This window comes from Coregonus clupeaformis, unplaced genomic scaffold (genome assembly GCF_020615455.1).
Source record: "Coregonus clupeaformis isolate EN_2021a unplaced genomic scaffold, ASM2061545v1 scaf0342, whole genome shotgun sequence".
In the NCBI taxonomy this organism is placed as follows: domain Eukaryota; kingdom Metazoa; phylum Chordata; class Actinopteri; order Salmoniformes; family Salmonidae; genus Coregonus; species Coregonus clupeaformis.
In genome coordinates this window covers 228,310-349,521 of record NW_025533797.1, presented here as the reverse complement: position 1 = coordinate 349,521, position 121,212 = coordinate 228,310, and the positions used below count along the sequence as shown (strand labels likewise).

Here is a 121,212-nt window from a genome sequence, read left to right as displayed (position 1 = left end):
CCTGTCCAACATCAATAACCATACACATAAATGTTTCCCTCTCTTCAACATACTTACAACAATACCACAACACATGCTCCACCGTTTCACCGAATATACAATCTGGTCACAAAACATTCACATACTTGCCAACCAGATGTAATGATGAGTTCAATAAACAATGTCCTAGTCACAATTTAGCAAACATCACCTTCCTAGTCTGGCCTTTGACCTTTCTTTGGAGGGCATAAAAATGCTGGCCCTTGGTCTCGGAGTAGATACAATTGCGTAGTATGATATTCACAGGGGATAAAAAACGAAGGTTATCAGAACATACACTACATGACCAAAATGTACAGTTGAAGTCGGAAGTTTACAAACACTTAGGTTGGAGTCATTGAAACTCGTTTTTCACCACTCCACACATTTCTTGTTAACAAACTATAGTTTTGGCAAGTCGGTTAGGACATCTACTTTGTGCATGACACAAGTAATTTTTCCAACAATTGTTTACAGACAGATTATTTCACTTATAATTCACTGTATCACAATTCCAGTGGGTCAGAAATGTACATACACTAAGTTGACTGTGCCTTTAAACAGCTTGTAAAATTCCACAAAGTGATGTCATGGCTTTAGAAACTTCTGATAGGCTAATTGACATCATTTGAGTCAATTGGAGGTGTACCTGTGGATGTATTTCAAGGCCTACCTTCAAACTCAGTGCCTCTTTGCTTGACATCATGGGAAAATCAAAAGAAATCAGCCAAGACCTCAGAAAAACAAATGTAGACCTCCACATGTCTCGTTCATCCTTGGGAGCAATTTCCAAACGCCTGAAGGTACCACGTTCATCTGTACAAACAATAGTACGCAAGTATAAACACCATGGGACCACGCAGCCGTCATACCGCTCAGGAAGGAGACACGTTCTGTCTCCTAGAGATGAATGTACTTTGGTGCGAAAAGTGCAAATAAATCCCAGAACAGCAGCAAAGGACCTTGTGAAGATGCTGGAGGAAACAGGTACAAAAGTATCTATATCCACAGTAAAACGAGTCCTATATCGACATAACCTGAAAGGCCGCTCAGCAAGGAAGAAGCCACTGCTAAAAAAAGCCAGACTACGGTTTGCAACTGCACATGGGGACAAAGATCATACTTTTTGGAGAAATGTCCTCTGGTCTGATGAAACAAAAATAGAACTGTTTGGCCATAATGACCATCGTTATGTTTGGAGGAAAAAGGGGGCCCTTGCAAGCTGAAGAACTCATGAGTGGCGCAGTGGTCTAAGGCACTGCATCGCAGTGCTAACTGTGCCACTAGAGATCCTGGTTCGAATCCAGGCTCTGTCGCAGCCGGCCGCGACCGGGAGACTCATGGGCGGCGCACAATTGGCCCAGCGTCGTCCAGGGTAGGGGAGGGAATGGCCGGCAGGGATGTAGCCCAGTTGATAGAGCATGGCGTTTGCAACGCCAGGGTTGTGGGTTCGGTTCCCACGGGGGGCCAGTATAAAAAAAAATGTATATATATATATGTGTTCACTAACTGTAAGTCGCTCTGGATAAGAGCGTCTGCTAAATGACTAAAAATGTAAAAAATGAAGAACACCATCCCAAGCAGCACAGGGGTGGCAGCATCATGCTGTGGGGGTGCTTTGCTGCAGGAGGGACTGGTGCACTTCACAAAATAGATGGCATCATGAGGAAGGAAAATTATGTGGATAAATTGAAGTAACATCTCAAGACATCAGTCAGGAAGTTAAAGCTTGGTCGCAAATGGGTCTTCCAAATGGACAATGACTCCAAGCATACTTCCAAAGTTGTGGCAAAATGGCTTAAGGACAACAAAGTCAAGGTATAGGAGTGGCCATCACAAAGCCCTGACCTCAAACCTATAGAAAAGTTGTGGGCAGAACTGAAAAAGCGTTTGCGAGCAAGGAGGCCTACAAACCTGACTCAGTTACACCAGCTCTGTCAGGAGGAATGGGCCAAAATTCACCCAACTTATTGTGGGAAGCTTGTGGAAGACTACCCGAAACGTTTGACCGAAGTTAAACACTTTAAAGGCAATGCTACCAAATACTAATTGAGTGTATGTAAACTTCTGACCCACTGGGAATGGGATGAAATAAATAAAAGCTGAAATAAATCATTCTCTCTACTATTATTCTGACATTTCACATTCTTAAAATAAAGTGTGATCCTAACTGACCTAAGACAGGGAATTTTTACTAGGATTAAATGTCAGGAATTGTGAAAAAACTGAGTTTAAATGTATTTGGCTAATGTGTATGTAAACTTCCGACTTCAACTGTACATACATTGCCTTGCAAAATTATTCATCCCCCTTGGCGTTTTTCCTATTTTGTTGCATTACAACCTGTAATTTAAATGGATTTTTATTTGGATTTCATGTAATGGACATACACAAAATAGTCAAAATTGGTGAAGTGAAATTTAAAAAATAACTTATTTCAAAAAAATATAGAAAATGAATAATGGAAAAGTGGTGCGGGCATATGTATTCACCCCCTTAACTTTGAAGCCCCTAAATAAGATCTGGTGCAACCAATTACCTTCAGAAGTCACATAAGTAGTTAAATAAAGTCCACCTGTGTGCAATCTAAGTGTCACATGATCTGTCACATGATCTCAGTATATATACACACCTGTTCTGAAAGGCCGAATAGTCTGCAACACCACTAAGCAAGGGGCACCACCAAGCAAGCGGCACCATGAAGACCAAGGAGCTCTCCAAACAGGTCAGTGACAAAGTTGTGGAGAAGGACAGATCAGGGTTGGGTTATAAAAAAATATAAGAAACTTTGAACATCCCACGGAGCACCATTAAATCCATTATTAGAAAAATTGAAAGAATATGGCACCACAACAAACCTGCCAAGAGAGGGCCGCCCATCAAAACTCATGGACCAGGCAAGGAGGGCATTAATCAGAGAGGCAACAAAGAGCCCAAAGATAACACTGAAGGAGCTGCAAAGCTCCACAGCAGAGATTGGAGTATCTGTCCTAGGACCACTTTAAGCCGTACACTCCACAAAGCTGGGCTTTACGGAAGAGTGGCCAGAAAAAAGCCATTGCTTAAAGAAAATAATAAGCAAACACATTTGGCCTCCTGTAGCTTAGTTGGTAGAGCATGGCACTTGCAACGCCAGGGTTGTGGGTCGATTCCCACAGGGGGCCAGTATGGAAATGTGGCACTCACTAACTGTAAGTCGTTCTGGATAAGAGCATCTGATAAATTACTAAAATGTCAATGTAAATGTGTTCACCAAAAGGCATGTGTGAGACTCCCCAAACATATGGAAGAAGGTACTCTGGTCAGATGAGACTAAAATTTAGTTTTTTGGCCTTCAAGGAAAACGTTATGTCTGGCACAAACCCAAACCTCTCATCACCCCCGAGAACACCATCCCCACAGTGAAGCATGGTGGTGGCAGCATCATGCTGTGGGGATGTTTTTCATCAGCAGGGACTGGGAAACTGGTCAGAATTGAAGGAATGATGGATGGTGCTAAATACAGGGAAATTCTTGAGGGAAACTTTTTTCAGTATTCCAGAGATTTGAGACTGGGACGGGGACGGAGGTTTACCTTCCAGCAGGACAATGACCCTAAGCATACTGCTAAAGCAACACTCAAGTGGTTTAAGGGGAAACATTTAAATGTCTTGGAATGGCCTAGTCAAAGCCCAGACCTCAGTCCAATTGAGAATCTGTGGTATGACTTAAAGATTGCTGTACACCAGCAGAACCCAAGATTATAGAGACATACCCCAAGAGACTTGCAGCTGTAATTGCTGCAAAAGGTGGCTCTACAAATTATTGCCTTTGGGGGGGGCTTATTTGTCTTATTTCTTCTTTGTTTCACAATAAAAAATATATTGTATCTTCAAAGTGGTAGGTATGTTGGGTAAATCAAATTATACAAACCTCCAAAAAAATCAATTTTTATTCCAGGTTGTAAGGCAACAAAATAGGAAAAATGCCAAGGGGGGTGAATACTTTCGCAAGTCACTGTACATACACATATATATATATATATATATACATACATACATATATATATACATACTTGGTCTTTTACCAAATAGGGCTATCTTCTGTAAACCCCCCCCACAACTGGCGACAGTGCCACTCTGGTGGCACGAAGGGACAGTACACCACATGTCGTAGTGAACGTTCTTTTGGGCCTGGAGGCGGCAGGCAGGGCACTCACGCATCACCCCAGGTATCGAACACCCACACTTGTTCAGAGCCCTCTGCTGCGCACTGTACCCTACCTATCCACTTTCCCGATCACATTGTAGTTCCCCAGTATAAGGCGCTAGTCGATTCAGGCGTAGCTAGGAACTTTATGGACAGGGCATTCGCACGCCGTCATGGCATTTCATTGGTTCCCCTATCCATTCCACTCCCCATCAGAGCACTCGTTAATCGACCATTAGGGTCTGGGTTTGTTACGGAAGTCACTATACCAGTCACCATGATCACCCAGGAGACACATTATGAGCAGGTTATTTTTTCGATTATTGAGTCTCCTGCTTTCCCTGTGGTATTAGGTATCCCTTGGCTAGCACTCCACAACCCCACCTTCTTATGGCCGCAGAGGGCTCTCACGGGGTGGTCGCAAGAGTGTCAGGGTAGGTGTCTAGATGTTTCCGTTGGTGCAACCACGGTGGAAAGTCCAGACGGTACCTCCAACGTGCGCATTCCCCCCGAATACCTAGATTTGGCGCACGCATTTTCAAAGACGCGTGCTACTAAATTACCACCTCATCTGGCGGGGGGTTGCGCGATAAACCTTCGGGTAGACGCTGTACCTCCCAGGAGTCATGTGTACCCCCTGTCGCAGGCTGAAACGGAGGCTATGGAAACATACGTCTCCGAGTCCCTGGGCCAGGGGTATATACGTCCCTCCACTTCAACCGCCTCCTCGAGTTTCTTCTTTGTGAAGAAGAAAGACAGCTGTCTGCGCCCGTGCATTGATTATCGATCACTGAACAAGGAGACGATTAGATTTAGTTATCCTCTCCCCCTCATTCCTTCAGTGATTGAGTCAATGCATGGGGCGCGCTTCTTCACTAAGATAGATCTCAGGAGTGCATACAACCTGGTGCGTGTTCGGGAGGGGGATTAATGGAAGACAGCATTCAGCACAACCACGGGGCATTATGAATACCTGGTGATGCCCTACGGTTTGATGAATGCTCCATCCGTCTTCCAGTCCTTTGTGAACGAGGTGTTTCGGGACATGCTTGGTCGCGGTGTGGTGGTCTACATCGATGACATCCTGGTGTATTCCGCTACTCGCGCCGAGCATGTGTCCCTGGTTCGCAAAGTGCTGGCCCGACTGTTGGAAAATGACCTTTATGCCAAGGCAGAGAAGTGTATGTTTTTCCAGCAGTCAGTCTCCTTCTTCGGATACCGCATTACATCCTCAGGTGTGGAGATGGAGGGAGATCGCATTTCAGCCGTGAGTAATTGGCCGACTCCAACCACGGTTAAGGAGGTGCAGCGCTTCCTTGGCTTTGCCAACTACTCTCTGAGGTTTATCCGGGGCTTTGGCAAGGTTGCAGCTCCCATTACATCCCTGTTGAAGGGTGGGCCGTCCCGGCTCCGCTGGTCTGCTGAAGCTGACCTGGCCTTCAGGAGAATGCGGGGTCTGTTTACCTCAGCTCCGGTACTGGCCCACCCCGATTCATCACTACCGTTCGTAGTGGAGGTGGATGCATCCGAGGTAGGGATAGGCGCTGTCCTGTCCCAACGCTCGGGCACGCCAACCAAGCTCCGCCCCTGTGCCTTCTTCTCTAAGAAGCTCAGCTCAGCGGAGCAGAACTACGACATTGGTGATCGGGAGCTGTTGGCTGTTGTCCGAGCTTTGACCGTGTGGAGGCATTGGCTCGAAGGGGCGAAACACCCTTTCCTCGTCTGGACGGATCACCGTAACCTGGAGTACATTCGGGCAGCAAGGAGGCTGAATCCTCGCCAGGCCAGGTGGGCCCTATTCTTCACCCGGTTTGATTTTACACTGTCATACATTCCGGGTACGAAGAACGTGAAGGCAGACACACTGTCCCGGCTGTATGACACAGAGGAGAGGCCCAGAGACAACACCCCCATACTCCCGGCCTCCTGCATTGTGGCGCCGGTAGTATGGGCGATGGACGCGGATATAGAGCAGGCATTACGCACAGATACATCTCCACCGTAGTGTCCAGCTGGGCTGCTGTACGTGCCTGCTCTTATCCGTGATCATCTGATTTCTGTGCACACACGTCACCCTCCTCTGGTCACCCAGGTATCGGTTGTACAGTGCGCTGCTTGATCGGAAAGTACTGGTGGCCTACCTTGGCTAAGGACGTGAGGGTGTACGTCTCCTCCTGCTCGGTGTGCACCCAGAGTAAGGCACCTAGGCACCTCCCAGAGGGTAAGCTACAACCTTTACCAGTTCCACAACGACCATGTTCTCACCTTAGTATTGATTTTTTGACTGATCTTTCCCTCTTCCAAGTTAACATCACCATCCTGGTCGTTGTGGACCGCTTCTCCAAGTCCTGCCTCCTCCTTCCTCTGCCCGGTCTCCCCACGGCCCTGCAGACTGCGGAGGCCCTGTTTACTCACGTCTTCCGGCACTACGGGGTGCCAGAGGATATAGTGTCCGACCAAGGTCCCCAGTTCACGTCCAAGGTTTGGAAGGCGTTCATGGAACATCTGGGGGTCTCGGTCAGCCTGACCTCTGGGTTCCACCCCGAGTTAAATTGGAAGGTGGAACGGTTAAATCAGGATGTGTGTAGGTTCCTGCGGTCCTACTGCCAGGACCGGCCGGGGGAGTGGTCGGTGTTCTTGCCATGGGCAGAATATGCCCAGAACTCTCTCTGCCACTCCTCTACTAACCTAACACCATTTCAATGTGTTTTAGGTTACCAACCGGTTCTGGCACCGTGGCGCCAGACCGAGGCTCCTGTGGTGGATGACTGGTTTCGGCGCGCGGAGGAGATGTGGGACACTGCCCACGTTCACCTCCAGCGCGCTGTGCATCATCAGAAGGCCAATGCTGACCATCACCGCAGTGAGGCCCCTTTCTTCGTACCGTGGGATCGGGTCTGGCTCTCGACCCGGAATCTGCCCCTCCGCCTGCCCTGCCGGAAGCTGAGCCCGCGGTTTGTGGGGCCGTTCAAAGTCCTGAAGAGAATCAACGAGGTCACGTATAGGTTATTACTTCCCCCTGATTACCGTATTAACCCCTCGTTTCATGTGTCTCTCCTCAGGCCAGTGGTGGTTGGTCCGCTCCAGGAGTCTGAGGTGCGCGAGGTTCCTCCACCTCCTCTTGACATCGAGGGGGCCCCGGCGTACTCTGCACGTTCCATCCTGGATTCGAGGCGTCGGGTGGGGGGCCTTCAGTACCTCGTGGAGTGGGAAGGGTACGGTCCGGAGGAACGGTGCTGGGTCCCGGTGAGGGATATCCTCGATCCCTCCCTGTTGCGGGATTTCCACCGTCGCCATCTGGCTCGCCCTGCTCCGCGTCCTCCTGGCCGTCCCCGAGGCCGGGTTCGGCGCGCTGCTGGAGCTGCGCGTCAAGGTGGGCGTACTGTCACAACTTTGGCCGAGGCTGCCTCCACTCCTTGTTCGGGCAGGCTTCGGCGTTTGTCGTCACCCGTTTACTAACCACTGCTGCCCCAATCATCATCACAATTCTCTTGTCTTGTCAATCACACACAACTGGTTCCTATCCTCTAATTAGTCTGTATATACAGTGGGGAAAAAAACGTATTTAGTCAGCCACCAATTATGCAAGTTCTCCCACTTAAAAAGATGAGAGAGGCCTGTAATTTTCATCATAGGTACACGTCAACTATGACAGACAAATTGAGAATTTTTTTCTCCAGAAAATCACATTGTAGGATTTTTTATGAATTGCTTTGCAAATTATGGTGGAAAATAAGTATTTGGTCACCTACAAACAAGCAAGATTTCTGGCTCTCACAGACCTGTAACTTCTTCTTTAAGAGGCTCCTCTGTCCTCCACTCGTTACCTGTATCAATAGCACCTGTTTGAACTTGTTATCAGTATAAAAGACACCTGTCCACAACCTCAAACAGTCACACTCCAAACTCCACTATGGCCAAGACCAAAGAGCTGTCAAAGGAAACAGAAACAAAATTGTAGACCTGCACCAGGCTGGGAAGACTAAATCTGCAATAGGTAAGCAGCTTGGTTTGAAGAAAACAACTGTGGGAGCAATTATTAGGAAATGGAAGACATACAAGACCACTGATAATCTCCCTCGATCTGGGACTCCACGCAAGATCTCACCCCGTGGGGTCAAAATGATCACAAGAACGGTGAGCAAAAATCCCAGAACCCCACGGGGGACCCTAGTGAATGACCTGCAGAGAGCTGGGACCAAAGTAACAAAGCCTACCATCAGTAACACACTACGCCGCCAGGGACTCAAATCCTGCAGTGACAGACATGTCCCCCTGCTTAAGCCAGTACATGTCCAGGTCCGTCTGAAGTTTACTAGAGTGCATTTGGATGATCCAGAAGAGGATTGGGAGAATGTCATATGGTCAGATGAAACCAAAATAGAACTTTTTGGTAAAAACTCAACTCGTCGTGTTTGGAGGACAAAGAATGCTGAGTTGCATCCAAAGAACACCATACCTACTGTGAAGCATGGGGTGGAAACATCATGCTTTGGGGCTGTTTTTCTGCAAAGGGACCAGGACGACTGATCCGTGTAAAGGCAAGAATGAATGGGGCCATGTATCGTGAGATTTTGAGTGAAAACCTCCTTCCATCAGCAAGGGCATTGAAGATGAAACGTGGCTGGGTCTTTCAGCATGACAATGATCCCAAACACACCGCCCGGGCAACGAAGGAGTGGCTTCGTAAGAAGCATTTCAAGGTCCTGGAGTGGCCTAGCCAGTCTCCAGATCTCAACCCCATAGAAAATCTTTGGAGGGAGTTGAAAGTCTGTGTTGCCCAGCAACAGCCCCAAAACATCACTGCTCTAGAGGAGATCTGCATGGACGAATGGGCCAAAATACCAGCAACAGTGTGTGAAAACCTTGTGAAGACTTACAGTTTGACCTGTGTCATTGGCAACAAAGGGTATATAACAAAGTATTGAGAAACTTTTGTTATTGACCAAATACTTATTTTCCACCATAATTTGCAAATAAATTCATAAAAAATCCTACAATGTGATTTTCTGGAATTTTTTTCTCATTTTGTCTGTCATAGTTGACGTGTACCTATGATGAAAATTACAGGCCTCTCTCATCTTTTTAAGTGGGAGAACTTGCACAATTGGTGGCTGACTAAATACTTTTTTCCCCCACTGTAAGTGTTCCCTCTGCCCCCTTGTCCTTGTGGGTGATTGTTATTTGTGAGAGTAGTGTAACTCGGTGGAGCTACTCGTACATATTGTTGCCAGGGTAGATTTTCCCCTGTGCATATGTATTATTGGATATCCGTTACAGGGTATTTGGCAGGGATGATAGTTTCCCCTGTGCCTGTTTCGTTGATCGCTACTTGAGCGCATTTGTGTGTCTACGAAGGAATAAACTCTGTAGTTGGTGATTACCCTCCTGTGCCTGACTCCTTTCCATCACACTCATCACACTTTTGACTGGTACTATATATATATATATATATATATATATATATATATATATATATATATATCACTTTTTTTTTTCACTATTTATTTATTTTGTCTTTTGCTGCCTCTTTGGACCCCCTCGTGCCTGAGCCCAGGGACTTCAACTCCGGTAAATCCCTGCATTAATCCAGCCCTGGTGTTATCAGTTAATCAGATTATTCTCCCACCATTGATTTGATTTACATTTGGGTTCTGTGTAGTTGTCAAATATTGGTGGGGAAATTACTTATTCATCAGTCTACACTTACAACGTGAAAAATACATTCTATACTTTTTTTTAATAATGGAAAAATATATGTAACGTAAATGTAAACGTTTCTATTAACAGTCTAAGGAAGGGTAATTTAATGTCGCAAATACTGGATTTATTGCAATCATCAGTTTCATACACAAGTGTGATCAAAAGCATTATCTTATGATAATGTTATTCCTTATCAATCCTAGGGTATAGGATAAATTATGCTACGCAATCTGTGTTTCTCTAGACCTACTTCATTAGAACAAGAGGTCAGGAATGGGATTTAAATAGCCTACAGCTGATGTTATATTGTCCACAAGTAGGCTTACATGGAAAACAATTTCCCAGGATAATTGCCAACATGTTTTATTGCATCCATAGAACTGATCTTTTCCGGGAGAATGAATTTACAGGCATAGCCTTTGTATCCTGATTGATTGAGAGCCGATCCTAGTTGAAATGTTATTTTTAACCACTAGACCAAGAGTCTTTTCATGGATTGATATCTTTTAGTTAATCATCATTAGGAGTGGATAGATGACAACCACTTCCTTCCTTTTTAGGTAACAAGTTATTGTTTTGTTACAAAGTGGGATTCAAATGGTTGCCATATTTTGTCAACGATCTACACAAAATATTATGTAATGTCAAAGTGGAAGAAAAGTCCAAGAAAAAAACACCTTTGGCAGCGATGACAGCTGTGAATCTTTTTTGAAAAAGTCTCTAAGAGCTTTGCACACCTGAATTGTGCAATATTTGCCCATTATTCTTAGAAAACATTATTCAAGCTCTGTCAAGTTGGTTGTTGATCATTTGTAGACAGACATTTTCAAGTCTTGCCATATATCTTCAAGCAGATTTAAATCCAAACTGTAACTAGGCCTCTCAGGAACATTCAATGTCGTCTTGGTGAGTACCTCCAGTGTCTATTTGGCTTTGTGTTTTAGGTTATTGTCCTGATGAAAGGTGAATTTGTCACCCAGTGTCTGTTGGAAAGCAGACTGAACCAGGCTTTCCTCTAGGATTTTGCCTGTGCTTAGCTCCATTCCGTTAATTTTTATCCTGAAAAACTCCCCAGTCCTTGACGATGACAAGCATACCCATAACATGATGCAGCCACCACAATGCTTGAAAATATAAAGAGTGGTACTCAGTGATGTGTTGTGTTGGATTTGCCCCAATCATAACACTTTGTATAATAGGACAAAAAGTTCATTTCTTTGCCACATTACTTTAGTGCCTGATTGCAAACAGGATGCATGTTTTGTAATATTTTTATTCTGTACAGGCTTCCTTCTTTTCACTCTGTCATTTAGGTTAGTATGGAGTAACTACAATGTTGTTGACAGAGCAATTTTCTCCTATCACAGCCATTCAACTCTAACTGTTTTAAAATCACTAATGGCCTCATGATGAAATCCTTGAACAGTTTCCTTCCTCTCCTGCAACTGAGTTAGGAAGGACACCTGTATTATTTATACAATACTTTCTGAAGGCGCTGTAGGCCTAGCTTGTATAATTTGTTTTAATTTCTTAATTTGGCAATTATAAAATGGGAGATCACGTTTTTGTACCATGAAGAGATTATATTTTGGTTGTGTTAAATGTTCAATAAGTCACTGACTGTCATTTCTAAACTTACTCCAGCCATTGTTTTAATATTTGTAATTGGAACTTAAATCGTGTAATTGTTTAGCAAATAAATTGGGCACCACCTAGCCTATCTGTTGGAAGGAAAATCGATTATTTAAATATAACATTTTGGAGCACTCTAGAAATACAGTACAATTTGAGCATACCATAACCTTGATATTAGACTGTCATAAAATCAAAATCTGAATTACTTTGTTTTCTCTCTCTCATGCATACACAAAACGTAATTCAGCTGAGATTGTTTTGTTTTTAATCTTCAAAGTTACCTTGTTTGGTCCCTCTTCACTGTTAATTAGGATTTGTCCTTTCCTAAGTCAAACATTATTCCAAACATACATCGTAATCAGATCGGTCATACTTACAGAAGCACAGGTTAATAAAGTAGTCAATAAAAATGGAATGAGTGTTCTGGCCTAGCAGCTTGTGAACAGTAGGGCTACATAATGAAGAACAAGACCATAGATGGGTGACAGTCGCTGATCAAAATGTCAAAGATGCGATATGCCTATATTATATAGTGTTGTCTAACCCAATCATTTTCAAACCTATTTTCTTCTGTAATTCTGTATTCGATTGAGAAAATGAATCCATTAGCCTGATACGATAGCCAATTAAATCCGATTTCTAGCTAGGCTACTGTGGATGCATTGAATTCCTTCTTTTTTATTTCTGAAATGACCAGTAAACTTTATCCCACAATTAATTAAAGCATGCAAAAATGTATTTTACAGTCAAAAGCAATCTTTGACCAGACAGCTTCTATCCATCTTGGTCCAGCCAATATATGTATTGCAATCTGCGGGAAAGCAGAAAAAAAGTACACTTCCAGCGGCTACTTTCAATTTGAGTTTAGCAATCCCCATGGATTGCATCCGGCTAACAGTAGTAAAGAAGTGAAATTAATCAAATCATTAATTTATTAAACATGAACAAGGAACAAACTTAAATGTAATATTGGCCTACATTGATATTGCACATAATACACATAAAATATTGCACATACATATTTTGTAATAAATAAATGTCAAACTAAATGTAAATATAAATTAAGCTGAGACAGAAATGTTTCCAATGCAGAACGGTTCAATTGATTTGTTTATTTTATTTTGTTTTTAGAAGTTTGTGGTTCCTTTGGCATGTGTTCCTTGCTTGCCAGTGTGTTTGGAATCTTAATTATACTATTGTACAACATTTATGATAATAACATATCAGCCTTTTTTCTCCACTTGGTTGAATAAGAGTGGGATCGGGGTCGAATGGAATATAAAATATTACAGGGGTTGAATTTGTGGATTCAAATCAAGATACCAGGCTATAAAGTGAATTATCATGGGGGCTATGACCTATTATCATATATATGCTATCGCAACAGAATAGTCTGCTAAACATTAATGTAGGTACTATCATCATACATGTATAGGCCTACTTGCTTAGTCTAACGGATTTACAAATGCATGAGGTTGGCTTGATCCCATGCTTCATATTATATTTTTAATCAGTATATTTTTTTGTTTTTTTTGTTAGGGCCCTTTATTGTTTTAATGTCGGAAAGGATGACATATTTGGTGGTTACGTTTTTTAAATACTTAAATTAGGCCGAATCATAACTTCTTAGGGCATGCATAACTCCAAGCTGAGCATAAATCATGTAGGCTAGTTGGTTTGCGCAAAAATTTGAATTAGGCTAAGCATGTAGACCTAGTTTGAACTAAGTGGGCCTACAGGCAATATTGTTTTTGTGGCTCAGTTGTCTGAGCTCAGACCATCAGATGTCTGCTCCAAATTTCACTCCTAATCTCAGCTCATTACCTGTATAAAAGACACCTGGGAGCCAGAAATCTTTCTGATTGAGAGGGGGTCAAATACTTATTTCCCTCATTAAAATCCAAATCAATTTATACAATTTTTGACATGCGTTTTTCTGGATTTTTTTGTTGTTATTCTGTCTCTCACTGTTCAAATAAACCTACCGTTAAAATTATAGACTGATAATTTCTTTGTCAGTGGGCAAATGTACAAAATCAGCAGGGGATCAAATAGTTTTTTCCCCTCACTCTACATACCCATGATAAGACACACACTCTACACATACGTACACATGGATTTTCTATTGTAGATAGAGTATGTGGTGTCTGTTTTAACTACTAGCACACAGCTTGGACCCCCATGCATAGCCCTAGACTTTCTCCCGGAGCCTTTCTTAGATATAGCACTTATAACGAATGGCACCCGCTGGGAACAATCTACGATACTTTTCTGATAACCCATCAGGTTCCTCTACTCTGGGTTCCTTACAAACGACAGGGTTTGGCATAACCTTCCCTCCAGACAAATCGTTTCCCAAAATGAATGAGGCCCTCTTCACCGGTAGGCTAGGCATCACTCCAACGACAACTTCTATGCAACCCATCTCCACGCCTTGTACTAACACACTGTAACCAGTTGTTGTGTCAGTGGGTGCTGTAGGTGGGTGTGGTGCAGGAATCAGATGCAGGACGCAGAAAGATAAGTCCAATAGAATTTAGTGAACAGCACACTCAAATTCACGAGTCAAACGCCCGGAGGCGAGAAAGTCCGCACACAGGTGAAAACCAAAAGGCGCACAAAACAGTGCGTAAATAACCTCCTAAACACAGAGGAGGAAAATCCGAAATGCACAAGGCAAACAGTAGCGCACAAAACACGACAGTGAAACAATAACACACAAACACAGACACACACAACGAGAACTAAATAGAACACTAACGAGGACTAACTAGACACAGGTGTACAACATCAAGACCAAACCAAACGAACATGAAACATAGATCGGTGGCAGCTAGTACTCCGGAGACGACGACCGCCGAAGCCTGCCCGAACCAGGAGGAGGAGCAGCCTCGGCCGAAACCGTGACAGTACCCCCCCCTTGATGCGCGGCCCCAGCCGTGCGCCGACCCCGGCCTCGGGGACGACCAGGAGGACGCGGAGCAGGGCGCGCGGGATGGTCCTGGTGGAACTCCGACAGGAGAGATGGGTCTAGGATGTCCCTCCGCGGCACCCAGCACCGCTCCTCCGGGCCGTACCCCTCCCACTCCACGAGATACTGGAGACCCCCCATCCGGCGTCTGGAGTCCAAGATGGACCGAACGGTGTACGCCGGAGCTCCCTCGATGTCCAATGGGGGCGGAGGAGCCTCTCCTATCTCATTGTCCTGGAGTGGACCAGCTACCACCGGCCTGAGAAGAGACACATGGAACGAGGGGTTAATATTCTTATATTCAACAGGTAGATGTAACCTATAACACACCTCGTTCAATCTTCTCAGGACTTTAAAGGGCCCCACAAACCGCCGACCCAGCTTCCGGCAGGGCAGGCGGAGGCGTAGGTTTCTGGTAGAGAGCCAGACTCGATCTCCGGGTGCGTACACCGGCCCCTCACTGCGGTGGAGATCGGCGCCGCCTTGTGACGAGGACGGCCCGCTGCAGGTGGACGTGGGCAGCGTTCCACGTCTCTTCCGAGCGCCTCATCCAATCATCCACCGCAGGGGCCTCGATCTGGCTCTGCTGCCACGGTGCCAGAACCGGCTGGTAACCTAATACACATTGAAAAGGGGTTAGGTTAGTAGAGGAGTGGCGGAGAGAGTTCTGGGCCATCTCGGCCCAGGGAATGTAACGCGCCCACTCCTCAGGCCGGTCCTGGCAATACGACCTCAGAAACCTACCTACCCACATCCTGGTTGACACGTTCCACCTGCCCGTTACTCTCCGGGTGGTACCCCGAGGTAAGGCTAACCGAGACCCCCAAACGCTCCATAAACGCTCTCCACACACGGGAGGTAAACTGGGGGCCTCGATCAGACACTATATCCTCGGGGACCCCGTAATGCCGGAAGACGTGGGTAAATAGGGCCTCAGCGGTCTGTAGGGCAGTAGGAAGACCCGACATAGGGAGAAGACGACAGGCCTTAGAGAACCGGTCCACAACGACCAGGATGGTGGTATTCCCCTGAGAGAGGGGAAGGTCTGTTACAAAATCCACCGAGAGGTGGGATCATGGTCGTTGTGGAACGGGTAGGGGCTGTAACTTACCCCTGGGCAGATGTCGGGGCGCCTTACACTGGGCGCACACCGAGCAGGAGGAGACATAAACCCTCACATCCCTAGCCAAAGTAGGCCACCAGTATTTAGTGCTAAGGCAATACACTGTCCGGCCAATACCCGGATGTCCTGAGGAGGGTGACGTGTGAGCCCAGTAGATGAGTCGATCCCGAATCTCGAGCGGAACGTACCTCCGACCCTCAGGACATTGTGGAGGGCTGGGGTCGGTACGCAACGCTCGCTCGATCTCGGCATCGACCTCCCACACCACCGGTGCCACAAGGCAAGACTCCGGTAGGATGGGAGTAGGCTCAACGGACCTCTCCTCCGTGTCATACCGCCGGGACAGTGCATCTGCCTTGCCATTCTGGGACCCAGGGATGTACGTGATTTTAAATACGAACCTGGTGAGAAACATACTCCATCGAGCCTGGCGAGGGTTCAGTCTCCTCGCTGCCCGGATGTACTCCAGGTTCCGATGGTCAGTCAAAATGAGGAAAGGGTGTTGAGCCCCCTCAAGCCAATGCCTCCACACCTTAAGGGCCTGAACTACAGCTAACAGCTCCCTGTCCCCAACGTCATAGTTTCGCTCCGCCGGGCTGAGCTTTTTGGAGTAAAAAGCACAGGGGCGGAGTTTAGGTGGCGAGCCGGACCGTTGAGAGAGCACGGCCCCTATACCAGCCTCAGACGCGTCCACCTCAACCTGAAAGGGAATTGTGGGATCCGGATGCGCCAGCACCGGAGCCGACGTAAACAGGTCCTTCAGTCTCCCAAAGGCCCAGTCCGCATCAGCTGACCACTGCAGGCGCACCGGACCTCCTTTCAGAAGGGACATGATGGGAGCTGCCACCTGTCCAAAACCCCGGATAAACCTCCGGTAGTAATTCGCAAAGCCCAAGAACTGCTGCACCTCTTTTACAGTGGTTGGAGTTTGCCAATTACGCACAGCGGACACACGATCCACCTCCATACTCACCCCTGACGCGGACAACCGATAACCCAAAAAGGAGACCGATTCCTGGAAAAACAGACATTTCTCTGCCTTGACATATAGGTCGTGCTCCAACAGCCTCCTCAATACACGTCGCACCAGGGTTACATGCTCGGCTCGGGTAGACGAGTACACCAGAATATCATCAATGTACACGACCACCCCTTGTCCCTGCATATCCCGGAAAATGTCATCTACAAAGGATTGAAAGACCGATGGAGCATTCATCAACCCATATGGCATGACAAGATATTCGAAATGACCTGACGTGGTACTAAACGCTGTTTTCCATTCATCGCCCCCCCTAATGCGCACCAAGTTATACGCGCTCCTGAGATCCAATTTTGTGAAAAACCGCGCCCCATGCAATGACTCCGTCATGGTCGCAATCAGAGGGAGTGGATAACTGTATTTCACAGTAATCTGATTGAGACCACGGTAATCAATGCACGGGCGCAACCCTCCATCTTTCTTTTTCACAAAAAAGAAACTCGAAGAGGCGGGGGAAGTGGAAGGCCGAATGTATCCCTGTCTCAAAGATTCGGCTATGTAGGTCTCCATAGCTTTTCTCTCCTCTTGAGACAAAGGATACACATGGCTCCGTGGGAGCGCTGCTCCTGCCTGGAGATCAATCGCACAATCCCCCTGTCTATGGGGAGGCAACTGCGTCGCCCTAGTTTTGCTAAACACAAGAGCTAAATCCCCATATTCAGGCGGAATGTGCAATGCGGGCACTTGGTTTGGACTTTCCACTGAAGTCGCCCCCACGGAAACACCCAGACATCGCCCCTCACACTGAGCAGACCACCCATCGAGAGCCCTCTGTTGCCACGAAATAGCAGGGTTATGGGTGCTTAACCAGGGAATCCCCAGCACCACTGGGTACGCAGGAGAGTCAATCAGATACAGCTGTATAGTCTCTTCATGACCCCCCTGCGCACACATCCTAAGTGGCGCTGTGACTTCCCTGATCAACCCCGACCCCAACGGGCGGCTATCTAAGGCATGAACGGGAAAAGGTTTGTCAACAGGTAGGAGAGGGATCCTAAATCTAAACAAAACTTCCGATCAACAAAATTCCCAGCTGCGCCTGAATCTACTAGCGCCTTATGCTGGGAATGAGGTGCAACCTGTGGAAAACACACAGGTATACAAAAGTGCGCAACAGAAAGCTCTGGGTAGGTGGGGCGTCTACTCACCTGGGAGGCCCCTCCAGTGCGTGGCCTGTTGTCTTCTCCCCCGGAGAACCCTCCCCAGCACCTGGCCGCAGTGTGCCCTCCACGACCGCACTTGGTGCAGGAGACAGGCCCCCTCGGGCTCCTCCTACTCCGTTCTCTAGCGCCGGCACCCCCGAGCTCCATAGGGCTCGGCTCGGAGGGAGGAATGGACGGACCCCCCTCGGGACGTCCACGGGTGGCCAGCAGGGTGTCTAAATGGATGGACATATCAACCAACTGGTCGAAAGTCAGATGGGTATCCCTGCAGGCCAACTCTCGTTGAACGTCCTCCCGGAGGCTACACCGAAAATGGTCAATGAGAGCCCGTTCATTCCACCCTGCATCCGCCGCTAGAGTCCGGTACTCCAAAGCAAACGCCTGTGCGCTCCTCCTCCCCTGTCTCAAGTGGACTAGCCGCTCCCCCGCCGCTTTGCCCTCAGGTGGATGGTCAAACACGGCCTTGAAGCGGCGGGAGAACTCGGCGTAGGAGATGGTGTTGGTGTCCATCTTCCTCCACTCAGCGTTAGCCCACTCCAACGCCTTTCCCGAGTGACAGGAGATGAGGGCGGAAACGCTCTCGTGTCCCGAGGGCACCGGGTGTACAGTGGCCAGGTAGAGCTCCACCTGCAGGAGAAACCCCTGACACCCGGCAGCTGTTCCGTCATACGCCCTCGGGAGCGAGAGCCGAATCCTCCTGGGTTCCGGACCTGGGGCTGGTGGACCGGCCGATGGGGTGGACAGGGTAGGTGGAGGTGTGGGTACCCTGCTGGCTTCCCATCGGTGCAGGGTGTTGATCACGTCCTGTAGAGCGGTCTCCAGTTGTCTTATCTGGCCCTCCTGCCAATGGATATGCTCCTCGAGCGACACCGGTGTCACAGCCGATCCTGCTGATTCCATAATGGTGTGTTATTCTGTCAGTGGGTGCTGTAGGTGGGTGTGGTGCAGGAATCAGATGCAGGACGCAGAAAGATAAGTCCAATAGACTTTAGTGAACAGCACACTCAAATTCACGAGTCAAACGCCCGGAGGCGAGAAAGTCCGCACACAGGCGAAAACCAAAAGGCGCACAAAACAGTGCGTAAATAACCTCCTAAACACAGAGGAGGAAAATCCGAAATGCACAAGGCAAACAGTAGCGCACAAAACACGACAACGAAACAATAACACACAAACACAGACACACACAACGAGAACTAAATAGAACACTAACGAGGACTAACTAGACACAGGTGTACAACATCAAGACCAAACCAAACGAACATGAAACATAGATCGGTGGCAGCTAGTACTCCGGAGACGACGACCGCCGAAGCCTGCCCGAACCAGGAGGAGGAGCAGCCTCGGCCGAAACCGTGACATGTTGAAGTGTCAGACAAAGGCAAAACACCCTCCAAAATGAAGGATTGGGCTGCCACAGTGTCTCGCAGTATCTTCACCGGCTGCTTAACAGCATCGCCACTCTGCAGAGACACGAACCCGTCTGAAACAAAGGGTTCATACACATCTGATCCAAAATCTTGTTTAGGAGATATACCAGTCCCAATCAGAGACTTAATAGGCTGGAGTGCTCCCACAAGAAGAAACAACTTTTTCTCACTATAATTTTTCTGTTTCAACTTAGGACACATAGACAATGTGTCCTTTCTCACAGCAGTAATGACAAACTGGCAGATACGAAAAAACAATTTTCTGCCAATCTTTATTTTTGGGCACTGTAGAAATGGACTGAGACCTCACAGTAGGTGGTGACTTCTCTGGATTGCTTTTTGCATAGGGATAACTTCTGGGTGCTTTGTTTGTTTAGGTAGTTTTATGTGTCAACACAAACTCATCTGCAAGAACTGCAGCTTTCTCAAGAGTGAGATCTTTGTGCTGATAAATGTAGGTAGCAACCTTTTTGTGAAGGCAATTATGGAACTGCTCGAGAAGTATGAGTGTCTTTTATCCTCAGGGTTGTTGACCTCTTGAGAACCGATCAAAAAGACACGCTTGTTCCCTTTGTGATTCTGTCTTTTGTAATTTACAGAACTGTTGTCTGTATCCCTCTGGGACCAACTCGTAAACCCAAAGGATAGCAGCTTTATCAGTGTCATAATCTGAACTCTGGTCAAGAGATAAAGCAGCGTACACTTTCTGAGCTTTTCCCACAAAAACTCTTTGGAGGAGCAATGACCAAATATCTCGCAGCCATTTTAGGGATGTGGCAATCCGCTCAAACAGAGTAAAATATACAGTGGGGAAAAAAAGTATTTAGTCAGCCACCAATTGTGCAAGTTCTCCCACTTAAATTAATTAATATTCATCATATGTACACGTCAACTATGACAGACAAATTGAGGGAAAAAAATCCAGAAAATCACATTGTAGGATTTTTTATGAATTTATTTGCAAATTATGGTGGAAAATAAGTATTTGGTCACCTACAAACAAGCAAGATTTCTGGCTCTCACAGACCTGTAACTTCTTCTTTAAGAGGCTCCTCTGTCCTCCGCTCGTTACCTGTATCAATGGCACCTGTTTGAACTCGTTATCAGTATAAAAGACACCTGTCCACAACCTCAAACAGTCACACTCCAAACTCCACTATGGCCAAGACCAAAGAGCTGTCAAAGGACACCAGAAACAAAATTGTAGACCTGCACCAGGCTGGGAAGACTGAATCTGCAATAGGTAAGCAGCTTGGTTTGAAGAAATCAACTGTGGGAGCAATTATTAGGAAATGGAAGACATACAAGACCACTGATAATCTCCCTCGATCTGGGGCTCCACGCAAGATCTCACCCCGTGGGGTCAAAATGATCACAAGAATGGTGAGCAAAAATCCCAGAACCACACGGGGGGACCTAGTGAATGACCTGCAGAGAGCTGGGACCAAATTAACAAATCCTACCATCAGTAACACACTACGCCGCCAGGGACTCAAATCCTGCAGTGCCAGACTTGTCCCCCTGCTTAAGCCAGTACATGTCCAGGCCCGTCTGAAGTTTGCTAGAGTGCATTTGGATGATCCAGAAGAGGATTGGGAGAATGTCATATGGTCAGATGAAACCAAAATATAACTTTTTGGTAAAAACTCAACTCGTCGTGTTTGGAGGACAAAGAATGCTGAGTTGCATCCAAAGAACACCATACCTACTGTGAAGCATGGGGGTGGAAACATCATGCTTTGGGGCTGTTTTTCTGCAAAGGGACCAGGACGACTGATCCGTGTAAAGGAAAGAATGAATGGGGCCATGTATCGTGAGATTTTGAGTGAAAACCTCCTTCCATCAGCAAGGGCATTGAAGATGAAACGTGGCTGGGTCTTTCAGCATGACAATGATCCCAAACACACCCCCGGGCAACGAAGGAGTGGCTTCGTAAGAAGCATTTCAAGGTCCTGGAGTGGCCTAGCCAGTCTCCAGATCTCAACCCCATAGAAAATCTTTGGAGGGAGTTGAAAGTCCGTGTTGCCCAGCGACAGCCCCAAAACATCACTGCTCTAGAGGAGATCTGCATGGAGGAAGGGGCCAAAATACCAGCAACAGTGTGTGAAAACCTTGTGAAGACTTACAGAAAACGTTTGACCTGTGTCATTGCCAACAAAGGGTATATAACAAAGTATTGAGAAACTTTTGTTATTGACCAAATACTTATTTTCCACCATAATTTGCAAATAAATTCATTAAAAATCCTACAATGTGATTTTCTGGAATTTCTTTCCTCATTTTGTCTGTCATAGTTGACGTGTACCTATGATGAAAATTACAGGCCTCTCTCATCTTTTTAAGTGGGAGAACTTGCACAATTGGTGGCTGACTAAATACTTTTTTTCCCCACTGTACGTCCACCTCCTTTTCATTGAAAGGCGGTACAAGCCGGCTGTTCTGACCAAGATGAAACGCTGTTGAGGGTGCAGGATGGCCTTACTTGATTCTGAGTATTTCCAGATCTATCTCCCTTTGTCATGCTTTCAGCTCCATCTCTTTCAATCGAATGGCATGCGCACGTTCTTCTCGTTCTAGTCTGGCTGCACATTCCCGTTCTTGTTGTTTGGCTGCAGGCTCATCTTGTCTTTCTCTGTGCTCGAGTTCTAATTTAGTTGCTCCAATTCCTCCTCACGTTCGCTTTCCTTTTCCTTGTGTTTGAGCTCTAATTTCTGTTGTTCCCATTTTGCCTTTAGTTCTACCTCTCACAGTTGCACATCTATGGGGTGTACCCGTAGTATCCTTTTCATCATCCTCATTCTCCGGAAGGATTTCCTCCTCTACCAAAGCAGTATAGACTAACTCTTTGACTACCGCTTTCGAATCGGCATGTGCAACTTTGATGTCATAATGCTTTGCAATGACGAGCAGATTTGACTTCGTACATTTATCTAGCATCTCTGTTAGATTCATTTGGATTTTAAGAATAATGACTAAAGGATTTCACCCCAAATACAGTATAAATGTTAGAATTATCATGTAGTGTCAACCCACTAACAGAGGGAGCGGTACTAAACATTCAAGGGTGAAGTGGAAGGCGGAAACTGTTTAGAAAAGTCACCTAAAGGTGGGAGGAGTCAAGTTTAGGAGGTATAAAATCGTATGTTTGTGTCTTTGGTGCCAGAGCTCTCCATGAATAAATATACAGATAAATACTTGTGGGTTGTGGACCTCGAATCATTGATGATTAAAACCAGAGCCTTACAACCTCTGGTAATGATTCAAGCTTAGGTTGAATTAGAGATAGAAATTCACATGACAGATTGGTCCTTCGAGCCGGATCTTAATACATCTTTATCATTCTAAGGACACCGAAACCCGTGCACGGGCGGGTGATAGCATCCGTGAAAGAGTCCTGGCCTTCAACGTTAAGGTTATAAACAGGCCGGTGATTACTCTTTATGAACGATAAAGACGTTAACGAGTTTGAAAAAGCATTTCAATCCAAACTGCAAGGAAAAGGTCAGTAATTTTTATTCATGGATTTTGGTGAAATGATTTGATCTTGTAAAGGGCAGACAGGTTACCAAAATCTCAAAGGAGGTAATAATTATTACGACTGGGGAGGGTCCGAAAATGACCCTAAGTAAATAGCTATTACAAAAATAAACTAGTCCGAAATTACATGGAGTGAATGGCCATCACAAATGTAAACTAGTTAATATTGTCATTGTACGAGATGCAGTGTAACAGTATAAACAGGGAGATAATTATCATCGTGTGAGATGGATGAGTCGGGAGTAGCGTATACGACTGGGGATTTGCTAGAACTTTGCAAATAAGTTTAGCAAATGATTGTATAAGGTCGTATATGTGTGAGACTTAATCCATCGGGAGACGTGATAATTGTTTCAAGGAAGGAGCTAAAAATAAGTCGCGTGAGAAAAAATGGTTAACTTACTCTTTTCATGAAACCAGAGTTTTAAATAAAAACTCTGGGTTAGGGGTTAAATAATTTTAAATGGTTCATTACAAAAGCAGATCATACATTGGCTCAAGAGGCGCACTAAGATATTAGCTCCTACGAAAATAATTTGGGATTGAATTGTTTTAAAAAAAGGGGGGATTTCTTATTTTTTCCACCATGGGAAATAAATCTTCTAAAGAGGTCCGAGAATTAACGGGGGATGAAAGATATATGTTAGGAAGAGATCGAAGAAATATGTTTTATGGATCCATTTGGGAGAAGAGGTATGAATTTATTGGGCATCTCGAAGTAAAAAAGTTAGTAGGCAGATGCATATAAAATGAATTTGAAAAAACAGCGAAAGGAGGGGCTAGAGACAGCGAGTGGTTTTTTTTAAGCGCGAAAGTGCTTTAACGGTAACAAAGGAATATTTAACCATCGTGACTGCATGGGTAAAGAAAAGGAGGAGGACAGTCAATTTTTTGGTTCAACGGGTAAAATGTTTGAAAAAATGATTCGTGTCAATTAAGAATTGGCTAAAAACACCACAAAGCGATTATTTGAGAGGTACCTATAAATTCCAACGATGCATATGTATGAACTTTTGCACTCAAACGTAGGCGTATGTCATGAGTGAGAAAGTAGAGAATATTTACATTTGCATTTTTGGTCATTTGGCAGACGCTCTGGTCCGGAGCGACTTGCAGAACCAATAGAGGGTTGCATTGAACTATTATGTTGTGTTGGGCATTTGAATGGCATAAGGTGAAATATGTGTGTATGAGGGAATTCAACGGCGGGTATGAATGATAACCGGATACTACTTAGTATTTGGTTGGTTAAATGCTGAATAAGAGATTTGAGGCGTGGTTATGGGGTAACTAGGAAGACACACTTATTAAATGTGGAATGGGTGTAGGGAGAGAGAGTTTTTACGTGTATTAAAAGTTGCATTAGATAGCTTTAGTAATATTCTAGATAGGTCTATGAAAATATGTTACAAGTACGAATGACATTATTTCCTAAGAAGGAAGATTGTAGGGAAGTTTCCCGCGCCTCCCCTATAATGTAGGAAGGAGCAGGAGGGGGGGGGGGGGGGGGGGGGGGGTGAGAGACAGTACATAAGTTCAGATGGTAGGAATATCATTAAGTGTATGCTGATCAACAATATCAAGCATTTGTTTTATTGATTGGGGCCGAATCAGAGAGAACTGTTAAAGATATTGAATAGCGAACTGAAATTGGTTAGCGGGAAAATACAAATAGTTGGAAAATTTTAAAACGATAATTTATTTTCGTTACAGGGAAGTGTCACGATCGTCAGGGAGAGACCAAGGCGCAGCGCTGGATGCGAACATTATATATTTATTCAGAATGATCACACGATCAAAACAACAACGATAACGTGACGTCTACAGTATAACACAAATCAGAACATAAACAAATGAAAACTCACACCCTGGCTCAACATACTAGAGTCCCCAGAGCCAGGGCGTGACAGTACCCCCCCCTAAAGGCGCGGACTCCGACCGCGCCAACCAAATCCAACAGGGGAGGGACCGGGTGGGCACTCCGCCTCGGCGGCGGATCCGGCTCCGGACATGACCCAGGCACGGGTTGTGCTGGACTGACGACACGCACCCCTGGCTTGGTGCGTGGAGGAGGAACGGGCCTTACCAGGCTGACGACGCACACCGTAGGCTTGGTGCGTGGAGCAGGGACAGGCCGGACTGGGCTGACGAAGCACACCACTGACTTGGTGCGGGGAGCAGGAATGGGCCGGACCGGGCTGACGACGCGCACCACTGACTTGGTGCGGGGAGCAGGAATGGGCCGGACCGGGCTGACGACGCGCACCACTGACTTGGTGCGGGGAGCAGGAATGGGCCGGACCGGGCTGACGACGCCGCACCACTGACTTGGTGCGGGAGCAGGAATGGGCCGGACCGGGCTGACGACGCGCACCACTGACTTGGTGCGGGGAGCAGGAATGGGCCGGACCGGGCTGACGACGCGCACCACTGACTTGGTGCGGGGAGCAGGAACGGGCCGCGCCGGGCTGACGAAACGCACCACTGACTTGGTGGGAGTAGCAGGAACAGGCCGGACCGTACTGGGAACACACACCACTGGCCCTACGTGGGGATCAGGAACAGGCCGGACCGGACTGGCAACACACGCCAGTACCTCTCGCCGTGCCTCTACATCCTCCTTCCCCCTGGTGACCAGTGACTCCCGTAACCTGGCAGCCTCCAGCTGCCCCGTCGTCCACGGCGTTAGCCCCCCCCCCTAAAAAATGTATGGGCTTCACGCCTACCCGTGGCCAAGGCCTCCATCCCTCTCGCCAGACTCTCACCCCACTGCTCCAAAGTCCAACCTCTCTCCTCTTCGCTTGGCTTGGCCCAGTCGAGACTCCTACTCCACTGCTCCCAAGTCCATCCTCTCTCTTCTTCACGCTGCTTGGTCCTGTTCTTCTGTCACGCTCGTCTAAGGAGGGAGAGGACCAAGGCGCAGCGCTGAATGCGAACATTATATATTTATTCAGAATGATCACACGATCAAAACAACAACGATAACATGACGTCTACAGTATAACACAAATCAGAACATAAACAAATGAAAACTCACACCCTGGCTCAACATACTAGAGTCCCCAGAGCCAGGGCGTGACAGGAAGCAAGTGGCATTGGCTGTTGTGCTGGGGGAATAGCGCCAGCCTGTGGTGGGTTCTGGATTTGTTATAAATAAATTTATATTTTAAACTAAAGTGATGGAATAGACTACAATTATAACATCAGAAAAAGGACAATATAATTCGTAATAGTTATTATAATTATTATTGATAGTTATTGCAGTTATTAGCTCCTGAGTGGCGCAGTGGTCTAAGGCACTGCATCGCAGTGCTAATTGTGCCACTAGAGATCCTGATTCGAATCAGTTGATAGAGCATGGTGTTTGCAACGCCAGGGTTGTGGGTTCGATTCCCACGGGGGGGGCCAGTAAAATTTAAAAAAAAAAAATAATATATATATATATATATATATATGTATTCACTAACTGTAGGTCGCTCTGGATAGGAGCGTCTGCTGGGTGACTAGAATGTAAATGTATTATCATTGATTCAGTAATGATAGAAGGATAGAGAGGAAATAGGCAGGTTAAGGGTAGAGTTAGATAGAGAGAAAGAGGTAGTAAGAGCTATAGAGGGTGTAGTGCACCCTAAGACAGGAACAGAGGGGTTCAGGAGGGATTTGGAGAGTCTAGCAGCAAGCTTTAAGCTAAACACAGGGGAAATTGAGAGGGCAGTCAGAACCCTAGTTGGGAAAGATTGGGCAGCTGTTCGGGGGCAGTGGGTTTCAGGGGATGCCAATGGAGCAGTCCTACCATGGGCAAATGATGGGCAATATGTTGGGAAAATAACTGAGTTGTGTAATAATTTAAGGGAACCTTACCATCGACATGCTGACTTCTCCAAAGTACATGAATGTAAACAGGAAGACAGTGAGACCATCAGCCAAGTGGCATACCTGAGCCTCCCCAGGGACAGGAAAATGATACTCCGTACCATCAGCAGCTAAAAAATAGCATTCCTTAGTGGAATGAGACCAGAAATAAGCTGGAATATTAAGAGGAATTTAGTGGGATGGGGAATTACTTCGTTAGCCGAGGTCAAGAGATATGCAATCCATCATGAGCGGAATAGTAGACAGGATAGAGTAAGAAAAATAACATACGGGAGCTGAGTATTTAATGGCCACTAGGGGAAATAGCTGGTAGAGGTAGAACTCCAGAATAGAAGGGGAGAGAGATTTTCTTAGGGGGTGGATCAAATAATTGATAATGGATCATTTGAAATGAGATCACATGTAGCAGATTTAGAGTAATCAATTAAATAATCATTGTATACTTGAGGAATTTTGAGGGATTTTATGGATTAGTTATAAGGAATTAGATTGATACAAACATTATTCATGGGTTAGGACTGGGGATATCTGTATCATGTTTTGTGTGTACTACCATCTTTAAATTACGGATGGTAATTGAAGGTTAACTAAATGTATAACCAGGAGAAAGAGATTAGCTTATCTCATTGTAATATTGCTCAGGGCAAGGGGGAGCAGTAGTGAAGTTAGGCAGTATTTAGGTCATAAGAGGAAGCTACCAAATCAAGTTGACCCTAACTATCTTTGATTGTTATTTTTCAATTGGGTTTTTCAAATAAAAAAAACACACCCAGCATGATGTTTATAAAGGGTTGTTATGTTGAATTTAGGGGATTTTCAACAGTTCATAGGTGGTGTTTACTATGCTGTAGGATGGAACGGATATTTGAACCTAAATTAATGGAATAAGCTGCAGTAATCAGAGGAATGTACAATCTAAGGCGAGACAACTATTGCCTAGATCATTGATTTAGCAATAGGAGCAGGTAGATAAGGACTAGAGAAAAAAAAAATTAGATGAAGAATTATGAGCTTTTTGGTAAGGATAGACTGCTGTAAAGCTTGGGTACTCCATTATGTACTGCATACGGGTAAATTAAGTGATCTTATCTATGGGAAGGCAATGGCAGCCCATGGTAAAATCATTTGGAACTCTGAGGAGGAAGAACAGTTTATGTTGTTGCTCTCTTCCCAAACAGTCTTAGCTTTTCATACATATATCAGGGATGTTAACCAAATGGTAGAGAGTAAAGAGGGATATGACATTGGTCGTGATTTAAAGATGATGTTTTTTTTTTGGTGGGCTATTAGAGATAACTGGGTTAATCACGAACATAGAGGTTTTTATTCTTTGTTGCTAGGCAGAACACTTAGGTGACCTAAATATGGACTTGTCATGTCCAACAATCAGTCTTCAGGTCAAGCCCGGGAGAGCCGGGGTAGAACAGAGGTTGAACTAAACATAAGTGTTTTTACAAGATAAGAGATTGTTTGATTGGATTACTAATTGATTCTGAACTGAATGAAAGTCGAATTTAGCCGCCATAAAGACAAAGGAAGTGGGAGGAGCAATAAAGAAGCAAAAGACAATCTCAAAAATGAAAGGCATGGCAATTGGTTGATAAATTACCTAAGGGAATGTTAGGTAGGTGATAAATATTGACACATGAGCAGAACTATGTGTCAAGAGGGGGGAAGAGGCTAATTGTAGGATTAAATAATATACGAAGGAGAGGACAAAATACTTTTAAAAAAAAATTTTTTTTTAGATACAGTCTAAAAAGAGAATGCAGTCAGAAATTGTTAGATTAATCTGAACATGTGTGAAGATAGTTTATTAACCACACCCGTATGTCAGAGGTTTTGTGCCCCACAGGTGAACTAAAGGAGAAGGTGACCCACTATCTAACCAGGTGACTGGTGAGCATCCAGTCACTAGAAGGAAAACTGGAAGCAGGCCTGTTGGGAAGGGCCCTATCAGGTTATGTTGGTCACCACCTTGGCCATTAGAATAGCAGAGAGAGGAACCTGGGTCCATGTTACCCACTGCAAGAAGGTAAGACCACATACAAGCACGCAGAGTTGGCGAGCAGAACTGGGCCACAGGGTCCGGGGGTCACCTCTGTCAACGAAGATCTCCTACCCAGACCTATCATCACTGTAGCGTGTTCCTAGGGTGTGAGTATGGGGTGGTACCGAGCAGAAGGACTCAAGACAGGAGAGGGTTGGCGGTTTTTGGGAATATGGGTGACCCTGAGCTGCATCATAGTCTCGACAATAGTCGTGGTATGTCAAGATCCACCACCACCTCGCACCAATTACGCTATGGCCTTACCATTATTAAGAAATAAAAGGGAAGCGACCCGACATACTGACCGTCAAGGGCGAGTGATCTACAAAATAGGAGTCAAAGAAGGGTGGGGAGTAAGATTTAACTTACTGGGCTTGCGCGGACAAATACGGATGGGATACTTGTCTAAGATTACATTTGATGGAGTCAAAAGATATGGAAAGCACAGGTACTGTCATTAATCCACTAACAGCAATAGACCGAGTAAATCAGTCAAGGGATGACGGAGTCAATTCGACTAACCCGTCCACTATGAAAGATTTTCTCCTCCAAGAATGGAACCAAGGGGAAGTGGAGGGGGTCCCTGATGAGAATCTGGTTAAAGTGGATGAAGTACACCGCTAGGGCCTTGGGAGAGACCAATTATTATGCATGCTCCATTGGGCGACCGACAATGTTGACCGCCCCAATGCCAAAGGCAATGTTTCCCTGTGTATTAGACCTGGGGTCCAATCAAAAAGAGCCAAATTGCACAGGGATTGGGCTGGTAAAATTGACATACTGGGCCAGCCCACCTAGATTCACTTCAACTCCTGGCGAATACCAGTGTTACAGACATAGAAATGGCACCCGTAACTTGGGTGATTTTGATGGCTGTAAGGAGATAATTAATGTGACTGATTTAGATAAGGAGCCTAACCATCCCTCTGACTGATGTGTGGCGGGCATGCACTAACAAAGGGAGCATTCGACAGACATTACCAGAGGGATGGGTGGGTACTTGTGCACCAGTATTGTTGGTCCAACATGTAAGAATTGGTCATCAAAGACCAGTGACAGGAAGAATAATTAGGAGAAAAAGAAATATAAGTCAGGAAGGAAATAGCCCAATTTGGATAGATGGTATAGGCATCCCCAGGGGTGTTCCAGAAGAATACAAAGCTATGAATCAAATATGGGAGAGTTTTACTACAACATTTTTCTGGTGGGTGACAATAAACAAAAATATGGATTGGATAAATTATATCTATTACAACCAACAAAGATTTATTGACCAGACTAGAGATGCAGTAAAGGGGATCTCTGAGCGATTATCCGCCATCCCGCTCATAACTTAGTAGAGGTTGGTTCTAGATCAGGCAGAAAGGGCCGGTGTCTATAGAAAGATAAGCCATTGTTGCACATTTATCCCTAACAACACCACACTGGATGGGACAGTCACCAGAGCTCTTACAGAATTAACTGCACTAAGTGAAGGATGAACTGAACTCAGAAGTTAGTACATTGTGGATAGGGTGGTTTGATGAAATATTTGGTAAATGGAAAACCCTAGCAGCCACCATCTTAGGAGCGATCAGTGTTTGTATGGGTATTCTTGTATTATGTGGTTGTTGTCTTGTTCCCTGTGTCCGAGGATTGGTGAGTCAGGCGTTGGTGAAATGCAGTATCTAAACAATGATGAGAGATGGACTGACTCCGGACTCTGACCAGGGGAATGTGAAAAACGATCCTCCAGGCTTGGTGGATGACGAGGATTTCGACCCTGAAAGACCGCAATTGGATGAAATGTTTATTAGTTCTGATGTGATCTCTGAGATGAATCATGCTTGTAAAATACATTTATCCTGAATGTGGGAATATTTAGTCAAAGGGGTGGATTGTTAGATTAATTTGGATTTTAAGAATAATGACTAAAGGATTTCACCCCAAATACAGTATAAATGTTAGAATTATCATGTAGTGTCAACCCACTAACAGAGGGGGCGGTAATAAACATTCAAGGGTGAAGGGGAAGGCGGAAACTGTTTAGAAAAGTCACCTAAAGGTGGGAGGAGTCAAGTTCAGGAGGTATAAAATCGTATGTTTGTGTCTTTGGTGCCAGAGCTCTCCATGAATAAATATACAGATAAATACTTGTGGGTTGTGGACCTCGAATCATTGATGATTAAAACCAGAGCCTTACAACCTCTGGTAATGATTCAAGCTTAGGTTGAATTAGAGATAGAAATTCACATGACAATCTCCCATGTAGGGTTTTCCACAAACGGCAACTTAAAGTCCATGTTTTTTTAACTATTAGCCTGTGTGTTTATGCAACTTTCAAAATGTTTCCACCAATCTTATAACCCCTCAGGGTGGATGTCAGTGACAGAATCGCCTCCACAAAAGTATATTTTGAACATTCAGAGCTTCAGAGTAGGTGATTAGAGCAACTACCATACTTATGGGAAACAAGATCCTGGACAAGCCCCCATTTTGTTACGCTCCCCAGCAAGGAAACCAAAAATGACGCTCAAACAGAAGGGGGAACTAACAAAGAGTCACTGACAACAACCAAAACGAAACAGGTGGGGTTAAGGTGAGGTTCTGAAAAACACTCACAAGGGGTGTCCACTGAAGGTTCACTAGCAACAACAACTGGGACCTAAAAGACACACACCATGAGCGCCCACTAAATTTGCCCACTAAGTGTCACGCCCTGACTCAGGGGACTCGTATATGTTGAGTCAGGGTGTGTATATTCTTTGTTATGTTGTATTCTAGTATGTATAGATCTATGTTGGCCGGTGTGGTTCCCAATCAGAGGCAGCTGTCGCTCGTTGTCTCTGATTGGGGATCATACTTAGGCAGCCCATTGGCACTGTCTAGTTGTGGGATCTTGTTCCGTGTAAGGTATGTTGTGTGGTCTACCTTGGACTTCACGTTTTGTTTGTTGTTTTGTCGTGGTGTTTATAAGTTAATAAACATGTACATATATCACGCTGTGCCTTGGTCTGACCCGTCATTGAACGAACGAGACAGAAGATCCCACCAAACGAGGACCAAGCAGCGTGCCCAGGCGGAGCGAATAGCCATGTCACAGGTGGGCAATTTGTGGTCATGGGAAGAGATATTTGCGGGGAGAGGACCATGGGCTAAGGTAGATGCCCAGGCAGGAGAGGTGCAACGGCAACACGGAGGAGGCCGGTTGAGGAGGAAGCCCGAGAAGCAGCCCCAATATTTTTTTTGGGGGTGGGGGGGCACACAGGGTGGTTGGCGGAGCCTAGTGTCAGAGCAGAGCCAACTCCCCGTACTCACGCGAGGAAGCGTATGACTGGGCAGGCTCCGTGTTATGCGGAGCTACGTACTGTGTCGCCAGTGCGCCGGCACAGTCCTGTACGTCCTGTGCTTGCACCACGCACGTGCCGTGCGAAGATGGGCATCCAACCAGGACGGGGTGTGCCAGCTCAACGCTCCTGGTCTCCAGTACGCCTCCTCGGTCCCGCATATCCTGCGCCAGTTCTACGAACTGTATCGCCAGTGCACGTGCACAGCCCAGTGCGTCCTGTGCTGATGCCTCACACATACTGTGCGGATGTAGGCATTCAGCCAGGACGGGTTGTGCCAGCTCTCCACTCCAGACCTCCAGTCCGCCTTCACAGTCCAGCCCTGTTCCTGCTCCTCGCACCAAGCCAGTGCGCCTAGTCCGGCACCGGTCAGTGGCTCCACTCCGGAGCCAGAGCAGTCCGCTCCACCGGGGTCCAGTCCAGCTCCGATCAGCGGCTCCATTCCGGAGCCAGAGCAGTCCGCTCCAGCGTGGTCCAGTCCAGCTCCGGTCAGCGGCTCCACTCCGGAGCCAGAGCAGTACGCTCCACCAGTGCCTAGTCCAGCTCCGGTCAGCGGCTCCACTCCGGAGCCTGAGCAGTCCGCTCCACCGGTGCCCGATCCAGCTCCGGTCAGCAGCTCCAGTCCAGACCATGAAGTCAGCCCCTCTCCAGGTTCGGGGTCTCCCACACCAGGTTCCAGACAGGGCCTAGAGTATCATGGGAGGAAGGAGAGAGGAAGCAGCGCGCCGAGGTCCAGACCAGGGATGGTTCTGTGCTATGTATCAGATTGTAACCACTACTCCGATAAGCACACGTGCATTTTATAATTTTCTGCCCTCTGGAATCGAGAGGCATCGCTCGAGCAGTGTGATAAGGTAAGCCCTGTTTGCTAGCTGCGAACAAGCGGTTATGGTTAGGTCAAAGATCTGTGGTGATCACGAAAATTGTCTAGATAACCACCGACTGTAGTTACGCACGTTACCATCCTTACAAGTAAAAAAAAAAACAGCATGGGCTAGCATAATGACTGTTGTGACCTTTTTATTGACAAGTATTTAATGAGCTAGCCAGCAAGTTAACGTTAGCTTACGGTTTGGTAGTCATACTTTTTCACGTGGTGAAATGCTAGCTAGAGTTAGCCCACCAGTGAAGGAATATAGCAAGCTAACGTTAACTCACCGTTCTTGTAGTCAGACTTGTTAGCTAACGTTAGGCCGGCGCCATGTCAATGATAGTCAGACAATTAAAAAAGTCTTACTACATTAACGGTGAACTAATGTTAACTAGCTAGCTAAATATCGCCTGGTGGTCCAGCTAGTTAGGCACCTTGGCTGGCTGTCATTGATTTTTTTTTGGTTTGGGGGTCAGGTTTAATATTGCAAATTGTAGCTTCCATCAATGTAATTGTATGCATAATTAACAATCCCCCATATATTTTTTGGTAAATAAACACTATCAGTCAAGCAACACTTTTTCTGGTTACTACATGATTCCATCTGTGTTATTTCATAGTTTTGATGTCTTCACTATTTTTTTTATTTTTATTTTAGTCATTTTAGCAGACGCTCTTATCCAGAGCGACTTCATGAGCAATTAGGGTTAAGTGCCTTGCTCAAGGGCACATCGACAGATTTTTCACCTAGTCGGCTCAGGGATTGGAACCAGCGACCTTTCGGTTACTGGCACGATGCTCTTAACCACTAAGCTACCTGCCGCCCACTATTATTCTACAATGTAGAAAATTGTAAAAATAAAGAAAAATCCTTGAATGAGTAGGTGGGTCCAAACTTTTGACTGATACTGTATGTATGTATGTATGTATGTATGTATGTATGTATGTATGTATGTATGTATGTATGTATGTATGTATGTATGTATATATTACACAGTGTATTCAGACCCCTTGACTTTTTCCACATTTTGTTAAAGCCTTATTCTAAAATCTATTTTTTTTTTATGTGTCCCTCATCAGTCTACACACAACACCCCATAATGACGAAGTGAAAACAGGTTATTAGAAATGTTTGCAAATGTATTACAAATAAAAACAGAAATACCTTATTTACATAAGTATTCAGACCCTTTGCTATGATACTCGAAATTGAGCTCAGGTGCATCCTGTTTCCATCGATCATCCTTGAGATGACCTGTGGTAAATTTACCTGTGGTAAATTGAATTGATTGAACATGATTTGGAAAGGCACACACCGGTCTATATAAGGTCCCACAGTTGACAGTGCATGTCAGAGCAAAAACCAAGCCATGAGGTCGAAGGAATTGTCCGTAGAGCTCCGAGACAGGATTGTGTCGAGGCACAGATCTGAGCAAGGGTACCAAAAAAATTCTGCAGTATTGAAGGTCCCCAAGAACACGGTGGCGTCCATCATTCATAAATGGAAGAAGTTTGAAACCACAAAGACTCTTCCTAGAGCTGGCCGCCCAGACAAACTGAGCAATCGGGGGATAAGGGCCTTGGTCAGAGAGGTGACCAAGAACCTGATGGTCACTCTGACAGAGCTCAAGATTTCCTCTGTGGAGATGGGAGAATCTTCCAGAAGGACAACCGTCTCTGCAGCACTCCACTAATCAGGCCTTTATGGTAGAGTGGCCTGACCGAAGCCACTCCTCAGGAAAAGGCACGACAGCCCGCTTGGAGTTAGCCAAAAGGCCCCTAAAGGATTCTCAGACCATGAGAAACAAGATTCTCTGGTCTGATGAAACCAATATTGAACTCTTTGGCCTGAATGCCAAGCGTCACGTCTGGAGGAAACTTGGCACCATCCCTACGCTGAAGAATGGTGGTGGCAGCATCATGCTGTTGGGATGTTTTTCAGTAGCAGGGACTGGGAGACTAGTCAGGATCTAAGGAAAGATGAACTGAGCAAAGTACAGAGAGATCCTTGATGAAAACCTGCTCCAGAGCGCTCATGACCTCAGACTGGTGCGACGGTTCACCTTCCAACAGGACAACGACTTTAAGCACACAGCCAAGACAACTCAGGAGTGGCTTCGGGAAAAGACTCTGAATGTCCTTGAGTGCCCCAGCCAGAGCCCGGACTTGAACCCGATCGATCATCTCTGGAGAAACCTGAAAATAGCTGTGCAGCGACGCTCCCCATTCAACCTGACAGAGCTTGAGAGGATCTGCAGAGAAGAATGGGAGAAACTCCCCAAATACAGGTATGCCAAGCTTGTAGCGTCATAACCAAGAAGACTCGAGGCTCTAATCGCTACCAAAGGTGCTTCAATAAAGTACTGAGTAAAGGGTCTGAATAATTATGTAAATGTCATATTTCCGTTTTCTTATTTTTATAAATTAGCTACAATTTCTAAAAACCTGTTTTCTCTTTGTCATTATGGGGTATTGTTTGTGTGTGTGTATATTGATGAGGATTATTTACAGTGGGGAAAAAAAGTATTTAGTCAGCCACCAATTGTGCAAGTTCTCCCACTTAAAAAGATGAGTGAGGCCTGTAATTTTCATCATAGGTACACGTCAACTATGAGAGATAAAATGAGATTTTTTTCTCTCCAGAAAATCACATTGTAGGATTTTTTATGAATTTATTTGCAAATTATGGTGGAAAATAAGTATTTGGTCAATAACAAAAGTTTCTCAATACTTTGTTATATACCCTTTGTTGGCAATGACACAGGTCAAACGTTTTCTGTAAGTCTTCACAAGGTTTTCACACACTGTTGCTGGTATTTTGGCCCATTCCTCCATGCAGATCTCCTCTAGAGCAGTGATGTTTTGGGGCTGTCGCTGGGCAACACGGACTTTCAACTCCCTACAAAGATTTTCTATGGGGTTGAGATTTGGAGACTGGCTAGGCCACTCCAGGACCTTGAAATGCTTCTTACGAAGCCACTCCTTCATTGCCCGGGCGGTGTGTTTGGGATCATTGTCATGCTGAAAGACCCAGCCACGTTTCATCTTCAATGCCCTTGCTGATGGAAGGAGGTTTTCACTCAAAATCTCACGATACATGGCCCCATTCATTCTTTCCTTTACACGGATCAGTCGTCCTGGTCCCTTTGCAGAAAAACAGCCCCAAAGCATGATGTTTCCACCCCCATGCTTCACAGTAGGTATGGTGTTCTTTGGATGCAACTCAGCATTCTTTGTCCTCCAAACACGACGAGTTGAGTTTTTACCAAAAAGTTCTATTTTGGTTTCATCTGACCATATGACATTCTCCCAATCCTCTTCTGGATCATCCAAATGCACTCTAGCAAACTTCAGATGGGCCTGGACATGTACTGGCTTAAGCAGGGGGACACGTCTGGCACTGCAGGATTTGAGTCCCTGGCGGCGTAGTGGGTTACTGATGGTAGGCTTTGTTACTTTGGTCCCAGCTCTCTGCAGGTCATTCACTAGGTCCCCCGTGTGGTTCTGGGATTTTTGCTCACCGTTCTTGTGATCATTTTGACCCCACGGGGTGAGATCTTGCGTGGAGCCCCAGATCGAGGGGAGATTATCAGTGGTCTTGTATGTCTTCCATTTCCTAATAATTGCTCCCACAGTTGATTTCTTCAAACCAAGCTGCTTACCTATTGCAGATTCAGTCTTCCCAGCCTGGTGCAGGTCTACAATTTTGTTTCTGGTGTCCTTTGACAGCTCTTTGGTTTTGGCCATAGTGGAGTTTGGAGTGTGACTGTTTGAGGTTGTGGACAGGTGTCTTTTATACTGATAACAAGTTCAAACAGGTGCCATTAATACAGGTAACGAGTGGAGGACAGAGGAGCCTCTTAAAGAAGAAGTTACAGGTCTGTGAGAGCCAGAAATCTTGCTTGTTTGTAGGTGACCAAATACTTATTTTCCACCATAATTTGCAAATAATGTCACGATCGTCGTAAAGGAGAGTAGACCAAGGCGCAGCGTGTGAAATGAACATGACTTTATTATATTAAAGTATCTAAATAACAAACAAAACACGACTCGTGAAGTCCACGGTTACACTGACCGCATAAGGAACAAAAACCCACAAACACAAGGTGAACACAGACAGTTTAAATATGGCTCCCAATCAGAGACAACGAGCCAACAGCTGACACTCGTTACCTCTGATTGGGAGTCACTCAAACAAAGAAATACAACAACCTAGAAATAGACACAACAGAACTACCAACATAGAAATAAACACATAGAATGAACACACCCTGGCTCAACATAATGAGTCCCAGAGCCAGGGTGTGACAGTACCCCCCCCTAAAGGCGCGGACTGCGACCGCGCCTCAACTAAACAAAACAGGGGAGGGCTGGGCGGGCATACCTCCTCGGCGGCGGTTCTGGCTCTGGCCTTGACCACCACCCTCCGATACACCCCCCAAAGTACCCCTGGTCCTGTCTAGCCCCGCTGGCCGGAGCCGGACTGACGACACGCGCCCCTGGCTTGGTGCGTGGAACAGGAATGGACCGGAATGGGCTGGCGACGCGCACCACAGACTTGGTGCGGAGAGCAGGAACGAGCCGGACAGGGCTGACGACGCACCCCGTAGGCTTGGTGCGTGGAGGAGGAACGGGCCTTACCAGGCTGACGACTCGCACCCCTGGCTTTGTGTGTGGAGGAGGAACGGGCCTTACCAGGCTGACTTCTCGCACCCCTGGCTTAGTGCGAGTGGCAGGAACAGGCCGGACCGGGCTGGCGACGCGCACCGTAGGTTTGGTGCGAGTGGCAGGAACAGGCCGGGTCGGGCTGGCGACGCGCACCGTAGGTTTGGTGCGAGTGGCAGGAACAGGCCGGGTCGGGCTGGCGACGCGCACCGTAGACTTGGTGCGGGTGGCAGGAACAGGCCGGACCGGGCTGGCGACGCGCACCGTAGGTTTGGTGCAGTGGCAGGAACAGGCCGGGTCGGGCTGGCGACGCGCACCGTAGACTTGGTGCGGGTGGCAGGAACAGGCCGGACCGGGCTGGCGACGCGCACCGTAGGTTTGGTGCGAGTGGCAGGAACAGGCCGGGTCGGGCTGGCGACGCGCACCGTAGACTTGGTGCGGGTGGCAGGAACAGGCCGGACCGGGCTGGCGACGCGCACCGTAGACTTGGTGCGGGTGGCAGGAACAGGCCGGGTCGGGCTGGCGACGCGCACCGTAGACTTGGTGCGGGTGGCAGGAACTGGCCGGACCGGGCTGGCGACGCGCACCGTAGACTTGGTGCGGGTGGCAGGAACAGGCCGGGTCGGGCTGGCGACGCGCACCGTAGACTTGGTGCGGGTGGCAGGAACAGGCCGGACCGGGCTGTGGAGACGGATAGGAGGCCTGGAGTGAACAGCGGCCACCACCCGTCCTGGCTGAATGCCTACCCTCACACACTCTGTGTGAGGCATCCGCACAGGACGTACAGGGCGGTGTACCCCTGGCCTGGTGGCCTCCTGGATTCGCCCCATCTTTGCCTCCGTCGTCCATGCCGTGTGCCCCCCCCTAAAAATGTCTTGGGGTTGCCTCTCGACCCTCCGACGCTGCTCCCACGTCCAGGTTGCCTGTTCCTGGACACGCTGCTTGGTCCTGGTATGGTGGGTTTTTCTGTCACGATCGTCGTAAAGGAGAGTAGACCAAGGCGCAGCGTGTGAAATGAACATGACTTTATTATATTAAAGTATCTAAATAACAAACAAAACACGACTCGTGAAGTCCACGGTTACACTGACCGCATAAGGAACAAAAACCCACAAACACAAGGTGAACACAGACAGTTTAAATATGGCTCCCAATCAGAGACAACGAGCCAACAGCTGACACTCGTTACCTCTGATTGGGAGTCACTCAAACAAAGAAATACAACAACCTAGAAATAGACACAACAGAACTACCAACATAGAAATAAACACATAGAATGAACACACCCTGGCTCAACATAATGAGTCCCAGAGCCAGGGTGTGACAAATAAATTCATAAAAAATCCTACAATGTGATTTTCTGGAATTTTCTCTCTCAATTTGTCTGTCATAGTTGACGTGTACCTATGATGAAAATTACAGGCCTCTCTCATCTTTTTAAGTGGGAGAACTTGCACAATTGGTGGCTGACTAAATACTTTTTTCCCCCACTGTATTTTTTAAATCAATTTTAGAATAAGGCTGTAACGTAACAAAACATGGAAAAAGTCAAGCTGTCTGAATACTATTGCACATTTTACGGACACAGTTTATTTTACATTAGTTATATTGTTTCTATTAGTCCCACCCTTCAGCTCCACTCAACCTCTCCCATCTATCGCTTAACACCATCCATATTGGATTTCTATTTGCCATATATTTTTCAACTGTGCTGTGATATTTCACAATATTTCTGAACCTTTCTATTATCATAGTTTCTACAGATTGTAAATTAAAGAAACATTATTGCTACGGGTATTATATTATTGGTTGGTTGACTATTACTTTTCAAATCACCCAGTAGTGCAATCTGCAGAGTTAGCTCCAGGTAAATGTTGCAATTCTTCAGTCATTCCTGGACCTGCGATGAAAAACAAGCTACATATGGACAGTACCAAAACAAATGATCTAATGATTCTGTCTCTTTGCAGCAAAATCTGCAGAGCTGGGATGGCTGTATCCCCCATATAGAAAACATTTTATTGGTTTCAAGAATTTTCTATAATCATTTAAATTGAACAATTCTAAGTTTTGAATCCGGCGTCGTTTGGCGTATCAGTCAATAAACCATGTGCCATGGAATCGGTACATAGCAAATCTCTTCCCAACTATTTTGCAATCTACAGTGAGGGAAAAAAGTATTTGATCCCCTGCTGATTTTGTACGTTTGCCCACTGACAAACTCTCCACCATGGCCAAGACCAAAGAGCTCTCCAAGGATGTCAGGGACAAGATTGTAGACCTACACAAGGCTGGAATGGTCTACAAGACCATCGCCAAGCAGCTTGGTGAGAAGGTGACAACAGTTGGTACGATTATTCGCAAATGGAAGAAACACAAAAGAACTGTCAATCTCCCTTGGCCTGGGGCTTCATGCAAGATCTCACCTCGTGGAGTTGCAATGATCATGAGAACGGTGAGGAATCAGCCCAGAACTACACGGGAGGATCTTGTCAATGATCTCAAGGCAGCTGGGACCATAGTCACCAAGAAAACAATTGGTAACACACTACGTCGTGAAGGACTGAAATCCTGCAGCGCCCGCAAGGTCCCCCAGCTCAAGAAAGCACATATACAGGCCCGTCTGAAGTTTGCCAATTAACATCTGAATGATTCAGAGGAGAATTGGGTGAAAGTGTTGTGGTCAGATGAGACCAAAATCGAGCTCTTTGGCATCAACTCAACTTGCCGTGTTTGGAGGAGGAGGAATGCTGCCTATGACCCTAAGAACACCATCCCCACCGTCAAACATGGAGGTGGAAACATTATGCTTTGGGGGTGTTTTTCTGCTAAGGGGACAGGACAACTTCACCGCATCAAAGGGATGATGGACGGGGCCATGTACTGTCAAATATTGGGTGAGAACCTCCTTCCCTCAGCCAGGGCATTGCAAATGGGTTGTGGATGGGTATTCCAGCATGACAATGACCCAAAACACACGGCCAAGGCAACAAAGGAGTGGCTCAAGAAGAGGCACATTAAGGTCCTGGAGTGGCCTAGCCAGTCTCCAGACCTTAATCCCATAGAAAATCTGTGGAGGGAGCTGAAGGTTCGAGTTGCCAAACGTCAGGCTCAAAACCTTAATGACTTGGAGAAGATCTGCAAAGGGGAGTGGGACAAAATCCCTCCTGAGATGTGTGCAAACCTGGTGGCCAACTACAAGAAACGTCTGACCTCTGTGATTGCCAACAAGGGTTTTGCCACCAAGTACTAAGTCATGTTTTGCAGAGGGGTCAAATACTTATTTCCCTCATTAAAATGCAAATAAATGTATAACATTTTTGACATGCGTTTTTCTGGATTTTGTTGTTGTTATTCTGTCTCTCACTGTTCAAATAAACCTACCATTAAAATTATAGACTGATCATGTCTTTGTCAGTGGGCAAACGTACAAAATCAGCAGGGGATCAAATACTTTTTTCCCTCACTGTAAGGTGTATTTTTATCTGTTTTTTAAATATAATTTTACTGCTGAGTTACTTGATGTGGAATAGAGTTCCATGTAGTCATGGCTCTATGTAGAACTGTGCGCCTCCCATAGTCTGTTCTTGACTTGGGGACTGTGAAGAGACCTCTGGTGGCATGTCTTGTGGGGTATGCATAGGTGTCCGAGCTGTGTGCCAGTAGTTCAAACAGACAGCTCGGTTCATTCAACATGTCAATACCTCTCACAAATACAAGTAGTGATGAAGTCCATCTCTCCTCCACTTTGAGGTTGACATGCATATTATTAATGTTAGCTCTCTGTGTACATCTAAGGGCCAGCCGTGCTCTTTGTGGCACCTGACCACACGACTGAACAGTAGTCCTGGTGTCCGACAAAACTAGGGCCTGTAGGACCTGCCTTGTTGATAGTGCTGTTAAGAATGCAGAGCAGCACTTTATTATAGACAGACGTCTCCCCATCCTAGCTACTGTTGTATCAATATGTTTTGACCATGACAATTTACAATCCAGGGTTACTCCAAGCAATTTAGTCTCCTCAACTTGCTCAATTTCCACATTAGTCATTAAAAGACTTAATTGAGGTTTAGGGTTTAGTAAATAATTTGTCCCAAATACAATGCTTTTAGTTTTTGAAATATTTAGGACTAACTTATTCCTTGCCACCCATTCTGAAACTAACTGCCGCTCTTTGTTAAGTGTTGCTGTGATTTCAGTCGCAGTGGTAGCTGACATGTATAGTGTTGAGTCATCTGCATTCATAGACACACTGGCTTCCATTAAATAATACCCTCTGTGTTCTGTTAGACAGGTACCTCTTTATCCACAATATAGCGGGGGGTGTAAAGCCATAACACAAGTTTTTCCAGCAAAAAACTGTGATCGATAACGTCAAAAGCCACACTGAAGTCTAATAAAACAGCCCCCACAATTTTTTATCATCAATTTCTCTCAGCCAATCATCAGCCATTTGTGTAAGTGCTGTGCTTGTTGAATGTCCTTCCCTATAAGCATGCTGAAAGTCTGTTGTCAATTTGTTTACTGTGAAATAGCATTTTATCTGGTCAAACACAACTCTTTCCAAAAGTTTACTACGGGTTGGTAACAGGCTGATTGGTCGGCTATTTGAGCCAGTTAAGGGGGCTTTACTATTCTTAGATAGGGGAATAACTTTTGCTTCCCTCCAGGCCTGAGGGCACACACTTTCTAGTAGGCTTAAATTGAAGATATGACAAATAGGATTGGCAATATCGTCCGCTATTATCCTCAGTAATTTTCTATCCAAGTTGTCAGACCCCGGTGGCTTGTCATTGTTGATCGACAATAATACTTTTTTCACCTCTTCCATACTTACTTTACAGAATTCGAAATTACAATGCTTGTCTTTCATAATTTGGTCAGTTATACTTGGATGTGTAGTGTCAGCGTTTGTTGTTGGCATGTCATGCCTAAGTTTGCTAATCTTGCCAATGAAAAAATCATTAAAGTAGTTGGCAATATCAGTGGGTTTTGTGATGAATGAGCCATCTGATTAAATGAATGATGGAGCGGAGTTTGCCTTTTTGCCCAAAATTTCATTTAAGGTGCTCCAAAGCTTTTTACAATCATTCTATATTTAATTTATCTTTGTTTCATAGTGCAGTTTCTTCTTTTTATTCAGTTTAGTCACATCATTTCTCAATTTGCAGGACGTTTGCCAGACCTTTTTGCCATCTATTTTGCCTCATCCCTCTCAACCATACAATTTTTCAATTCCTCATCAATCCATGGGGATTTAACAGTTTTTACAGTCATTTTCTTAATGCTTAGTAGTAACTGGGATAAGCAATTTCATAAATGTGTCAAGTGCAGCGTCTGGTTGCTTGTCATTACACACCACAGACCAACATATATTCTTCACATCAACAACATAGGAATCACTTCAGAACTTCTTGTATGACCCCTTATACACAATATTAGGCCCAGTTTTTGGAACTTTTCCTACATATGGCTACTTTATTGTGATCACTACATCCGATGGATTTGGATACTGCTTTCAAACTAATTTCTGCAGCAGTAGTAAAGATATGATCAATATATGCTGATGATTTCATTCCTGTACTGTTTGTAACTACCCTGGTAGGTTGCTTGAAAACCTGAACCAGGTTGCAGGCACTAGTTACAGTTTGAAGCTTTCTCTTGAGTGGGCAGCCTGATCAAAACCAGTCAATAGTTAAATCACCCAGAAAGTATACCTCTCTATTGATATCACATATATTATCAAGCAGTTCACACATGTTATCCAGATACTGACTGTTAGCACTTGGTGGTCTAGCAGCTTCACACCAGAATGGGCTTTAGGTGAGGCAGGTGAACCTGTAGCCATATTACTTCAACAGTATTTAACATGAGATCCTCTCTAAGCTTTACAGGAATGTGGTTCTGAATATAGGCCGCAACTCCGCCCCGATTGCCATTTCTGTAAATGTTATAACCTTGTATTGCTACCACTGTATCATCAAAGGTATTATCTAAGTGAGTTTCAGAGATTGTCAGAATATGAATGTCATCTTTTACTAGCAAATTATTGATTTCATGAACCTTGTTTCTTAAGCTACATGTTAACATGGGCTATTTTTAACACTTTTCTGGGATGCTTGATTATTTTTCTTGCTTTACTGGGAAGCTTAGCAGAGGTAGACATTCTCAGGTTATTTTTATTAGTGCAGGGTGAGCTGCACACAGTGGACTTCCTACTAGGGCACACCACCTCAGTGCTAACAATATTTATCTGGTTTATAGGCATATGATTACTGCATACAATAGCTGTAGGATCAGCAGAGGCATTCCGGGCAGTAAGAGGGACATCAATTTGGTTATTTACATTGTGTCTTCCAACGCCCTTAGGATAATATACATTTGCTGAAGCATTATGACAACTCAGCGACACAATGTTAGGTATTAAATGAGCTGGACTTGGGTCATTGATAAGTCATTGTCTCAACGCAGCCTTATAATGCTGTGAAAGGATCCAGGAACCCAAATGATTTGGGTGGATCCCATCCTCCTTATAATACGAGCTTTGTTTGCAGAAGGTATCAAAATTGTCAATAAATGTTACACCCACAGAGCAGCAATAGTCTCGTAGCCAGTTATGGAGGGCTAAAAGTCTGCTGAACCGTTCAATGCCACAATTTAGGGAGGGCAGAGGGCCAGATACTATGGGGCGTTTGTTGGTGTCAAGTAGAGACCCAATAAGTTCTTTAAAATCCATCTTCAGCTGTTCTGAGCTGCCCTTCATAATGTCATTTGACCCCACATGAACCATGACAGTATCAGCCCCCGGTGACTGACTCTCAGCCTTGGGAAGCAACCTGGTGATATCCTGAACTTTTGCCCCAGGAAAACACAGTCTTTGCCCCAGGTAGAGATATATGCCTCACCATCGAACTCCCTATCACAATCGCCGGAATGATCCGGCCTCTGCCGTGTCTCGAAGCAACTCACCTGAGAAGAGGGCTGCTGAGATGCCGGCTGCGTGCAGGCCACAACCGCCAAAGGGACAGAGCTCTGATCCAGAGAGCACGGCCCATTGGAGGGGGGCTATGTTAATTCTTCAAACCTGCTTTGTGAAGTCCCTCGTCACAGTTTTTCTCCTTATCTACATATTGGAAAGATGTCAGTTTGTGCTCAGAATGCTCAGAACACGTTTGGCTTGTCATAACATTTGCCCAAAATGTACTACTATTACTGTCTGTGGGGGAAATCTGTATCATTCGGTCAAATTGTATGGCTCTCCCATAGGCACCAGTACGATAGCAGTTGGCTCTGGTTTACTTAAGTTGTGTTACCATTTAGGTCATTTGAAAAACATGAGCTGGTGCACACCCCCAAAAAAGTTAGTAGAAGTGCTGTAGGTCTCCTGTAGCTCAGTTGGTAGAGCATGGCGCTTACAATGCCAGGGTTGTAGGTTCGATTCCCACAGGGGGCCAGTATGAAAAATGTATGCACGCACTAACTGTAAGTCGCTCTGGATAAGAGTGTCTGCTAAATGACGTAAATGTAAATGACAAGCAACCAAAACATTTTATGTATTGTTTCTGACCGCTTCCGATTACATTTTTTATGTATTGTTTTTCACCTTTTCCGGTCCAAAACAATCCATTTAAAAAATGTGGTTGATTGTAATTTTTATTTAAACAATTTTTGGAAGTACATACCGGGCGTAATGCAGGTAAATGTAATATTTGGTTAGTATTTTGACATTATAAGGCTAGCAGAGCTGGTGAATGGTAGCTTTCTGGGCAGAGAGGAGGTCTTGTAACAAAATGTTTTTGGTTCATGCTGCCGATACTGGTTCAGGCTGCAGCTAACCCCTTCTCAGATCCTAGGTCAGCATTCCTACTCTGAGTGTGGATATGGTCCCAGGTCAGAGGGATGTGTAGGCAGAACGATTGTTATTGAACTAAAGTTGGAACAGGAAAAACTGGCGCGACGTACCACTGCGTCTGACGTCATCTTTAGGACTCTGCGCTAAGCGTGCCCTTAACCTTGTTTGCTACATTTTATTTTACACCATTCTGGATTGATTTTCTGTCTGATTTCATCATGTCTCTTGCTGCAGAGGCATTCGTCTCCCAGATAGCAGGTAATGTGTGTAATCTGTGTTCTGCAACATAAAGCTAACGTCATTAGGATTCGTTTTGCTGTTAGCTAGCATCAGATGCTAGCTAAGCTAGCCGCTAGCTAAGCTAGCCATTAGCTAGCTGTGGAAAGCTTCCCTTTTGTCTGTGGCTTCACTGACAAATGAGGTAACTAGCTAGCTAGCTTTCCATATTAAACGACACTGAACGAAAATATAAACGCAACATGTAAAATGTTGGTCCCATGTTTCATGAGCTGAAATAAAAGATCCCAGAAATGTTCCATACGCACAAAAAGCGTATTTGTCTCATTTTGTGCACAAATTTGTTTACATCCCTGTCATTGAGCATTTCTCCTTTGCCAAGATAATCCATCCACCTGACAGGTGTGGCAAATCAAGAAGCTGATTAAACAGCATGATCATTACACAGGTGCAATTTGTGCTGGGGACAATAAAAAAACACTATAAAATGTGCAGTGTTGTCACACAACACAATGCCACAGATGTCTCAAGTTTTGAGGGAGCATGCAATTGGCATGCTGATTGCAGGAATGTCCACCTGAGCTGTTGACAGACAATTGAATGTTTATTTCTCTACCATAAACCTCCAATGTCGTTTTAGAGAATTTGGCAGTGTGTGCAACCGGCCTCACAACCGCAGACCACATGTATGGCATGGCGTAGTGTGGGCGAGCGGTTTGCAGATGTCAACGTTGTGAACAGAGTGCTCCATAGTGGCAGTGGGGTTATGGTATGGGCAGGCTTAAGCTACAGACAACGAACACAATGGCAATTTGAATGCACAGAGATACCGTGACGAGATCCTGAGGCCTATTGTCATGCCATTCATCCGCCGCCATCACCTCATATTTCAGCATGATAATGCACGGCCCCATGTCACAAGGATCTGTACACAATTCCTGGAAGCTGATAATGTCCCAGTTCTTCCATGGTTGTGGATCGACGTGTATAACAGCGTGTTCCAGTTCCCGCCAATATGGGCAACCGAGTGGCACAGCGGTCTAAGGCACTGCATCTCAGTGCTTGGCACTGCACTACAGATCCCCTGGTTCGATTCCAGGCTGTATCACAACCGGCCGTGATTGGTAGTCCCATAGGGCGGCGCACAATTGGCCCAGCGTCGTCCTGGTTTTGCCGGTGTAGGCCGTTATTGAAAATAAGAATTTGTTCTTAACTGATTAGTTAAAAATATCCAGCAACTTTGCACAGCCATTGAAGTGTCAATCAACAGCCTGATCAACTCTATGCGAAGGAGATGTTGCGCTGCATGAGGCAAATGGTGATCTAGGGCTGTCCCCGACAAAAATCTAATCTTGGTCGACGAGAGTCATCCTGTTCTTTTCGACCAACGTATTTTTCTATATATAAACAGACACACCCTATGTGTTTGAATAAAAGCAACTACAAACAGTGCATTCGGAAAGTATTCAGACCACTTGACTTTTTCCACATTTTGTTACGTTACAGCCTTATTCTAAAATGGATTAAATTGTTTATTTTCCTAATCAATCTACACACAATACTCCATAATGACAAAGCAAAAACAGGTTTTTAGAAATTTTTGCAAATGTATTAAGAAATAAAAAACTTCGCACATTTACATAAATATTCAGACCCTTTTACTCAGTACTGTGTTGAAGCACCTTTGGCAGCGATTACAGCCTTGAGTCTTCTTGGGTATGACGCTACAAGCTTGGCACACCTGTATTTGGAGCATTTCTCCCATTCCTCTCTGCAGATCCTCTCAAGCTCTGTCAGGTTGGAATGGGAGCGTCGCTGCACATCTATTTTCAGGTCTCTCCAGATGTTAGATCAGGTTCAAGTCCGGGCTCTGGCTGGGCCACTCGAGGACATTCAGAGACTTGTCCCGAAGCCACTCCTGCGTTGTCTTGGCTGTGTGCTTAGGGTTGTTGTCCTGTTGGAAGGTGAACCTTCACCCAAGTCTGAGGTCGTGAGCGCTCTGGTGTAGGTTTTCATCAAGTATCTCTCTGTACTTTGCTTCGTTCATCTTTGCCTCGATCCTGACTAGTCTCCCAGTCCCTGCCACTGAAAAACATCCCCACATTGATGCTGCCACTACCATGCTTCACCATAGAGATGGTGCCAGGTTTCTTCCAGACTAGGCTATCAGGCCAAAGAGTTCAATCTTAGTTTCATCAGACCAGAGAATCTTGTATCTCATGGTCTGAGTCCTTTAGGTGCCCTTTGGCAAACTCCAAGTGGGCTGTCACGTGCCTTTTACTGAGGAGTGGCTTCGGTCTGGCCACTCTACCATAAATGCCTAATTGGTGGAGTACTGCAGAGATGGTTGTCCTTCTGGAAGGTTCTCCCATCTCCACAGAGGAATTCTAGAGCTCTGTCAGAGTGACCATCGGGTTCTTGGTCACCTTCCTGACCAAGGCCCTTCTCACCTGATTGCTCAGTTTGGCTGGGCGGCCAGCTCTAGGAAAAGTCTTGGTGGTTCCAAACTTCTTCCATTTAAGAATGGAGGCCATTGTGTTCTTGGGGACCTTCAATGCTGCAGAATTTATTTGAAACCTTTCCCCAGATCTGTGCCTTGACACAATCCTGACTCTGAGCTCTACGAACAATTCCTTCGACCTCGTGGCTTGGTTTTTGCTCTGACATGCACTGTCAAATGTGGGACCTTATGTAGATACTTGTGTACCTTTCCAAATCATGTCCAATCAATTTAATTTACCACAGGTGGACTCCAATCAAGTTGTAGAAACATCTCAAGGACGATCAATGGAAACAGGATGCACCTGAGCTCAATTTCGAGTCTCATAGCAAAGGGTCTGAATACCTACTTAAATAAGGTATTTCTGTTTTTTATTTTTTATACCGGCTATTCCCAAACCGGTGTACGTGTACCCCCAGGGGTACGCGCAATGCCGTCGGGGGTACGCCAAATAAAAATGTGATTCACATTTTCAAACAGTCCATTTTGATTTTCCAACGGTGCTATACTTTTTGTTTTTTCTCGCCTGAGTAGCCTCGTTTCGCTGCCCAAAATAAAATTAAACCATCTAGTGTTCAGCGAAATAATAACACAAAGTCAAATACAGGTAGCCTTGTCAAATAATTAACATCCAATCACATTAACCGTTACTAATGCAAATGAACTCAAGCTTACAGACAATGTCAAATGTGATGTAGCGAAGCACCTGAATGAGCAATTACATTTACATTACATTTACGTCATTTAGCAGACGCTCTTATATAGAGCGACTTACAGTTAGTGAGTGCAAACATTATTCTTTTTTCATACTGGCCCCCCGTGGGAATCGAACCCACAACCCTGGCGTTGCAAACGCCATGCTCTACCAACTGAGCTACATCCCATTACGCAGGTACTTTCCCTAAACGGACGACACAAACAACTGGATTCATTATCCCTTTCATGCCCTGCCTCCAGTCCACTTACCGATATCTGAACAAGAGAGCCTCATTGAAATTGCAACAAGCGGTTCTGTGAAAATTGAATTTAATCAGAAGCCACTGCCAGATTTCTGGATAGGGCTGCGCTGAGAGTATCCTGCCTTGGCAAATCGCGCTGTTAAGACACTGATGCCCTTTGCAACCACGTACCTACAGTGGGGAAAAAAAGTATTTAGTCAGCCACCAATTGTGCAAGTTCTCCCACTTAAAAAGATGAGAGAGGCCTGTAATTTTCATCATAGGTACACGTCAACTATGACAGACAAAATGAGAAAAAAAATTCCAGAAAATCACATTGTAGGATTTTTAATGATTTTATTTGCAAATTATGGTGGAAAATAAGTATTTGGTCAATAACAAAAGTTTCTCAATACTTTGTTATATACCCCTTGTTGGCAATGACACAGGTCAAACGTTTTCTTTAAGTCTTCACAAGGTTTTCACACACTGTTGCTGGTATTTTGGCCCATTCCTCCATGCAGATCTCCTCTTGAGCAGTGATGTTTTGGGGCTGTCGCTGGGCAACACGGACTTTCAACTCCCTCCAAAGATTTTCTATGGGGTTGAGATCTGGAGACTGGCTAGGCCACTCCAGGACCTTGAAATGCTTCTTACGAAGCCACTCCTTCGTTGCCCGGGCGGTGTGTTTGGGATCATTGTCATGCTAAAAGACCCAGCCACGTTTCATCTTCAATGCCCTTGCTGATGGAAGGAGGTTTTCACTCAAAATCTCACGTTACATGGCCCCATTCATTCTTTCCTTTACACGGATCAGTCGTCCTGGTCCCTTTGCAGAAAAACAGCCCCAAAGCATGAAGTTTCCACCCCCATGCTTCACAGTAGGTATGGTGTTCTTTGGATGCAACTCAGCATTCTTTGTCCTCCAAACACGACGAGTTGAGTTTTTACCAAAAAGTTATATTTTGGTTTCATCTGACCATATGACATTCTCCCAATCCTCTTCTGGATCATCCAAATGCACTCTAGCAAACTTCAGACGGGCCTGGACATGTACTGGCTTAAGCAGGGGGGACACGTCTGGCAATGCAGGATTTGAGTCCCTGGCGGAGTAGTGTGTTACTGATGGTAGGCTTTGTTACTTTGGTCCCAGCTCTCTGCAGGTCATTCACTAGGTCCCCCATGTGGTTCTGGGATTTTTGCTCACCGTTCTTGTGATCATTTTGACCCCACGGGGTGAGATCTTGCGTGGAGCCCCAGATCGAGGGAGATTATCAGTGGTCTTGTATGTCTTCCATTTCATAATAATTGCTCCCACAGTTGATTTCTTCAAACCAAGCTGCTTACCTATTGCAGATTCAGTCTTCCCAGCCTGGTGCAGGTCTACAATTTTGTTTCTGGTGTCCTTTGACAGCTCTTTGGTCTTGGCCATAGTGGAGTTTGGAGTGTGACTGTTTGAGGTTGTGGACAGGTGTCTTTTATACTGATAACAAGTTCAAACAGGTGCCATTAATACAGGTAACGAGTGGAGGACAGAGGAGCCTCTTAAAGAAGAAGTTACAGGTCTGTGAGAGCCAGAAATCTTGCTTGTTTGTAGGTGACCAAATACTTATTTTCCACCATAATTTGCAAATAAATTCATTAAAAATCCTACAATGTGATTTTCTGGATTTTTTTTTCTCAATTTGTCTATCATAGTTGACGTGTACCTATGATGAAAATGACAGGCCTCTCTCATCTTTTTAAGTGGGAGAACTTGCACAATTGGTGGCTGACTAAATTCTTTTTTTCCCCACTGTATGTGAGAGTGGATTCTCGGCCCTCACAAACATTACAACTTAGCCCTTAACCAACAATGCAGTTTTAAGAAAATAGAGTTAAGAAAATATTTACTAAATAAACTAAAGTTTCAAAAAAAATATTAAAAGAAGTTTCAAAATAAATTAACAATGTTGAGGCTATATACAGGGGGTACCGGTACTGAGTCAATTTGCGGGGGTTACAGGTTAGTCGGTAATTTGTACATGTAGGTAGGGGTAAAGTGACTATGCATAGATAATAAACAGCGAGTAGCAGCAGTGTAAAAACAAAGTGGGGGGGTGTAAATGCAAATAGTCCGGGTGGCCATAGCAGGTGGGATATGTAGCTAGCTAGCTAGGACACCGGTAGACAGTGTCCTTCGCCCCCGCCTGTTGGGCACTGCGTTCCCACAGTTCTGTTAACGATGACGAGGGCAGGTGTTCAGCAGGCGGGAGCGAAGGACACTGTGCTAGCTATCAGGTGGGAGGCGGGGGCGACACCGGTAGCTAACTAGGCAGGCGATGAAATTATATAATGTGTCAACTTTGCTCGCTCTGCACGCTGCTCCAAATGTACAAATGTAACAACAGAAGACTCATCAGGGTCTGCAGCCCCGCTCACCATTACGGCTAAATTATATTTTAAAAACTGATGGATGAAAAGATGCACAGGAAGAGCGGACGTAGAGAAGCAGGCGAGTGATGGCTGGAAGGGGATGCGGTACTTGGGCTGGTACATACAAGACTAGTTAAAGATGTTTTTTTAGTTTTTTTTTACGGCATTTTTTTTTTTTTCCAACATAATTTACAAACATTTTATAACAGGCGCCAGCTGGTTCTTTAGCTCGGTAGGGCCAATGCTTAAGGTGCATTACCAGCGCTTTGAAAAGTTGGTTTAATAATACTTTACTGTGGATATATTGTCTCATATCTTGCCACATAAGGACCAACCACGCAGACAACCGGTAGAGTAAGTTCAAATGTAATTTTATTCAACATTCTGGGTTGTAGAGGACCTGAGAGGACCATTTCCAGAATAAACGGTGTAATGTCCCAGACGTTGGTGGTCTGATCCCCAGGCAATGTTCTACTAGCCCTCTGAAATTCAATCATCCTCACAGGAACATTTTATATGATGCTGCCTTTCAGATTGGCTTAAGCTCAAAAGTCATCATGTCACAACAGTGTCACTGTTCTGCAACCTGACAAACTCCTCAATGTGACCTTTTGCCAATGCTCTCCTGCATATGTTTTCCCACAGCTGCGGAGCCATGGCCTGAAAATGCCACCTTGTATCAGCCTCTGAGAGGTAAGCCATTCATTCACTCTGCACTTTACAGAGACAAAACTGTTCATATACCTACTTCCGCATTTACATTGTTAAGTCATGTATTGTAGTCCCCTGTAGCTCAGTTGGTAGAGCATGGCGCTTGCAACGCCAGGGTTGTGGGTTCGTTTCCCACGGGGGGCCAGTATGAAAAATGTATGCACTCACTAACTGTAAGTCGCTCTGGATAAGAGCGTCTGCTAAATGACTAAAATCTAAATAATGCTAAAGTTGTTACTTAATTAATTAGTTTTTAGTTTAGGCTTAAGCCCTAAACCCTACAATATTGTGCACTACTAGTACACTGCTAACCATAGACTTAAAGTCAATAAAAGTTATTTGATGTAATGTTGAGGAAAATTATGTTAATGTCTCGGAGAGGAATATAGGATTAAGAATTGTAAAACTGTTTGAGCCATAGGTATCTGCATTTAGCCAAATTGCAGTGTATCTTGTCACTTTATAATGTGCGAATGCATGTCTGTCTGTTGGCCTGTTTGTTTTTTCAGAGGACCAGATACTACTGTCAGATTGTGCATCATCACTTGCTGTACAGGTAAGATCATGTTTATGCCTTTGCCATAGCCAAATAGGATGTGAAACCAAGAGTTGGCTCGTTGGTATTAGCCGTTACACAAACAAATGTTGCGTTGTGGTATAGGCTAGGCCAACTTAAAAGACCATACAGTACATGGGGCCCGTAAAGCTAGTCCTCCGATCAAACATGGGCGACCGTGTTGATAGGGTTTGTCATATTTGATCAAACTATTTTATTAAACTTTTCATAAGACACCTGTTTTCATTAAAATCCAACATCGTTATATGTAAGATTTTTTTTTGTTGCATGGAAACCGCTGTGCAGATATACAGATGCTTTGCTAAGGCTGCTCGTCGTCGTTGGCACTATCGTAGCGATCTGGTATACAACTGTGCATGCCTATGTCATGGACGGGATCTGAACCCAGGTCTCCCATGGGAGAAATCAACGTATTGACCATTAGACCAACAGGAAATTCCAACCTCATCACTAGACCATGAGCTGGACTCATGTCCGCTACATTCACCCGCCTTTGACCTCCTCACCAACAAGAGCCTGTCCCACAGTTGTGCGCCATTGTCACCAGCGGGGTCTGAAACCAATATCTTGATCATTCGTCATCGCAGACCCGGGAGACCATAGATTTCTCATGCCTTTGGGGAGTTAGGTCTTAGCACAGTGTCTGCTGTGGCTGTGAAGTCCACTCTTGAGAGGCAGACTCGGCTACAGTTGTCACATTTGTAGGCTGGCCCGGATGTTGTAGATCAGGGTCTCCAATTAAATGTCTGGGTGGCTGGAACATAGTTATAAATAATTTGTACACTGCAAATTGCCTACAAGATTCCCAAACATAGTATTTGACAAAAACAGAATCATTTCAAACCTTGATTACATTAGGATACGATCACATATGCCTCTTTATTTATGTGTGGGAATACTTAGGAACACATTTCCTGAATTAAAATCACTTTGAGCTGATTTCCTGGTGATTTTATAGTCTTACAGTGGGGAGAACAAGTATTTGATACACTGCCGATTTTGCAGGTTTTCCTACATACAAAGCATGTAGAGGTCTGTAATTTTTATCATAGGTACACTTCAACTGTGAGAGACGGAATCTAAAACAAAAATCCAGAAAATCACATTGTATGATTTTTAAGTAATTAATTTGCATTTTATTGCATTACATAAGTATTTGATCACCTACCAACCAGTAAGAATTCTGGCTCTCACAGACCTGTTAGTTTTTCATTAAGAAGCCCTCCTGTTCTCCACTCATTACCTGTATTAACTGCACCTGTTTGAACTCGTAACCTGTATAAAAGACACCTGTCCACACACTCAATCAAACAGACTCCAACCTCTCCACAATGGCCAAGACCAGAGAGCTGTGTAAGGACATCAGGGATAACATTGTAGACCTGCACAAGGCTGGGATGGTCTACAGGACAATAGGCAAGCAGCTTGGTGAGAAGGCAACAACTGTTGGCGCAATTATTAGAAAATGGAAGAAGTTCAACATGACTGTCAATCACCCTCAGTCTGGGGCTCCATGCAAGATCTCACCTCGTGGGGCATCAATGATCATGAGGAAGGTGAGGGATCAGCCCAGAACTACACGGCAGGACCTGGTCAATGACCTGAAGAGAGCTGGGACCACAGTCTCAAAGAAAACCATTAGTAACACACTACGCCGTCATGGATTAAAATCCTGCAGCGCACGCAAGGTCCCCCTGCTCAAGCCAGCGCATGTCCAGACCCATCTGAAGTTTGCCAATGACCATCTGGATGATCCAGAGGAGGAATGGGAGAAGGTCATGTGTTCTGGTGAGACAAAAATGTAGCTTTTTGGTCTAAACTCCACTCGCCGTGTTTGGAGGAAGAAGAAGGATGAATACAACCCCAAGAACACCATCCCAACCGGAAGCATGGAGGTGGAAACATCATTCTTTGGAGATGCTTTTCTGCAAAGGGGACAGGACGACTGCACCATATTGAGGGGAGGATGGATGGGGCCATGTATCGCGAGATCTTGGCCAACAACCTCCTTCCCTCAGTAAGAGCATTGAAGATGGGTCGTGGCTGGGTCTTCCAGCATGACAACGACCCGAAACACACAGACAGGGCAACTAAGGAGTGGCTCCGTAAGAAGCATCTCAAGGACCTGGAGTGGCCTAGCCAGTATCCAGACCTGAACCCAATAGAAAATCTTTGGAGGGAGCTGAAAGTCCGTATTGCCCAGTGACAGCCCCAAAACCGGAAGGATCTGGAGAAGGTCTGTATGGAGGAGTGGGCCAAAATCCCTGCTGCAGTGTGTGCAAACCTGGTCAAGACCTACAGGAAACGTATGATCTCTGTAATTGCAAACAAAGGTTTCTGTACCAAATATTAAGTTCTGCTTTTCTGATGTATCAAATACTTACAGTGAGGGAAAAAAGTATTTGATCCCCTGCTGATTTTGTACGTTTGCCCACTAACAAAGACATGATCAGTCTATAATTTTAATGGTAGGTTTATTTGAACAGTGAGAGACAGAATAACAACAAAAATATCCAGAAAAACGCATGTCAACATTTTTATAAATGGATTTGCATTTTATTGAGGGAAATAAGTATTTGACCCCTCTGCAAAACATGACTTAGTACTTGGTGGCAAAACCCTTGTTGGCAATCACAGAGGTCAGACGTTTCTTGTAGTTGGCCACCAGGTTTGCACACATTTCAGGAGGGATTTTGTCCCAGTCCTCTTTGCAGATCTTCTCCAAGTCATTAAGGTTTCGAGGCTGACGTTTGGCAACTCGAAACTTCAGCTCCCTCCAATATTTTCTATGGGATTAAGGTCTGGAGACTGGCTAGGCCACTCCAGGACCTTAATGTGCTTCTTCTTGAGCCACTCCTTTGTTGCCTTGGCCGTGTGTTTTGGGTCATTGTCATGCTGGAATACCCATCCACGACCCATTTTCAATGCCCTGGCTGAGGGAAGGAGGTTCTCACCCAAGATTTGATGGTACATGGCCCCAGCCATCGTCCCTTTGATGCTGTGTAGTTGTCCTGTCCCCTTAGCAGAAAAACACCCCCAAAGCATAATGTTTCCACCTCCATGTTTGACGGTGGGGATGGTGTTCTTAGGGTCATAGACAGCATTCCTCCTCCTCCAAACACGGCGAGTTGAGTTGATGCCAAAGAGCTCCACTTTCACCCAGTTCTCCTCTGAATCATTCAGATGTTCATTGGCAAACTTCAGACGGGCCTGTATATGTGCTTTCTTGAGCAGGGGGTCTTGCGGGCGCTGCAGGATTTCACTCCTTCACGGCGTAGTGTGTTACCAATTGTTTTCTTGGTGACTATGGTCCCAGCTGCCTTGAGATCATTGACAAGATCCTCCCGTGTAGTTCTGGGCTGATTCCTCACTGTTCTCATGATCATTGCAACTCCACGAGGTGAGATCTTGCATGCAGACCCAGGCCGAGGGAGATTGACAGTTATTTTGTGTTTCTTCCATTTGCGAATAATCGCACCAACTGTTGTCACCTTCTCACCAAGCTGCTTGGCGATGGTCTTGTAGCCCATTCCAGCCTTGTGTAGGTCTACAATCTTGTCCCTGACATCCTTGGAGAGCTCTTTGGTCTTGGCCATGGTGGATAGTTTGGAATCTTATTGATTGATTGCTTCTGTGGACAGGTGTCTTTTATACAGGTAAGAAGCTGAGATTAGGAGCACTCCCTTTAAGAGTGTGCTCCTAATCTCAGCTCGTTACCTGTATAAAAGACACCTGGGAGCCAGAAATCTTTCTGATTGAGAGGGGTTCAAATACTTATTTCCCTCATTAAAATGCAAATCAATTTATAACATTTTTTACATGTGTTTTTCTGGATTTTTTGTTGTTGTTATTCTGTCTCTCACTGTTCAAATAAACCTACCATTAAAATTATAGACTGATAATTTCTTTGTCAGTGGGCAAACGTACAAAATCAGCAGGGGATCAAATACTTTTTTCCCTCACTGTATGTCATGCAATAAAATGCAAATTAATTGCTTAAAAATCATACAATGTGATTTTCTGGATTTTAGATTCTGGCTCTAACAGTTGAAGTGTACCTATGATAACAATTACAGACCTCTACATGCTTTGTAAGTAGGAAAACCTGCAAAATCGGCAGTGTATCAAATACTTGTTCTCCCCACTGTAGGCCTAAACCCAATTATTCTATTTTGTTCTTGTAATATTGATTTACCTTGAATGTCATTTGAAGGTAAGAAAACAATCACAGTCATGAATACCAAGCATATTCCATCTGATTTTCGCTATTTGATCTACTGCATTTAGACTGTTAACTAGCTGTGTTGTTCAGGCCTAGTTCATATGAAATGCTGTTTTTTGTCTCAGGCTTATCTGAGGATGTGCAATCTGCCTGTTCTTGTGTCCTGTCGGTCAAACGCAGAATACATGTCCCCATCTGGTGAGTTCTCCACACTATTGAAAAAAGTGTGGTGTGTGTTTGTGTGTGCGCGTTAGGTTTCCTGTTACATTTACATTTTAATCATTTAGCAGACGCTCTTATCCAGAGCGACTTACAGTTAGTGAGTGCATACAGTGGGGAAAAAAAGTATTTAGTCAGCCACCAATTGTGCAAGTTCTCCCACTTAAAAAGATGAGAGGCCTGTAATTTTCATCATAGGTACACGTCAACTATGACAGACAAAATGAGAAAGAAAAATCCAGAAAATCACATTGTAGGATTTTTAATGAATTTATTTGCAAATTATGCTGGAAAATAAGTATTTGGTCAATAACAAAAGTTACTCTATACTTTGTTATATACCCTTTGTTGGCAATGACACAGGTCAAATGTTTCTGTAAGTCTTCACAAGGTTTTCACACACTGTTGCTGGTATTTTGGCCCATTCCTCCATGCATATCTCCTCTAGAGCAGTGATGTTTTGGGGCTGTCGCTGGGCAACACGGACTTTCAACTCCCTCCAAAGATTTTCTATGGGGTTGAGATCTGGAGACTGGCTAGGCCACTCCAGGACCTTGAAATGCTTCTTACGAAGCCACTCCTTCGTTGCCCGGGCAGTGTGTTTGGGATCATTGTCATGCTGAAATACCCAGCCATGTTTCATCTTCAATGCCCTTGCTGATGGAAGGAGGTTTTCACTCAAAATGTCACGATACATGGGCCCCATTCATTCTTTCCTTTACACGGATCAGTCGTCCTGGTCCCTTTGCAGAAAAACAGCCCCAAAGCATGATGTTTCCACCCCCATGCTTCACAGTAGGTATGGTGTTCTTTGGATGCAACTCAGCATTCTTTGTCCTCCAAACACGACAAGTTGAGTTTTTACCAAAAAGTTATATTTTGGTTTCATCTGACCATATGACATTCTCCCAATCCTCTTCTGGATCATCCAAATGCACTCTAGCAATCTTCAGACGGGCCTGGACATGTACTGGCTTAAGCAGGGGGACACGTCTGGCACTGCAGAATTTGAGTCCCTGGCGGCGTAGTGTGTTACTGATGGTAGGCTTTGTTACTTTGGTCCCAGCTCTCTGCAGGTCATTCACTAGGTCCCCCCATGTGGTTCTGGGATTTTTGCTCACCGTTCTTGTGATGATTTTGACCCCACGTGGTGAGATGTTGCGTGGAGCCCCAGATCGAGGGAGATTATCAGTGGTCTTGTATGTCTTCCATTTCCTAATAATTGCTCCCACTGTTGATTTCTTCAAACCAAGCTGCTTACCTATTGCAGATTCAGTCTTCCCAGCCTGGTGCAGGTCTACAATTTTGTTTCTGGTGTCCTTTGACGGCTCTTTGGTCTTGGCCATAGTGGAGTTTGGAGTGTGACTGTTTGAGGTTGTGGACAGGTGTCTTTTATACTGATAACAAGTTCAAACATGTGCCATTAATACAGGTAACGAGTGGAGGACAGAAATCTTGTTAAAGAAGAAGTTACAGGTCTGTGAGAGCCAGAAATCTTGCTTGTTTGTAGGTGACCAAATACTTATTTTCCACCATAATTTGCAAATAAATTCATTAAAAATCCTACAATGTGATTTTCTGGATTTTTTTTCCTCAATTTGTCTGTCATAGTTGACGTGCACCTATGATGAAAATTACAGGCCGCTCTAATCTTTTTAAGTGGGAGAACATGCACAATTGGTGGCTGACTAAATACTTTTTTTCCCCACTGTACATTTTCATACTGGCCCCCCATGGGAAACGAACCCACAACCCTGGCATTGCAAGCACCATTCTCTACCAACTGAGCTACAGGGGACTGCAGTTAGGTATGTGTATGTCTGTAGTGTAGATCTTTATCCCCTGGATGTGGACAGGCCTTTTGTAGGAGCATCACACATGATTACATTGCACCTGGCAGACCAATATTAAAGGATGACTCTGTAAAACCATGACTAGGTTTGCCGCTCTCAGATACATTTGAATCATGCTCTAAATTAGTATTTCTCAATGCCTGAATCTACTTTTAACAAATTTAGGAATCATACATCTTAGGCTGTTTTTAACTGAAGAATATCTGTACAGTGTGACTGAGGCAATGTTTTATATCACTGCATTAAAATTAAATTACGCCATTTGGAGATTACATTTATTTTATGCGAATGTGAATCCTTCGTTTCCTTCTCCAGCCCCCTCTCATAACCGACCACCTTGCATAGAGTGAAATAATGTTTACATTTTCTCAAAAAGGGTGAACAAAACACCATAGCCAACCTGAGATTTGGAGAATCCAATAGTGTAATGTAGCCTAGTGTTTGACCAATGATGTGATTTGCAAATGTGATTCAATATTACCACATTTATATGATTTCTGTGTAATGTTTTCTTGTAAGGAATTCAAGGTAAGCAAAAAGGTTAGTTGAACACTCAAAACCAACACATAAGAGACTCAAGCTTCATCATAGATTTCTGCCCGGTCAAACCCACTCAGACACGTTACTAAATGTTCTGAATTTGATTAGACCTAGTAGCTCTGCACTCAGTGCAGCCTACTGGGCAGTTTTGAATAACAACATAGGAAACCAGATGCTTATTTACAGAGAGGTTCAAATATGCATTCCATAATCTCTCTCTTCTTTCCTTTTGTCACTACATTGAACTTTTATATTGCTTATTCCTCTCTCTTCAGGTAAAGTCCCCTTTGTCCATGTGGGAAATCAGGTTGTGTCTGAGCTGGGGCCCATAGTTCAGTTTACAAAGGCAAAGGTAAGTGAGCCTTATGAATGAGCAGCAGGACCATGCCCTTTTTAAGATCAGTCATCAATCACTCCCTGCTACTCTCTCACATACCTGCCTTGACATTTTGACATTTTGTTGTGTTACAGCCTGAATTTAAAATGGATTACATTTATATTTTGCGTCACTGGCCTACACTTTCCAAGATGGCGTAGTAGTGCAGTTGTGTTTTTATCGTATGTCTGTAAATAGCCTGTAAATACCCTATTTTTCGTACATATTTCCCTATCAGACTTTTCATCCTTCTACAAGATATACTTTCCTGCAACCCGCCTCACTCAATGTGGAACGGATTCTATTATTGACTTACCTTTATCTAGAATCTAGAATCTCCAGTTGAAACTAGCTAGCCAGCTAACTAGCTACTTGCTATTAGCCACAGCTAGCGGTGTTTCACCCAGAACATTGGATTTTTTTCCCGCGGGATTCATTTTAATCACTGGACATTGATCACCGGATATTCGGCCAGTCTGCACAGCGCGTTATCGACCCAGAACATATCAGTTTTTCCGCCGGAATCACTGAATCACTGGACCTTTAACTCCGGATTCATCGCTACCATCTGGCTACAACAAAACGGACGCTGTGGTCTGGCTAATCATCCTGAGCTAGGCCCATCTCCCGGCTATCTACCTCTCTGTCAACCGGACGGGACCACCTAGTGTTGACACGGAGCCCCGCCGATCCTACACGACTGGTCTGCCGACGAAATCGTCTGATGTGGTTACGACGTTAACCACGAAGATTCCATCCATCTGCTAGCCCTGGCCCGCTAGCACACGCTAGCCGTGGCCTCTTACTCACTAAACTAAACTAGCTACTGAACTAGCTACTTGCTATTAGCCACAGCTAGCGGTGTTTCACCCAGAACATTGGATTTTTTTCCGCTGGATTAATTTTAATCACTGGACATTGATCACTGGATATTCGGCCAGTCTGCACAGCGCGTTACCGACCCAGAACATATCAGTTTTTCCGCCGGAATCACTGAATCACTGGACCTTTAACTCCGGATTCATCGCTACCAGCTGGCTACAACAAAACGGGCGCTGTGGTCTGGCTAATCATCCTGAGCTAGACCCATCTCCCGGCTATCTACCTCTCTGTCAACCGGACGGGACCACCTAGTGTTGACACGGAGCCCCGCCGATCCTACACGACTGGTCTGCCGACGAAATCGTCTGATGTGGTTACGACGTTAACCACGAAGATTCCATCCATCTGCTAGCCCCGCTAGCACACGCTAGCCGTGGCCTCTTACTCACTAGTGCTTCACCACCGGACCTTATGATAACTCAGCTATACAGCTGATATCTGCTGGACTGTTCCTTTTTACGGTACTACATCCTGTTTATGTTTAGCCTCAGCCCAAACATGGTTAGTTTATTGTTGTTTCAGTTATTTCTAATTGTACTATATCACTGTAGACCCCCCAGCCTAGCTAAACCTGCCTTAGATAGCTCCTTTGCCCCTCCCCCTATACACGCTGAGACCGACTCAATTGATGCCTCCAGCGATGCTATCTCTTTCATTGTTACCCAACGCTTAGGTTTACCTCCACTTTACTCATATCCTTCCATATCCTTGTCTGTACATAATGCCCTGAATCTTTTCGATAACACCTGGAAATCTGCCCCCTTTATTCTATGTACCCAACGCACTAGAAGACCAGTTCTTAAAGCCTTTAGCCGTATCCTTATTCTAGTCCTCCTCTGTTCCTCTGGTGATGTAGAGGCTAACCCAGGCCCTGCAGCCCTCAGTATCACTCCTACTCCCCAGGCGCTATCATTTGATGACTTCTGTAATCGCAAAAGTATTGGTTTCTTGCACATAAATATCAGTCTACTTCCTAAGTTTGAGTTATTCACTGTGTTAGCACACTCTGCCAACCCTGATGTTCTAGCAGTGTCTGAATCCTGGCTCAGGAAGGCCACCAAAAATTCTGAAATTTCCATCCCCAACTATAACATTTTCCGTCTAGATAGAACTGCCAAAGGGGGTGGAGTTGCAATCTACTGTAGAGATAGCCTGCAGAGCTCTATCATACTATCCAGGTCTGTGCCCAAACAGTTTGAGCTTCTACTTCTAAAAATCCACCTTTCCAGAAATAAGTCTCTCACTGTTGCCGCTTGCTACAGACCCCCCTCAGCCCCCAGCTGTGCCCTGGACACCATATGTGAATTGATTGCCCCCCATTTATCCTCAGAGTTTGTACTGCTTGGTGACCTAAATTGGGATATGCCGAATACCCCAGCCATCCTACAATCCAAGCTAGATGCCCTCAACCTCACGCAAATTATCAACGAACCTACCAGGTACAACCCTAAATCCGTAAACATGGGTACCCTCATAGATATCATCCTGACTAACATACCCTCTAAATACACCTCAGCTGTCTTCAACCAGGATCTCAGCGATCACTGCCTTATTGCCTGCGTCCGTAACGGGTCCGCGGTCAAACGACCACCCCTCATCACTGTCAAACGCTCCCTAAAACACTTTAGCGAGAAGGCCTTCCTAATTGACCTGGCCCAGGTATCCTGGATGGATATAGATCTCATTCCGTCAGTAGAGGATGCCTGGTTGTTCCTTAAAAGTAATTTCCTATCAATCTTAAATAAACATGCCCCATTCAAAAAATACAGAACTAAGAACCGATATATCCCCTGGTTCTCCTCAGACTTGACTGCCCTTGACCAGCACAAAAACATCCTGTGGCGTACAGCATTAGCATCAAATAGCCCCCGCGATATGCAACTTTTCAGGGAAGTTAGGAACCAATATACACAAGCAGTCAGGAAAGCAAAGGCTAACTTTTTCAAACAGAAATTTGCATCCTGTAGCACTAACTCCAAAAAGTTTTGGGACACTGTAAAGTCCATGGAGAATAAGAGCACTTCCTCCCAGCTGCCCACTGCACTGAGGCTAGGAAACACTATCACCACCGATAAATCTACAATAATCGAGAATTTCAACAAGCATTTTGCTACAGCTGGCCATGCTTTCCATCTGGCTACAATTAACCCGGCCACCAACTCTGCACCCTCTGCTGCAACTTGCCCATGCCCCCCCCGCTTCTCCTTCACACAAATTCAGACAGCTGATGTTTTGAAAGCGCTGCAAAATCTGGACCCCTACAAATCAGCTGGGCTAGACAATCTGGACCCTTTCTTTCTAAAACTAGCTGCCGAAATTGTCGCAACCCCTATTACTAGTCTGTTCAACCTCTTTCATAACGTCTGAGATCCCCAGAGATTGGAAAGCTGCCGCGGTCATCCCCCCTCTTCAAAGGGGGGTGACACTCTAGATCCAAACTGCTACAGACCTATATCCATCCTGCCCTGCCTTTCGAAAGTATTCGAAAGCCAAGTTAACAAACAGATCATCGACCATTTCGAATACCACCGTACCTTCTGCGCTATGCAATCCGGTTTCCGAGCTGGTCACGGGTGCACTTCAGCCACGCTCAAGGTCCTAAACGATATTATAACCGCGATTGATAATAGACAGTACTGTGCAGCCGTCTTCATCGACCTGGCCAAGGCTTTCGACTCTGTCAACCACCGCATTCTTATTGGCAGACTAAATAGCCTTGGTTTCTCAAATGACTGCCTCGCCTGGTTCACCAACTACTTCTCAGATAGAGTTCAGTGTGTCAAATCGGAGGGCCTGTTGTCTGGACCTATGGCAGTCTCTATGGGGGTGCCACAGGGTTCAATTCTTGGGCCGACACTTTTCTCTGTGTATATCAATGATGTCGCTCTTGCTGCTGGTGACTCTCAGATCCACCTCTACGCAGACGACACCATTTTGTATACATCTGGCCCTTCATTGGACACTGTGTTAACAAACCTCCAAACGAGCTTCAATGCCATACAACAATCCTTCAGTAGCCTTCAACTGCTCTTAAACACTAGTAAAACTAAATGCATGCTTTTCAATCGAACGCTGCTGGCACCCGCCCACCCGACTAGAATCACCACTCTCGACGGGTCTGACCTAGAGTATGTGGACAACTACAAATATCTAGGTGTCTGGTTAGACTGTAAACTCAACTTCCAGACTCACATAAAGAATCTCCAATCCAAAGTTAAATCTAGAATCGGCTTCCCTATTTCGCAACAAAGCCTCCTTCACTCATGCTGCCAAACATGCCCTCGTAAAACTGACTATCCTACCGATCCTTGACTTCGGCGATGTCATTTACAAAATAGCCTCCAACACTCTACTCAGCAAATTGGATGTAGTCTATCACAGTGCCATCCGTTTTGTCTCCAAAGCCCCATACACTACCCACCACTGTGACCTGTACGCTCTTGTTGGCTGGTCCTCACTACATGTTCGTCGTCAAACCCACTGGCTCCAGGCCATCTATAAATCACTGCTAGGCAAATCCCCGCCTTATCTTAGCTCATTGGTCACCATAGCAGCACCCACCCGTAGTCTGCGCTCCAGCAGGTATATCTCACTGGTCATTCCCAAAGCCAACACCTCCTTTGGCCGCCATTCCTTCCAGTTATCTGCTGCCAATGACTGGAACGAATTGCAAAAATCTCTGAAGCTGGAGACTCTTATCTCCCTCAATAACTTTAAGCATCAGTTTTCAGAGCACCTTACCGATCACTGCACCTGTACACAGCCCATCGGAAATTAGCCCACCCAACTACCTCATCCCCATATTGTTATTTATTTTGCTCTTTTGCACCCCAGTATCTCTATTTGCACATAATCTCTTGCACATCTAGCATTCCAGTGTTAATACTATTGTAATTATTCTGCACTATAGCCTATTTATTGCCTTACCTCCATAACTTGCTACATTTGCACACACTGTATATATATTTTCTGTTGTATTTCTGACTTTATGTTTTTTACCCCATATGTAACTCTGTGTTGTTTTTATTGCACTACTTTGCTTTATCTTGGCCAGGTCGCAGTTGTAAATGAGAACCTGTTCTCAACTGGCTTACCTGGTTAAATAAAGGTGAAATAAAAAAATAAAATAAAACACACAATACCCCATAATGTCAAAGTGGAATTATGTTTTTAGAAACTTTTAGAAATTAATAAAAAATGTAAAGGACAAATGTCTTGAGTCAAGTATTCAACCCCTTTGTTATGGCAAGCCTAAATAAGTTCAGGAGTAAAAATGTGCTTAACAAGTCACATAATAAGTTGCATGGACTCACTCTGTGTGCAATAATAGTGTTTCACTTTTTTTTTTTTTTTATATGTCTAGTGCTTCTCTGTACCCACACATACAATTATCTTTAAGGTCCCTCAGTCTAGCTGTGATGGGTGATTTGAAGGAGTCAGGCGCAGGAGGGTAAATCACAGAATATAGAGTTTATTCCGGAATACAGTGTTACGCAGAAATGCGTCAAACAGTCCAGTGCGCAAAACAGGCGCACTGGAACCAACAGGCACACGGGGAAGCAGACATTGAATATCCCTTTGAGTATGAAGTTATTAATTACACTTTGGATGGTGTATCAATACACCCAGTCACTACAAAGATACAGGCATCCTTCCTAACTCCGTTGCCAGAGTGGAAGGAAACCGCTCAGGGATTTCACCATGAGGCCAATGGTGACTTTAAAACAGTCACAGAGTTGAATGGCTGTAATGGGAAAAAACTGAGGATGGATCAACAACATTGTAGTTACTACACAATACTAACCTATATGACAGAGTAAATAGAAGGAAGCCTGTACAGAAAAAATATTCCAAAACATGCATCCTGTTTGCAAACTGCCCAAAACAATCATGAGTGGCTTAGTTACAGGTTTGACTTAAATCAGCTTGAAAATCTATGGCAAGACTTGAAAATGTCGGTCTAGCAATGATCAACAACCAATTTGACAGAGCTGAAAAATTACAAAAATTATAATAATGTGCAAATATTGTACAATCCAGATTAGCAAAGCTCTTAAATTTACCCAGAAAGATTCACAGCTGTAATCGCTACCAAAGGTGATTCTAACATGTATTGACTCAGGGGTGTGAATACTTATGTAAATGAGATATTGATGTATTTCATTTTTTATAAATTTGCTAACATTTCTAAACACGTTTTCACTTTGTCATCATGGGGTTATTGTGTGTAGATGGTTGAGAAAAACATAATTTGATCAATTTTGTATTTCTCAACCATCTACACACAATAACCCCACTAACTGTAAGTTGCTCTGGATAAGAGCGTCTGCTAAAATGACTAAAATTTAAATACAATTAATGTTGAATTCAGGCTGTAACACAACAAAATGTGGAATAAGTCAAGGGGTATGAATACTTTCTGAAAGCACTACTGTTATGACTGCTTACTTATCTAAGCATCTTGCTACTCTACACTCTCTCGTACGCGTACACACACACACACTTATCACTGCTTATCACTCTCTCTCCAGGGTCACTCTCTCAGTGATGGTCTGGATGACATTCAGAGGGCTGAAATGAAAGCTTACATGGAGCTGGTCAACAACATGCTGCTCACCGCTGAGGTACAGTAGAGAAACCACTAGAGGCAGGAAAGAATAATCCAGTACATACTGAATACACAGTGGGTATTTATGCAGATGAAGCTCTCTATAATCCTGTCACAGGAAGGAAGTGCTTGGCAAGGGACTCATGAGGTTACATCAATAAATTGTTTGAAATGTCATGAGCATATCCCTGAAATGATCTTGTCTCATGATTGTATATCTTTTTGATTGTCTAAATGTGGTTCTAGACGTTTTTTTATAGTATGCATTGAAATCAGGGGATAGTCCTTTGCTCCTTAGTAATGTTCAGTAAAATCAAGCAATGACACCATGTACTCTGTTTGTGAGGAATGTTCTTCCCCCTAGATCCTTGTCCATCTTCACCCCTTCACTGCTCCCCACTACTTTTCCTCCCTTTGTTTATTTTCAAATTTTCCCCATCTCAAATCCCCCTGTATCCCTCCAGCTCTTCTCTCCTAATTTCTTCCCCTCTTCATGCATCTTGTCTTATATCCTTCCCTTTCCCTCTCCTTCCTTCCCCTCCATGTTCTCTCTGTGTGTTCATCCTTTGTATCCCTCTTTCCTCTATGCAGTTGTATATCCAGTGGTGTGACGATACCACGGCGACCGAGGTGAGAGCTCTCCCTGGGCATTCATCTTCATTTGGCTGCAGCCTCGGCCAGGGCCCCCCTCTCATAAATGAGCCATGCTTTACTGAGCTTCCATTTATTAGGCCCTCACACACACCGCTGGCTCCCCCTCATTGCCCTCTCTTCTCCATAGCCCTTTTATTGCCGCCATCAGCTGTGACTAGTGTGTTGCTTTACACCGATTTAGAAACGTTCTCCCCCGGTTAACATTCATTAATCTTCGATGTTAGGGAGGGGTATTTGAAATGTTTTCATTACTCTAATATGTCATAAGTTTCTCTTTCATCCCCTGACCAATCAAAATGACACAAATGCAGAGGGCAGACAGTGTTCAGTTGTTTTTAGGTTAGTATTCTCTGGTAGGTTTTGACTAACAGCAACAGTGAAAGCGAAGTCTGATGTTCGCCATAATAGAACTGATTCTGTTTATTACAAGTTTTCTGGTGAGTGTTTTGCATTGATCTGTGACAGGTCTTGTGGAACCTCTGTTAGGTGCGCACCTATAATAGCTAATTGAAATGGGGAAAATAGCATAGGCTATTTTGTCAGGGCTGACTGGAGGGCTAAATGTGCTTTGAAAGTCAAATGCCTTTTTATGTAAAACGCAGCATGAGAGTTAGAAAATAACACTTTCAATTGTCATGGTATATCCTTCATGTAACAATGTCACAAGAATACTTTTAATTTTTAAAATAGGCCTACAATTATTTTTCTACAAAAATCTATACACGTTCGAATACTAACATCTGTTCGGATAATCAAGTTTTCGAATAAGCGTGCCCATCCCTATTTTGTGACTTGTTTTCTATGTAAACACTGAAATGCAGTCGTGTATTAGTGATGCGCGGGTTGACTCATAACCTGTGGGCAGGTTTAGGGTAATTAAATATTGTGTGGATGAAGGGCGGGTGGGTGGAGGGCAAGTTGAATAAAGAGAAAACAATACCTTTAAAAAATCCATAAGTGTATCATTCTTGTACAATTTAGCCTAAGCTTTAGGGCCTAACTGTACGTGTGGCGAAGAGCCTACACGCTAATTGGCAAATGCTTTTGGGAACAGGCAAAAAGGAATATATCACAGTTTAATTCAATAATAGAAAAGATGCGAAATTAAGAGTTGAAAATAAAGAGGGAAGGGCCAGAAAAGTAATGTTTGAGAAATATTTTGGTAGAGTGGTAAAAGAAGATGATAGCAGTGCTATACAAATTAGACGGTCACAAAACGGGGACTTCAAATAGGCCTATGGCACGTCAAGGGAACTGTAGCCTTCTGTTCAGATCGGTTAAATGGAAACTGAAATCTGGACACTGACTGTAGGTCTATAACATAGTCGTATATTAACTCCTACAGAATTAAGTATTTATTGCATTAAAATGATACACCAAATGTAGGCAACATTTTGACTCGGGAACAGGAGTGGAGAAATATGTGAATGCGCAGTTAGATACCGTCTGTAGAGGTGCTATCTTTATCAGCATCATAAAAGCTGGTATTATTTCAACCACTTAAAATAGCCGAACTGAAATCATATCAGAAACATGTTGGGTCGTTTTCACTGCTTTTTTTATTTCCTTACAACTGGTCAAACTGATGCCATTTGGACGTTTTGCACAGAAAAGCGTTCCAGTTTTTTTTGTTATTGCATTTTCTCCCTGTCCATAAATGTCTTTGCTCCGCGAAAGAAGCAGAGATGACAGAACTTTATTGATGTCAACTAGATTGACGCATTCATTCTATCGAATTATGACATTCTGGTGAGCAATGGTTTATTTAGCCTTCTAGGGCAACATATAATGACAGAAGATAAGCTGCATGTATCTAATTAGTTGACTAACAAATAGCCTACCAAAATGTGGGACATTTATTTTAAGCAAAAACGTATCTAAATCGGGCAAAAAATGTCAAATATTTCCGATGTCTTTTACTGTAGCCTACAGCGCATTTTTTATATTACCAGGTTACGGGCGGGTGCAGGCCTCAGATTTTCGCTTTATCACATGTTGCGGTGGGTTATTAGGAATTGCAGGTGGGTGCGGGTGAACAAATAGCTGACCCACGCACCACTAATGTGTACAGTGCATTCGGAAAGTATTCAGACCCCTTGACTTTTTCCACGTTTTGTTACGTTATAGCCTTATTCTAAAATTGATTAAATGAATAAAAATCCTCATCAATCTACACACAATACCCCATAATGACAAAGCGAAAACTGGTTTTTAGAAATGTTTGCAAATGTATAAGAAATAAACATCTTATTTACATAGGTATTCAGACCCTTTGCTATGAGACTCAATTGAGCTCAGGTGCATCCTGTTTCCATTGATCATCCTTGATGTTTCTACAACTTGATTGGAGTCCACCTGTGGTAAATTAAATTGATTGGACATGATTTGGAAAGGCACACACCTGTCTATATAAGGTCCCACAGTTGACAGTGCATGTCAGAGCAAAAACCAAGCCATGAGGTCAAAGGAATTGTCCGTAGAGCTCAGAGAAAGGATTGTGTCGAGGCACAGATCTGGGGAAGGTTACCAAAAAAAACACAAAGTGGGCTGTCATGTGCCTTTTACTGAGGAGTGGCTTCCGTCTGGCCACTCTACCATAAAGGCCTGCTTGGTGGAGTGCTGCAGAGATGGTTGTCCTTCTGGAAGATTCTCCCATCTCCACAGAGGAACTCTGGAGCTCTTTCAGAGTGACCATCGGGTTCTTGGTCTCCCTGTCCAAGGCCCTTCTCCCCCGATTGCTCAGTTTGGCCGGGCGGCCAGCTCTACGAAGAGTCTTCGTGGTTCCAAACTTCTTCAATTTAAGAATGATGGAGGCCACGGTGTTCTTGGGGACCTTCAATGCTGCATACATTTTTTGGTACCTTTCTCCAGATCTGTGCCTCGACACAATCCTGTCTTGGAGCTCTACGGACAATTCCTTCAGCCTCATGGCTTGGTTTTTGCTCTGACATGCACTGTCAACTGTGGGACCTTATATAGACAGGTGTGTGCTTTTCCATTCAATTGAATTTACCACAGGTGGACTCCAATCATCAAGTTTTAGAAACATCTCAAAGATTATCAATGGAAACAGGATGCACTTGAGCTCAATTTCGAGTCTCATAGCAAAGGGTCTGAATACTTATGTAAATAAGGTATTTCTGTTATTTTTAATAAATGTGCAAAAATATCTAAAACCTGTTTTTGCTTTATCTTTATGGGGTATTGTGTGTAGATTGATTGATAAAAAATTGTTGTAATCAATTTTAGAATAAGACTAAATGTGGGGAAAGTATTTTCAAATGTATTTGAAAGTAATTGAAATACAATAATAGTAGTTGAACCTAGGTCCGATATCTATAAATCTAATCAAATATTTTCTATATGGCAATAGCGTAATTGCGTTTCAAGTATCTTTGAGTGTTTCTTGTCTTTAATTACAAAAACAACTAAATTCGCTAGATACAAACATGAAAAGTAACAAGACCCTTTTGTTTACAAGGACCACCAAACTTAAGCCAGACAAAGTTCAAAATGTGGAAACTTCTCCTTTAAGCTCACCTCAGCCTCATGTCTGTAGATCTCCAGGCCGAGATACAGCAGCCCATACTCCTGGCCCCTCAACCAAATCCTGGCCTATCAGAAGCAGTGGGAGGTCCGTCGTAAGATGACTGCCATTGGCTGGGCAGGGAAGAGCCTGGAGCAGGTCAGTGCCTTGTGATCTCGAAAGCCAAGAACTAAAATATTGTGTAATTTCGTCAGATACTCCATAAGGTTTTGGGGGGAGATACTTGAATGAGTAGTGGAAGCAGGGCAGTAGCTCCACCCCCCCACTCTTTGCAAGTTTCGGGCTAGTCTATGGGCCAAATTTTCCCTCAATCAATCAAATGTATTTATTAAGCCCTTTTTACATCAGCAGATGACACAAAGTGCTATACAGAAACCCAGCCTTAAACCCCAAAGATAAAGTAATGCAGATGTAGAAGCATGGTGGCTAGGAAAAACTCACTAGAAAGGCAGGAACCTAGGAAGTAACATAGAGAGGAACCAGGCTCTGAGGGGTGGCCAGTCCTCTTCTGGCTGTGCTGGGTGGAGATTATGAAAGTACATGGCCATTTAAGGCCAGATCGTTCTTCAAGATGTTCAAATGTTCATAGATGACCAGCAGGGTCAAATAATAATCACAGTGGTTGTAGAGATCCCGAGTGGCGCAGCGGTCTATGGCACTGCATCTCAGTGCTTGAGTCGTCACTACAGACCCCCTGGTTTGATTCCAGGCTGTATCACAACCGGCCGTGATTGGGAGTCCCATAGGGCGGCACACAATTGGCCCAGCGTCGTCCGGGTTTGGCCGGTGTGGGCCGTCATTGTAAATGAGAATTTGTTCCTAACTGACTTGCCTAGTTAAATAAAGGTTACAAATAAAATAAATAGAGGGTGCAACAGGTCAGCACCTCAGGAGTAATGTCATTTTGGCTTTTCATAGCCGAGCATTCAGAGATTGAGACAGCAGGTGCCAGGAGAGAGAGAGAGGGTCGAAAACAGCATGTCCGGGACAAGGTAGCACGTCTTTTGAACAGGTCAGGTTTCCATAGCCGCAGGCAAAACAGCAGAAACAGGATCAGCAGCACGACCAGGTGGACTGGAGACGGGGACAGCCAGGAGTCGGCAGGCCAGGTAGTCCTGAGGCATGGTCCTAGGGCTCAAGTCCTCCGGGAGAGAGAGCGAGTGAGAGAGAATGTTAGAGGGAGCATAGTTAAGTTCACACAGGACACCAGATAAGACAGGAGAATTACACCAGATAGGACAGATTGACCCTAGCCCCCCGGCACATAAGACTATTGCAGCATAGATACTGGGGGGGGTATAGCCCACAACTATTTCCCCCTCCGCACGAGGCCGAGGGGGCGCAAAACCGGACAGGAAGATCACGTTGAGTATAGCGAACTTCAAAAGAAACGCACACCCGCTAAATGTTGATTTGTTCAAATAACCAGTGACAAAAACCTGTGCACCGGATCAACTGTTGCTTGTTAGTGTTGCATCCCACTGTATTTTGACAGACATTAGGATACCATTTGTAACGTAGTCTGTCCACCAGAGATTAGTGCCCTGAGATGCCAACCTCAGCTGAAAAAGAACACCATAGTACCTGAACCATAATCAGTTCAGCAATTTTAGAGATGTATTATTTGTTTCCTTCTTGAAAGCAGTCTATGGACAAGGAATTACTGCAATCCACACTTTGGTTTTGTTAAACTAGTTACTGCCAATTAATGCTAATGTTAGCATTTTCTGTTCAAAACCTCATGTAAGTCAATATTCCCCGTTTTAGCATGTTTGAAATGTCATGCCCAAATCTTCTCAAAATAATTGTAAGCAAATTGAGCAACACAATCCATTTGGGCATGACATTAAAAAAATGCTAAACAGGGGAGATTGACTTACGTGGGGTTTTGGTCTGAAAGTGCTAATGTTAGCATTTGTTGTCAGTGGCTAGTTTAACAAAACCAAAGTTTGGATGGATTTTTCTCTCATCTCTCAGGCTAATGTTTCCACATAGTTGTAATAGTAACTGTTTCCACGCTTCTTCTCCAGGTTTATGAAGATGTTAGCCAATGCTGTCAAGCTCTTTCCCAGAGGCTGGGCACACAGCCATACTTCTTCAATAAGCAGTAGGTTCATACAATCTTTTCTTTGAATACTTTAAATGTATTTTGATAGACAATAAATAATAATAAAACAGTTGATGCTTACATCTGTCCTATTTCACGTGTAAATTAGAAATGCATTTTTTGCATATCCCACTCCCTCTGAGACACCCTCGGAGAGTGGCGTCATGGCCAGGGATCAGCCATTATTGACGGGGACCCTGGAGCAATTTTGGTTAAGTGCCTTGCTCAAGGGCACATCAACAGATTTTTCACCAAGTTGGCTCAGGGATTTGAACCAGCGACTCTTAACTGCTATGCTACCTACCGGCCCTTGAAAAGAAACAGAATGAGAGAGAGATATACAAAGGAGCAGTGGGATTGCTACTCACTGTAACACCATAATGAATGTGCTGCAGGAGGCGGCATTACCAGCTAGAGCCCACACATGGTCTATACCAGGGGTGTCAAACATACGGATCCGGCCCACAATGGGTACAAACCTGCCTGCGGGTGTTTTTTTTGGGGGGGGGGCAAACTCAATATATACTTTAAAATGACTAAACCAAATCGAAAATGTGTAGAAATGATAATGGACCTACATTCATAACTTTTTTTTTTTTTTTACTGTGTCCAGCTCGCTAATAATCACCTAAATGAAAGCTAGACAGTCAGGGAGCATCAAATTCCAAAAACAATGGATAGACTATTTTTTGGCAATTTTGACGACGTAGAACACATTTTCAGTGCTGCCATCTGGACCTCATTGAAGACCGAATGCAGGCCCCCGGGGCAAAATTAGTTTGACACCCCTGGTCTATACCATATTAGACCTATTATTACGTTGTATTAGCCTGTTGCACTAACATTTTAGTCCTTTTACTTTATCAGTCCTTTCAATGTATTAAATTACTCCTTTTATTGTATTATTTAGTATTACATTAGTCACGTTAAAGTGCTGCTCTTAAGGTCTCTCAGCAGGTTGTTTTCCTCCTACTCTCTAAACAAGAGAGGTTAGGAGGAGCCTTAGGAGCCTTGTACTTGCACACCCTTTGTCAATCCAATGCTTTGGTGAAGTGTGGAGAATTGGGACGCAGACTAGATGTGCTGTTTTGGGTCGGACTCGGGCCTATACAGTACCTTTTTAGATAGTCAGGGCTTTGATGAGTGTCTGTCTTAGCCTCAGGGTAGACCTCCGGAAGGAACCCACCATTCGTTTTAACAGGATTAGTTTACACAAGGATAGCGCTGCTGAATCCATGAACCAGCGCTCCCCTTTCTCCCATTGTCTGAGCTTTCTCCCCCCCTGAGCCTCTAATGAATCTGGTAATGACATCCTGGCCTTGTCATATGCTAGAAGAGAAGACAATAACTTGCTGTAATAAAAATTAAGATTGCCAGTATGGGTGAAATCTTAAATGCCATTACAAAGCTGCCTGCATTAGATGTGGTATAATTGACTGACTGCCTGGGCTGACCTTGGCTAGAGCAGAGAAAGAGAATAGTCAACATAATACATTGTGGTGCATAGAATAAATATGTAAGGTCTTTGTGAATCCAACAATGGTATGGCATGTTGCCTTTTAAATGGTAATGTCTCCCGCACATAGACATGGTGACAAATTACAGCCTTATTTGCTGTATGATTTGGACCAAGTGCCGTCAAAGTATTCATACCCCTGGAATTATTCCATATTTTGTTGTTACAGGCTGAATTCAAAATGGATTAAAAATACTTTTTTCTCATCCATCTACACACAATACCCCATAATGACAAAGTGAAAACATGTAATTTGATAAATAAAACTTTCAAATTGATTTAAATGAAATACAGAAATGTCTAATTTACATAAGTATGAATATGTAGTGAATATGTGTTAGAATCACCTTTTGCAGCGATTACAGCTGTGAGTCTTTCTGGGTAAGTCTAACAGCTTTGCACACTTGGATTGTACAATATTTGCCCATTATTCTTTTAAAAATTCTTCAAGCTCTGTCGAATTGGTTGTTGATCATTGCTAGACAATTCCATTTCTTTTATTCCACTTTGACATTATGGGGTATTGTCTGTAGGCCATTGACAGAAAAACTCAGTTTAATCCATTTTGAATTCCGCTGTAACACAACAAAATGTGGAAAAAGTCAAGGGGTGTTTTTGAAGGCACTGTAATAATATACAGTACCACTCAAAAGTTTGGACACACCTAATCATTAAAGGGTTTTTCTTTATTTTTACTATTTTCTACATTGTAGAATAATAGTGAAGACATCAAAACTATGAAATAACACATATGGAATCATGTAGTAACCAAAAAGGTGTTAAACAAATCAAAATACATGTTATATTTGGGATTCTTGAAATAGCCACCCTTTGCCTTTATGACAGCTTTGCACACTCTTGGCATTCTCTCAACCAGCTTCACCTGGAATGCTTTTCCAACAGTCTTGAAGGAGTACCCACATATGCTGAGCACGTGTTGGCTGCTTTTCCTTCACTCTGCCGTCCGACTCATCCCAAACCATCTCAATTGGGTTGAGGTCGGGGGATTGTGGAGGCCAGGTCATCTGATGCAGCACTCCATAACTCTCCTTATTGGTAAAATAGCCCTTACACAGCCTGGAGGTGTGTTGGGTCATTGTCCTGTTGAAAAACAAATGATAGTCCCACTAAGCCCAAACCAGATGGGATGGCGTATCGCTGCAGAATGCTGTGGTAGCCATGCTTGTTAAGTGTGTCTCGGACAATGACCCAAACCACACGTCCAGGCTGTGTAATGGGTATTTGACCAAGAAGGAGGGTGCTGGGGTGCTGCATCAGATGACCTGGCCTCCACAATCACCCAACCTCAACCCAATTGAGATGGTTTGGGATGAGTTGGACTGCAGAGTGAAGGAAAAGCAGCCAACAAGGGCTCAGCATATGTGGGAACTCCAAGACTGTTGGAAAAGCATTCCAGGTGAAGCTGGTTGATAGAATGCCAAGAGTGTGCAAAGCTGTCATAAAGGCAAAGGGGTTTAACACTTTTTTGGTTACTACATGATACTATATGTGTTATTTCATAGTTTTGATATCTTCACTATTATTCTACAATGTAAAAATAAAGAAAACCCCTTGAATGAGCAGGTGTGTCCAAACTTTTGACTGGTACTATATGCCATTTAGCAGACGCTTTTATCCAAAGCAACTTAGTCATGCGTGCATACATTTTACTTGTGGGTGGTCCCGGGAAACGAACCCACAATCCTACAAACTATTGGAACTAGACCATGGCAACGGGGGCTTAAGCCCTGTCTCGGCCACTGTCTGTGCTGATATACCATATATCCCCCGATCTATATTTTTTTTATCTGATCTCCTTTAAAAATAGAATGTATGTTTGTGTCAAGAATCATGTTGAGCCCATGCTCAAACTTTTATGGGTTATAAAGGCTCCCCTTTGTCCTCAGACCCACTGAGCTGGATGCACTGGTGTTCGGCCACCTCTTCACCATCCTGACCACACGGCTCACCAGCGACGAGCTGGGCGAGAAGATCAAGAGCTACAGCAACCTGCTGGCCTTCTGCCGCCGCATTGAGCAGAGCTACTTCGAGGACAGCCAAGCTGGCTCCTCGTCCAGAGGCTATTCGAAAGGCCCCTCGCTCTTTTGATGCCCATCTCCTGAAGCCCAACAGTCCCATTCCACCTCCATCCCATCCTATCCTACTGCATTTCCAGTCCTCCTTTCTCCACCTGCTTGCCTGTGAATGCCATAAACTGGAAGTATGACTTTCCTGAAAATGTAGTGGTGATTCTTTGATGTAAAAAAACAAAATGAAAAGCAATTGTGATTTCTTTTTTCCACATTGTGCAGTTTCTGGTTTGATATTTGAATGGAAAGTGCCTACAAAAATACAATTCCATACTCCTCCAAACTCTTATTCTTCACAATTTATGGTTTCTTTTTGGAAGTCTGAGCTTAGTATTGAAACAACTTAAGTATGAAATCCACAGATGTACCATATTTGTATCATGCTTGTGAAAAACCATGATGCACGTACAATAATTAAAAATAAAAAGTGAAATTAATGTCTTTACCTCCTATTACTGTTGTTCGTGTAATATGCTGTAGGTTATACTAGTTTATAAAGATTGACGGTCCAAGGCCTGGGAGATGAGAAAGATACACTGCTACGCTAGACCAGTAATCCCAAAGTGGGTTGTTAGGGCTTTCAGCTGGTGTATCCAGTTATTACATCCAACAAAGCCCATGAATAATCAGCTACATAAACTTACATTTGTAATAGTGATTAAAGAAACAAGCAGGTAATGGAGTCAAATAAAGCCACATGAGATCAATTTCCCTGCACCACATGGTTTTAAACATAGAAATAAATGTATTAGAAGGGACAAAGCCCCTCAGACCACAGCAATTTGACTTGAACACTTAAAGCTCCTGTAAGTCGCTCTGGATAAGAGCGTCTGCTAAATGACTAAAATGTAAATGTAAATGTAAAGAGATGTTCCGGAACTTTTTTGCCATAAGTTCTGAAAGTAGTGTATCGCTCACGAGCCAAAAGTGGTCCCTGAAAGTTGCAAACATCGCATACACTACATGGTCAAAAGTATGTGGACATGGGCTCATCAAACATCTCATTCCAAAATCATAGGCATTAATATGGAGTTGGTCCCCCCTTTGCTGCTATAACCGCCTCCAGTCTTCTGGGAAGGCTTTCCTCTAGATGTTGGAACATTGCTGCCGGGACTTGCTTCCATTCAGCCACGAGCATTTGTGAGGTCTGGCACTGATGTAGGGCGATTAGGCCTGGCTCACAGTCGGCGTTCCAATTAATCCCAAAGGTGTTCGATGGGGTTGAGGTCAGGGCTCTGTGTAGGCCAGTCAAGTTCTTCCACACCGATCTCGACAAACCATTTCTCTATGGATCTCGCTTTGTGCACGGGGACATTGTCATGCTGAAACAGGAAATTTCCTTCCCCAAACAGTTGCCACAAAGTTCGAAGCACAGAATCATCTAGAATGTCATTGTATGCTGTAGTGTTAAGATTTCCCTTCACTGGAACTAATGGGCCTAGCCCGAACCTTGAAAAACAGCCCCAGACCATTATTCCTCCTCCACCAAACTTTACAGCTGGCACTATGCATTCGGACAGGTAGCATTCTCCTGGCATCCGCCAAACCCAAATTTGTCCGTCGGACCGCCAGATGGTGAAGCGTGATTTATCACTCCAGAGAATGTGTTTACACCACTCCAGCCGACGCTTGGCATTGCGCATGGTGATCTTAGGCTTGTGTGCGGCTGCTCGGCTATGGAATCCCATTTCATGAAGCTCCCGACAAACAGTTATTGTGCTGACGTTGCTTCCAGAGTCAGTTTGGAACACAATAGTGAGTGTTGCAACCGAGGACAGACGATTTTTACTCGCTATGCACTTCAGCACTCGGCGGTCCCGTTCTTTGAGCTTGTATGGCCTACCACTTCGCATCTGAGCCTTTGTTGCTCCTAGACGTTTCCACTTTACAATAACAGCACTTACAGTTGACCGGGGCAGCTGTAGCAGGTCAGAAATTTGACAGACTTGTTGTAAAGGTGGCATAGGATGCCACGTTGAAAGTCACTGAGCTCTTCAGTAAGGGCATTGTATTGCCAATGTTTGTCTATTTATTTGCCTGATTTATCACCGTCACAACGGGTGTGGCTGAAAGCGAATACACTATTTTGAAGGGGTGGCCACACACTGTATATACACACAAAAGTATGTGAAAATAGCACGTTTCTATCTTTTGTAGTCAAAAATATGTTTACAATGACAAACAATTAGTAAGCAACTCAGGCCTACTCATAATTAGTTTAAATCGCATGATGCACACCGATGTCATTGGAAACACTTATCTTCCTTTCTTTTTTCCACATATGGATGTTAGGGTTTAGTTTATTAGGATCCCCATTAGCTACTGCACATGCAGCAGATACTCTTCCTGGGGTCCACATAAAACATAAATACTGTACATGACAAAGTACAGAACAGTAAAAGATAAAAATGAAACAAGTTTTATATATATATATATATATATATAGGAAAGACACAGAGACAACAAAAATACTATTTACACGTTATTCGTATATACAGTCAGTTAAAGTAGATCTTCAGAAAGAGAGGCACTGATGCAAGATGTTTTTTTATCAATTTTTTTTTTTTTTAGCTAAACTTGCTTTTTGCCAGAGTAACCTCTGGTGGGCAGAGCATTCCATGATGACATGGCTCTATACATAACTGAGCAACACAGTAAATCTGTTTTTGGTTTGGGTACCGTAAAGAAACCCATAGTGGCGTGTCTGCTGAAGTGTATCAAATAGATTATACGTGGTTAGGCATTTTCAACAAACAAATGTTTCTTAAAAAGACTAGAAGAGAAGTAGTCAATTTCTCCTCAACCATGAAAGACTCATGCATGTTGTTAGTTCTGTGTGTGTGCAGTTAAGGGCAGGGCGTGCTGCTTTGTTTTGTGCCAGCTGCAACTTTGCTAGGTCTTTCTTTGCTGAAGCTGACCATATTACCGGTCAGTAATAAATATGGGGCAAGATCAAAGCCTGAACAACTAGTACAGTTGATCTTTGTGTTAAAACAGAACATATTTTTATAACAGACATACCTCTCCCCATCTTCACAACAACTTTGTCAATATGACTTGACCATGATAACGGACTATCCAATGTTACTTTTAGGAGTTCGGCTTATTCAACTTATTCAAAGGTCACACCCTTTATGCACAACTCCAATTTAGGTTTTGTTACGTTCCCCAGCAAGAAAACCAAAAAGGTTGCTCAAACAGAAGGGGAAACTAACAAAGAGTCACTGACAACTAAAACGAAACAGGTGGAGTTTTAGAAGGGGTTCTGAAAGACTCATCAGGGTGTCCATTGAAAGTAGCATAACAACAACTGGGACCTAAAAGACACGCACCATGAGCGCCCACAAAATTTACCCACTGAGAGGCAAACAAAAGAAAAACCTACACCAAACTTAAAGACAAGAAGTAAACCAAAAACAGGGAAAATCAGATAAAGGATTGTCTTTCTAGAAATCAAATAGGGAGAGCCATCTAAAAGGAGTTTGTATTTGTATTTTAGTAGGGATCCCCATTAGTTGCTGCCTTGACTCCTTTAGTTGGCTAAGGCAGCAGCTACTCTTCCTGGGGTCCAAACACATCAAGACACTTATATTACACATAAAACAAAAGATAAAACAGTACATCATATAACATTGCTACACCACTACATGTCCACAACACAACTGTGCGTATGCGTGTCTCTTCACAGTCCACGGTGTTCCATAAGGTGTTAACCCTCCACATCTCTCAAGACAACTGGAGCACTGGGCCAGCCACTCTTAAATAGCACCTGGGCTAGCACAGGTGAAACAACTTCCGACTAGCGAGATGGACAAGCCAGCACAGATGCTACACATGGTGACTGACGAGGTGACACTAATCGGTGCACCCCACATGCTAACGTCCAACCTCTAAATATAAATGAAAAAAACAAAGCCTGTAACAGTCCAAGAGAATGCTTTAAACCAAATACAATGCTTTTGGTTTTAGATGCATTTAAGACCAGTTAATTTTAATTACCCATTCTGACTGACTGTAACTCCTTGCTAGGAGTCTCAGTGAGCTCACTGGCTGTAGGTGCTGATGCGTAGAGTGTACAATCATCAGCATACAGTTGAAGTCGGAAGTTTACATACACCTTAACCAAATACATTTAAACTCAGTTTTTCACAATTTCCGACATTTAATCCTAGGTCTCCTGAGTGGCGCAGTGGTCTAAGGCACTGCATTGCAGTGCTAACTGTGCCACTAGAGATCCTGGTTCGAATCCAGGCTCTGTCGCAGCCGGCCGCGACCGGGAGACTCATGGGCGGCGCACAATTCGTCCAGGGTAGGGGAGGGAATGGCCGGCAGGGATGTAGCTCAGTTGATAGAGCATGGCATTTGCAACGCCAGGGTTGTGGGTTCGATTCCCACGGGGGGCCAGTATAAAAAATATATATATGTATTCACTAACTGTAAGTCGCTCTGGATAAGAGCGTCTGCTAAATGACGTAAATGTAAATGTAGTAAAAATTCCCTGTCTTAGGTCAGTTAGGATCACCACTTTATTTTAAGAAAGTGAAATTTCAGAATAATAGTAGAGAGAATGATTTATTTCAGCTTTTATTTCTTTCATCACTTTCCCAGTGGGTCAGAAGTTTACATACACTCAATTAGTATTTGCTAGCATTGCCTTTAAATTGTTTAACTTGGGTCAAACGTTTCAGGTAGCCTTCCACAAGCTTCCCACAATAAGTTGGGTGAATTTTGGCCCATTCCTCCTGACAGAGCTGGTGTAACTGAGTCAGGTTTGTAGGCCTCCTTGCTCGCACACGCTTTTTCAGTTCTGCCCACACATTTTCTATAGGATTGAGGTCAGGGCTTTGTGATGGCCACTCCCATTTGTGACCAAGCTTTAACTTCCTGACTGATGTCTTGAAATGTTGCTTCAATATATCCACATAATTTTCCTTCCTCATGATGCCATCTATTTTGTGAAGTGCACCAGTCCCTCCTGCAGCAAAGCACTCCCACAGCATGATGCTGCCACCCCCGTGCTTCAAGGTTGGGATGGTGTTCTTCGGCTTGCAAGCATACCCCTTTTTCCTCCAAACATAACGATGGTCATTATAGCCAAACAGTTCTATTTTTGTTTCATCAGACCAGAGGACATTTCTCCAAAAAGTACGATCTTTGTCCCCATGTGCAGTTGCAAATCGTAGTCTGGCTTTTTTATGGCGGTTTTGGAGCAGTGGCTTCTTCTTTGCTGAGCGGCCTTTCAGGTTATGTCGATATAGGACTTGTTTTACTGTGGATATAGATACTTTTGTACCTGTTTCCTCCAGCATCTTCACAAGGTCCTTTGCTGTTGTTCTGGGATTGATTTGCACTTTTCGCACCAAAGTACGTTCATCTCTAGGAGAAAGAACGTGTCTCGATCCTGAGCGGGATGACGGCTGCGTGGTCCCATGGTGTTTATACTTGCGTACTATTGTTTGTATAGATGAACGTGGTACCTTCAGGCGTTTGGAAATTGCTCTCAAGGATGATCCAGACTTGTGGAGGTCTACAATATTTTTTTCTGTGGTCTTGGCTTATTTCTTTTGATTTTCCAATGATGTCAAGCAAAGAGGCACTGACTTTGAAGGTAGGCCTTGAAATACATCCACAGGTACACCTCCAATTGACTCAAATGATGTCAAATATCCTATCAGAAGCTTCTAAAGCCATGACATCATTTTCTGGAATTTTCTAGTTGTTTAAAGGCACAGTCAACTTAGTGTATGTAAACTTCTGACCCACTGGAATTGTGATACAGTGAATTATAAGTTAAATAATCTGTCTGTAAACAATTGTTGGAAACATTACTTGTGTCATGCACAAAGTAGATGTCCTAAGCGACTTGCCAAAACTATAATTTGTTAACAAGAAATTTGTGGAGTGGTTGAAAAACAAGTTTTAATGACTCCAACCTAAGTGTATGTAAACTTCCGACTTCAACTCATTTTAGCTTCTTGTAAGACAAGTAGCAAATCATGTGTAAAAATAGAGAAGAGTAACGGCCCACGTCAACTGCCCTCAGGGATACCGCACTGCATACTGTATCTCATGTTAAAGAAGCTTCCATTGAAGAATACTCTGAGTTGAAGAATACTCTATTGGATACGTAACTCTCCAACCATGTGATGGCAGTTGATGTAAAGCCATAAGTTAGTTTTTTCAATAACAAATTATGATCAATAACATCAAAGGCTTAAATCTAACAATACAGCTCCAACTATCATCTTATTATCCTTTTATTATAGCCAATCATCAGTCATCTGAGTCAGTGCAGTACAAGTTGAGTGCCCTTCCCTATATCCATGCTGAAAGGAGGTAGTTAACTTGTTCTTTTAAAAAAGAGTATTGTATTTGTTCAAACACAATTCTCTCCATCAGTTGACTACTGTAAGAACAGACAGCAAACTGATTGGGTGGCTGTTAGAGCCAGCAAAGTGTGCTTTACAATTTTTAGGTAGTGGAATTACTTTAGCTTCCTTCCATGCCTGTGGACACACACTCATTTAGGCTTTGGTTAAAGACATGGCAAATAGGGGTGGCAATAAAGTCTGCTACCATTCTCAATAGTTTCCCATCTAGGTTGCCTATACCTTGTGGCATTATTGATGGATAACAACAGTTTTTCCACCTCTTCCACTCAAAATTGACCATATTCAAAACGGCTGTCCTTCTCTTTCATTATTAGATCTTAAATACACAAATATGATGGTTCACTTTTCAATGTTGTCATTTCACTTCTCAATTTGTCCACGTTACCTGTGAAATAGTCAAATAAGTAGGTGTTCTAAAACTTTTAACTGGTAGTGTACATTATAGTGTCTCTAGCGGTGTCTCCTAACCAGCCTTGGGTCCCCAGTTGGCCCGAAGGTTATCTTAAGAGCGGATGAGGTGGCGATGATGGGACTGGGGGTTGGTATCCTCTCTCACATCAAACATACCTGCAGTTGAGAGACAGATGCAGAGAGAGAGAGCATGATTAAACCTTGTGTTTTTTTAATTCTAACACTGTCAGTCATCATAATCATCAGGATCTGAAATGCAAAACTGATCTTGGATCATTAACTCTTGGACTACTACATCTCTATCTGTATTTCAATGTAAAGCATCTCTTTAATAATATTTCCTGTTGACCGCACCAAGTGACCTTTCACCTCTGATCATGCTGCGCCCTCTATGTAGCCAGTTCAGATGCGGGAGGGGTTCACCGACACAGCTGATATAACCTGAAGGATTTAGGGGGGAGAGGGATTAAGTGAAGGAGAGAGACTGTTATTGAGAAAATAAGGTAGTTAAAGAGACTATGTTCAACAGGAATCTGTGTGTGTGGCCTCACCTGGTGTCTACGGTAAGTGGATGCGGAGTACTTCATACTGAAAAACATGCACAGACACATGAGGACAAACAATATAGAGTAGTTCTATAAATAAAGATAATGAAGTGTCTTACTATTCTCCATGGTTGGTCCTCTTGCCTATGATTTGAAGGTGGAAGGAGCCACAGTTATACACCTTATTTTTTGCCTGAAACAATCAAGTTATTCACTAAACATTCTTCTCTCCAGATACACAAGGTGACATCGCTTTAGGACTTCTGCCAGTGGTCCTCCCGACACCAGTCTACAAGATAGGCAGGAAGACATTCCAACCCAGTTTCAATGAGATCAGAAAGTCCTTCATTGACTTAAATAAAGGATAGGCATAGGGAGATTGATGGGTAAATTAGATGATGGTTTTTTGTAAACCTTGAATGAAAGGAACAGCATTCCAAAATCTGTTACGCATAACTGCACACTAAGACATTTGGTAGGTTTCCATCCAATTTTTGACCGATTTTCATGCGGATATTCTAAATTCTGTGTAAAACAATATGCATTTTACCACCGGAGATGATTCCAGCAAACATACTTTTTGTGGATAAATGGCTGTGCGTGACGACGTAGTGCACATGAAAATAATTTTTGCCATTAAATTAGAAATAAAAATAGTTAAATGGGTTTCCATCGCATTTTCAACTCTACTGATGGTTTTGTCACAAACGGTTGCTTTATATAGCAAATGTGCCCACTCTGGTCTTGTCACATGCGCTCTAGCCAACAGCTAGCACATACAGTGGGGGTAGGCTATCTACATTATGAGATATTATTTTTATTTGTCAAATGGCAGCCAAGCTCAAACATCATGTCACCAGAATAAGACCCTCAATATCTATTGGAAAGGAGCATCAAGCTTGCACATTCGCCATCCTGTGAAGTTCATCATAATTTATTTAATCTGGAGCCTAATAAACTGCATGCTTTCCCAGTCGTAGTGGGAGGACCACACAACATATCAACGCGAGACTCAAAGTTTACTTCAATATGATGGTCATTATATCAATATTTGCGAATAAAGGAGTTTCTACCGTCATTTCTCACATAATTAATTTTAGCAACAGAACAAGATCCCACCTTGTCAAATGAACAAATTCATAAAATTGTACTGGCATTTCATGTATAAACAATCCATGTATACACATGTGTAGAGCAGTGGAGGCTCCTCAGAGGAGGAAGGGGAGGACCATCCTCCTCACTGAATTTCATAAAAATAAACATAAAAAAAGTTATCCTTTTTAGATAAAACTATACTAAATATAATCACGTCGCCAAATAATTGATTAAAACACACTATTTTGCAAATAAGGTCTACAGTGGCCACAGCACTCTGTAGGGTAGCACCATGGTGTAGCCGGAGGACAGCTAGCTTCCGTCCTCCTCTGGGTACATTGACTTCAATACAAAACCTAGGAGGCTCATGGTTCTCACCCCCTTCCATAGACTTACACAGTAATTATGACAACTTCTGGAGGACATCCTCCAACCTATCAGAGCTCTTGCAGCATGAACTGACAAGTTGTCCACCCAATCAAAGGATCAGAGAATGAATCTAGTACTGAAAGTATAAGCTACAGCTAGCTAGCACTGCAATGCATAACATGTGGTGAGTAGTTGACTCAAAGAGAGAGAAAGACAATAGTTGAACAGTTTTGAACAAATTAATTTATTCCAAAATGAAGGAGAAGCAAGAGAGAAATATATATATATATATAGAGAGAGAGAGAGAGAGAGAGAGAGAGAGACACATTTCGTCCTTTTTTTTCAATTTCAGTTTCACTTACTTAGCTAGCTAATGCAGCTAGCTAGTTCAGCATACTGAAACACCCTGCTCAAACAGAGGGATGTTATGTTAGCTAGCAGGCTATGACTATCCAACACAACACTGGAAGGGAAGAGGGGAGAGGAGGAGAGCGCATAGATGCGAGAAGGAATACAACGTGGCTGCTATGAAAGTGAACTGTGTTTATAAGTGATCAGGGGTGTATTCATTCCACTGATTCTGTTGAAAACGTTTATTAAACGGAACAAAATGGGGATAAACATACCTGAATTTGTCCAACAGAAACTCTTGTTTGCAAATGTTGGACTAATGATTACACCCTATATCAGCTAGATGCAGTATTGAATGTCACCGTCAGTCCTTGTGTCACTGTCTGTCACCTCAAATTTGTCTCTCAACCTGTGTGCACCTACAGTGTGGAGAACAAGTATTTGATGCACTGCCGATTTTGCAGGTTTTCCTACTTACAAAGCATGTAGAGGTCTGTAATTGTTATCATAGGTACACTTAAACTGTTAGAGCCGGAATCTAAAACAAAAATCCAGAAAATCACATTGTATGATTTTTAAGTAATTAATTTGCATTTTATTGCATGACATAACATTTACATTACATTTTAGTCATTTAGCAGACGCTCTTATCCAGAGCGACTTACAGTTAGTGAATACATATTTTTTTTATACTGGCCCCCCATGGGAATCGAACCCACAACCCTGGCGTTGCAAACACCATGGTCTATCAACTGCTCTACATCCCTGCCGGCCATTCCCTCCCCTACCCTGGGCCAATTGTGCGACGCCCATGAGTCTCCCGGTCGCGGCCGGCTGCGACAGAGCCTGGATTCGAACCAGGATCTCTAGTGGCACAGTTAGCACTGCGATGCAGTGCCTTAGACCACTGCGCCACTCAGGAGGTTACATAAGTTTTGATACATCAGAAAAGCAGAACTTAATATTTGGTACAGAAACCTTTTTTGCAATTACAGAGATCATACGTTTCCTGTAGGTCTTGACCAGGTTTGCACACACATGCAGCAGGGATTTTGGCCCACTCCTCCATACAGACCTTCTCCAGATCCTTCAGGTTTCAGGGCTGTCGCTGGGCAATACGGACTTTCAGCTCCCTCCAAAGATGTTCTATTGGGTTCAGGTCTGGAGACTGGCTAGGCCACTCCAGGACCTTGAGATGCTTCTTACGGAGCCACTCCTTAGTTGCCCTGGCTGTGTGTTTCGGGTCGTTGTCATGCTGGAAGACCCAGCCACGACCCATCTTCAATGCTCTTACTGAGGGAAGGAGGTTGTTGGCCAAGATCTCGCGATACATGGCCCCATCCATCCTCCCCTCAATATGGTGCAGTCGTCCTGTCCCCTTTGCAGAAAAGCATTCCCAAAGAATGATGTTTCCACCTCCATGCTTCACGGTTGGGATGGTGTTCTTGGGGTTGTACTCATCCTTCTTCTTCCTCCAAACACGGCGAGTGGAGTTTAGACCAAAAAGCTATATTTTTGTCTCATCAGACCAAATGACCTTCTCCCATTCCTCCTCTGGATCATCCAGATGGTCATTGGTTAAACTTCAGACGGGCCTGGACATGCGCTGGCTTGAGCAGGGGGACCTTGCGGCGTAGTGTGTTACTAATGGTTTTCTTTGAGACTGTGGTCCCAGCTCTCTTCAGGTCATTGACCAGGTCCTGCCGTGTAGCTCTGGGTTGATCCCTCACCTTCCTCATGATCATTGATGCCCCACGAGGTGAGATCTTGCACGGAGCCCCCAGACCGAGGTTGATTGATCGTCATCTTGATCTTCTTCCATTTTCTAATAATTGCGCCAACAGTTGTTGCCTTCTCACCAAGCTGCCTGCCTATTGTCCTGTAGCCCATCCCAGCCTTGTGCAGGCCTACAATTTTATCCCTGATGTCCTTACACAGCTCTCTGGTCTTGGCCATTGTGGAGAGGTTGGAGTCTGTTTGATTGAGTGTGTGGACAGGTGTCTTTTAAACAGGTAATGAGTTCTAACAGGTGCAGTTAATACAGGTAATGAGTGGAGAACAGGAGGGCTTCTTAAAGAAAAACTAACAGGTCTGTGAGAGCCGGAGTTCTTACTGGTTGGTAGGTGATCAAATACTTATGTCATGCAATAAAATGCAAATTAATTACTTAAAAATCATACAATGGGATTTTCTGGATTTTTGTTTTAGATTCCATCTCTCACAGTTGAAGTGTACCTATGATAACAATTACAGACCTCTACAGTGGGGGAAAAAAGTATTTAGTCAGCCACCAATTGTGCAAGTTCTCCCACTTAAAAAGATGAGAGAAGCCTGTAATTTTCATCATAGGTACACGTCAACTATGACAGACAAAATGAGATTTTTTTTCTCCAGAAAATCACATTGTAGGATTTTTAATGAATTTATTTGCAAATTATGGTGGAAAATAAGTATTTGGTCAATAACAAAAGTTTCTCAATACTTTGTTATATACCCTTTGTTGGCAATGACACAGGTCAAACGTTTTCTGTAAGTCTTCACAAGGTTTTCACACACTGTTGCTGGTATTTTGGCCCATTCCTCCATGCAGATCTCCTCTAGAGCAGTGATGTTTTGGGGCTGTCGCTGGGCAACACAGACTTTCAACTCCCTCCAAAGATTTTCTATGGGGTTGAGATCTGGAGACTGGCTAGGCCACTCCAGGACCTTGAAATGCTTCTTACGAAGCCACTCCTTCGTTGCCCGGGCGGTGTGTTTGGGATCATTGTCATGCTGAAAGACCCAGCCACGTTTCATCTTCAATGCCCTTGCTGATGGAAGGAGGTTTTCACTCAAAATCTCACGATACATGCCATTTCCTTTACACGGATCAGTCATCCTGGTCCCTTTGCAGAAAAACAGCCCCAAAGCATGATGTTTCCACCCCCATGCTTCACAGTAGGTATGGTGTTCTTTGGATGCAACTCAGCATTCTTTGTCCTCCAAACACGACGAGTTTAGTTTTTACCAAAAAGTTCTATTTTGGTTTCATCTGACCATATGACATTCTCCCAATCCTCTTCTGGATCATCCAAATGCACTCTAGCAAACTTCAGACGGGCCTGGACATGTACTGGCTTAAGCAGGGGGACACGTCTGGCACTGCAGGATTTGAGTCCCTGGCGGTGTAGTGTGTTACTGATGGTAGGCTTTGTTACTTTGGTCCCAGCTCTCTGCAGGTCATTCACTAGGTCACCCCGTGTGGTTCTGGGATTTTTGCTCACCGTTCTTGTGATCATTTTGACCCCACGGGGTGAGATCTTGCGTGGAGCCCTAGATCAAGGGAGATTATCAGTGGTCTTGTATGTCTTCCATTTCCTAATAGTTGCTCCCACAGTTGATTTCTTCAAACCAAGCTGCTTACCTATTTCAGATTCAGTCTTCCCAGCCTGGTGCAGGTCTACAATTTTGTTTCTGGTGTCCTTTGACAGCTCTTTGGTCTTGGCCATAGTGGAGTTTGGAGTGTGACTGTTTGAGGTTGTGGACAGGTGTCTTTTATACTGATAACAATATATATATATCACAACAATTTATTTTAAATACAAATGTTACATTTTGGGGGATTGTGAAAACTGCTTAATGAATGAAATACAGTTAAGTAATGAGTCATTAGTCCATGTCCTTAGTAGAGTGATCTTCAAATATAACATTTACACTTCTGTATGGCAAAGCAGCATGGTGTGTGTGTGTGTGCTGTCACCTAAGATAAGTGTGTCAGTGAATGTGAATATCTATTAATTAGCTCTGGCACTGTCTGTGTTAATACCACTTAAGACAGACAGTGTCACACCCACGCATGCTTTGTTTTTCTCAGATTGCAATCTGAGTGTGCACATCAAGTTCAACTGAGGCTTTAGTCTAATGTTTGGACTGTTTGGTTCATTAAATAATATAAATAAAGAATAATAATCGATCCTGTCTTATGAAATCTTATCTTGTGAAATAATACATATTTAGACAATAGGGCTTTGTTTCAACATTCTCTGATGTGAGGTATGTTCTGAAATGCAGGCAATACAAATTAATTATTTGAAATTCAACATTGTATCTTGATTGTGTGTGTACAGTAGGAAAGGGAGGGGGTTGGATGGTAGAGAAGGCAAAAATGCACAAGTAAAATTGGAAATTAGGATGACACTGAAAATAACCCAAGCTGAACCTTGGCAAGACGGAGCTGCTCTTCCTCCCGGGAAGGACTGCCTGTTCCATGATCTCGCCATCACGGTTGACAACTCCGTTGTGTCCTCCTCCCAGAGTGCGAAGAGCCTTGGCGTGACCCTGGACAACACCCTGTCGTTCTCCGCTAACATCAAGGCGGTGACCCGATCCTGTAGGTTCATGCTCTACAACAGGGGTGTCAAACTCATTTTAGCTCAGGGGCCACATGGAGGAAAATCTATTCCCAAGTGGGCCGGACCGGTAAAATCATGGTATATATAACTTAAAAACAACAACTTCAGATTGTTTTCTTTGTTTTAATACTATCAACATAAAACATAAAGCTGGAGCCTGAGGACAGTGTGCCCAAAATAGTACAAGCACAACATCACTATTAATCATAAAACACCTGAAGTTTATTTGAAAATTCTAAAGAAAAAGAACACACAAACACACAATGCCTCAGTGATTCACATAACTGTTTCACAGATCACAGAACTATATCCGGGTGTCATTTCTCAGGCATAAATGTAGATACAAATAATGAAATGCTGTTCCCCAAACAAGTGCAAGAACCACAGAGTCAAGAATAGGTTAAATATACAAATAAAATAAAATCAATTAAAAACAATAGCACATCAACATAAAAACATATAAACATAAAGCTGGAGCCTGAGGACAGTGTGTCCAAAAGCACAACATCACTATTAATCATAAAACACCTCAAGTTATTTGAAATTCTGAGGACAAACAACACACAAACACACAATGCCTCAGTGATTCACAGAAGTATATCACAGATCACAGAACTATATCAGGGTGTCTCATGCAGCACTTTAAGTGGGGTTGCATAGTTTATTTGACTCCTGATACCTGGCATCTTTAGCTTTCACCAGCGCATCAATATCAGGCGTCACATCCTGAGTGGCAGCCAACTTCAGGATGTGATTCAAGTGCTTGTGCGTGAGCCTTGAGCGCAGCTTTGTTTTATTCATGACGTTATCCATCTTTAATGACTTGCAACACAAAGCCTCCTGGTGCAAAATACAGTGAAAAGTCAAAAAATCACGTCCTCCATTTGCAGATTGCACTTTCTCTCTGAACTTTGTCACAACGCCTGCTTTTTTCCCGATAATTGAGGGCGCACCATCTGTAGCCAGGCTGACAGCGCGGGACCAGTCCACTCCGACCCTGTCCAGCGCGCCCGACGAGTGCAGTGAAAATATCAGCTGCTGTCGTTGTATCTGTCATCGGCACCAACTCCACGAACTCCTCGGTGACGGTCAATGTGTCATCAACTCCGCGGATGAAAATGGCCAGTTGTGCAACATCTGTAATGTCCGTGCTTTCATCAATTGCAACCGAAAACGCAATAAATGACTTTACTTTTTGCTTCAACTGGCTGTCCAAATCCACTGAAAGATCGGAAATCCTGTCTGCAACTGTGTTTCTTGTCAGGCTGATATTTGCAAAAGCCTGGTGCTTTTCAGGGCACACAATCTCTGCTGCCTTCATCATGCATGTTTTTACAAATTCACCCTCACTAAATGGTTTTGAAGCCACTGCGATTTCATTAGCAATGAGGTAGCTAGCTTTCACTGCAGCGTCACTGATGTCTCGGCTGTGAGTAAACACAGACTGCTGTTTCTTCAGACCCACCAACAGTTCATTCACCTTCTCTCTTCTCCGCTGTCCTTGAAAGTTGTCATATTTGTCGGCATGAAGACTCACATAGTGGCGACTGAAGGTTATATTCTTTCAGCACTGCAACATGCTGTGAACACACCAAACATACAGCTTTCCCATTCAATTCCGTGAATAAATAGAAGGATGACAATTTTTCTTGGAACACTCTGCACTCTGCGTCCACTTTTCTCTTTTTTGACAGAGACATATTGGGGCAATGAGGGTGCCAAAGCACATAATGTTAAAAGTAGAAGCCGTAATGAATATCGCGGGCAAAACAAAGTAGCTCATCCGGACTGGCTGCACTTGCTTGACCTATTTGCTCTGCCCCGGTATAAACAGTTTGCTTGCTTAACACAATTGATATTGCGCCATCCAGTGGACACAATTGGAACAGCAGTTTCTTTTATTGAAAAATTGCAGCTCATTTTTAAACTTTACAAAATCATCTCCGGACGTTTGACACCCCTGCTCTACAACATTCGGAGAGTACGACCCTGCCTTACACAGGAAGCGGCACAGGTCCTAATCCAGGCACTTGTCATCTCCCGTCTGGATTACTGCAACTCGCTGTTGGCTGGGCTCCCTGCCTGTGCCATTAAACCCCTACAACTCATCCAGAATGCCGCAGCCCGTCTGGTGTTCAACCTTCCCAAGTTCTCTCACGTCACCCCCGCTCCTCCGCACACTCCACTGGCTTCCAGTTGAAGCTCGCATCTGCTACAAGACCATGGTGCTTGCCTACGGAGCTGTGAGGGGAACGGCACCTCCGTACCTTCAGGCTCTGATCAGTCCCTACACCCAAACGAGGGCACTGCGTTCATCCACCTCTGGCCTGCTGGCTCCCCTACCTCTGCGGAAGCATAGTTCCCGCTCAGCCCAGTCAAAACTGTTCGCTGCTCTGGCACCCCAATGGTGGAACAAGCTCCCTCACAACGCCAGGACAGCGGAGTCATTCACCACCTTCCGGAGACATTTGAAACCCCACCTCTTTAAGGAATAACTGGGATAGGATAAAGTAATCCTTCTACCCCCCCACCTTACCCCAACCCACCCCCCCCACCCCAAAAAAATACAATAAAATAAAATGTGTAAATGCTAAATGACGTAAATGTAAATGATTACATAAAACATTACCCAGTTGATGGGTAAATCCTCCAACCCAATGTGCTGGGTTTATGTCACAACCCAACACACTGGGTTGTTTTAACCCAGCAATATAGTCTAATTTACCCAGCAGTTGTGTCAAATGCTGAAACCAAAGACACTGGGTTAGAAGCACAACCCAAACTCGCTGGGTTGAATTAACCCAATGCTGTGTTAGTCCAATATTGACCTAGCGCTGGGTTGTTAAATTTTACCCAAGTTGGGTTATTTTTAACCCAGCACTTTTTAGAGTAACAATAATTAATTCTGGAAAAATTATATTAATTTGCTCCATGTGCTTATAGATAATTTGTATTTCCTTTCATGTCAGCAAGGCTAAACAAGAGGAAATTAATTGATTTATCATTTTTCTAGTTGAAAACGAAAATTGTATATCAACTAGTTTTCTCGTTTAAATCAAATTAAATTAGATTTGTCACATGCACCGAATACAACAGCTGTAGCAGACCTTACCGTGAAATACTTACTTACAAGCCCTTAACCAACAATGCAGTTCAAGAAATAGAGATAAGAAAATATATCTTCTAAATAAAATAAAAAGTAACATGTAGTGTATTAAGATTATAACTGTGTTAATGGTTTTAAGTGGACTTGAGGGGATGTTTATTTAGGTTCAAAGAGAGACGTTTTTAGTGTGACACCCCAGATAGAACAGAGGAAGTGTGTTGTAGACAGGGGATTGGACAGTAGAGGGAGCCACCCATATTTTGGGGAAGATTATATATAGTGGGTTTAAACGAAGAAGAGGTTAGAGCGGCCATTACAATCTGGGAAACGCTGCTCTCCGGGTGGATCATGACACCCGTAAACTTATGCTGACATCTTGTGATATGAATAAAACTTATGATCAAGGTTCAGTATGAGCGGACTCCTTTGTTCAACAGCAATAATTACCAGCATTGACTCGACACTACAAATGGGGGCTCGTCCGGGATCGGTCTGCGTCTTTCTTGTGTTCCATTCATGAGCCGCGAGGTGACTCCTGCTCAAGCCGGCTATAAGGTGAGATTCCTCACAAATTTTGGGCGCTGGTTGGGTCGCTGGCTTATGGGTGTGCGCTGGGGAAAATGTACCGTGTAAATTACTTGTGTGTGCTGATGTGGTTTTGTTGCTGTCGACTAAGGGTCTGTCATAATTATTCAAAATTTTGTTTGCAATGGTAAACGGCGCAAATAGGGGGGAATGTCTATAGAAATAGGCTTGAATAGGAATTCTAGAGCAATCGATGGTAGTGAATAAGGCAGACACACAAGGCAGATACACAAGGCAGAGATACGTATACACATTAGGGCATTGCAATCTTGTAAAGACCTCTGAAACGAGGCGACCTATAGGGTGGGCCGAAAATCCTGATAACGCGTTCGGTGTGATTAGGTGAGTCCTGGGGACTCTGGAGTGTGGTTATATATTCTATTGTAAGTTACTGCTCATCTTGTATCCGACAGGGGTATCTGTTTGGGGGAACCTCTCATATAATATCCAGAACTCACGGCATCATAAAAGGTAGGGACTAAGACAAAGAAAAAGGCGCAATGCAGGTTACATTGCTACATATGGTACGCCACATGTTACATACATGCTAAGGCTAAATGCTAATGCTAAATGCTAATTATGCTGCATGCTACATGCTAACATGTGACCTTAGAGGGCCATTGCGATGGCATAAAGCCTCTTAAATTATGTTTGTGTGTGTAGAATTTAATTTCTATGCTTTGTGAGCTCTGTTAAATGTTGTTTGACTATGAGGAGAAAACGGAGTTACAGCGGGACTGTTAACTGTCTGTTTGGGTTGGGGAGAGAGCTGAGAAGCTCCCTTCCACGGTGAAATCGTATTGGTGAATGTACTGCGCATGCGTGTGATTTTACGACACTAGAGTGACGTAGGGAGAATAGGTCCTCTGCTACACGGTGCTGTGGGGAGACAGAGACACAGACGAAGGAACAAAGAGGAGAGATTTGAACACGAATGGAATGTTCTAGTTGTTACATCGGCTGTTTGACGATGAAACGGGTTTCTTGATACATATTGAATTGATAAATGAGAGAGAGATGTTGATGGATTAAAAATAAAAATAATTAAGTAAATAAATAAAATAAAAATGTTATTGAGCTATCTATAATTATTCCTGAGTTAATTCTTAGAGCGAGGAATATTGAATGGTTGAAGTGACTCAGTGATTGCATAAACTGCTAAATTATTTTTCTGTTTCTGTGTTCTTTTGTCATATGAGAGGCGATGGGACGAGAGAGAGAGAAAGAGAGGAGGTGCTGACGTGTACATCACGTGACAAGGGGTGACGCGACAGAGGATCGAGTCAATTATCAGGCTAGTACTGTTCTGTTTACAAAATCTTCCCCTACAGGATATTTGATGTTATGACAATTTCACAGAGACTTGGCAAAAGACTGATTGAATAAAATTTGCATTTTGGAGTTTCTGTGAATGAGTGGGTTTGATTACAGTTCTGTTGGAAATCGAGTACTAACATTATTCTGTAAAATTAAGATAATTGGGTGCTTATTAAACAATGGAATTTATGAGTATTGGAGTGTTGTAGGATTGGAAGTCTTTATTTTTTGGATTGCTGTGAAGTTGACTACTTGCATTTACTTTCCTGATGGGATGTGGTAAGATAGCCATTAATTGATATATTAGTAAAATAGGAAATAAAAATAAAAAATGATTTTTGATTATTCATAAATTTATTGAGTAATTGTTTAATAGGGGGAAAAATTGTAATTAATTATTTTTGAATATTCATATTTTTATTGATTTGATTTTGGTTATTTGGATTTAAAAAAAGTTTTTATTTTTATTTTTTATTTTAAGTTTTTTTGTTGTTGTTTATATTAATAATTAAAGGGAGGAAGCAATAGGCTATATAGTCTAAAATAAAATAATGCACAATAAAGGAATATAAAAGAGTTGTTACAATGGGGAAAAAGGATATCAGGACTATGAAGGTAATTACACCTGTTGATATAGTTGAAAATAGTAATCCTTTAACTAAAGTATTGCTAGGTTATCCGGCAAATGGAACAAAAGTTGGCCTGACATTGAACAACCATGGCCAGTGGAAGGGAATCTTAACCCTGACGTCATCAACATCATGAAAGTGCTTCTGTCAATTCATAAAGAAGATCAAAAGAAGGGAAAAAGGGAACAACGTAAAGAAAAGAGACAAAGAGAGCTGGGTGTTCTTAAGTTGTCCTTCATTCTCAAACAAAAACTGATGAAAGATACCAACGATAAAGCTTCTGGTGATCATCCAGGAGGGTGATTATTGCATCAGAGATGAAGATGAACGAATAATAGAGAGAGGACAAGCAGAAACGACCATAAAGATAAAAGAAAACTCCAAAAGGAAGAAAATGAGATGTCTGGAAGAGAAGAGTGAGGTTAAGGAAGATGGAACTTGAAGAAGATGATGATGATGAAGATGAGTGATTAAGAAGAGATCATGGGTGGATATGACTCTGTGATCAGAAGGAAGTTGGCAAGAGAGGAAAGAAGAAGGATACTAGAGATTTGATCTCTGATGGAAGTTGAAGGAAGAAGGATACAAGAGATTCGATTTCTGATGAAAGCAAAGATGAAGACAGCGATGAAGATTTGGAGATTAAAGGTGCTTCATATTCAAGAGGATTTTATCCAACAATGATTAGCAAAGAAGAAAGAGAAAGAGATATAGACCGATGCGTATCATGCCTGGATAAAGCGAATAGGTTAGAAGAAGTAACACAACTGGAGGAACAACTCAAGAAGCTGAAGAAACTGCTGAGAAAAGGATCCCAAGAATTGGAGGAGAAGAATACATTGAGGCCAAGGAAAGAGAGAAAAGTAAGAAGATGATGGAAGATGATATTTCGAGGACAGAACTTAGAATATAACCTTTTGAAGAATACTGATATGTCAACAACCAGAAAGAACAGGACAAAGAAACTCTCAGAAAACTCAATCAAATACAGCTGGGGAGAAGAAGAAGGAGAAGAGAAGCTTTGGTTATGAAGAATCAGAGTGAACCAAATCAACAATCACTGCTACAGCGTCAACTGAACAAGGTCAAATGCAATTGTATCAGCCACCAATAGCGGTACAAGTTGTTCCATATCCACAGCCAGTTTCTGGACAGACACAGAATTGGAGAGGAAGAGGACGAGAAGGCTTAGAAGGAGGAGGAAGGTTTCAGCTACACTTCCAGCAACTTTCAGAAGAGTGTTATAATTGTGGACAGGTTGGTTACTTTACCTGTGAGTGCAATGCGCCAGGAGGAAACAACAGAGGACATTTCTGAGGAAGATAAAGGAGCAAGTGAAGATCACCTGTTCTCCAGGTGAACCCTTAAAGGAGCAAGGATTCTAGAGTGCCTAGAAGATACGAAGGGGGGTGTCAGCTGATAGCACTGATTAGAGAAGAAGAGAAAATATCTAACAATTGAAGTGAAAACAAAGGACTAGGAGAGGTGAATAGTGGAAAAGCTTTTATCTGTGTTGAGCCTAAAGAGGTTAAACATCTCACTATGTAAACTTAACTAATTAGGATAGGGATTTGAGAAGGTAAAACAGCTGATTACTCTTAAGGAACCAATTGAGCTCTGCTATAAAAAAATCAAAGAGAAATTAAAATACACATACTGGTATTAGAACATATACCTATTGCATTGTTGGGAAGAGATGCATTGTGTAAATTGAACTGTACAATAAGATGTACACTAGACGGCTGTCTGGTAGAAGATTTTAAAAAGTAGGGTTTTTGGGAATCATATTTGCCTGAAAAGATAATATCATAGGAAGGATGACAATCTATTAGACTGCCTATTAGACAATCTGTCTGAAAAATAAAGTTAAAAGGGGTGACTGTTATTCTTGGTTACATTCCTACACCAGGAAATTTCAAACTAGGCTAAAAGATGTTTGATCGTTTGCCAAGTCTGTGTGTAAAGAAGTCAGAAGCAGGTGGGGACTTTCCAATCACATATTCAAAAAATTGGTGGTAAAGGATTTTGTGAATAAATCAGTGGAAAAGGTTTTTAAAGTTAGGAGAAAATATTAGATTAAGAAGGTTATGAGAACTAGGGTTGAAGGAACGCTAGGACAGTAAGCTAAGTTTCAATGTTAGTAGGAAGAGAGAGTGAATGTAGTGACACTAGTGGTGATAGATGGAAATACAAGTGAAGAGTTCAAAGCTTTAGGGAGAATGGATGAAGTAACAACAATGACATCAACACTTCAGCATATTAAAACAACAGTGAGAAGCAATTCAACTCTTTCAACATTGATAGTTATTAAAGCCATAAATATATCGCATTTGATTACAAGGGAACCAATAGCTCCAGCACTAATTTTAGAAGAAAAGACTGTTATTAGGGTTAGGATGGGTGATACAGCTCATCTTCCTTGTAGCTGTGAGAGATGGAGTGGGGAGGGGACGTTCCTCCCACATGGAGAGATAATTATGGAGAAGAAGTATTGTTATCAGGACCAGATGTAGAAGCTGTGCCCCCTAGTCAAAGGAAGAATATTTTGTACAACGATATGAAGTGGAAGAGGGTTATGAGTGATTGTTCACTTATTTTGCGTAATGTTACAGAGAAAGATCAGGGAGAATATATGTGTACTTATCTAGTGCAAGCATTAAAATTTGTTCCGGTTAAGAATTATTGGTTAAAAGGCTATGTAATTCGCAAAGTGACGCTTATAATGAAAGAGTTGAAGTCTGTTGAAGCTTCCACAGTCACCGAAGGAGTTCAGGAGAAGTATATTACAGTAGCCACTCCAACAGTAAATAATACACAGAGGATATCGGTAGCTTTCCCACTAGAAGTAGTTAAGGGTGTTAATACATCAACTAAATCAACTACTTTAATGGTAATTTTGGAAGGGATTAATGGTACGATGGCAATAATAAATGTAGGAAGTATGACACAGACACCAACAACAACTTTTCTGAAATTAAAGGATGTAGCAAGAGTGACTCAGGAGTTTATGATACGGATGGAGAGTGCTGTCAATGGTAGTAAGGATAGGGTTAAAATAGGAGAGCAGATGGTGGTAGAGAAGAATATAGATTCATCTGAAATAGTGCAAGATACTATCATGGAGGTACAGGATGAGTTCTTTGGTTTCAACATAACATCAGAAGATACATCTGATCAATACCGCTCGTTAGGGAAAAGAGAAACTAAATGGAAGGCATATGGATTTGATTCTTCTGTTTTGAAGATTAAAGATGAATGGGCAGGTAGGAATCTTTGGTTCCAACAGTTAACTCATTCTGCTAGATCAGTGAGGAATCTTGAGGGTCCATGTCTGTTGAGAATTCCAGCGCCAGGCACGTGGGGTTCCATTTTAGAGACGGTCGCTCAACCTCTATCAAGTACGTGTCAATCTTATGCTTTGTCATGGCTGTTGTATCAGCAACAATCATTAACAGATAAAATAATGTCGTTATCAAAACATTTGTTTAAGCCTAGGTTTAGGTGTTCTTGGTTAAATGAATTACCCTATGTGAATTTGTTAGATGGGAAGGAAAATCAGGTAACAGCGAACCCTGAAGCATTGGAGGTGAAACCAGTGAGGGCCAGAAGTTGTTTTTGTTCTAATAAAACATATGATGGAAAGGGTATGTTCATGGGAATATCAGATTGTGATGATTATATGATGACTTTGGGTAAGCATGAACATAAGGTTAGAGATGAGAAATATAATGTTACTTTTTATGTTCCCGTTAGTAAGAACAGCAGGACTTTGATGGTGGAAGATCAGATTTTGCCTGGCAATGTGACTATTGGGAATTTTAGAGATATTTGGTGGGTTTGTGGTGATAAAGCATATATATTCTTACCCTATGGATGGACAGGATGTTGTTACATGTCAACGTTGAAGCTTCCATATGAGGTTTTTACCATCAAAAGAGGGGTAGCACCGGACACAGATAAATCTGAATCTAGGTTTGGAAATAGGGTGAAAAGAGACATGGCGACATTTCATAGTCTTGAAGCCTACCATTGGAGGATAAGTCTAGGAGAGAAGTGGGGACTGGGACTTTTTCCATGGTATGGTGTAACATTTCTGGCAGATCATATTGATAATATTAGCTATACTTTGATTCCAGATAGTTATAGATGCATTGAAGAATATAAGGGATGCATTTGGTAGATCTGAAGGAGCTGGATGGTCAGCGAAGTCTTGGTTGCAAGATCAGTTAGGCCCAGTGGGAGCAGTGATGGTTTACGATTTAATAGCAGTTTTGATAGCACTGTGTGTGTGATGTTTTTCTTTTGTAATGTGTTAATGACCTTTGAGAAAGCTATGATATTGAGATAGGTTGGAGTTGTGATGCCTGGAGACAACGCTCAGATGCCGTTGTTGACTGTTCCTGATCTGGATGAAGATGGACAAGTGGGACTGGATGGAGTATTGATGGATAAATATCCTTTTTGATTATTTGATCATTTTTCAAAAAAAAAAATTTTCAATAGTAGTGTGATTTTAGTATGATGTTATGAATCAAAGGGGGGAAATAGGATAATGTGATTCATATATCATTTTATATCATTTTTTATATTCTTAGTTGATAGTGATGTTTTAATTTGAATGTGTTGTTTTGCAAAAGATACTGTTTGGTCTTTTCTTTTCTTCCAGAAGCATTTGGGGGAATATGTAGAGATTGAAATACTCAAACAAGGACAATATGAAAGGACAATGACTGGAGGAGATGGAACAAGGAAGGTGTGGAAATGTTCCAATTCCATCATCAACAATGCATTGGAAGAGGAGACTACGGAGGAGAGGAAGTGTAGTGGACTACATTCCAGTGTCTGCAATGAAATATAGACATATTTGCATGTGTAATACATAATGTGTGTCATATTCTTAGGTATGAATTTTTGTAGAATGATATTTGATGTTATTGAATACATGTGGGGATCTTAGATGTTTTTGTTTATTTCGGGAATGCTTAGGGACAGGGAGTCTAGGCAGGGATAGAGATCCACTGTAGGGTCCGATGGGTCGACCAGCCTTAGTGTGGATATTTTTTGGATAGTATTTTGTTTGCTGGGGCTTTCATGTGTATTTAATTGCATCATAGTTTCAAATGCACTGATAAAGATTTATGAATTGATCTGGAGTACCTAGGTGGTTGCCTGGGGCAGAGGGGCTGTGAGAGAATTTTACTGTCTTGATTGATGAAAGAAGGCTGCCAGACAGTTTTTCGCTCTTACACTCCATAAAGATTTGTTCATATTTCATAGTAATGTATTCACACTTCATAAAGATTTGTTCATATTTCATAGTAATGTATTCACACTTCATAAACATTTGTTCATATTTCATAGAAAGGTATTTACACTCCAGAGGGAAATGTTTTTGGTTTAATGTTAAAGATACTCAATAAGATAAATTGTTACTTGTCATAATCCTGTTCTTTTTGTTTTCGAGACTTTTAGTTAGTCTCGAAGGGGGGAATATGTAGTGTATTAAGATTATGACTGTGTTAATGGTTTTAAGTGGAACTTGAGGGGATGTTTATTTAGGTTCAAAGAGAGCTGTTTTTAGTGTGACACCCCAGATAGAACAGAGGAAGTGTGTTGTAGACAGGGGATTGGACAGTAGAGGGAGCCACCCATATTTTGGGGAAGATTATATATACTGGGTTTAAACGAAGAAGAGGTTAGAGCGGCCATTACAATCTGGGAAACGCTGCTCTCCAGGGGGATCATGACACCCGTAAACTTATGCTGACATCTTGTGATATGAATAAAACTTATGATCAAGGTTCAGTATGAGCGGACTCCTTTGTTCAACAGCAATAATTACCAGCATTGACTCGACACTACAAACACAAAATTATATAACAATAACGAGGCTATATACAGGGGGTACCAGTACCAAGTCAATGTGCAGGGGGACAGGTTAGTCGAGGTAATTTGTACATGTAGGTAGGGGTAAAGTGACTATGCATAGATAATAAACAGCGAGTAGCAGCAGTGTAAAAACAAAGGGCAGGGGAGGGGAGGGGAGGGGAGGGGGGGGGTCAATGTAAATGTAAATAGTGGCCATTTGATTAATTGTTCAGCAGTCTTATAGCTTGGGGGTAGAAGCTGTTAAGGAGCCTTTTGGACCTAGACTTGGCACTCCGGTACCGCTTGCTGTGCGGTAGCAGAGAAACATTTATGACTTGGGTGACTGGAGTCTTTGACAATTTTTTGGGCCTTCCTCTGACACCGGCAAGTATATAGGTCCTGGATGGCAGGAAGCTTGGCCCCAGTGATGTACTGGGCCGTACACAATAACCTCTATAAGCGCCTTACGGTCAGATGCCGAACAGTTGCCATACCAGGCGGTGATGCAACCGGTCAGGATGCTCTCGATGGTGCAGGTGTAGAACTTTATGAGGATCTGGGGACCTATGCCAAATCTTTTCAGTCTCCTGAGGGGGAAAATATGGTGTCATGCCCTCTTCACGACTGTCTTGGTGTGTTTGGACCATGATAGTTTGTTGGTGATGTAGACACCAAGGAACCTGTAGTGTCGAGAACTATGCTGAGATGCTGTGAGAACAAGAAATCCGCTGACACTGTCCTCGATTATAATTATTTATTACATTGAAGATCTCAGCACCAATTTACAGACTTCTGCAGACATCTGGAGAACAACGGCCCAATCTCTTAAGATGTTGTTCTCCCCGTCCTTTGTCCCAAAGCATAGTATATATATCCTATGTAACCTGATATGGGTGTTTTCCCCTACAGACCAATCCCAGGACTCCACATAACAGACTTCCTCTGTTTTAGGGTTCCCCCTATAGAAATGCTCTCCAGATGCTTCCACAAGCTGAGTCAACTTCCTCTAACACCATTTGCAAACGTCAGCAAAATTGTAAATTGTCTAGATACTACATATTTCCCCCCTTCAAGACTAACTAAGTCTCGAAAACAAAAAGAATAGGATTATGACAAATAACAATTTTTCTCTTATTGAGTAACTTTAACAATAAACCAAAAACACATTTTTCTATGGAGTGTAAATACATTTCTATGAAATATGAACACATCTTTATGGAGAGTAAATACATTTCTATGAAATATATATATATTTTTTTTAGGTGGGGGGGGGTAGAAGGATTACTTTATCCTATCCCAGGTATTCCTTAAAGAGGTGGGGTTTCAAATGTCTCCGGAAGGTGGTGAGTGACTCCGCTGTCCTGGCGTCGTGAGGGAGCTTGTTCCACCATTGGGGTGCCAGAGCAGCGAACAGTTTTGACTGGGCTGAGCGGGAACTATGCTTCCGCAGAGGAAGGGAGCCAGCAGGCCAGAGGTGGATGAACGCAATGCCCTCGTTTGGATGTAGGGACTGATCAGAGCCTGAAGGTACAGAGGTGCCGATCCCCTCACAGCTCCATAGGCAAGCACCATGGTCTTGTAACAGATGCGAGCTTCAACTGGAAGCCAGTGGAGTGTGCGGAGGAGCGGGGTGACGTGAGAGAACTTGGGAAGGTTGAACACCAGATGGGCTGCGGCATTCTGGATGAGTTGTAGGGGTTTAATGGCACAGGCAGGGAGCCCAGCCAACAGTGAGTTGCAGTAATCCAGACGGGAGATGACAAGTGCCTGGATTAGGACCTGTGCCGCTTCCTGTGTAAGGCAGGGTCGTACTCTCCGAATGTTGTAGAGCATGAACCTACAGGATCGGGTCACCGTCTTGATGTTAGCGGAGAACGACAGGGTGTTGTCCAGGGTCACGCCAAGGCTCTTCGCACTCTGGGAGGAGGACACAATGGAGTTGTCAACCGTGATGGCGAGATCATGGAACGGGCAGTCCTTCCCCGGGAGGAAGAGCAGCTCCGTCTTGCCAAGGTTCAGCTTGAGGTGGTGATCCGTCATCCATACTGATATGTCTGCCAGACATGCAGAGATGCGATTCGCCACCTGGTTATCAGAAGGGGGAAAGGAGAAGATTAGTTGTGTATCGTCAGCGTAGCAATGATAGGAGAGGCCATGTGAGGATATGACAGAGCCAATTGACTTGGTGTATAGGGGAGAATAGGAGAGGGCCTAGAACTGAGCCCTGGGGGACACCAGTGGTGAGAGCACGTGGTGCGGAGACAGCTTCTCGCCACGCCACTTGGTAGGAGCGACTGGTCAGGTAGGACGCGATCCAGGAGTGAGCCGCGCCTATTTAAAAACGTGAAAAATGATCGGATATTCAAAATTGATATCTATCCATCAATACTCCTTTGAGTATTGACAGAAGGTTAAACCCTCTTATCGTTTCATTTGCAAAACCCTTCAAAGTATAGGTAATATTATCAATGTGATCTGCCAAAAATGTTACACCATACCATGGAAAAAGTCCAAGTCCCCACTTCTCTCCTAGACCTATCCTCCAATGGTAGGCTTCCAGACTATGACATTTCTCTCTTTCAGAATCAGAATAATCTGTTTCCGGTGCTTCCCCTCTTTTAATGGTAAAAACCTCATATGGAAGCTTCAACATCGACATGTAACAACGTCCTTTCCATCCATAAGAATATATATGCTTTATCACCACAAACCCCCTAAATATCTCTAAAATTCCCAATAGTCACATTACAATGCAAAAGCTGATCTTTCAACATCAAAGTCCTGCTCTTCTTACTAACTTGAACATAAAAAGTTACATAATATTTCTCATTACTAACCTTTTGTTCATGCTTACCCAAAGTCATCATATAATCATCACAATCTGATATTCCCCTAAACATCCCCTTTCCATCATATGTTTTATTTTAACAAAAACAGCTTTTAGCCCTCACAGGTTTCACCTCCAATGCTTCATGAAGCGCTGTTAACTGATTTTCCTTCCGATCTAACAAATTCACATAGGGTAATTCATTTAACCAAGAACACTTAAACCTCGGCCTAAACAAATGCTTCCACAACGACATTATTATATCTGTTAATGATTGTTGCTGATACAACAGCCATGATAAAGCATAATATTGACACATACTTGATAGAGGTTGAGCTACCTTCTCTAAGATTCAACCCCATGTTCCTGGTGCTGGAATTCTCAACAGACATGGACCCTCAAGATTCCTCACTGATCTTACAGAATGAGGTTACTGCTGGAACCAAAGATTCCTACCTGCCCATCCATCTTTAATTTGCAAAAACAGAAGAATCAAATCCATATGCCTTCCATTTAGTTTCTCTCTTCCCTAACGAGCAGTATTGATCAGATATATCTTCTTGTCTTCCATCAAAATCAAAGAACTCATCCTGTACCTCCATGATAGTATTCTCCCTGATATTCCCCTCTAACATTACTCAAAATAAGTGAGCAATCACTCATAACCCTCTTCCACTTCATATCGTTGTACAAAATATACTTCCTTTGACTAGGTGAAACAGCTTCTACTTCTTGTCCTGATAACAACACTTCTTCTCCATAATTATCTCTCCACTGAACTCTAAATTTCCCTTCACCACTGTTCTCTCTCTCTCGTACCAACATTGAAGCTGAGCTGACTGTCCTAGAGTTCCTTCAACCCTAGTTTTCATAACTTTTTAGTCTGACTTTTTCTCCTAATTTCTTCAAAAAACATTTCACTGATTTATCCACAAATTCCTTTCCCACAATTTTTTCAAAAAACATTTCACTGATTTATCCACAAATTCCTTTCCCACTAATTTGAGGATATTTGATCGGGAACTCCCCCACCTGCTTATGACTTCTTTACACAAAAACTTGGCAAAAGATTGAGCATCTTTTAGCTTAGTTTGACATCTTATGCACCTCTTGGTGTAGGAATGTAACCAAGAATAACACTCACACCCCTGCAAACATAATTTTTCAGACAGATTGTGCACCTGCCTATGACATAGTCAACCTGTTCAAGCAAATATGGTTCCCAAAAACCCTACTCCTTTGTGATCTTTCTCCTAACCTCCCCCTTGCAACATTAGCTAACCCATAGCTTCCTAAATCATCAGACCTAATAGGTCTAGAGGCGCTACTATCAACCCCTCATGGTTTCTCCAAAGACAACAAAGGATTGTTACTCTGAGGATTTTTTCATTGTCTTCAAAACACCTGCTTTTGAAAGTCCTTCAATTTGTGGTTCAATCCCTTGGATTGCTTCATCTTTCAATGGATACTGATTCTTCCAAGGAGGTCTGGCTCCTGGTTGAAGTTCAACTTTCACCTCAATTGGGCTGATTTCACAAGTCCAATATCGGTACTACTTTGAGACCACAAACAATATTGAACTTGTTGCAACATCTCCTCTTTCATAGGTCCTCAATCCATCTTCACACTGCAAATAGATTAATGTGTCATCCGTAGAGCTTATGACTCTCCTTGTCCTTGAGCCACAATCATTATTTTGAGAAATCGCTGATCTTCACTCCTCCAAATCCCCAAATTCTCTTTTATCAGTACAAAAACAGCTTTCTCTGCTTCTGTCATCATTTCTCCTATTTGCTTCTGCTCATAGCCTTCAGAAACCAACAAGGTCACATGTGGCACACTCTTCTCAATCTCAAATTCTTTATCCAGATAATCATCTGTGTTTATCTTAATATCTGCTCCTTGTGGTCCTAAAACTATGCAACATAAGCTGAGTTGAACTTTCTTTGGTTGATGACTCAACCATTCCTCTGAGTTCAATTGTGCAGCATTCTTGAAATACTTGAGCTGAGTTGAAATGGATATTCCAGAAGCATCGCATCAGGCATATTTTCCCCCTTAAATTTCTTCCATATCTTAGCCTGCTTCAAAAAATCTTCACTGAGATTTCCAATCCAGAATACTGTAGACGAATCCATCTCTGTCATCATCAACAATTGGTAAACCTTTTCCTTTGGCACTTCTACCAGACAGCTGTCTGGTGTACATCTTATTTTACAGTTCAACTTACACAATGCATCTCTTCCCAACAATGCAATAGGTGTATGTTCTGATACCAGTATGGGTATTGTAATTTTCTGATTTTTATAGCAGAGCTCAATTTGTTCCGTAAGAGGAATCAACCATTTCACTCCCTCAAATCCCTGTCCTAATTAGTTGATTGGACATAGTGAGATGTGTAACATCTTCAAGCTGAACACAGATAAAAGCAGTTCCGCTATCCACCATCACTTCCAATGGTCAGTTGTTTATTTTCACCTCAATTGTAGGATCTTTTTCCGGTCCTGATGCTACAAGCTAACACCCCCCTTTGGGATCTTTTCGGCACCCTAGAATCCTTGCTCCTGGCCCCTATAAGGGTTCACCTGTCCTCCAGATGATCTTGACTTGCCCCTGTATCTTCCTCTGAAATTCCCTCTGATGTTTCCTTCTGGCCCATTACACTCACAGGCAAAGTCACCAACCTGTCCACAATCATAACACACTTCTGAAGATTGTTGGAAGTATGGCTTAAATCTTCCTCCTCTTCCTAAGCCTTCTCGTCCTCTTCCTCTCCAATTCTGTGTCTGTCCAGAGACTGGCTATGGATATGAAACAACTGGTACCGCTATTGGTGGCTGGTACACATGCGGTTGGAACTGGTCCAGTTGAAGCTGTGGCAGTAATTGTTGATTTGGTGCACACTGATTCTTCATAACCAAAGCTTGTTTCTTCTCCTTCTTATTCTCCCCAGTTGTATTTCATTGAGTTTTCTGAGAGTTTCTTGGTCCTGTTCTTTCTGGTTGTGTTCCTTTTTTCCTGTACAGATCCACTTGATGGGCTATATGATCTGTATAGACGCCTTTTGTCGTGCTTCCAAGTCCAACCACCTCTGCCAGTTTGCTCCTTACTGGTGGGGGCAGTCCCATCTACAGTTTAGCTCTCAAAATTGACTGCTCAATTTGACTCACATCTGGATCATTTCCGGTAATATTTCTCCACACTTGATGAACTCTTGACACATAGGCTCTCTGATTTTCTTGTTGCCTAGTGGGTCAATCAGAAGGTTGTCAGGATGCACATTTGTTGGAAACGTATCTTTCAGTGCTCTCCACAGCCGATTTCTACTTGCAGCCAACAATTCAGGGTCATTCACCGCAGTCCCCACATATCTATTAAGTCCAGCTCTCTGAAAAATGTCTTCCATATCTGGAATCCCAAGGAGATTAGCCAAAAGTCTCTTAATGTCTCCTATGGCAGACTGTGTTCCCACCGTAATTTCTTCCAATTTTGAAATCCAAGGATATGCTCCATCTTGAAGAGTAGGCAGCTTCTCAAGAATATCTGACATATCGGTATTCTGCAAAGGCTTATACTCTAGGTTATGTCCTCGAAATATCACTGGCATCATCTTCTTACTTGTGCTCTCTTTCCTTGGCCTCAATGTATACTTCTTCTCCAATTCTTGGGATCCTTTTCTCAGCAGTTTTTTCTTCTGTATCTTCAGCTTCTTGAGTTGTTCTTCCAGTTCTCTTACTTCTTCTAAATTATTCACCTTACCCAGGCATGATACGCATCGGTCTATATCTCTTTCTATTTATTTTGTGCTAGTCATTGTAGGATAAAATCCTCTTGAATATGAAGCACCTTTAATCTCCAAATCTTTATCGCTGTCTTCATCTTCACTTTCATCAGAACTCGAATATCTTGTATTCTTCTTCTTCAAACATCCATCACCCCTTCTTTCCGCTCTGGCCAACTTCCATCTGATCACAGGGTCATATCCACCAATGATCTCTTCTGAATCACTCTGATCATCATCATCATCATCTTCAAGTTCCATCCTCCTGAACCTTACTCCACCCTTAGTTTCCAGACATCTCGTTTTCTTCTTACTTTTGGAGTTTGGATTCATCTTTATGGTCGTTTCTGCTTGTCCTCTCTCTATTATTCAAGTACTTTCATTATGTTGACGTCTGGGTTAAGAGTCCCTTCCACTGGCCATGGTTGTTCAATGTCAGGCCAACGTTTATTCCATTTTCCAGATAACCTTGCAATACCATTAACTAGAGGATGACTATTTTCTACTACATCAACAGGAGTAATTACTTTCATAGTTTTGATGTCCTTTTTCCCCATTGTAACAACTCTTTTATATTCCTTTATTGTGAATTATTTTATTATTTTAGACTATGTAGCTTATGTTTCCATCCCTTTTTTTCTTCTTTCCCCAAATTAATTAATTAATTAATCAATTAATGTATTTATTTATTTATCAATTTATTTATTTATTCATTCAATTTATTTATTTATTCATTCATTATTTTATTTTATTTTATTTTACCAAATTATTGATTAGTGGCAATCTTACCACATCCGATCAGGAAAGGTAAAGGAAAGTAGTCAACTTCAGAGCAATCCAAAAAAGAAAGACCTCTAATCCAGCAACACTACAGCACTCACAAACCAATTGCTTAATAAGCACCCAATTACCTTAATTTTACAGAATAATGTCAGTGCTGGATTTCCCAACTCAACTCTAATCAAACCAACTCATGCACAAAAAACTCCAAAATGCAATTCTTAATTACATCAATTGATCAGTCTGTTGCCAAGTCCCTGTCAAATTGTCACAACATGAAATATGCTAGGCACACAAAATATCCTCTATGGGAAGGTAAGTTTTGTGAATAGAACAGTACTAGCCTTGATTTGACTTGATCCGTTGCAGCACACCCTGTCGCGTGATGCACTCGTCAGCACCTCCTCTCTCTCTCTGTCTCCTCCTTATCGTCTCTCATATCACAGAAGAACAAAGAACAGACAAGAATTTAGTATTTAATGCACTCGCTGGGTTATTTCAACCATGCAATACTCCTCTGTTCACATTCGCGCTAAGAAATAAGCAAACAGCTTAACTCAGGAATAGTATAAATAGCTCAATAACATTTTATTTTATTTATTTATTAAAAAAAAAAAATTTAATCCGTCAACATATCTCTCATTTATCAATTCAATAGATCTCAATCAAATAGTTTCATCGTTAAGCAACAGCCGATTTAACAAACAGAACACTTTATTAGTGTGTAAGTCTCCCCCTCCTTCTCTGTCTGCTCTGAGTCTGCGTCTCCCAGCAGCTCAGTGCAGACAGGAGAGTGGCATATTTGCTCTATGTAACTCTAAACTCATAAAATCACACGCATGCGTAGTTCATTCACCAATGCGATTTCAGAGTGAGAAGAGCTCCCAAGCAGCTCTCTCCAAGCTAAACAACAGAAAGTAGACAGACCAGCTGTCCCTCCGTTATTTCCAACACAGACAAACAGTAACACTTAACAGAGCTCACAAACCAACACAAAACATAGAACACAAATCCTACTCTCTTCCACACACACACACACAATTCAAGAGGCTTGTATCCATTCCTACGGACCTCTAAAGCATGCTACTACCGTCGCGCCGTTTTTTTCATTCTTCCCTAAATTTATGCTACCTCGAGTTTACAGATATTCAAATGAGAGGTTACATCGAACATATACCTCGTCAACAATAAGTTGAGCGGTAACTTGCAACCGAATGTATCTACCACAATCTCCAGTTCCCGGAACTGACCTAAAAACAACCTAGTGAGTTTTCAGGATTTTCGGCCCATCCTAATGATCGCCTCGTTTGAGGGCTTGCCATAATTTGTATACATTTCCCTTAGTTCCTGGCCTTCCCTTCATTGTATTTTTTGAATTTTAGTCAAGCAAATATCCCTGTGTCCAGTATTATCAATACCTAGACACTCCCCCCTGTTTGCGTTGCTTTCAACGCAAACAAATTTAGAAATTTAGAACGGACTCTTATCCCACAGCAAATAACAGCAAAGCACACACGCAAGTTCTTAACGGTGCATTCATTCAACGCACACACACGGACACACGAACTGACCAGTGCCCAAAGTGGTGAGAAAACTCACCCTTATCTGCCGGACTCTGGAGCGAGAGTCAGCTCGGCGCCCATGAATGGAACGCTGAGAAACGACGCAACACGGCCCAAATACCTCGTCGCCATTAATGTAGCGTCCCTGGGTGGGCACCCTCGTCGCCATTAATGTAGTGTCGAGAACTATGCTGAGATGCTGTGAGAACAAGAAATCCGCTGACACTGTCCTCGATTATAATTATTTATTACATTGAAGATCTCAGCGCCAATTTACAGACTTCTGCAGACATCTGGAGAACAACGGCCCATTCTCTTAAGATGTTGTTCTCCCCGTCCTTTGTCCCAAAGCATAGTATATACAGTGGGGAGAACAAGTATTTGATACACTGCCGATTTTGCAGGTTTTCCTACTTACAAAGCATGTAGAGGTCTGTAATTTTATCATAGGTACACTTCAACTGTCAGCGACGGAATCTAAAACAAAAATCCAGAAAATCACATTGTATGATTTTAAGTAATTAATTTGCATTTTATTGCATGACATAAGTATTTGATACATCCGAAAAGCAGAACTTAATATTTGGTACAGAAACCTTTGTTTGCAATTACAGAGATCATATGTTTCCTGTAGGTCTTGACCAGGTTTGCACACACTGCAGCAGGGATTTTGGCCCACTCCTCCATACAGACCTTCTCCAGATCCTTCAGGTTTCGGGGCTGTCGCTGGGCAATACGGACTTTCAGCTCCCTCCAAAGATTTTCTATTGGGTTCAGGTCTGGAGACTGGCTAGGCCACTCCAGGACCTTGAGATGCTTCTAACGGAGCCACTCCTTAGTTGCCTTGGCTGTGTGTTTCGGGTCGTTGTCATGCTGGAAGACCCAGCCACGACCCATTTTCAATGCTCTTACTGAGGGAAGGAGGTTGTTGGCCAAGATCTCGCGATACATGGCCCCATCCATCCTCCCCTCAATACGGTGCAGTCGTCCTGTCCCCTTTGCAGAAAAGCATCCCCAAAGAATGATGTTTCCACATCCATGCTTCACGGTTGGGATGGTGTTCTTGGGGTTGTACTCATCCTTCTTCTTCCTCCAAACACGGCGAGTGGAGTTTAGACCAAAAAGCTCTATTTTTGTCTCATCAGACCACATGACCTTCTCCCATTCCTCCTCTGGATCATCCAGATGGTCATTGGCAAACTTCAGATGGGCCTGGACATGCGCTGGCTTGAGCAGGGGGACCTTGCGTGCGCTGCAGGATTTTAAACCATGACGGCGTAGTGTGTTACTAATGGTTTTCTTTGAGACTGTGGTCCCAGCTCTCTTCAGGTCATTGACCAGGTCCTGCTGTGTAGTTATGGGCTGATCCCTCACCTTCCTCATGATCATTGATGCCCCACGAGGTGAGATCTTGAATGGAGCCCCAGACCGAGGGTGATTGACCGTCATCTTGAACTTCTTCCATTTTCTAATAATTGCGCCAACAGTTATTGCCTTCTCACCAAGCTGCTTGCCTATTGTCCTGTAGCCCATCCCAGCCTTGTGCAGGTCTACAATTGTATCCCTAATGTCCTTACACAGCTCTCTGGTCATTGTGGAGAGGTTGGAGTCTGTTTGATTGAGTGTGTGGACATGTGTCTTTTATACAGGTAACGAGTTCAAACAGGTGCAGTTAATACAGGTAATGAGTGGAGAACAGGAGGGCTTCTTAAAGAAAAACTAACAGGTCTGTGAGAGCTGGAATTCTTACCGGTTGGTAGGTGATCAAATACTTATGTCATGCAATAAAATGCAAATTAATTACTTAAAATCATACAATGTGATTTTCTGGATTTTTGTTTTAGATTCCGTCTCTCACAGTTGAAGTGTACCTATGATAAAAATTACAGACCTCTACATGCTTTGTAAGTAGGAAAACCTGCAAAATCGGCAGTGTATCAAATACTTGTTCTCCCCACTGTATATCCTATGTAACCTGATATGGGTGTTTTCCCCTACAGACCAATCCCAGGACTCCACATAACAGACTTCCTCTGTTTTAGGGTTCCCCTATAGAAATGCTCTCCAGATGCTTCCACAAGCTGAGTCAACTTCCTCTAACACCATTTGCAAACGTCAGCAAAATTGTAAATTGTCTAGATACTACAAACCTGAAACTCTCAACCCACCCCACTACAGCCCCGTCAATGTTAATGGGGGCCTGATCGGCCCCCCTTTTCCTGTAGTCCATGATCATCTCCTTTGTCTTGTTCATATTGAGGGAGAGGTTGTTGTCCTGGCACCACACTGCCATGTCTCTGAACTCCCTATAGGCTGTCTCATCGTAGTCAGTGATCAGGCCTACCACTGTTGTGTCGTCAGCAAACTTAATGATGGTGTTGGAGTCATGCTTGGCTACGTAGTCGTGGGTGAACAGGGAGTACAGGAGGGGCAAAGCACGCACCCCTGAGGGGCCCTAGTGCTGAGGAACATTGTGGCAGATGTGTTGTTGCCTATCCATACCACGGCAGAGGGAGTTGTTTAGTCCCAGTGATGAGCTTTGTGGGCACTATGGTGTTGAACGCTGAGATGTAGTCAATGAACAGCATTCTCACATATATGTTCCTTTTGTCCAGGTGGGAAAGGGCAGTGTGGAGTGCGATTGAGATTGTGTCATCTGTGGATCTGTTGGGGGGGTATGCAAATTGGAGTGGGTCTAGGGTTTCCGGGATGATGGTGGTGATGTGAGCCATGATCAGCCTTTCAAAGCACTTCATGGCTACAGACGTGAGTGCTACAGGTTGGTAGTCATTTAGGCAGGTTACCTTCGCATTCTTGGGCACAGGGACTATGGTGGTCTGCTTGAAACATGTAGTTATTACAGACTCGGTCAGGGAGAGGTTGAAAATGTCAGTGAAGACATTTGCCAGTTGGTCCGCGCATGCTCTGAGTACACGTCCTGGTAATCCATCTGGCCCCACGGCCTTGTGAATGTTGACCTGTTTAAAGGTCTTACTCACATCGGCTACGGAGAGCGTGATCACACAGTCGTCCGGAACAACTGGTGCCCTCATGCATACTTCATTGTTGCTTGCCTCCAAGCGAGCATAAAAGGCATTTACCTTGTATGGTAGGCTCGCGGCTGGGTTTCCCTTTGTAGTCCGTAATAGTTTGCAAGCCCTACCACATCCGACGAGCGTCAGAGCCGGTGTTTTAGGAATCGATCTTAGTCCTGTATTGACGCTTTGCCTATTTGATGGTTAGTCTGAGGGCATAGCGGGATTTCTTATACGCGTCCGGGTTAGTGTCCCGCTCCTTGAAAGCGGCAGCTCTAGCCTTTAGCTCAGTGCGGATGTTACCTGTAATCCATGGCTTCTGGTTGGGATATGTATGTACAGTCACTGTGGGGACGATGTCATCGATGCACTTATTGATGAAGCCGGTGACTGAGGAGGTACAGTGAGGTAAAAAGTATTTGATCCCCTGCTGATTTTGTACGTTTGCCCACTGACAAAGACATGATCAGTCTATAATTTTAATGGTAGGTTTATTTGAACAGTGAGAGACAGAATAACAACAAAAAAATCAAAAAAACCACATGTCAAAAATTTTATAAATTGATTTGCATTTTAATGAGGGAAATAAGTATTCGACCCCTCTGCAAAACATGACTTAGTACTTGGTGGCAAAACCCTTGTTGGCAATCAGAGGTCAGACGTTTCTTGTAGTTGGCCACCAGGTTTGCACACATCTCAGGAGGGATTTTGTTCCACTCCTCTTTGCAGATCTTCTCCAAGTCATTAAGGTTTCGAGGCTGACGTTTAGCAACTCAAACCTTCAGCTCCCTCCACACATTTTCTATGGAATTAAGGTCTGGAGACTGGCTAGGCCACTCCAGGACCTTAATGTGCTTCTTCTTGAGCAACTCATTTGTTGCCTTGGCCGTGTGTTTTGGGTCATTGTCATGCTGGAATACCCATCCACGACCCATTTTCAATGCCCTGGCTGAGGGAAGGAGGTTCTCACCCAAGATTTGATGGTACATGGCCCTGTCCATAGTCCCTTTGATGCGGTGAAGTTATCCTGTCCCCTTAGCAGAAAAAATACCCCCAAAGCATAATGTTTCCACCTCCATGTTTGACGGTGGGGATGGTGTTCTTGGGGTCATAGGCAGCATTCCTCCTCCTCCAAACATGGTGAGTTAAGTTGATGCCAACGAGCTCGATTTTGGTCTCATCTGACCACAACACTTTCACCCAGTTCTCCTCTGAATCATTCAGATGTTCATTGGCAAACTTCAGACGGGCCTGTATATGTGCTTTCTTGAGCAGGGGGACCTTGCGGGCGCTGCAGGATTTCAGTCCTTCACGGCGTAGTGTGTTACCAATAGTTTTCTTGGTGACTATGGTCCCAGCTGCCTGGAGATCATTGACAAGATCCTCCCGTGTAGTTCTGGGCTGATTCCTCAGCGTTCTCATGATCATTGCAACTCCACGAGGTGAGATCTTGCATGGAGCCCCAGGCCGAGGGAGATTGACAGTTCTTTTGTGTTTCTTCCATTTGCGAATAATCACACCAACTGTTGTCACCTTCTCACCAAGCTGCTTGGCGATGGTCTTGTAGCCCATTCCAGCCTTGTATAGGTCTACAATCTTGTCCCTGACATCCTTGGAGAGCTCTTTGGTCTTGGCCATGGTGGAGAGTTTGGAATCTGATTGATTGATTGCTTCTGTGGACAGGTGTCTTTTATACAGGTAACAAACTGGGATTAGGAGCACTCCCTTTAAGAGTGTGCTCCTAATCTCAGCTCGTTACCTGTATAAAAGACACCTGGGAGACAAAAATCTTTCTGATTGAGAGGGGGTCAAATACTTATTTCCCTAATTAAAATGCAAATGAATTTATAACATTTTTGACATGCGTTTTTCTGGATTATTTTGTTGTTATGTCTCTCACTGTTCAAATAAACCTAGCATTAAAATTATAGACTGATAATTTCTTTGTCAGTGGGCAAACTTACAAAATCAGCAGGGGATCAAAAAAAAATTCCCTCACTGTATACTCCTCAATGCCATTGGATGAATCACGGAACATATTGCAGTCTGTGCTAGCAAAACAGTCCTGTAGCGTAGCATCCGCGTCATCTGACCACTTCCGTATTGAGCGAGTCACTGGTACGTCCTGCTTTAGTTTTTGCTTGTAAGCAGGAATCAGGAGGATGGTCAGATTTGCCAAATGGAGGGTGAGGGAGAGCTTCATATGTGTTTCTGTGTATGGAGTAAAGGTGGTCTAGAGTTTTTTTGTGACATGCTGGTAGAAATGAAGTAAAACGGATTTAAGGTTGACTGCATTAAAGTCCAAGGCCACAAGGAGCGCCACTTCTGGATGAGCATTTTCTTGTTTGCTTATGGCCTTATACAGCTCGTTGAGTGCAGTTTTAGTGCCAGCATCGGTTTGTGGTGGAAAATAGATGGCTACGAATAATATAGATGAGAACTCTCTTGGTTCAGTGCCTTGCAAAAGTATTTATCCCCCTTGGCGTTTTTCCTATTTTGTTGCATTACAACCTGTAATTTAAATTGATTTTTATTTGGATTTCATGTAATGGACATACACAAAATAGTCCAAATTGGTGAAGTGAAATTAAAAAAAGAACTTCATTCAAAAAATTCTAAAAAAATAAATAACGGAAAAGTGGTGCGTGCATATGTTTTCCCCCCTTTGCTATGAAGCCCTTAAATAAGATCTGGTGCAACCAGTTACCTTAAGAAGTCACATAATAAGTTAAATAAAGTCTACCTGTGTGCAATCTAAGTGTCACATGATCTGTCATATGATCTCAGGACATATTTACCTGTTCTGAAAGGCCCCAGAGTCTGTAACACCACTAAGCAAGGAGCAACACCAAGCAAGCGGCACCATGACAGGTCAGGGACAAAGTTGTGGAGAAGGACAGATCAAGGTTGGGTTATAAAAAATATCAGAAACTTTGAACATCCCACGGAACACCATTAAATCCATTATAAAAAATGGAGAGAATATGGCACCATAACAAACCTGCCAAGAAAGGGCCGCCCACCAAAACTCATGGACCAGGCAAGGAGGGCATTAATCAGAGGCAACAAAGAGACCAAAGATTGGAGGATCTGTCCATAGGACCACTTTAAGCTGTACACTCCACAGAGCTGGCCTTTACGGAAGAGTAGCCAGAAAAAAGCCATTGCTTAAAGAAAAAAAATAAGCAAACACGCTTGGTGTTCGCCAAAAGGCATGTGGGAGACTCCCCAAACATATGGAAGAAGGTATTCTGGTCAGATGAGACTAAAATTGAGCTTTTTGGCCATCAAGGAAAACGCTATGTCTGGGTGCAAACCCAACACCTCTCATCACCCCGAGAACACCATCCCCACAGTGAAGCATGGTGGTGGCAGCATCATGCTGTGGGGAGAGACTGGGAAACTGGTCAAAATTTAAGGAATGATGGATGGCGCTAAATACAGGGAAATTCTTGTCTTCCAGAGATTTGAGACTTGTCTTCCAGAGGTTCACCTTCCAGCAGGACAATGACCCTAAGCATACTGCTAAAGCAACACGTGAGTGGTTTAAGGGGAAATATTGAAATGTCTTGGAATGGCTTAGTCAAAGCCCAGACCTCAATCCAATTGAGAATCTGTGGTATGACTGAATGATTGCTGTACACCAGCGGAACCCATCCAACTTGAAGGGGCTGGAGCAGTTTTGCCTTGAAGAATGGGCAAAAATCCCAGTGGCTAGATGTGCCAAGCTTATAGAGACATACCCCAAGAGACTTGCAGCTGTAATTGATGCAAAAGGTGGCTCTACAAAGTATTGACTTTGGAATGGTGAATAGTTATGCATGCTCAAGTTTCCAGTTTTTTTTTGTCTTATTTATTGTTTGTTTCACAATAGAGAATATTTTGCATCTTCAAGGTGGTAGGCATGTTCTGTAAATCAAATGATACAAACCCCCCCAAAATCCATTTTAATTCCAGGTTGTAAGGCAACTAAATATGAAAAATGCCAAGAGGGTGAATACTTTCGCAAGCCACTGTAGATAGTGTGGTCTACAGCTTATCATGAGGTACTCTACCTCAGGCGAGCAATACCTCGAGACTTCTTTAATATTAGACATCGCGCACCAGCAGTTATTGACAAAGTAAGCATTTCACTGTAATGTCTACACCTGTTGTATTCGGCACATGTGGCAAATAAAATTTTATTTGATTTGAAATATTTCTAAAACTAAAAGCTTTGTATTTGGGACAAATCATTCACTAAACCCTAAACCTCAACTAAATATTGTAATAAATAATGTGGAAATTGAGCAAGTTGAGGTGACTAAACTGCTTGGAGTAACCCTGAAACTGTCATGGTCAAAACATATTGATACAACAGTAGCTCAGATGGGGAGAAGTCCATAATAAAGTGCTGCTCTACCTTCTTAAGAGCACTAAAAACAAGGCAGGTCCTACATGTCCTAGTTTTGTCGCACCTGGACAACTGTTCAGTCGTGTGGTCAGGTGCAGTTGGCTCAGAACAGGGAAGCACGGCTGGCCCTTGGATGTACACAGAGAGCTAACATTAATAATATGCATGTCTATCTTTCCTGGCTCAAACTGGAGGAGAGATTGACTTCATCAAATCAAATCAAATTAAATTGTATTTGTCACATGCACCGAATACAACAGGTGTAGACCTTACAGTGAAATGCTTACTTACAAGCCCTTAACCAACAATGCAGTTTTAAGAATAATACGTGTTAAGAAAGTATTTACTAAAATAAACTAAAGTTTAAAAAAATTGATAAGTAAAAAATATAAAATAATTAAAGAGCAACAATAAAATAACAGTAGTGAGGGTATATACAGGGGGTACCGGTACAGAGTCAATGTGCGGGGGCACAGGTTAGTCGAGGTAATTGAGGTAATATGTACATGTAGGTAAAGGTAAAGTGACTACGCATAGATAGTAAACAGAAAGTAGCAGCAGCGTAAAATAGGTGGTGACAATGCAAATAGTCCGGGTAGCCATTCGTTTAGCTGTTCAGGAGTCTTATGGCAGAAGCTGTTAAGAAGCCTTTTGGACCTAGACTTGGCGCTCCGGTACCGCTTGCCGTGCAGTAGCAGAGAAAACAGTCTATGACTAGGGTGGCTGGAGTCTTTGGCAATTTTTAGGGCCTTCCTCTGACACTGCCTGGTATAGAGGTCCTGGACGGCAGGAAGCTTGGCCCCAGTGATAATATAATATGCCATTTCGCAGACGCTTTTATCCAAAGCGACTTACAGTCATGCATGCATATTTTTTTTTGTGTATGGGTGGTCCCGGGGATCGAACCCACTACCTTGGCGTTACAAGCGCCGTGCTCTACCAGCTGAGCTACAGAGGACCCCAGCATTTGTGAGAGGTATTGACATGTTGAATGAACCGAGCTGTCTGTTTGAACTACTGCCGCACAGCTCAGACACCCATGCATACCCCACAAGACATGCCACAAGAGGTCCCTTCACAGTCCCCAAATCCAGAACAGACTATAGGAGGCGCACAGTGCTACATAGAACCATGACTACATGGAACTCTATTCCACATCAAGTAACTTATGCAAGCAGTAAAATTAGATTTAAAAAAACAGATACAAATACACCTTATGGAACAGCAGGGACTGTGAAGCAACACAACCATAGGCACAGATACATGCATACACACACGTACACATGGATTTTGTATTGTAGATATGTGGTAGTGGTAGTGGTGGAGTAGGGTCCTGAGGGCACACAGTGTGTTGTGAAATCTGTGAATGTATTGTAATGTTTTTACATTGTATAACTGCCTTAATTTTGCAGGACCCCAGGAAAAGTAGCTGCTCGGCACTGATCGATCTACACACATCAGCGAGTGATACCACTGTGCTGTGACAATGCATCTTGATATGGCCTATAATGGAACATAGTGACTACTGTCAAACACATTTTGAATTCTACTGTAACTGTAGAACTGTAGCCTATTCTGTGCTTAACTTTCAGAAACATTAACAGATCCTTCATCGCCTCCAGGGCTTCCCCAGACCGACCTCCCGCTGGGTTTCTGGTAGACCCTCTGCCCGGCACTTTATGCACTGTGATGAGTTCTGTTCCCACTTTCTCCCACAGGCCTGGCACCCCAGGCTTTTGCTTCTCATCAGGGTGTTGTAGGAGGAAGTAGTGTAGGACCTTGAGAGCTTCTGGATAGGGCTGAGTGACTGGACTGTTTGAATGGTCCTGTGAATGAGCGAGAGTGTGGGGTAAATCAGTAATCAAGCAATATCAGACTTTCTCTGTATCATTGATCATCAGCCCCCCTAAAAGGTGGTAGGTATACATTCAGAAAAGTAGGCCAATTGTCATAGCAATTCATGTAGTATCCTCACCATTATTACATTTAAGTAATTTAGCAATTGCTCTTATCCAGAGCGACATACAGTTAGTGAGTGCACACATTTTCATACTGGCCCCCTGTGGGGAAACGAACCCACAACCCTGGTATTGCAAGCGCCATGCTCTACCAACTGAGCTACAAGGGATACCCCAAAAGACATGTACTTATGGGGGTTATTTGTGAGAATTAAATCTAATGAGGATCTATCTAGATTTTTCACATTTAACCGGGTGGGTTTTATGATTAGCTGGGTTGGATTAAGATCAAGACAAATGTTCTTAAAGTTATCTGAGATAGGTGTCAGCCAGTCCAGGTTAAAGTCACCTAAGACCAACAGTTCAGATGATAGAAAAGGTTTTAAATGCTCAGCTATGATACTAATCGCATCAACTAAAGCAGCAGGAGGCCTATACACTCCAGCAACAAATACATACACGTTTTGGCTCATGGTCACATCTAAAACCAGGATTTCAAATTTCTGGGGTATAGTAATATTAAGAGCACATGATGCCACAAAAGTGGATTTCACATACATCACCCCCCTCCACCTTTTCTCTGCCTATCACATCTAAAAATGTTGTAATTAGCAATGTCAATGTCCTTATCCATGATTGAATAATTTAACCAAGTCTCTGAGAAAACAAGAATGTCTGTGTTCGTGTAATGCATCCAGATATCGATAAAGTCCATCTTATAAACTTGATCATTAAGTAAGTCAGGAGATTTCATAGGAATAGAAATTAAGTTACCTTCTAAAGAGCTTTTTGGCTCCCCCCTCAGGATAATCAGTCCCTCAGATGGTGTCTAAAAACTCAAACAACTACTTTAACACACTTCTATCAATAAGGTAACCTTAAAAATAAAAACCAAGTATAGTAAAAATCTAAATGCATTTTAAGCTAAAAAGCTACGGCAAAAAAATCTTCCAGCAGTCGACAGGTTCTGTTAGCAAGCTCAAAGAGAGTTCTCTCGTCTCCAAAACCATGCCTCCTTTATACCCTCAATTTTTCTTTCTGCTAACTCATTGAGGCTAACATCTACCCCAATGACGCATCCAGTGGTTAACACCTAATGAGGCCATCGTTCAAAAATGCTTTTTCAGCCCCCCATAACTCCCACCTTTTTTCTCACCTAAGCAGGATGTCCGCGTCAACCCCTTGACTGCTCTAACCTAGGGATTTCCAAATCCAACTAACTCCCCTTAACATACTTAATTATCTTCAACTTTTAAAACAGTAATTTTTCTACATTAACCTTCCTTACTCCACTCAATTCTAATCTTACTCCAACCAAACTTATTACCCCCATTACATCTTAAATATCTACCAACTTAAACATTTCATCATTATAACATTT

General features: G+C 43.4%; 1 protein-coding gene across 1 annotated transcript; it reads left to right on the top strand.

The window, feature by feature from the left end:
* Positions 1 to 45,545: 45,545 nt before the first annotated feature.
* Positions 45,546 to 76,881, top strand: LOC121555922 (metaxin-2-like). Its single transcript, XM_045214949.1, has 10 exons — positions 45,546 to 45,702; positions 52,180 to 52,227; positions 52,755 to 52,801; positions 57,170 to 57,242; positions 59,932 to 60,008; positions 66,446 to 66,538; positions 67,114 to 67,152; positions 70,736 to 70,861; positions 72,754 to 72,830; positions 76,254 to 76,881. The coding sequence occupies exons 1-10, from the start codon at positions 45,663 to 45,665 to the stop codon at positions 76,453 to 76,455; spliced, it is 822 nt and encodes a 273-aa protein (XP_045070884.1). The 5' UTR covers positions 45,546 to 45,662; the 3' UTR covers positions 76,456 to 76,881.
* Positions 76,882 to 121,212: the final 44,331 nt, after the last annotated feature.

Bases quoted from the DNA above. Each gene is read 5' to 3' on its own strand.
- LOC121555922 (XM_045214949.1), top strand. From the start codon at position 45,663: ATGTCTCTTGCTGCAGAGGCATTCGTCTCCCAGATAGCAG. The intron at 52,228-52,754 runs GTAAGCCATTCA...TTGTTTTTTCAG, and splicing joins CTTGTATCAGCCTCTGAGAG to AGGACCAGATACTACTGTCA. The intron at 72,831-76,253 runs GTAGGTTCATAC...CTTTGTCCTCAG, and splicing joins CCATACTTCTTCAATAAGCA to ACCCACTGAGCTGGATGCAC.